We start from the raw sequence: 144,179 nt of genomic DNA, 5'->3' as shown, positions 1-144,179 counted from the left end.
GAGCAGGATATATCTCCCTACCAGAGTCTGATCCACCTTGCTGTTATCCGACTAAAGGATCTGAAAGTAAGACTCAACCAAGCAGTGATGAAGTTACTGACAGCTTCACCACCAGAAATCATGGTTCATCAGAAGAAGTTCCTCCTATCCCCGAAGAGACTTGGGATACATTGGGAGAACCAAGCGGAAAATTCGACTACATGGTAAAATACTCCGCTCCTGAAAGTTCAAGAATCTCTCTTGAAGATATAGATCCAACTGGATGGAACATTGATTATGAGTACCTCTCTCAGCCAAAAGAGATGTATAACCCTTGCTATTCATCAGCATCTGGTGAAGTCATCATTGAGGATTATATCCCCAAGTCACCTTCCGAAGCTAAGGATCTAGAGTTCACATATCTAGTCAATGCCATCTTGGGAGAAGAGCAAGACCAAAATACAGAAGAGGACGATCTCGAAAGTGTCTCCGACAACGAGTCTCTCCATTCAGAAGATTGGAAGTTTCCTCAAAAGAAAGTTCGACATACTCCACTTGGGAATGGGTATGCTCACACTGCTCAGTCTGCTGAAGTAGAAGAAGATCGTCTGAGTGTTGCAAAGACAGTGGTTGGTAAATCAAGACCTACCACAGGCCAGCTTAAGCCTAAGGTTCCAGATTACTTAGTGCACAATGGGGTTTGCCACTACTGGACAGCTGTTGAAGTTTCAACTGTTGTTCGCACTCCTAAGTAGGAACTTTCACCGTTATTTTGTCCTCTCACCATAGCCCAGGGTGAAGAGATGTTTCATAGGGCTTTGCATTTTACTATTTCTTAGTTAAATGTCCCTCTTTGCTTCGCCCAAAGCAATAGAGTTTTGTTTTATAGGGTCTTTGTTTCAAAAATGACTGTCCATAAATAAAAATGTCATTCTGTTCCTTCGTTTAGTTTTCCCTTTTCTTTTTTTCGGAAATTGGTAATCCTAAAAAAACACCCTTAAAAAAAAAACATCAAAAATCATTAACTGCATACACCGAGTCTTCCCTCGTTGTCTAAATAAAACTTATCACACATATGCAGATTAATCATAAAATACCCCGTTGAAACGTGCGACCGTATGACTTCTCCAAGCTTTGAGTTTCCTGTATTCGAGGCAGAGGAAGAAGAAGACGAAGAAATATCAAAGGAAATTTCACGATTACTTCAACAAAGGGAAGAGGCCATTCAGCCATACAATGAGCCTCTAGAGATCATTAACCTTGGTTCCGATGGAAACAGAAAAGAGGTTAAGATTGGAGCTTCGCTCAGTTCAGAGATCAGAGAGAGTTTGATACAGCTGCTCAGAGAATTCTCAGATGTCTTCGCTTGGTCTTATCAAGATATGCCAGGGTTGGATACCAGTATAGTGGAGCATCACTTGCCGTTAAAAGCAGAATGCCCTCCGGTCAAGCAAAAATTAAGAAGAACTCATCCGGAGATGGCCATGAAAATCAAAGAGGAAGTTCAAAAGCAGATCAACGCAGGTTTCCTCATCACTTCAGAATACCCTCAGTGGTTAGCTAACATTGTTCCCGTTCCTAAGAAAGACGGAAAAGTCCGCATGTGCGTCGACTACAGAGATTTGAACAAAGCTAGCCCTAAGGATGATTTTCCCTTACCACATATTGATATGTTGGTAGACAGTACAGCAAAATCCAAAGTTTTCTCATTCATGGACGGATTTTCAGGATACAACCAAATCAAAATGGCACCTGAAGACATGGAAAAAACAGCTTTCATCACCCCCTGGGGCACGTTCTGCTACCATGTTATGCCTTTTGGACTAAAGAACGCAGGGGCAACTTATCAAAGGGCCATGACTACACTTTTCCACGATATGATGCATAAAGAAGTGGAAGTCTATGTGGACGACATGATTGCCAAATCAGAAAATGAAGAAGATCACATACAAAATCTGACAAAGTTATTTCAACGCTTACGGAAGTTTAAGCTTCGCCTGAATCCCAACAAGTGCACCTTTGGTGTCTACTCAGGAAAACTCCTTGGTTTCATTGTCAGCAAACGAGGAATTGAAGTAGATCCAGACAAAGTCAAGGCAATTCAAGAAATGCCTTCGCCCAGAACCGAGAAACAAGTTAGAGGATTTCTTGGGCGTCTGAATTACATCTCGAGATTCATATATCTTATGACTGCAACTTGTGCTCCTATTTTCAAACTTCTACGGAAAAATCAAAGTTGCGTCTGGACAGACGATTGTCAGAAAGCGTTCGACAGCATTAAGGAATATCTGCTCGAACCACCCATCTTGTCTCCTCCAGTGGAAGGAAGACCTTTGATAATGTACTTAACCGTCTTAGAAGATTCCATGGGTTGTGTCCTTGGACAGCAAGACGAGACAAAGAGAAAAGAGCATGCCATTTACTACCTGAGCAAGAAGTTCACTGACTGTGAATCCCGCTACTCCATGCTCGAGAAGACGTGTTGTGCTTTGGCCTGGGCTGCCAAGCGTCTCCGCCAGTACATGATTCGACATACTACTTGTTTGATCTCTCATATGGATCCAATCAAGTACATCTTTGAGAAGCCTGCCTTAACCGGGAGAATTGCCCGTTGGCAGATGTTGTTATCAGAATATGACATTGAGTATCACGCACAGAAAGCCGTGAAAGGAAGCATTCTAGCTGAGCACCTGGCTCACCACCCACTCAATGGTCATGAATCAACCAGTTTCGACTTTCCGGACGAAGACGTCATGTACCTCAAGATGAAAGATTACGACGAGCCACTACCAGACGAAGGACCTGAGATAGGATTCCAATGGGGCTTAATCTTTGACGGAGCTGTCAATGCTTATGGACGAGGAATTGGGGCAATCATTGTTACACCTCAGGGTACCCACATTCCATTTACTGCCAGATTAACTTTCAAATGCACAAACAATGAGGCCGAATATGAAGCTTGCATCATGGGTCTCGAAGAAGCCATGGATCTAAGAATCAAACACTTGGATGTATACGGAGATTCTGCTTTGGTCATCAATCAAATCAAAGGAGAATGGGAAACACGCCAACCAGGGCTAATTCCTTACAAAGACTACGCGAGAAGATTATTACCATTCTTCGACAGGGTAGATTTTCATCACATTCCTCGTGAAGAAAACAATTTGGCTGATGCATTAGCCACACTCTCTTCCATGATTAGGATAAATCATTGGAATGACATTCCTCGGATCGATGTTATGCGCCTGGATAGGCCCGCTCATGTTTTCATAGTAGAAGCAATCATCGACGACAAACCGTGGTATCACGACATCAAGAACTTTCTTCAAAAGCAAGAGTACCCTCTTGGGGCATCAAAGAAAGATAGAAAGACTTTGAGAAAGTTAGCTTGTAGATTCTTCCTGAATGAAGATGTTCTGTACAAGAGAAACTTCGACATGGTTCTGCTCAGATGCGTTGACAGAAAAGAAGCAGAAATACTCATGAGAGAAATACATGAAGGTTCCTTTGGTACTCACACCAATGGACATACCATGACAAGGAAAATACTGAGAGCAGGATATTATTGGCCGACGATGGAGTCAGATTGCTACCAGTACGCAAAGAGGTGTCACAAATGTCAGATCTACGCCGATAGAATTCATGTGCCACCATCTCTTCTCAACATACTCTCTTCCCCTTGGCCTTTCTCCATGTGGGGAATCGACATGATTGGAATGATCGAGCCAAAAGCGTCCAACGGACATCGCTTCATCTTGGTAGCCATAGACTATTTCACCAATTGGGTTGAAGCAGCTTCATATGCAAACGTTACAAGACAAGTTGTCGTCAGGTTTATCAAGAATCATATCATCTGTCGCTACGGCGTTCCTAGCAAGATAATCACTGACAATGGTTCAAATTTGAATAACAAAATGATGAAGGAGCTTTGTGAAGAATTCAAGATCGAACATCACAACTCATCTCCTTACAGACCAAAGATGAATGGAGCTGTAGAAGCAGCTAACAAAAACATCAAGAAAATCATTCAGAAGATGGTCATCACTTACAAAGATTGGCATGAAATGCTCCCGTATGCTCTTCATGGTTACCGTACATCAGTACGTACTTCGACTGCAGCAACTCCTTTCTCCCTTGTATATGGCATGGAGGCAGTCCTACCAATAGAGGTTGAGATTCCATCAATGAGAGTTTTGATGGAGGCAAAATTAACAGAAGCCGAGTGGTGTCAAAGCAGATTCGATGAATTGAACTTAATCGAAGAAAAGCGCATGACAGCTTTATGCCACGGACAGCTATATCAACAAAGAATGAAGAAAGCTTTCGACAAAAAGGTTCGACCTCGCACAATCAAAGAAGGCGACCTTGTACTCAAAAAGATTCAATCTTTTCTCACAGATTCGAGAGGGAAATGGACTCCCAATTATGACGGCCCCTACGTGGTCAAGAGAGCTTTCTCAGGAGGAGCCTTAATACTCACGACTATGGATGGAGAAGAATTCACCCGTCCTGTGAACGTCGACACAGTCAAGAAATACTTCGCCTAAATAATTAAAAGAACAGCTCGCTTAGTTGAAAACTCGCAAAGAGCGACTTAGGCAAAAAAGAGCGTCTCGGTGAATCGAAAACCCGAAAGGGCGATTCAGGCAAAAATTAGAGACATAAAAAATAAATAATCAATCCCGGTAGACTTAAAACCAGAAAGGGGTAGTTTACGCAAAAGTTAGGGATATATGGCAAGTAACTGTGTTCAGGACACACTTGATCATTCAAAATCCATAGCGGAGTATTCATCAGCAGTAGGTCATCTTCTACGAAGCACGAATACAGCGCAACTCGGAGCGGAAGGGAAAGATAACGGTCGTCACGTTTCATCGTAGCCCTTTTCCCGAAAAATTACCAATTTCCAACTTTTGTAAATACTCCATGGAATCAAGCATTTGGCTGATTACCATTCCATATATAATAATTTGAGCCTTGTGCTTTTCCTTTGCAATCTAGTCTTATTCAGTTTCTTGAAATGCATTTTAAGTTTAAACAGTCATTTTCTTGAAACAAATGTTTTCATAAAATAAAAATGAATTTACTTGCAGAAATAAAGGTGAAATTTCTTTCTAAGGTTTACAAACAATAGGAAGAATGCAAATAGTTGCTCCGAGAACGGTTGAGACTCCGGGAATCAAGATTTCCCCATGAGGTCGCTTTGCGAACATCTCCCGATGACGGATCTTTACTTCAATTCATATTACTCATTTCGGACAGCGGACAACTGATAACCAGATATTCCCAAGAGAGTTCGAACTACAAGAAGAGGACATCTTCTGATCAACAAGAATTCAAGTCGTATCATAGGATTTTACATCTGCGACAATTCTATTCACATTCACTTTACATTTTATCATTGTCATAATATTCATGCATACATTACATCATAGTTGCATAGCCGAATCAGGCTTTGATCCTGTGAATGCCTAAATCATTGAGGCATGAACTCAAGTTTCCCCTGCAAGTTCCGGAGAAACTTTTTCCTTCGAAACAACAGTTCATACACAAGGATCTCACCAAGCAAGTCAACAGATGGTAGTCTCCCTCAGAGAGATAGTTTGTTCACTTTTGGAATTCCTCAGCCGAGAATCTCCTGCAGAGCGACATTCGACAGTCTTCTTCAGATAAGATAGTCTGCTTCACATTTTGGAATTCCCTACAGGTTTGGTATTTCCCCAGCAGGGTCAAGAGGTGCCACTTCTTGTCAAAGAAAAATTCAGAATCTCCCAGCATATCAACAAATGATTCCCCAGCGGAGTCAGCGAATGATAGTCTTCGTCCAGAAGATAGTTCAGATTCCCCAACAAAGTCAGCAAATGGCAGTCTCTTTCATCAGAAGACAGTTTGCTCACTTTCTATCACAACAAAGTCAGCAAATGGCAGTCTCTTTCATCAGAAGACAGTTTGCTCACTTTCTATCACAACAAAGTCAGCAAATGGCAGTCTCTTTCATCAGAAGACAGTTTGCTCACTTTCTATCACAACAAAGTCAGCAAATGGCAGTCTCTTTCATCAGAAGACAGTTTGCTCACTTCTTATCATAACAAAGTCGGCAAATGGCAGTCTCTCCCAGTAGAAGACAGTTTGCTCCCCTAGCAATTGGCAAATGGCAGTCTTTTCCCAAGAAAAGACAGTTTATCTGTTAAATACTCAAGAGATCGACAAATGGCAGTTTCTTCGAACAGTTTGTCTGTTTCTGGGATGTTTAACTCCCCACAGAGTCGATGAATGGCAGTTTTCCTCTTAGGAAAACAGTTCGTTGATTCCCCAGGCATCAGTTGACGAATGGCAGTTTTCACCCCGAAAACAGTTCATCCGCCTTCAAACAAAGTCGTTAGCCCCTCAAAAGATCATGAGGCCATATGACATTCTTTCGAAGACGTCAAGTAAAAAGGGAAGATGGTGAAGTTTCTTTACAACCGTCAAATGGCATCTTATCTCCAAGCGCTGGTAAGAAGTTTGACGAGGAAACAAACCTTTGAAGTTTCTTTACAGCCGTCAAATGGCATCTTACCTCCAAGCGCTGGTAAGAAGTTTGACGAGGAAACAAACCTTTGAAGTTTCTTTACAGCCGTCAAATGGCATCTTACCTCCAAGCGCTGGTAAGAAGTTTGACGAGGAAACAAACCTTTGAAGTTTCTCTACAGCCGTCAAATGGCATCTTACCTCCAAGCGCTGGTAAGAAGTTTGATGAGGAAACAAACCTTTGGAAATTTTCTCTTTCTCTGAGATATTGTCCAAACGCAACTAAGACCAATTTCGAGATATGGACATCCGGGACGAGAGGAGGTTGTTTACCTTTTTCTAAGTATCAACACTTAGTTAAAGAAGATGGATTGCGCATCCTACATTGCCATCCATTCACCAGAATCCACATCAAGTATTTCTGCAGGAGTTTGTCTCCTCATCCCCCGCCAAGTGCGACAACGGGATCAAATCATGCAAAGATTTTATCATCTCAGGAGCGCCCAAAATTCGGGCATTCTTTGATATTTAAGTCTCTTTTACGCAGGAGAGATCGAGATCTCAATCTCTCTCCCTCCAGATAAAAGAAACTTAAATAGGGGCATCTGTCATACCCTAATTTTTGACCCCCCTGAGATGACATATCTTCAGGATTTTCATCAAGTCAAAGCAAGTACCCAGAGCAGCCTGACATTCAATCGAGGGTGTTCAAAGACAAGAAAACTCAGGCAAAGGATCAATCAATAGAGGGATTAGTCTCTAATACAATCATAAGACTCAAAAGCCTCATTATTACACCTATGATTGATTAAGACACCCAGTCATCTAAGCACAGGATTACTCAGATCAACAGACTAGGGTTTGGAGTCTATCAAGGACTAAAATCAGGGATCACCTTTGGGAAACCCTAAAAAGCCCCAAGAGATCATTCAAAGACATCAATCATCTTCCAATATCTCATATTACAAGATCTACTAGATATCACACTTCAATTCAGAGTCTACAGTCATTATTTTCACATGGTCGACAAATTAGGGTTTTTGACCTAATTCACCAAGATAGTTGACTTTTAATCAGGGCATGAATCCAAAACTCAAGACATGATTCAAGAGTCTCTACTACCTCAATATAATCCATTTACATCATTCATTTGAGGATAAGATCTTGTTTCTACACAAAAGTCCAAAAATTCACTTTGTCAGGCAAAAGTCAACTGTATGGGATCACCTTTGACTTTTAAGGTTTTTGGTCAAAAAATGACTTTCAAAGATCAATATCATCAATATATGGATATTAAAGTCATTTGACCAAAGAAATTCATCAAGGAGCAAAAAGTCGGGAATTAGGGTTTTTAAAGGCATGGTGAGAACTCAAAATTTCACCTACACAACTCAAAAAACTTCCAACATGAAAGTTGTAGATCTTGCAAAATAAAACAACATCTTACAAAGGAACTTTTTTCAAAAGATCAATCATTTATGAAGTTTTGGAAATTTTGAAGTTTAGGTCATAAACACTTAGAAATTTTTCTAAGTGTTTTAACCTAGTTTTCATCCAACTTTGGGCTCATTTTTCACAAATTTCCCAAATGATTCTGAAGAAGACATAAACTAATGATTTAAAGTAGATGTTTAAGGCTTTCCAAATTGTGTTCAACCTTCTCCAAATTCAATTTGAGCTAAGAGTTATGCTTGTTCAAAGTTGGCCTCATGAAGTAAAATTATAGGTCATGGACACTTTTGGACTTTGCAAATTTTGTGCAAATAACCTCTCTTATGGATGCTACACGACCCATAACACATCTGAAACCATGCCATGCATTCATTTTCACCATGCCATAAGAATTGAAGAAGATTCTAAAAACAAGAACATGTGATTATGTAATGATTACATTTGTGAATTTATGGCAAATTGATGAATCACCCAAGGAATCTTCTCATCAACCAATTAGAGCTCACTTTGCATCTGAAATGTCCCCTAAGATCAGATAGAATCAATGGATAGGGGAAGCTAGCCCGAAAATGCATCATTGCATTTTGGAGATTCTTTGAATTTCTTCATGGCTAAGAAACCAAACTCACTACACTAAGCAAGCTCACCACAGCCAATTGATCTGCATCCATTTGCCTATAAATACAGAGGCATTCCTCATTCAAAAACACACCAAAGCAACCATATTCCCATCTTTCTCTTTCTCTTCTCATGTTCATTGTTTTTCAAAGTTCTTTGGCAAGAAGAATCGATTTCTTCAAACCAGAGCTCATCTTTGGGAAGTGAACATTCTAACATCTCAAGGGAGGTCATTTGAGGTGATCCAAGCACCTGGATCACTTCTGTAAGTGGAGGAACACCATTTTTGCTCTCACTTTGGAGCATTTGCAGTTGGAGGTCCATGGAGTAATTCAGGAGGTTCCGAGCCAAGCCAATCATCCAGGCACACTCCTCAGGTCATAGTGAAGCTAACCAGATGGCTGCAGCTCATCTGTAACTCCAAATTCAACAACCTCCATGTTCACTTGAAGCTGAAATCGAGGGAGGTCCATAGAGCAATTCAGGAGGATTCAAGCTCCAATAAGCATTCAGTTAGCATCATTGAGTCTCAGGGAAGCTATTGAGATCATTCATTCAAGCCCAGGTGCTCTCCATCATCCTCACGACCTCCATTTTCAGAGGTAAGTTTCTGAACCCCACCTCTCTAATTTAAGTACTCTTTGTGAAATAGCTCGATTCTATCTTGTTCAGCATCATCAGAGGAGTGAAAACCCTCTATCATCATTCATTTATCTTTCAGTATAGTCATTTAATTTGATTTTGAAATTTTAGGGTTCTTCACGATTTCTGGTAAATTAGTTAGATGTAGTTAATATCAATACATGTTAGTTACATATTTAGAATCGTGAGTGAATTTAGAGCAAGTTTGGTCTTTATATCGTTGCAAATGGTTGAGAATTGAGAGAGTTCAGAAATTCAAATCGTTGGAGCTTGAGGAAGAAGATGATAATGGTGGTGGCGCGCAAATTTCAAATCTCAGGGCAGAGTTTATTTTATTTTGAGTGATAGGCGTTTTATAAACGACTGAATAATTTGCCCCAGTGGCCACACATGCGCTCTTAGTCTCCTCATGCCCAAAGTCTGGGGTTCGAATCCCCCTCGCCCCAGACTTTTTGATTCTTTTATTTTTCAAAGATTTACTACTTGTTTTGAAACATAATCAAATGAGTGCAAGTTACTAACACCAAGCGCGCCTTGGCCCAGTGGTATTATTTTGAGTGAGTGACCTAGAGGGCGTGGGTTCAAACCTTCCAAGGGCCAAAACTATTTTTTTTAACACCAATTTCTTTCATTTTTCTCACAAACTTCACATAATTATTTAACCTATCAAATTAATTTATTTTCACTTTATTTTTTACACACTTGTCATTTAACATATCTATTTTATGAATAATCAAAAAAATCATAAAAATGTCATTTATTTCATATATTTTTATTAGGTTTAAAATAGTATGTTTTAGGTGTTTTCTTAAATACTTTAAATACATATTTTACTTTGTTTTAACCTAATCATTTTGTAAATAAAGTCCATGATAAAACCCTATTTGCTTGGGTCTTAATTGAGTAAAAATCTTTATTTTTACTTTAATTAAGTTGACTTTTGTCAATTCTCAAAACTATTTTTCAATCTCTGATTAAATCAAATGATTAGGGTTTTCAAACAACAAAACCTTGCATCATTCCAAATCATTTTTCAAATTGCTTTTACACCAGTACTGTAAAGTACTGGGCCTCTAATAGAGTGTAAGTCCCAAAAACCTTCTCTTCTTAGCTTGTTTTCAAAACTGTATTTTCAAAATCTTCTTTCTGTTTTCAAAACATTCTTCTGGTATTTGAAGGGCATTATTCCCGGTGAAACTCTTCAGATACCTATGTGACCTTTGTCCATCTTCACTTCTTCTGTTTTCAAAAACCATTAACTGTTTATCATATATATATTCAACTGTTATCCACCAATTACTGGTGAGGCTTTGTACATCCTTCTTCAATGGCCTCCACTACATCCAGGTTAGGCTTTACAAGCTTTCAATTTACAGTCTTTATTTAAATTACTGTCAAATATAAACTGTGCATATATTAGTTTAGAACTACGTTTGAGTATAAACCTTAAGACATTTAAACTATATATATATATATATATATATATATATATATATATATATTAGGAATATGACCTAGGATTGAGAATGTCTTCCCGGTGAAGGCTCTTTCCTAATTAGAGATCTGTAGTTCAAACCCCCAAGATGAATTATTCCCGGTGAAACATCTTGGTAAAAACCTTAGAATCCAAATAATAGGACACATCCACCCAAAGAGGAATTATTCCCGGTGAAACCTCTTACCCATTTGCTTAGAGCCAAAATAAGTTCAAAACTACATAGCTTTCTCTTGTGCTATAACAAGGACCCTCGATTAGCCTCCTCTTGGGCTTTGTACAAGGACCCACAGGATTCTTAAAAGCATTTCCAGCTTCCTCTTGAGCTTGTATACAAGGACCCATCAGGTTTCTTATAAACATAGGAACAGGTCTTTAGTCACCTTCTAACATACCCTGGTGAGTTTCTTCCAATTTAAACCAGACTTTAAACAAGCTAAGTTTGTCTCAATTTTGCATTGAGTACACCTTTTGGAATGAGAGACATGGACAGTCTCTGTCACCCTTATCTCTATCAATCTTCCTTAGCAGAGTCTAGGATCTATGTTTGTTTTCCCCTCAGCATGTGTCAGCCTTCATCTTGGGCTTTAAACAAGAAGTCTCCATTAGATAATCTTTATGCCATTCATGTCAACAAAATCCCTGGAAAGGGTTAGCTTCCACACAATCTTTCATTTTTAATATAAATCCCTGGAAAGGGTTAGCCTCCAAAACCAATTAACCATTTCAATAAAATCCCTGGAAAGGGTTAGCCTCCAAAGTCAATTATTAAAATGTCAAAAAATAAAGATTCATTTCTCTTAGGAGATAATTTCCCCAAAAAGAGTCAAAACCCCTGGAAAGGGTCAGCCTCCAAAAACATGATAAAGTCAGTCTTTTAACAGACAAATTCTCCAGCTGAGTCAAAATCCCTGGAAAGGGTTGTTAGAACAAGATTTGTTCTTATCAATTATCTTAGTTTTGATGATAACAATAATATGAATTTTGCTTAAGATAATATGGTACTCTAATCCAATGCAATTTCCCTTTCAGGAAATATATATAAAGAGTACGCATAATTCAGCGCTCAGAAGATGTGTCTCAAATGGTTCAGCATGCAACATCAGAACATGGTCTGGCAAGACATCAGAAGATGGTCGAAGCAGAATCAGAACATGGGTCTATGGAAGCATCAGAAGAACATGAGATCAGAAGCACTGAAGATCAGAAGATGGTATCACGCTCAGAAGCACTTCAAGGTCAGAAGATCAGAAGATGCTGTGCACCAAGCTGTTTGACTCTGATGATATTCAAACGTCGTATTCACAAACATCAGATCAGAAGGAAGTACACGTGGCAGACTACGCTGACTGACAAAAGGAACGTTAAAGCTACTAAAGGCTACGTCAGTAGACACAGCGTGAACAAGGCTCGAGGTAGTTGACAAAAGCGTATAACATTAAATGCAAAGCTGTACGGAACACGCAAAGCATTAAATGCATTCAACGGTCATCTTCTCAACGCCTATAAATATGAAGTTCTGATGAGAAGCAAGGTTAACGATTTTCGCACCAATACAATTCAAATTCACTTGCTGAAACTCTGTTCAAATCAAAACTCAGAATCTTCATCTTCATCAAAGCTCACTACATTGCTGTTGTAATATCTTAGTGAGATTAAGCTTAAATTGTAAGAGAAATATCACAGTTGTGATTATCGCTTTTTAGAAGCATTTGTAAACTCTTGAATAGATTACATTAAGTTGTAAGGAACTAGAGTGATCAGTTGATCAGTATACTCTAGGAAGTCTTAGCAGTTAGCTGAGCAGGAAGTCTTGGCAGTTGGCTGAGCAGGAAGTCTTGGCAGTTGGCTGAGCAGAAAGTCTTAGGAGTGAACTAAGCCTAGAGTGATCGTGTTGATCAGTAGACTCTAGAAAAGTCTTAGGAGTGAACTAAGCAGTTGTTCCTGGAGTGATCAGGTTGTGATCAGAAGACTCTGGAAGACTTAGTTGCGGCTAAGTGGAGAACCATTGTAATCCGTGCGATTAGTGGATTAAATCCTCAGTTGAGGTAAATCATCTCTGCGGGGGTGGACTGGAGTAGCTTCGTTAACAGCGAACCAGGATAAAAATAATTGTGCATTTTATTTTTATCGCTCAAGATTTTAAGTCACACTTATTCAATCCCCCCCTTTCTAAGTGTTTTTCTATCCTTCAATTGGTATCAGAGCGCCGGTTCTAAGGTGCAAGCACTTAACCGTGTTTAGAAAAGATTCAGGAAGAGAAAAACGCTTCATTTAAAAGATGGTTGATGAAAGTGAAAGGACTATACCTACACCTGCATCTACATCTGGCTCTGCTGAGCAATACAACGGTAACAATGGTTATACTAGACCGCCGGTATTTGATGGTGAAAACTTTGAATACTGGAAAGATAAACTGGAGAGTTACTTTCTGGGTCTAGATGGTGATCTATGGGATCTTCTGATGGATGGTTACAAACATCCAGTAAATGCCAGAGGCGTGAAGCTGTCAAGGCAAGAAATGAATGATGACCAAAAGAAGCTTTTCAGGAATCATCATAAATGTAGAACTGTTTTGCTGAATGCTATCTCTCATGCTGAGTATGAGAAGATATCTAACAGGGAAACGGCCTATGACATATATGAGTCCTTGAAAATGACTCATGAAGGAAATGCTCAAGTCAAGGAGACAAAAGCTCTTGCCTTAATCCAGAAGTATGAAGCCTTCAAGATGGAGGATGATGAAGACATTGAAAAGATGTTTTCGAGATTTCAAACTCTAACTGCTGGATTGAGAGTTCTTGACAAAGGATACACCAAGGCTGATCATGTAAAGAAAATCATCAGAAGCTTACCCAGAAGATGGGGTCCGATGGTGACTGCATTCAAGATTGCGAAGAATCTGAATGAAGTTTCTCTGGAAGAGCTTATCAGTGCCTTGAGAAGCCATGAGATTGAGCTGGACGCAAATGAGCCTCAAAAGAAAGGTAAGTCTATTGCATTAAAATCTAATATCAAGAAATGCACTAACGCTTTTCAGGCTAAAGAAGAAGATCCTGAAGAATCAGAATCTGAAGAAGAAGATGAACTGTCCATGATTTCCAGAAGGCTAAACCAACTCTGGAAGACCAAGCAAAGGAAGTTCAGAGGCTTCAGAAGTTCAAGGAAATTTGAACGTGGAGAATCTTCTGATGAAAGAAGATTTGACAAGAAGAAGGTCATGTGCTATGAATGCAATGAGCCTGGACACTACAAGAATGAATGTCCAAATCTTCAGAAGGAAAGTCCCAAGAAAAAGCTTCATAAGAAGAAAGGTCTTATGGCAACCTGGGATGAGTCAGAAGATGAGCAGGCCAACTGTGCGCTGATGGCGACAGAAGATGACGGATCAGAATCTACATCAGAATCAGATTCTGAAGAGGTATTTTCTGAACTTACTAGAGATGAGTTAGTTTCCGGTCTAACTGAACTTCTGGAACTCAAGTCTCAGATCAGTCTCAAATACAAAAAGCTGAAAAAGCAATTTGAATTTGAAACAAAGAGGCTTGAATTGGAGAATTCTGAATTAAAAGAAAAACTTTTAAAACTATCCAATAATGTTGGATTTCCTTCTGATTCAGAAAAATCCACTCCTAGTCTGAACCATATTCTGAAAGAATATGATTTAAGTTTCAGAAAGTTCTTATCTAGAAGTATTGGCAGAAGTCAGCTAGCTTCTATGATATATGCTGTGTCTGGAAACAAAAGAGTTGGCATTGGTTATGAGGGTGAAACCCCATACAAACTTGAACCTGTTGATGAAATGAAAATTACATACAAGCCATTGTATGATCAGTTCAAGTATGGCCACTCACATGATATTAGGCACACCTCACATGCACAAAGTTTTCACATTACACACACTAAGAAGCATGTGACACAACCTAGGAAATATCATGAAACTCACATTAAGAATTATCATGCTGTTCCTCCTATTGCTTACAATGTTAAACCCAAGTTCAATCAGAACTTGAGAAAATCTAACAAGAAAGGACCCAAAAAGATGTGGGTACCTAAGAATAAGATTATTCCTATTGCAGATATCCTTGGCTGCAAGAAGGACAAAGCACAACATGTCATGGTACCTGGACTCTGGATGCTCGCGACACATGACAGGAAGAAGGTCTATGTTCCAAGACCTGGTGCTTAAGTCTGGAGGAGAAGTCAAGTTCGGAGGAGATCAGAAGGGCAAGATAATTGGCTCTGGAACTATAAAATCTGGTAACTCTCCTTCCATCTCTAATGTACTTCTTGTAGAAGGATTAACACATAACCTTTTATCCATCAGTCAATTAAGTGACAATGGTTATGATATAATCTTTAATCAAGAGTCTTGCAAGGCTGTAAATCAGAAGGATGGCTCAATCCTATTTACAGGCAAGAGGAAGAACAACATTTATAAGACAGATCTGCAAGATCTTATGAGTCAGAAGGTGACTTGTCTTATGTCTGTTTCTGAAGAGCAGTGGGTCTGGCACAGGAGATTAGGTCATGCTAGTTTGAGAAAGATCTCTCAAATTAACAAACTGAATCTTGTCAGAGGACTCCCTAATCTGAAATTCCAATCAGATGCTCTTTGTGAAGCATGTCAGAAGGGCAAGTTCTCCAAAACTGCATTCAAGTCTAAGAATGTTGTTTCTACCTCAAGGCCATTAGAACTCTTGCACATTGATCTGTTTGGACCAGTCAAAACAGCATCTGTCAGAGGAAAGAAATATGGATTAGTCATCGTAGATGATTATAGCCGCTGGACATGGGTAAAATTCTTGAAACACAAGGATGAGACTCATTCAGTGTTCTTTGATTTCTGCATTCAGATTCAATCTGAAAAAGAGTGTAAAATCATAAAGGTCAGAAGTGATCATGGTGGTGAATTTGAGAACAAATCCTTTGAAGAATTCTTCAAAGAAAATGGTATTGCCCATGATTTCTCTTGTCCTAGAACTCCACAGCAAAATGGGGTTGTAGAACGAAAGAATAGGACTCTTCAAGAAATGGCCAGAACCATGATCAATGAAACCAATATGGCTAAGCATTTCTGGGCAGAAGCAATAAACACTGCATGTTATATTCAGAATAGAATCTCTATCAGACCTATTCTAAATAAGACTCCCTATGAATTGTGGAAGAATAGAAAGCCCAACATTTCATATTTCCATCCTTTTGGATGTGTATGCTTTATTCTGAACACTAAAGATCATCTTGGTAAGTTTGATTCCAAAGCTCAAAAGTGTTTCCTTCTTGGATATTCTGAACGCTCAAAAGGCTACAGGGTATACAATACTGAAACATTGGTTGTAGAAGAATCAATCAATATCAGGTTTGATGATAAGCTTGGTTCTGAAAAACCAAAGCAAGTTGATAATTTTGCAGGTTGTGATATTGACATATCAGAAGTTGTTGAGCCAAGAAGCAACGCATCAGAAGCAGAGCTCCTCAGAAGCAAAGAATCTGAAGATCAAGTAACAGCTTCTCTGGAGGATCTAAGTATTTCTGAAGAACCATCTGTCAGAAGATCATCCAGACTCATCTCTGGTCATTCAGAAGATGTCATTCTTGGAAAGAAGGATGATCCAATCAGAACAAGAGCATTCCTTAGGAACAATGCAGACTGTCAATTAGGTCTTGTATCTTTGATCGAGCCAACTTCTGTTGATCATGCTCTAGAAGATCCAGACTGGATAATTGCTATGCAAGAAGAACTAAATCAGTTTACAAGGAATGATGTTTGGGATCTTGTTCCTAGACCAGGTGGATTCAACATAATTGGTACAAAATGGGTCTTCAGAAACAAGCTTAGTGAGAAAGGTGAAGTGGTAAGGAACAAAGCCAGACTGGTGGCTCAGGGTTATAGTCAGCAAGAAGGGATTGACTACACAGAAACCTTTGCACCAGTGGCCAGGTTAGAGTCTATTCGTCTATTAATTTCTTTTGCCACTCAACATAACATCACTCTCTATCAGATGGATGTTAAGAGTGCCTTCTTAAATGGTTATATAGATGAAGAAGTTTATGTCCATCAACCTCCTGGTTTTGAAGACTCTATGTCTCCTAATCATGTTTTTAAACTTAAGAAATCATTGTATGGATTGAAACAGGCTCCCATAGCTTGGTATGAACGCTTAAGTTCTTTCCTTCTAGATAATGGTTTCACTAGAGGAAAAGTGGACACTACTCTCTTTTGTAAAACCTTTGAAAAGGATATTTTAATTTGTCAAATATATGTAGATGATATTATTTTTGGAACATCTAATGCTACACTTGGAAAGGAGTTTGCTAAGTCTATGCAGGCTGAGTTTGAAATGAGCATGATGGGAGAACTCAAGTATTTCCTTGGAATACAAATAAATCAAACATCAGAAGGAACGTATGTTCACCAAACCAAGTATGTGAAGGAACTTCTGAAGAAGTTCAATCTTCTAGACTGCAAAGAAGCCAAAACTCCTATGCATCCAACATGCATCCTAGGTAAGGATGAGGTAAGTAAGAAGGTAGATCAGAAGCTATACAGAGGTATGATTGGATCTCTTCTATATCTGACTGCTTCTAGACCTGACATTCTGTTCAGTGTTTGTTTGTGTGCTAGATTCCAATCGGATCCTAGAGAATCTCATTTAACTGCTGTTAAGAGGATTCTAAGGTATCTGAAAGGTACTACTAATGTTGGTTTAGTTTACAGAAAATCTAAAGAATACAACTTAGTAGGATTCTGCGATGCTGATTATGCTGGAGACAGAATTGAAAGAAAAAGTACTTCAGGAAGTTGCCAATTTCTTGGAAGTCACTTAATCTCCTGGTACAGCAAGAAGCAAGCAACCATTGCTCTATCAACCACAGAAGCAGAATATGTCGCAGCTGCTGGTTGTAGTACACAGATGCTCTGGATGAAGAGTCAGTTAGAAGATTATCAGATATTTGAGAGTAACATTCCTATATTCTGTGATAATACTTCTGCTATATGTTTATCTAAGAATCCTATTCTTCATTCAAAAGCTAAACATATTGAGATAAAACATCATTTCATAAGGGACTATGTTCAGAAGGGTGTTATATCTTTAAACTTTGTTGATACAGACCATCAATGGGCTGATATCTTTACAAAACCCCTGGCTGAAGATAGGTTTAAGTTCATTCTGAAGAACATCAGTATGGATTTATGCCCAGAATGAGAAGATGAGAATTTCTCATGTATGAGTATCTTCTGAAATGAATGTGGAACATTTTTTTTAATCAGAAGTTCTGATTGAATTCGTTTAGAAATTATGATTCGGTTATTACTAACGTTTCATTGTCTAAGTTGATTCAGAACATCTTGTAAAGCAAAACAGCTGTTACGCTTTATCTCGGGATGGTAAACCTGCCGTTACTATTCATGGATAAGCGCGCGTGCAGTTGAAGGGACGCCGACCATAGGTAACTGTGCTAGTCACCTCATTCGTCTTTATTATCTCTCCTCACGTCACGTAACATTAAATGCTTTTCATCATTCGTTTCATTTTATTTTCCTTTAAATACTCTTCAAAATGGTTTTCGGTTTCCTATCTCTTTGTTTTCCTCTTAAAATTTTTTTTCTCTCTCTCTCTCTCGTTTTTCTTTTCTTCTCTCAAAACCTAGCATTCACCTCAAGCCTGTTGAAGCTCCATGACTCAAAGGCGACAGATCTCTGTGCATCTCGGGATGGCTCTTCTAATACCGCTCAAGTCAGATTCTTCTTTGATGTTGTTATCAACTTTCATCCAAAGACAGAAGACTTTCTTGAGTTGTGGGAAGATATACTCAACTTCTATGTTGAGTTTCTTGACCGATTTGTGTATTTTTTAATTTTTGTAGTCATTTCCTCTTTGGAAATTCTACTTTGTAGTTTTCTTTTCCTTGCTGCTTCTGCTTGTTTTGTATTTGCTAGGAATGTTTTTCATCTTGTTAAACATAGGAACCTTTTGTAATATCTTTTGATTATCAATGAAAAAGTTTCTTTGTGTTTTACATTCCAGTAAATGTTTTCTTTTGTCGTTTTATACATCTGAATCTTTTTATATATACTTTTTGATGTTATGACAAAAAGGGGGAGAAAGATAAATGATAAATGATTTGATTAAATCTATCAGTTGCTGGGTAAAGGCTCCCACACATTCACTACATGAACTGCAAGTTCTATATGGTTTAAGTGTTTTGCAGGTACAAAGAAGTGAAGTGAATCTTCAAAGCAAACACTAGAAGCAAAACCATTGAAACTGAAGCAAGCTGAGTGCTGTCAAGCTTCAGAGATCAGAAGCAAGAAAGAAGAATGAATCAGAAGCACTGATAATAGAATTTGAACATTCCTGTTCTGACAAAATTCTATTTGCCCTGATACACATAATGTTATGGCTTTGATACATTATTTGCTCTGATACATGTTTTTAGCCTAAAATGCTCTGATACATTTGGCTCTGATACATATCATGTATTTGAATATACATTTTATGTTCTAACTCGTTCATGCTGACTTTTGTCGTTTAGTTTTTGTTCTGTAACATTTCAGGATGTAGAGATGCTCAAATGATGCTCTGGTACATTCAACAATGTTCTGATACAAATCTAGCATGAAGTGATGTTAGTAGACATTCAAAGTTCTGAAGCTATCCGAGGGAAGCAGAAATCAGAAGATGTGAATGTTCTAAAAGATCCAGAAATTCAAGTTCTGAAGCTGTCCTGAATGGAAGCAGAAGTCAGAAGCTGTGAATGTTCTGAAGATCAAAGAAATTCAAGTTCTGAAGCTGTCCAATGGAAGCTGAAGTCAGAAGCTATGGATTCTCTGAAGGCAGAAGCTCATATGATCGTCTCTACCGAAATAATCAGGGAAGTCTTTTATTAAAGTTCTTCGAGTATTTATTTCAGGGGGAGATTATTTATCTCAGGGGGAGATTGTTAATCTCAGGGGGAGACATATTCATATGCTTATGCTATAGCTGTGTAATTTGTCTTTTGCCGTCTACTCTTTCTGATCGCAAATTCATATCATTTATATATGTTTTTGTCATCATCAAAAAGGGGGAGATTGTTAGAACAAGATTTGTTCTTATCAATTATCTTAGTTTTGATGATAACAATAATATGAATTTTGCTTAAGATAATATGGTACTCTAATCCAATGCAATTTCCCTTTCAGGAAATATATATAAAGAGTACGCATAATTCAGCGCTCAGAAGATGTGTCTCAAATGGTTCAGCATGCAACATCAGAACATGGTCTGGCAAGACATCAGAAGATGGTCGAAGCAGAATCAGAACATGGGTCTATGGAAGCATCAGAAGAACATGAGATCAGAAGCACTGAAGATCAGAAGATGGTATCACGCTCAGAAGCACTTCAAGGTCAGAAGATCAGAAGATGCTGTGCACCAAGCTGTTTGACTCTGATGATATTCAAACGTCGTATTCACAAACATCAGATCAGAAGGAAGTACACGTGGCAGACTACGCTGACTGACAAAAGGAACGTTAAAGCTACTAAAGGCTACGTCAGTAGACACAGCGTGAACAAGGCTCGAGGTAGTTGACAAAAGCGTATAACATTAAATGCAAAGCTGTACGGAACACGCAAAGCATTAAATGCATTCAACGGTCATCTTCTCAACGCCTATAAATATGAAGTTCTGATGAGAAGCAAGGTTAACGATTTTCGCACCAATACAATTCAAATTCACTTGCTGAAACTCTGTTCAAATCAAAACTCAGAATCTTCATCTTCATCAAAGCTCACTACATTGCTGTTGTAATATCTTAGTGAGATTAAGCTTAAATTGTAAGAGAAATATCACAGTTGTGATTATCGCTTTTTAGAAGCATTTGTAAACTCTTGAATAGATTACATTAAGTTGTAAGGAACTAGAGTGATCAGTTGATCAGTATACACTAGGAAGTCTTAGCAGTTAGCTGAGCAGGAAGTCTTGGCAGTTGGCTGAGCAGGAAGTCTTGGCAGTTGGCTGAGCAGAAAGTCTTAGGAGTGAACTAAGCCTAGAGTGATCGTGTTGATCAGTAGACTCTAGAAAAGTCTTAGGAGTGAACTAAGCAGTTGTTCCTGGAGTGATCAGGTTGTGATCAGAAGACTCTGGAAGACTTAGTTGCGGCTAAGTGGAGAACCATTGTAATCCGTGCGATTAGTGGATTAAATCCTCAGTTGAGGTAAATCATCTCTGCGGGGGTGGACTGGAGTAGCTTCGTTAACAGCGAACCAGGATAAAAATAATTGTGCATTTTATTTTTATCGCTCAAGATTTTAAGTCACACTTATTCAATCCCCCCCTTTCTAAGTGTTTTTCTATCCTTCAAGGGTTAGCTTCCAAAGAAAAAACAGTCTTTCAATAAATAAAACCTCCTCAGTAGAGTCAAAACCAACAAAAACAGTTAGCCTCAACCTTGGGCTTCATACAAGGCACCCAAACAATGAAACTCCCCTGTCAAGAGTCAGCCTCAACCTTGGGCATTGTACAAGGCAGATAATAGAGTCTCCCTAGTGAGTTCTTCATCATTCAGTAGCCACAACCTTGGGCTTTGTACAAGGCAGATAAACCATATTTTCTTGTGTCCAAGATTCCTAACACCTAGGATCTTTTCCCCATAGAGTCATCCATACTCAGTTTATTTAAGAGTCAGCCACAACCTTGGGCTTTGTACAAGGCAGAAAATAATGTTTTTTTTTCCTAGCTAGAGTCAGCCACAACCTTGGGCTTTGTACAAGGCACATAAAATAGAGTCATTCATTCAATTATCCTCAGCAATCAGCCACAACCTTGGGCTTTGTACAAGGCACACAAATAGAGTCTCCCTAAGTAGAGTCAGCCTCAATTCTGGGCTTTGTACAGAACACAAAAATACCCTGTAATTAATCCCCAGTGGAGTCATCTCCCAGAGTCAATAATATTAATTAATCAATCAAAAAGCCTCAAGCTTGGGCCTCATACAAGCCAGCTAAAGTCAAATCTTTTATACAGTAGATAGACATAGCTTATCTCTATAGAGAGATATTTTTACTACTCTACCACATTCAAACAAACAAACATTTCAATTTCAATTTCATTCAAAGTCTCCCATTTAGGACTCTGAAAGACATGCTCTGGCACATCCCCAGACTTGTACACTTTCCCTAATTTGGATGAGCATCTTTCTTTCATTTTAGAGGCACGATGGCTGTCATACTTGATCAACCAAGTAGACTCCCCTCTTAATGAAACATCATTTTTTAGCTTTTCTGTCACTTTTAAATGTTTGTGGTAGAATAGTACAAATACCTCTCTGTAAAGATGATTTCATGTGTCTTTACTGTAAACAGAGATTTAATTCCAAGCTTCAACCTTGAGCTTTAAGCAAGGCACCTAAAATAAGTAATTTCCCTAGTTAGTTCCCCGAAATACATTAAGCTCTGACTTCCACTAGGGATATGTAGGCATGAGGTTCACAAGGAATCTCAGCGAGCTAATAAAATACCAAAAATAGTCAGTTTGTCTGTCTGTCTGTCTTTTTTAAATCAATTCAATTCTTTCTCCTAACACAAAGGAGAAACTTTCCCAATCATTAGCAATAAACACAATCACAATGACACAGAGAAGGTTCCTGTAGAGTACTACAGATATGTAGGGTGTTTAAACACTTCCCTATGTATAACCGACCCCCCGGACTCCAGAATTTCTAGTCTAGGTGAAATCCCCACACTTAGCAAACTCCTAGGGTTTAGTTGAGATCTTTTTTTCCCTTTCCTACTCGTAGGACCAATAAGAAAGTTCGTGTGATATCGTAGGAAGAACTGAAACAAAATTCATCCCACCACGGGCGCATTCTCCTTCCAAATTTCGCGTGAAGGGTTTAGCGTGCCGTCCTCCCAAGTGAAACAGGGAGGTAAAGAAAACGACACCACAATAAGGAGAAAGCAACGTCTATTTATTCCTACAAAGATGCAATCCAAGTCATAAAGGATGGCACTACCAGTGGTTGGGGGCACATTGAGATTCCTACCAACAACAAGAATAGAACAGGAGTTGGATTCTTTCCAACATCATCAAAGGCTATTCTAGGAAATGAGGAAGTTCTCCCCATTCAAGAAACTTTCCGCAGTGGAGGTTTTCTTCAACCTGTTCAATAAACAGTCAATACCATCGGTACAGAAAACACCGATGAAGAGGAATGGCTATCCTATCTCCACAGAGCAGGATACGTCTCCCTACCAGAGTCTGATTCACCTTGTTGTTATCCAACAAAAGGATCTGGAAATATGACTCAACCAAGCAGTGACGAAGTTACTAACAACTTCACCACCAGAAGTCATGGTTCATCAGAAGAAGTTCCTCCTATCCCCGAAGAAACCTGGGATACATTAGGAGAACCAAGCGGAAAATTCGACTACATGGTGAAATACTCCGCTCCTGAAAGTTCAAAAATCTCTCTTAAAGACATTGTTCCGACTGGATGGAACAATGATTATGAGTACCTTACTCAACCAAAAGAGATATACAAACCTTGCTAAACATCATCAGCGTCTGGTGAAGTCATCATTGAGGATTATATCCCCAAGTCACCTTCCGAGGCTACGGATTAAGAGTTTACACACCTAGTCAACGCCATCTTGGGAGAAGAGCAAGACCAAAATACAGAAGAGGATGATCTCGAAAGTGTCTCCGACAACGAGTCTCTCCATTCAGAAGATTGGAAGTTTCCTCAAAATAAAGTCCGACATACTCCCCTTGGAAATGGGTATGCTCATACCGATCAGTCTGCTAAAGTAGAAGAAGATCGTCTGAGTGTTACAAAGACAATGGTTGGTAAATCAAGACCTACCACAGGCCAACTCAAGCCTAAGGTGCCAGATTACATAGTGCACAATGGGGTTCGCCACTATTGGACGGCTGTTGAAGTTTCAACTGTTATTCGCACTCCTAAGTATGAAACTTTCACCGTTATTTTGTCCTCTCACCATAGCACATGGTGAAGAGATGTTTCATAGGGCTTTGCATTTTACTATTTCTTAGGAAAATTTCCCTCTTTGCTTCGCCCAAAGCAATAGAGTTTTGTTTTATAGGGTCTTTGTTTCAAGAAGTGACTGTCGATAAATAAAAATGTCATTTTGTTCCTTCGTTAGTTTTTCCCTTTTCTTTTTTCGAAAATTGGTAATCCTAAAAAACACACTTAAAAAACATCAAAACATTCCATTAACTGCATACACCGAGTCCTCCCTCGTTGTCTAAATAAAACTCATCACACATATGCAGATTAATCATAAAACACCCCGTTGAAACGTGCGATCATATGACTTCTCCAAGCTTTGGGTTTCCTATATTCGAGGCAGAGGAAGAAGAAGACGAAGAAATATCAAAGGAAATTTCTCGGTTACTTCAACAAAGGGAAGAGGCCATTCAGCCATACAATGAGCCTCTAGAGATCATTAACTTTGGTTCCGATGGAAACATAAGAGAGGTTAAGATTGGAGCTTCGCTCACTTCAGAGATCAGAGAGAGTTTGATACAACTGCTCAAAGAGTTCTCAGATGTCTTCTCTTGGTCCTATCAGGATATGCCAGGGTTGGATACCAATATAGTGGAGCATCACTTGCCATTGAAACCAGAATGCCCTCCGGTCAAGAAAAAATGAGAAGAACTCATATGGAGATAGCCATGAAAATCAAAGAGGAAGTTCTAAAGCAAATCAACGCTAGTTTCCTCGCCACTTCAGAATACCCTCAGTGGTTAGCTAACATTATTCCCGTTCCTAAGAAAGACGGAAAAGTCCGCGTATGCGTCGACTACAGAGATTTGAACAAAGATAGCCCTAAGGATGACTTTCCTTTACCACATATTGACATGTTGGTGGACAATACAGCAAAATCCAACGTTTTCTCATTCATGGACGGATTTTCGGGATACAACCAAATCAAGATGGCACCTGAAGATATGGAGAAAAATGCTTTCATGACCCCCTGGGGAATGTTCTGCTACCGTGTTATGCCTTTTGGACTATAGAATGCAGGGGCAACTTATGAAAGAGCCATGACTATACTTTTCCATGACATGATGCATAAGGAAGTGGAAGTCTATGTGGACGACATGATTGCCAGATCAGAAAATGAGGAAGATCATATACAGAATCTGACAAAGTTATTTCAACACTTACGGAAGTTTCAGCTTCACCTGAACCCCAACAAGTGTACCTTTGGTGTCTACTCAGGAAAACTCCCTGGTTTCATCGTCAGCAAACGAGGAATTGAAGTAGATCTAGACATAGTCAAGGCAATTCAAGAAATGCCTTCACCCAGAACCGAGAAACAGGTTAGAGGATTTCTTGGACGTCTGAATTACATCTCGAGATTCATATATCTCATGATAGCAACTTGTGCTCCAAATTTCAAACATTTACGGAAAAATCAAAGTTGCGTCTGGACAGACGATTGTCAGAAAGCGTTCGACAGCATTAAGGAATATTTGCTCGAACCACCTATCTTGTCTCCTCCAGTGGAAGGAAGACCTTTGAAAATGTACTTAACCGTATTAGAAGATTCCATGGGTTGTGTCCTTGGACAGCAAGGCGAGACAAAGAGAAAAGAGCATGCCATCTACTACCTGAGCAAGAAATTCACCGACTGTGACTCCCACTATTCCATGCTTGAGAAAACCTGTTATGCTTTGGCCTGGGCCGCCAAGCGTCTCCGCCAGTACATGATTCGACATACTACTTGTTTGATCTCTTAGATGGATCCAATCAAGTACATCTTTGAAAAGCCTGCCTTAACCGGGGGAATTGCCCATTGGCAGATGTTGTTATCAGAATACGACATTGAATATCACGCACAGAAATTCGTGAAAGGAAACATCCTAGCTGAGCACCTGGCTCACCATCCACTTAATGGTTATGAATCAATCAGTTTTGACTTTCCGGACGAGGACGTCATGTACCTCAAGATGAAAGACTACGACGAGCCACTACCAGACGAAGGACTTGAGATAGGATCCCAGTGGGGCTTGATCTTTGACGAAGCTGTCAATGCTTATGGACGAGGAGTTGGGGCAATCATTGTTACCCCTCGAGGTAGCCATTTTCCATTTACCTCCAGATTAACTTTCAAGTGCACAAACAATGAGGCCGAATATGAAGCTTGCATCATGGGTCTCGAAGAAGCCGTGGATCTAAGAGTAAAATACTTGGATGTATACGGAGATTTTACTTTGGTCATCAATCAAATCAAAGGAGAATAAGAAACACACCAACCTAGGATAATCCCTTACAAAGACTACGCGAGAAGATTGTTACCATTCTTCAACAGGATAGATTTTCTTCACATTCCTCGTGAAGAAAATAACTTGGCTGGCGCATTAGCCACACTCTCTTCCATGATTAGGATAAATCATTGGAATGACATTCCTCGGATCGATGTCATGCGCCTGGATAGGCCCGCTCACGTTTTCACCGTAGAAGCAATCATAGACGACAAACCGTGGTATCACGACATCAAAAAATTTATTCAAAGACAATAGTACCCTCTTGGGACATCAAAGAAAGATAGAAAAACTTTGAGAAAGTTTGCTGGCAGATTCTTCCTGAATGAAGATGTTCTGTAGAAGAGAAATTTTGACATGGTCCTGCTCAGATGCGTTGACAAGAACGAAGCTGAAATACTAATGAGAGAAATACATGAAGGTTCCTTTGGTACTCACACCAACACACCATGACAAGGAAAATACTGAGAGCGGGATATTATTGGCTGACAATGGAGTCAGATTGCTACCAGTATGCAAAAAGGTGTCACGAATGCCAGATCTACACCGATAGAATTCATGTGCCACCAACTCTTCTCAACATACTCTCTTCCCCTTGGCCTTTCTCAATGTGGGGAATTGACATGATCGGAATGAATGAGCCAAAAGCGTCCAACGGACATCGCTTCATCTTGGTAGCCATAGACTATATCACCAAGTGGGTCGAAGCAGCTTCATATGCAAACGTCACAAGACAAGTTGTCGTCAGATTTATCAAGAATCACATCATCTGTCGTTACGACATTCCTAGCAAGATAATCACTGACAATGGGTCAAATTTGAATAACAAAATGATGAAGGAACTCTGTGAAGAATTCAAGATTAAACATCACAACCCGTCTCCTTACAGACCAAAGATGAATGGAGTTGTAGAAGCAGCTAACAAAAACATCAATAAAATCATTCAGAAAATGGTCATCACTTACAAATATTGGCATGAAATGCCCCCGTTTGCTCTTCATGGTTACCGTACGTCTGTACATACTTCAACTGGAGCAACTCCTTTCTCCCTTGTATATGGTATGGAGGCAGTCCTACCCATAGAGGTTGAGATCCCATCAATGAGAGTCTTGATGGAGGCAAAATTAACAGAAGCCGAGTGGTGTCAAAAGAGATTCGATGAGTTGAACCTAATCGAAGAAAAGCGCATGACAACTTTATGCCACGGACAGTTATATCAACAAAGAATGAAGAAAGCTTTCGACAAAAAGGTTTGACCTTGCACAATCAAAGAAGGCGACCTTGTACTAAAAAAGATTCAATCTTATCTCACAGATTCTAGGGGAAAATGGACTCTCAATTATGACAGCCCATACGTGGTCGAGAGCTTTCTCGGGAGGAGCCTTAATACTCACGACTATGGATAGAGAAGAATTCACTCGTCTTGTGAACATCGACGCAGTCAAGAAATACTTCGCCTAAATAATTTAAAGAACAGCTCGCTAAGTTAAAAACTCACAAAGAGCAACTTAGGCAAAAAAGAGCGTCTCGGTGAATCGAAAACCCGAAAGGGCGATTCAGGCAAAAGTTAGAGACACACACACACACATATATATATATATATATATATATATATATATATATATATATATATATCAATCCCGGTAGACTTAAAACCCGAAAGGGGTAGTCTACCCAAAAGTTAGGGATATATGACATGTAACTGTGTTCAGGACAAACTCGATCATTCAGAAAATCCATAGCGGAGTATTTATCATCAGTAGGTCATCTTCTACGAAGCACGAATACAGTGCAAGTCGGAGTGGAAGGAAAAGATAACGTTCGTCACATTTCAACGTAGCCCTTTTCCCAAAAAAATTACCAATTTCTAACTTTGTAAATACTCCATGGAATCAAGCCTTTGGCTGATTACCATTCTATAAATAATAATTCGAGCCTTATGCCTTTTCTTTGCAATCGAGTCTTATTCAGTTTCTTAAAATACATTTTTTAGGTCTGATAGTCATTTTTCTTGAAACAAACGTTTTCATAAAATGAATTTACTTGCAAAAATAAAGGTGAAATTTCTTTCTAAGGTTTACAAACAATAGGAAGAATGCAAACAGTTGCTCTGAGAACGATTGAGACTCTGGGAACCAAAATTTCCCCATGAGGTCGCTTTGCGAACATCTCCCGATAACTGATCTTCACTTCCAATCATTTCACTCACTTCAAACAGCGGACAACCGGTAACCAGGTATCCCCAACAGAGTGCAAGTTACATTTTTCAAGAAGAAGACATCTTCTGATCAACAAAAATTCAAGTCGTATCATAGGATTTCACATCCGCGACAATTCTATTCATATTCACTTCACATTTTATAATCATCATAAATATCATCATATGTTTGCATAGTTAATATCGTCTAGCTAGGCTTTGATCATGCTGTAGCAACCGGCTAATAAATTTTAGAGAGTCGCCACCATTATTTTTATCCTAAGGGATGGGAATTAAATGGATAACCCTATATATTTAGAGATTCTAAGTTCGTGATTTAATTAAATAAAGGGAAGTTGTTAGGCACCCTTTATTTCCATTGTACTCAAGGGGACCCCCTCTAGATCTAGGTTTTTTAAGGTTTCGAAAGCATTATTTTCATATTTATAAAAGAAACGGGATTTATTTATTTATTAGGGGACTCGCTTCAATTTTTGATTGAATGCCTACGTATCTCCTTATGGAGAATCAGAGTCCCAATCCGTAGTTCGGGTTTTGTTTGTGTTTTTTATAGGATTGTATAATTACTTTCAGATTCTCCTTTGAATTTCGTCCGGTTTAGAAAATAGGGTAATTGTGGGCGTAGTTCGAAGTTTAGTAAAAAAACAATTGTACAATCCTTTTTTTATGAAATTAATATTGATTTGGTAATAGTAAAAAAGTTTTAGATGTTTTGAGATTTTTAATTGGATGTATCTATAATAATTGAATTAAAATTTAGTAAAATGCGTATTAAGAATGTATTCCAATAGAAAGTTTAAGTTAAAAAATAGATATATTTTAAATATTATTGTCGCGTGAAAATCGGGATGAGACACCGGATGCCTTCTTTGGGCTCGGGCTTAAAAAATGAATTTTGTGTTCGGGTCATGACCAAACTTTTTATTGTTTCCAAAACAGGAAAAGGGAAAAAGTTGCACAAACCTTAAAAGATATGCAATGCAAATAATACAAAATTAAAAGCAATGCAAAAGGGGGAGAGATTCCGGGTAAGGGGTTGGTTATACGAAGGGAATGTATTAGCACCCTACGTATCTATAGTACTCTATAGGTTTCTTTGTTATATTTGTCTGTTTATTTCTTTCTATGCTATTGGGGAGGTTCTTTATTGTGAGATAGGTGGGACCTAAGGTGTTTGTTTGATTATGCTCGCAAAGACCATCGCAATCTTCTGCATACATATCCCTTAGAGGGAACCAGAGCATCTGTAGCTCAAGGTCTACGGGTGCTAAGGTTTGAGTGGTTTGAGGGAGATAGAAATTTTGCTCACCAAGGATACGACCTTGTGCCTACGTATTCTCAAAAGGATGTTGAGAAAGTTAGAGCAATCGTAGTTTCCACTTATGCTAGTGGAAGCAAAGGATAAGAGACAAATGTCATCTTAATGCTCGATCTATGTAATCTATTTCATCACATACATCTGTTTGATTTTTGTTTGAATCTTTTCATTATAAGACCTGGGTTGTGCCACTTATGGTTCTTAGAATGATAAAGATGTTTTGTTTAGCCAGCCTTGTGGCAAAAACAAGTTTGATTAGCCAGCCTTGTGGCAAAAACTTTTGATAAGCCAGTCTTGTGGCAAAAAGTTTTGATGAGCCAGCCTTGTGGCAAAACGTTTTGATGAGCCAGCCTTGTGGCAAAAACTTTTGAGTAATTAGCCAGCCTTGTGGCAAAAAGAAAGTTTTATTGTGATGATATATAAGAGATACTCCTATCATAGAGATGATAAATGTCTAATTTCCTAGGGTATTTGATTTTGGATATGGGGATGCTTTTAAGAAGAATGTGGGTCCTTGTACAAAGCCCAAGAGGAGGCTATCCGAGGGTCCTTGCATTGTAAGCCCAAGAGGAGGCTATGGGAGGGACAATCGTTTGTATGAAGCCCAAGAGGAGGCATGGTATAATTGGTTTGAGCTCTTAGAGCGATTTCACCGGGAAACCATACTCTATGTCCTAACCTAGCTAAGGGAGATTCTTTGCACGAATCCCAATAGGAGGCTATGGGAAACCTAGTGTTGTACTAAGTTGAACAAGTATATATAACATGAACATGTATATGAACAAGTATGAAAAAGTATATGAACAAACATGAACAAGTATATGAACAAGTATATATGATAAAGTGTATGTGTACATTGGAGTTTATGAAGGAAATATACCTTTAAGGATGAACGGTTTATCAAACAAGGTTATGTACACAGGAGTTGGGACTTATACTCAAGGAGAGGCCCAATGAGTTTATTCAAAGCTATGTAAACAAATATTTACAAAGGGGTTGGGACTTATACCTTGAAGGAGGCCCAGGAAGATTTTGAAGAAAACCCAAACTTTGATTTGTTATTCGCGGGTTTAAATCAAATTGATCGAGGTATAAAAAGATAGGTGTATATACAAAAAGTGACCTAATTTTATACAAAGGAGTGGGGCTTACACCTTAAGGGATGCCCAGGTTGTTTTGAAAATGACTTGATCAATCCAAAAGATTTAATCAAGAGTTTTTGAAAGAGAAAACCCTAGAAAAAGGCTTTAAAAATGATTTATTTTTTATTAAAGTTATGTAAATAAATGAAAAAATATTTACAAAGAGGTTTGGGGCTTACACCTTAAAGGATGCCCAGGTGTTTTGTTGTTATTGGAAAACCCTAATTTTGGTTTAAAACAAAAGTTTCGCAGAAGTTATGTACAAAAACTTTTAAGAAGATATGTACAAAAGAAAAAAAAGGAATGGGACTTACAACTCATAAGGAGAGGCTCATGTTTTATTTTATAAAACATGGTTGATTGTTTTGTTGAAAGATGCGAGGTTTCATCGTTTTGAAAAACTTCGATCGTTTGTTGAAAACAGTTTGAATTTTGACAAAAGTCAACTTAATTAAGATAAAGATAAAGCTTATGCCTAATTAAGACCTAAGTGATTAGGGTTTGATCACAAAATATTTACGAGTGATTAGGTTTTAAAAATCAAATGAAAAACAATATTTAAAGTATTAAAAAACACTTAAAAACAAGTCATTTTAAACCTAATAAAAATATATTAAATAAATAATATTTTTGTGATTTTTTTGGATATTCATAAAATATGTATATTAAATGTGAAGTGTACAAAAAATGAAGTTAAAATGATGAGTTTTAATTGGTTAAAACAAGTGTTGAATTTGTGAAAAAAAATGAAGAAAATAAGTATTAAAAAATAAGGTTTGGTCCCTAAGGGTGTTGAACCCGTGACCTTGAGGTCACTACTCAAAAACTTGGCCAACTGGACCACGCGCGTGGTCTGTTTAAAACATGCAACGAATTAATTATATTTTGAATCAATTTTCAAATTTCCTTCGCAAAAAATGGAGCCAAGAACACTAACCCCATTTTGATTTTGAATTTTCTTAAAACTGAATCATTTTGATCAAGTGAATAGCCTAACTTGCTCGATTTTTCACAAGGAACATGATGGTACCATTTAATTTCATTTATTTTCACTCTAAGATCATTAATTTTATGATGAACACGAAGAACCCTAATTCTATGATTCAATCTGGAATCGTGTAGGTGCAAGATAAATAACAATTGATTGAGGGTTAATGATCTATATGTGTGCAGAAACAAGATGGTAAACCAGTTTTTCATTTATGATGCATGTATGATGGAGTTGGAAGTTCAAAGCACTTACCTCAAAAATTTGCAAAACTAGAAATTGAATTCGTGCCTGGAGGTGTTACAGATGTTGTTTCTTGATCTGGACAGCTTTAATGAACCTTATGGAACATGTTTGGATGCTTGGAACGAATTAAATTCATCTGGATCACTCCATGGAACCCCATCTGCAGTAGGGCCAAGTATGAATCGAGCTTGATGATTCTGAGGTTTCAAGTTAATGGTGAGTGTTTGGATAGTTCATATGAAGTATATGGATGATGTTTGGAAGGTTAGTTTGGACATAAATGGCCTGGTGTGAGAATTGGCATGATAAGGCTCTCTTTATGCATATATGGAAGTGTGGTAGTGATTCTGAGTTTTAGGTGTTTTGGGGTGTGTGAGTGGATCAAACACATCCCATATGATGTTTATGAGATGTTAGAACCATCACTTTGGCCATAACTTCAATGGTTTGGAGGTTGGAATTTCTACCTCTTTGAAAATTAAGAAACTTGCAATTCAAGAAAGAAAGAGAAAACCAATGCTTGGAAAGGTTTTGGTGTGTGAATGAATGGATTTTTAACCTCTATTTATAGGCCATGAATTCTGAATACAAGCCTTGGCAAGTTGATAATATCTTTGGTGATTTGGCATTAAGAGATAAAATGGCATCTTTTGCATTAAATGCAAAAGGTTAAAACCTTTAACCATGGTTAAAAATCTAAAGTGCTTGGAGATTCTTTCCTATCCAATCTTTAATGCTTGGAACTTGCCCTTTGGAGTTGCAAGAGGTCATTGCTTGCATTATAGGTCATAAAGTGTTCATAACTTTGTGAAAATGGTTTAAAATTTTAAGCATTATGGTCACTAATGTCAAAATTAAAAACCATAGCTCCACTCCATATTTTTTCATGCTCTTGGACATTTTGGAAAGCTCTTGTTATGTACTTCAAATCCCTAGTTGAAAGCTTCTTCAAGATCTTTAAGGAAATGGGTGAAAAAGATCCATGAACTTTGGAAAAAATGAAGTTTTTAGTGAATTTTTCAAAAGATACCAACTGTGAAGCCCCATATCTCTTAAATGGTTAATCTTATGGAAACAAATTATATGTGAAAAAGTTGTTCATTGGATCAAAATTTACAACTTTCATGTTGGAAGTTTTTTTCAGTTTGTAGGTGAAATTTTGAGATATTCCCTTCCAAACTTTGACTTTTTGATTCTTCATTGATTTTCTTGATTTTCCTTGATCAAATGACTTCAAATATCATATATTAATGATTTAAATCTTTAAAAGCCATGGTTGACCAAATTTTCCAAAAAGTCAATGGTGATCTTGTACAGTTGACTTTTTCAGGTGAATCGCGTTTCTGGAGATTTCAAGTGAATTAGGCTATCCTCACCAAATGAATGATATGAATGGCTCATATTGATTTATTGGAGGATCTTGAGTCATGATTTGAGTTGTGGCACCATTTCCTGATTAAAAAGTCAGTTGTTCAGGTGAATTAGGTTAAAACCCTAATTGTGGGCCAGATGAAATTGATGATTGTGGCTCTTGAATTGAAGTACAATTTTCAGTTGGATATTTACATAGGGATTATTTGAAGATGAATGAACCCTTTGAGTGATGCCCTGGAGCTTGTTAAGGTTTCCCGAATGTGATCCCCGATTTCAGTCCCTGATAGTTCAAAAACCCTAGTCTGATGACTTGAAATTTCACTGTTGATCAATCTTTGTGTGGGAGATGTCTTAAATCAATAGATTAGGTAAATATGATACATTTGGATTCTTGAGTTCAGGTCCGAAGCCATTAGGTCAAACCCTGAGCAAAAGTCAGGAGTATGCTGTCTTCAGTCAAAACCTTAATTTGGTTGATTCAAGGCCTTTAGCTTGTTGAAATAAATCTTTGAGGACCAAATGTTGATTGTTGATGAAGATAGTTCATTTGAGATGAAGGGAGAACAAAAATCTAACTGGTTGTTACGTGTACTGATGAGTGATTTCTTGATTAAACCCTGCTGAGTCACCAGTAGCAAACACAAGCTATGCAATTTGTTAGTGATGCAAATGATGCATATGATATGATATGAGGTGGTATCTTAGGTCAAAAATTGGGGTATGACAGATGCCCCTATTTAAGTTTCTTCAACCTAAGATATGAAGATTGAAAATCTTCGTTTTGATAGGGTGGAAGAGACTTAAATATCAGAAGACGCGAATTTTGGACCTAAGATACCAAAATCGCGAATGATGCAAGGATATCTTTACCGAGGGGATATCAAGAACTGACTCCACTGGGAACAAGAGATCGGGAAGGATGTCTCTATCCGTTTTAGGAAGAGAATCCGTTTTATCGGGAAAGCAAGTGTATGCTTCACCGGGGAATGATAGCTTTGTAAGAGAAAAGCTCACCTATCGACATTACCGACTATCAGCACAGTGATAGACTTGATAAAGAATAATGCGAAGGTAAAATATATGAAACTATATTACCGACCATCAGAATGGTGATAGACTTGACATGGTAAAAAGAGTTTCAAAGGTTTGGTTAATATTACCGACTATCACATTGTGATAGACATGATAAAGAGTAATATAACCAGAAAAAAAGGTTACCGACTACCAGCTTCGTGATAGAGGTTCTGAAGACATGATCAATTATCAGCCAAGTGATAAAATGATTCTTGCGACTTCACTAGGGAAATTTATTGATTATTCAGCCTCGTGAACAGTAATAAGCCATGGTTGTCAAATGGTCTTCATGATTAATTTCCCAGAAAAGGAAAAATCATTTGAAAGAAACATAAACTGCTCAGATGATGAGGCTATTGTTTATGGTTCAATTTTTTCTCGACTCTATTTGGGGAATCGGAATTTGAATCTCTAGTAAAGACATGGTTCTATCCAATAATGAACTGGAAAGAAACGGTCAAACAAGACTTTGTACCCGTGAGGAATGAACTCAATTGGGGATTTTCTCCTTCGTTTTGGAGAGGAGAAGCTAAAGCAACCTTCTTCCACGAAGAATGATCTCAGTGGGGAACTAGAGAAAGAAGATGTTCTTTCTGCTTATGGGTGACAACCTATTGGGGGGATGACATGCCCGTGCCTGTTTCTTTTGGGGATAGATACATCCTAAATAAGTGATTTTGAAGCAAACATCGAAAAATGCAAGAATGCATAAATGATGCAAGTATGTATGAATGATGAATGTCATGAATGTCGCATGCATGCTGACGATACTGACAGACAAAGAAGTGTATACTGGAGAAGGACCAACGTTGCAATGCAACCAGATACTCGGCAAATGTTTTTTCAACACAGTGCAGATAACACGGGTGATGAATGGTGTTGCATGCTTTAGACTTCTGTGGGGAAGACAAACATCTTTTCTTCTTCACTAGAGATGAAAGAACTTCTTCACTAGGGATAAAAGAACTTTTTCTACCGTGAGGGGTAATTGGTCTTAGGAATTCTTTTTGGGATAAGAATATTGTTGTCTCATAATTTCTTTTGAGGAAGAGAACAACTCTCAGGGAGAATCCTTTTGTTCATCCTATGGAGACAATTGTTGATGATTCCTTCTATTGTTCACAACTCAAAGGAAAGTTTCGCTTTTATTTTGAAAAAGAAAAGTAAATTCATTTAAAACTTCTTTTTTTTTTTCAAAATTGAATAACACAATTAAAGCGTCATTTTGCAAGCTAGAAAAGATCAAGAATTGCAAACAAATGGGCACAAGGCTCAAATTTATTTAATAGGATGGTAATCAGCTAAAGACGTGATTCCATAGAGTATTTACAAGAGTTGGAAATGGTAATTATGCGGAAAAGGCTACATTGAAAGCAATAACCACTATTCTCCCTAACAACTTTGAGTTCCAACTGTGCTTGTTGCTTCAGATCGGCGATGATTTGATCGGAGATCATTTGATAAAAAAGACTCTTCAGGTGACGAAGTACGGACTGATGCAGTTACTTTTTCATAAATCCTTAATTTTTGCCTAGATTTCCCTTTCGGGTTTTCAATCTACCAGGATGAATTTTTCTGTTTATTGTCTCTAATTTTTGCCTGGACCGCCCTTTCGGGTTTTCAATCCACCGAGACGCTCATTTTTGCCTAAGTTGCCCTTTACGGGTTTTCAACTTACCGAGCTATTCTTTTGTCTTTTTTAGACAAAGTATTTCTTGACTGCATCAGCATTCACAGGATGTGGGAGATCATCACCATCCATGGTTGCAAGAGTCATGGGGCTGCCAGAAAATGTTTTTTTGAGAACATACGGGACTTCGTAATTAGGAGACCATTTGCCCCTAGAATCCGGTTGAAAAGACAAGATCTTTTTAAGCACGAGGTCGCCTTCTTGAAATTCATGAGGTCGAACCTTTTTGGTGAAGGCTTGCTTCATCCTTGCTTGGTATAACTGTCCATGGCATAGAGTAGTCATACGTTTTTCTTCGATTAAGTTCAACTGATCGTATCTGTTTTGACACCATTCAGCCTTTGATAACTTAGTCTCCATGAGGACTCTCATTGATGGGATTTCAACTTCTACGGGGAGCACAACTTCCATGCCGTATACTAGGATAGTCATAGGCGTAAAGCTATATCTTCTTTGGAAGGCGATAACGGGAGAGTAGAAGGGGTTGATAATATTAAATAGGAGGTTAAAAGATATTTCTTTGAGTTCTTTAAGGAGGAAGATAGAGAGAGACCGGTTCCAGATGGCCTTGTTTTTAATGTTTTGGAGAAGGGTGATGTGTCTTGGTTGGAGAGGAGGTTTTCGGAAGAGGAAATTAAAGAGGCGGTTTGGTCGTGTGACGGTAATAAAAGTCCCGGACCGGATGGGTTTACATTAGAATTCTTTAAATTGAATTGGGAAGTGGTAAAGGATGATGTTTTCCTTTTTGTCAAGGATTTTCATGAAATGGAAAAACTCACTAAAGCGTGTACATCGTCTTTCATTACTCTAGTGCCAAAAGTCAATAAGCCTCAAGCCTTGAATGAATTTCGGCCTATTTGTTTGGTAGGGAGTTTGTACAAGATTTTGGCTAAGTTGTTGGTGGCTAGGCTTAAGAGGGTGGTCGGGAAACTTTTCTCGAATAATCAATCGGCTTTCATAGAAGGAAGAAACATTTCGGATGGTGTTCTCGTCGTGAATGAGGTGTTGGATATAGCTAAAAGAGAGAAAAGAAGTTGTGTGGTATTGAAAGTCGACTTTGAGAAGGCCTATGATAGAGTGAGTTGGAATTTTGTTAGATATATTTTAAAGAGGATGGGGTTTGGTGATCGGTGGATGAGATGGATGGAGTGTTGTATTTTAACCAATTCTATGCCCGTCCTTGTTAATGGGAGTGCTACCAAATATTTTAGTGTGGAGAAAGGTCTTAGGCAAGGTGATCCCTTGTCTTCGTTTGTGTTCGTTTTAGTCATGGAGGTTCTTACGGTCTTAATGAAGAAATCAAATGAGCTAGGTGAATTGCGTGGGTTTAGATACAAAGGTGACAAGGAGGTGGATATGTTACAATTTGCGGATGATACTATTATTTTGGCGGAAGGAGATACCGCGAATTTATGGAATATGAAAGCTATCCTTAGAGGTTTTGAAATGTTGTCGGGTTTAAGGATTAATTTTCACAAGAGTAATCTTTATGGAATTAATGTGGGAGATTGGTTTTTAGAAGCGGTTTCATCCTTCTTATCTTGCAAAGTGGGATCTCTTCTGTTCAAATTTCTTGGAGTGAGAGTTGGTGATAGTCCAAGGAAACTTTCGATGTGGAAGGATCTTCTAGCGATGCTTAGGAAAAGATTAAATGTTTGGAGAGGTAGATATCTTAGTATGGCGGGTAGGGTGGAGTTGGTTAATTCGGTTCTCAACGCAATCCCGATTTATTCGCTCTCTTTCTACAAAGCCCTTAAGAAGGTGTTGAATGAGATTAAATCCATTGAAAGAAAGTTTCTTTGGGGAGGAGTTGATCTTAAAAAATCTATTCATTGGGTGGGTTGGGATACGGTTTGTAAATCGGAAAAGGAAGGAGGTTTGAGTGTGAAAAATGTGGAGATTATGAATGTATCTTTGCTAAGTAAATGGAAGTGGCGTATTCTTACGGACAAGGAGGCGGTGTGGCAAGATTTGTTAGAAGCTAGATATGGCAATACGAAGCTTAAAGTGTTGATAGGGGATATATCGGTCTTGAATAAGAAGGATTCTTTTTGGTGGAGAGATTTATTTATTTCGGATAATTATGAGAAGCTTCTTTTCGACCATTTTACGGGTGCAATTAAATGTAAAATTGGTAACGGAGCTTTTACACCTTTGTGGTATGCGTCTTGGGCGGGACAACAATCGTTGATAAAAACCTTCCCCGATCTATTCTTTTTGTCTGAAAATTATATGGATTCTATAAATATTGCAGGGTCTTTTGATGGAGGAAGTTGGCGGTGGAACTATTCAAAGTGGTTCGGGGAACGGAGCGATGCTGCCGCTGCAACATTAAGACTTGAGAATTCTGCTTGGCCGATCCCTGTGGCAGTGTCTGATGCTGTTGTTCACGTTGCTGCTGGCGCTGGCAGCAGTCCCAGTTCGGCTTCAACAACCGGCCAGCAGCTGGCAGAATCCTTGCATCGCATAATGGAAGTCCTTCATCAGGTTCCGGTGCGTGAGAATAGTGGGGACAACTTTTCTTGGTCTTTGACTCCTAATTGGTGTTTCTCGGTTAAGTCATGCTACGACCGTTTTATGGCAAATATGTCCGGACCTCCTATGGATGATAACAAGGTATCGGCACTAAACTATCTTTGGAAGTGCAAAGTTCCTTCGAGAATTCTTTTTTTCGGTTGGAGATTTATCCCCAATAGAATAGCCACTAGGGATCAATTGGTGAGAAGGGGTATTTTGGTGGAAGGTCTTGATTCTTTATGTGCTTTATGCTTATCAGAGGAGGAATCTTGATCTCACTTATTTTTATCGTGTGATATTACTTCTCACATTTGGAGAAGGGTGTATATGTGGCTAGATTTAACCGAATTTATGTCTTTTGAGGAGTTTGGGGATTTTTTTCATAACTATGGGAAGGTTCTTTGCTTGAATAAGAGAATGATCGCGGCTATTGTTTGGCTTGCTACGGTTTGGTCTATTTGGTTAAAGCGTAATGCGGTGATCTTTAAAGAGGAGTCTTTTAGTTTTACCGAGTGTATGTCGGAGATTGTTCATAATTCGTGGAGGTGACTTTGTTCCTCTTATAAGAAGGTGAATCTTTATAGCTTTTATTATTGAAATATTCGTCCTCTCGAATGCTTTGAGAGGTAGGAACTTTCCGTTTTGTATCGGGGTGGAGCATCCCTTTGGCTCCCTTTAATTTCATTGCTTATTTAAAAAAAAAACTATTAAAATAATGAGTTAATTAACAACTATTAGTATATTAGTATGTGTAGTAGGGTAAAAGTACATATAATGGCTCAGCCCTCGAAGGAGAATAGTTACAAATTGATGCATTAAATAGAATATTTCTCCTTTCAACCTTTCAATAATACGTAACATCTATACATATAATGGCCTATTTCCTAAAGAGAGAATAAGTGCATAAGGATGCATTAAATGAAATATTTCTTTTACATCATAATAATGTATCACATCACAATTTATATTTAAATATATCGAGCATTAATTATTACCACCAATGGAGAAAAATCTATATGAACTTCATAAGTGAGATGCAATATAAAGAATCTTTATTATTTTTATTTTTTGACAATCCGTATTAAAAGTGTACAAAATTCAAAATATAAAATACTGAAAAATAAAATTTGAGATGACCTTAAACAAATTCAAAAAATAAAATACTGAAAAATAAAAATTTGAGATGACATTAAAGAGGCTCGAAACAAAACTCAAATTTTATTATAAATTTAACAAATAAATGAGGTAATTAATATGTATCCTCATTCAATACTTAGAACAATCTGTTGGTTTGAATGAGACAATATTATTTTTTAGGTCATAACCAACCAAATAGTTTACTTGTACACTGTGTCCAAAGATGCCTAAATCACGTTCATGTGGAAAAAATGAAAAGCATTCAATCCCTTCAGATAAAGATCTAAAGGTGCCCTTAGAATCTAATTTAACATCTCCGCCACTAAAATGTGCAACAATTAGTGGAAATTTAGGTTTTTTGAATGTGGTATTATAGCAAAGGTTAAATGCACCACTATCATCGTAAAAGCGCGGGAGTTTAATCGCTTTTTTAACGGCTGATTCTAATCTATAGTAAAAATGACGTGGAACAAAAGTCATAGTTGTACCAGAGTCAAGTAAGATGTTATGTGTAGAAGCATTTATTCCTTTATTTTTAAACCCACTGTACTTTATTCTTTTATCTCCGACACTAACTGCTTTTAAATTTAGATAGTAATAGTCGGTTTGGTTGTTTCCTATCATTTTGACCATAGGAGTTGAAACAACATTATTACCAGAAACAATAGCAGCATCTCCAAAATTGAGTTTGCTAGATTGATTAACATTTCTATAATCAATTAGACAATATGAGAATCTTTCATTAAAGGAAGATCCTAATTGTTTTATAAGTGACATAGGCCCGATCGCAAGACCAACTACACCTGAACTTTTTCCAGTATCTGATAAAGTATTAGTGTGTCCACATCCTATAACAATGTCAGGAAATGATATGATGGATCCGGAGGTGGACTCTAATGAAATTGTCTCTAAAATAAGATCTCCTTGTGTTTTTCCTCCTCGACCATAATCTAATGTATATTCACAAGAATCTCTATCTTTTGAACAAGAAATATCTTCTTCCCTAGATTTGCATCTACTAGAAGAACATGAAATTTTTTGGTAACTCGAAGATTTTGAAGGATTAAAAATTGGAGTAGTTTGGTTGTAACATATAATACAGGGTTTGCATTGAATCCAAATTAAGTTACTACCTGAATCCAAAATACCATAGACCTTAAATGGTGGGGTACCAACAAAATAACTCATCAGATATTCACCTTCATCATAGATCAAAGACGACGTAGGTTTGTTTTTAGAAAAAGAATATTCTTCATAGATATAATTGGCACGATTGATAGAACGATATAAAGAATTGATAGTTTTTTGGGATTTAGTTTGTGTTGGGTTGTAAACGGGTGACATATAAGAATCACGGTGAATTAGTTCAACACTAAAACCATTGTTAATAGCATGTGAACAAACTATTAAACTAAAAAGGAAGAAGAAAATAAAAATAAACGATGAAATTCGTGACATTATTTTAGACATTTGAATGAACTTTTGTTATAATAAGTTATATTCTTTCACGCTTTTTATAAGAGGAGAATGCACATAGATGAGATAAAAAGATAAGAACATAGAAACCATAGAATTTAAAATAACGAATATTTTAATCACATGTTTATTATTATTATTATTATTATTATTTTGGTAAAAAATTATACATAATAATTATTATATCTATTTTAAAAATTTGATTGACTAGTGATTACTTATTTGATCGATATATCTCTCTATTCAATGAAAAAAATGGAAATATTTAATCATACGGATTTCCTATATATATATATATATATATATATATATATATATATATATATATATATATATATATATATATATATATATATATATATATATATATATATATATATATATATATATATACTTACTCCTTTTTATCACATTTATAAGAAAGTACATCTTTTCAGATTTTTTTAATAGTCAATGAATTCAATCTATAAAGAGGTCATATACATTTGTTATAAGAAAATACATGTATTTTATTTGATATTAATAGACAAAAAAGATTTGATTTGAATTTTTTGCTTATTGAATATGATTATTATATTTATATTCAATGCAAAATAAATTAGATGGAAATATTTCATTATAGACGTTTCATATTTTTCTTAGAGATTAATATATATACTGACTTTGTTACCATTATAATAAAAAAAAAATACAATTTATTGAAAAATCAAAGTATTTGGTCTATGTGAATCTCATCTACCTAATTTATTAAAAAAACCTAAAAACAATTTATTTGTTTATAATAATGACTAGAGAAAAAAAGTATATCTTTAAAAATAATTTCAATTCTCTTTATCTTGTTTAGGTAAAAATAAAATTTTTTATTTTTTAGTTTCATCACCTAAATAGTCCGGTTTGAGAGAGTCAGTTCTGACACAAAGTAATTTCAATCCGCTCTCAATCTCAATTGTATGCATCGAACTGTAATCCTCTCTATAATAATTAACCATTAAAAATATAATTTAATAAATACAATGATTTGTTTTAATGCTTTTGTAAAAAAAAATTACATTCCAATATATAAATGTTATTATTATTTAATTAAACAATGAAAAAATTGTTGTCTTAAAAAAATTACTGTTGATTGTTGATATGCATTCAACATCATTGATTGGTAATAACTTTTAAAAAGAATTAGAATTTTCTTTTACCATGAGTTTATTATTTTTTTGATAAAAAATCATTATATGATTTGATATATCTTTATTGAACAAAACTGATTCGATTTGAATATTTTGTTTACCAAATATGATTAATATATTTTTATTCAAAGCAAAAAAATGTAAATGGAAAAATTAAATCCTTAGAAATTCATATTATTCTTCAAAATTAATATTTATACACCATTCCTTACTAGTATTAAAAGATTATCTTTTATAATTGGTTAAATAATATATATATATATATGAATATATATATATATATATATATATATATATATATATATATATATATATATATATATATATATATATATATATATATATATATATATATATATATATATATATATATATATATATATATATATTCCATCAATATATATTTCTTAATAGTTCTACTAATTTATAACCTTTAATATTATTTTAGTTTAATAATTAGAAATGACTCGTAAGTGACTCATGATTCTTACCTAATTCTTATTTTAAATATTTTATTTTTATTTTTGGTTATAAATAATTTTTATTTTGTGGAATCATAAATTTTCTTTAAATAATATGAAACCTGATTCTAAATATTTCTTTAAAAAAATAAAACTTTTAATAAAATAACGTTTTCTTATTTTAAAACAAATTTCACTTAGTTAATTTCTTTAAATAATATCATATTCTATTATTTAAATTAAATTATAAAATTTTCAATTTTAAATAGAATACAAAATATTGCACAAAATGTGTATAAAAATATAAAATCATGAATAACACTACAAAAAAAAGGTCTCCTGCCACGGCCAAGAAACCGAGGCTATATGTAAAATAACCGTGGCGGCGTAACGCTGAGGCCACGGTTTGGCCACGAAAATCCAACAGTGGAATATGCGGGCGTGGCCTAAAGTATAGTCCATGGTATTTTGGTATATACCACGTTTTTTTTGACATCCGTGGCTTTTATAGACCACGGTTTAGGTAATTTGATTAAGGTCGCAGTTTATATTTGCCATGATTACATAACGGTGGCTAAATGTTAAAACCAAGGTTTCAATTTAACGTTTAGCATATAGTTTTGGTTCAAGGTATAGCCACGGTTTGGTTATGACCACAGATTTAAAACCGTGGTTATATTTTATGCATTCTAAACCATTAATCTTGCCACGGTTTATTTCTGTATCATTACATAAATATATATACCAATAAAAACCAATCATGAGAAGTGTCAAACTTTTCACAATTAGCTGATGGCAAATGTCAAGTAAAAGAAGGTTGACAAAGAAGTGAGGCAGATAATAGTTTTAATTAATAAATCTATCAAATACCATTAATGTTCCTATTAAATAGGTCCAATACACAACAACATAACCATATATATTATATTTTATAAATGTTACACTTTCTCAAACATCCAAGTCCCCCACCCCCAAATAAAGGAGAGAAATACTCCAGTATCATGTATGTAACATGATTTATACATCACCAGTTTTGCAATCTATGACGACAAAAATAACTTACCTCATCTATGCTATTTGCTGACTGAAGTCTAGTATACATCATGTGCCAATTGGGTTCAATAACCTAAAATACAAACCAGAGTCAAAAAACCAAGAACTAGCATAACTGCTCAGTTAAGGAACCAAATTTATGAAAAAGAAAGCGAGAAACCCAGATCCGATCCTATGCACTTTGAAAAGTCCCAACTACAATTATCCTTTTGCTATGCAAATTGGTCATAAAAATATGATTTGAGAACCGATTTGATCTGGTTTTGATGAAGTGAAAAGACAATACATGTGTAGTCAGAAAAGAAAAACTTGCCTCAAATGTAAGATAGTGCAAAAGGCTATTGATAAATTTAAGTGTAACACCCATATATAAATACATACATCAAGGCATATATGTATACATGAATCCAAGTATTTGGTACTGAAATACAATAAGTTCCTAGTCAACACATTATATACATTAATGCCCTAATACAAAAGTTCTACGCAATGGCATAATATATACAAGATGTTCAAAACAAAATACTAAGAACTAGATCAAAACAATGATCCTAAAAAGAACTCCACAACGGAAGCTTCGCCATGCCAAAAGAACAGAAGACATAAATGTTGCACCCCAAAATTTGCCCATCTATTTATTTCTAACTGGCTTAGGCTTCTCATCCATTTGCATCTGTCCATTAGGGCATGAACATAACTCATGCATCATTAACATCTAAAAGCATGTGATCGAAGGTTATAAAGCAAACTGAGTTTCACTTAGGTCTCGGTACAATGCATTTGGTGATCATGAATGTAACACCCCTTTTCTAACCCCAAATATATCATACAATCAAACAGAGTAAGCATGCATAAAGGAAAAGGGCGTCACATGTTATTTTCAACACAATGAAAACCTAAAACAAAACATCCAACATTCTTAATATGCAAAGATCATAATTGTAACACAATGTAAATCTCATACTTTCATACATATGCATAAACGCTTGCGGAAAAACAATTTAATTGCTATTAAAATTTCAATGAATATATCCCATACTATATTCATCTACCAAATTCGAATTAACATCAAATCCACAATTTTGGCTACATAGCCTTAAACAGCATATCCGAGATCTCAAACAAATACATCCGAAATATCCAACAAAACATAGAGAATAGCAATATCCAAACATAAGCATAAGTCTACATAAAATTCCCCCCAAGTGTTACATGATCAGAGCATATGACTCGCTACCTAATCCAATAACAAACTCAGGAGCTCCTCGGCTAAATCCTCGGACAAGCTACTACTCGTCGGAACCTGCACGTTATCAACGAAGGATAACATTCAAACAGAAGGGTGAGAATTCAACTTCTTATAGAAAACATAATAATGGGAAATGTAAACATAAACAAGCATACATTTTACTATTCATCACACTTCTCAATTAAGCAATTCACATATCATATACCAATCATCACTCCAAAATAAATCACATGTATACAAGACAATCACATAACACACAATGTGACTCGAAATGCAAAAAATGTGACTCAATGCATGTGGTACCCAATGTGAATCCAATGTTTCACCGCTTTCCGATTCAATGTTTAGAATCCAAGCCACGCTTCCGATCCGGACAAGATCAAAGCAAATACGCCTATCTCCAATTAAGGATCACGTCTTCTACGCCTATTTCCATTCAAGGATCAACGTCTCTTACCATGTGAACCCAAGTTTCACCGCTTCCACCATAAAGCCGACCATGCTATGAATGTATGTACAAATACCAACAATTTATGCAATTAATATTATCTCATCAATCTTAACTTACCGCATATCACCATAATCCAACTCTATGAATTATCCTTCCATTGTACACAACATTCATAACACAAATAACAAATTCAACAAGGCATACAACCATCATGTATCCAATCACACACATCTTGATTACATCTACACAAAGTATTCCAACAATGGATATACATCACATACTAACATAACGCACATAAGATAATTACACATCATTCCATATAATAAAGTCACAATTAATCACTCAAGTGCAATTAAATCCTATACTATCATATAGAATATCTCGGTAGCTTTCTAACGCTTCGAACGGCGCATAAAACGGAGCTACGGATCAAAAGTTATGGTCTTTCAAAGTTTGGAAAAGTTCTGTAAAACAGAGTTCGCGGCGCCAATAGGGATCGCGGCGCGAACTGAGCGAGTTCAAAAATCCCTGACTTTCTGCCAAGCAGTTCGCGGCGCGTACAAGGGGTCGCGGCGCGAACTGAGCAGATCCAGTTTTGCCCAAGTTTCTGCCAAGAGGTTCGCGGCGCGCACAAGGGATTGCGGCGCGAACTGGCGATTTCAGAAAACCCCAAAACCCAAAAACAGCATACGATGTCATACCCCAAAATTTGCCCCATCTACTTCACTTACAAAGATTCAAAGACTAGGGTTCCATTCAAGCAACATTCCTAGTCAAGAGCCTCCTAAGGCTAGGGTTTGAGATTCCTCTAAGAGGGATCAATGAGATAAGGCTCCTAATCAAGGGTGTATGGTTTATAGTGATCTAATTTAACCCCATGGCAAAAGTCAAGGCACCACTCCAAAGGTCACCTGCTCAAGCAATCTCAAGATCTACAATCAACTGATTCAAATCCAAAGTCAAGGCATGATCCAAACTTCTAACCATTGGTCACACAACAAGTATGGGGATGTATATCCATCATTTGATCAAAGGATTGATCATGATTCCATTAATAGAAACTCAGAGATGAACAAATACAAAAAGGTTCAAATTAGGGTTTCTTAAGAGAAAGTCAACCCAACTTTGACTGGGCATAACTTTCACATGGAACATCAAAAATTCCCCACTCAAAGCCTATTTTGAAGGAAATTGGATTCTCTACAAATTTGTCTCTCACAAGCTAGGGCTAGAAATGCTTCATTTGAGAGGTACAGTACAAAAGATTACAGGTCATTTTCAGGCATCCCTCAAAAGCAGTTTTTTGTCAAAGAGGATATGATCAAGATAAAAGCTCCAAATGAAAAATATGTTCCAAAGTGGCTTGTAGAGGACACTTTGAGGTTTCCAAAAAGTATTAGAACTCCCTCATAGCTTAAAAATTGAGTGAGATATTCTTGATCAAAGTTGGGCGATTTTGGAGGACCATATGTGAAAAAGGGAGGTTCAAATTGGATTTCTTGCAAATAGGCCCATGCTTTTATGACTTGAACTTGGTCCATAAGTTACCCAAAACATTTGCCACGAATTGTATCACTTTATTTGATTTTTTACACAATTTTATTTCATTTAAAATTAAGTTTTAATGATTTAAATGAATGAAAAATCAAGTATTTTGATAGAAAATATATTTTTGAGATTTCCAATCAACATTAATAGGAAAATATATTGTAATTTTCGTGCCCAATCAAATGGGAAGAGATTGATACAATATTTAGACTAAAATAGAAGGTTTTAATGAAAAAATAAAATCAATTTTCACAATATAGCAAGATTGGATTCAAGCAAGTTTGGGAGCAATTTACTTGACCTAATACGTCCTCTATAAGTAGAGGAAGGAGGCAGACTTGCAAGAACACAAAAATCTTCAAGAAAAGTGGAATTCGGTTTCAAAGATTGGGCGATTTTCAAAGGGATTCAAGCATTGCTATAGTTTCCTTGGATCATTCTGAAGCTGTTGGGATACTCACACGACACCAACAACCCCAGAATAACCTCCAATAAGCCAAGGTAAGTGACTCTGAAAAATTGGTTCGATTAGAGTAATTCATGCGTTCTCATGATGTTTTAATTGCATATTGCGGTTTGTATGATTGTTGTGAACATTCTTGATGCATTAATCTTTGTTTCTGGGCGTGTTCATGTGAATCGCCATTAGAGGGTGTCGCGAGCTTTAGGGTTTTTGAATTAGGGGTTTTCGGTAGGGATAAAATTAGGGTGAATTAGGAGCATATTTGAGATCGTGAGACTGAGACGGAGTGAATGAGATAATCGCGCCATGTTTATGTGCTTAATTAAGCTAATCGCTGTTTTCCATGTTTAGCGAAACCGTAGCAAAATTATAGAGTTTTTTACAGGTGTTTTAGGGAAGATGATGGCGTGTCAACGGCCGGTTGGTTGGTTTGAATTTTCGCGCCTGTTTTCATTAAAAGATTCTCGTTTCATGTATAATATTTGAGGGGCGTGGGTTAAACAACATGGCCACTTGGTTGGAGTGGTTAAGAAGCGTGTCATGGAGGGTGAGGTCACAGGTTCGAGCCTCCCCTCCAACATATTATTTTTCTGTGAATTTCTAATGGATCCGGTGCGCCTCAAGGCATAACTCCCACCATGCACCCTCAGAATCCATCCCTTGATTCTCATCCCAGTTCAGATCTAACGTCCCTGGTGCCTCACCCATACCATACACCATAACAGTAGCCACATTGGATCAAAACCTAATTAACTAATTAAATTTAATTGATATAATTGATTTTTATTAATTCTTTTTTCATATAATTAATTATGTATAATAATTATTTTTTTGTAAATCAAGAATATATATGATATTATTATTAAAAATTATAACTTGTTATTCGTGCCGATTAAATCGATTAATCGCTATGGTTAACAATATTTTTTAATTAAAATGTTATTTAATTAAACAAATTTGGTTTCTATTATTTGGTTAAATGGTTGCAACTACTTTATTAGTTGTGATGATTGACCGTCTTCTCTCCGATTTAATTTGTTATTCTTTTTAATCGAATCAATCGATTGCGAGGGGTAACAATGCATATAAAATCCTATAAAAATTATTTAAACATACCTTAATTCATTATTAGTGATGATCGAATCAATCGATTAAAATTGGTAATGGTGCAAATTATTAATCTTTTAACTATGGTAATCGAATCAATCGATTATTGCGGTTAATAGTACAAATTAAATCAGGGTTGTACGCCCACTCTTAAAACACTTCCCACACTTTTCAAAACTTTTCAGTATCAAATTACACATTATCATAGGCTATTTCAAAAGCCTTTGAGGCAAACTACCAACCCTATCAAATTTCTAATTCTAAGGGCGTACAACCCGTCCCCGAACTACGTAGACTCTGATCCTCCCTAAGGAGGTACGTAGGCACTTGGCAACAAGGCGAGTCCCCCTCCTCCAAATCTTAATCATGTCCATAATTAAGCTTTAACCCTACTAACTTTCTGCCACCTTTCTTTATTTTTTTGCCATAACCCTAATCTTTGCAATGTTAACCTTTAGGAAAGGGTTTTGGGTGCCTAACACCTTCCCTCGACCTGAATATAGTATCTTACCCTGATCTCTTAACTGCGCGAGGTTTCCTATTCGCCTTGGTAGAATAGGTGGCGACTCTAAATATTAAATTTTTAGGGCAGGTTGCTACAGCTGGCGACTCTGCTGGGGACCACTTAAATGATGAATACTATGCTCCTATAGGTTTTGGCAGGGTTTAGGTTTGGGCGCATTTTAGGGTTGGCAAACTTGCCATTTTTTAGGGTTTGGGGGAGGTTCATCTTTTTTTTAATAAATTTTAAATTATTTATTTATTTGTTTTTGTTTTTTATTTTTTTTGATTAAATGTTTATTTATCTGCCTTAAAATGTTTGATTATATATTATATGCATTGCTGGCATTATGTTGTGTTAAACCCTAAGTGTGGGAGTTAACTTTGAGATCAATAGGGGAGTATGAATCTCCTACGAGTCTCATTGATAACTCCACTCGGAGTGGGTTGAGTATTCGGAAATGTCCAAAACAAGGCTTGACTTTGTTGAGGGCTGGACTGGATACTTGGCTGATCTCTCCGAGAACCTACCCCAAAAATTTGAACCTCATGGATAAAATGAGTCGTTCCAAAATCTGAAGAGACAAAAAGTCTCGGAGGCTACGAACGACCCCATGAGACCTTCTAGAACCCCCCATAAAAAGGTTGGCTCCCTAGAGCCCCCTACGTCGAACCTATGAACCTGGGTTTTCTTGAAATATTATGTTATATTTTGTTTTTTTTGTCTTATATGTTTAGTTGTTTTATATTTTTTTTCTTGGTGTGTTGCTATGATTTTTTTTTTTGGTGTGTTTGCATGCATCATCTCTCATTTGCATCTTCATCATGTTTTATCCACAAAAAAAATAGTAAATAAAAAATATAATATAAATGTAAAAATATATTCTATTTGGTGAATGTGTAGGAAGGATGAGTATCAAGAAGCTGAAAATAATCAAGGAAAAATTACCATCAAGTGCTTTGGATAGGTTTGTAATCCGCTATGGGAATATTTTGGACTTGCTAAGGGTGAAAGTACAAGAGGAAGCTATTACCGCATTGGTTCAATTCTATGATCCGCCGCTTAGATGTTTCACTTTTCAGGATTTTCAGTTGGCTCCGACCTTGGAAGAGATGGATGCTGTGTTGGGTTTCTCAAAAATTAAAAAGGAATTCTATACTGGTATAGGTAAAGAAGTTGATTTTTCAGATTTGGCAAAGGTTTTGGGAATATCCGATGCGGAATTGAAGACTAATTACAAAACTGATGGAGATGTGCATGGGATCAAGAGATCTTACTTAGAAAATCAAGCTTTAATGTATGCTCAAAAGAAACAATGGGACATTTGTGGACATTTATTAGCTCTTCTGATTTTTGGAGTTGTCTTATTGCCAAAAAATATTGATTATATTGATCCCACCGCCATTCATGCTTTCACCTCTTTTAGGATTCATGGAAAAGATCCTACTCCGACTATCCTCGCTAATATTTATTATGCTATCCATGCGAAATATGAAAAGAAGAGGGGAATGCTATTTTGTTGTGTCCACATGCTATATTCTTGGTTGACTTCTCATCTCTATAAAGCTAGTGGTCTTATCAAAGAATTGACTAGAAATGATTGGGCTCAAAAGCTAAGGGATCTTAAAGCGGATTCTATCCTATGGTATGCAAAGAAATTAAATTCTGATAGGATTATTTACAAATGCGGAGATTTCGACAATGTGCCATTAATAGGGACTCTTGGTTGTATTAATTATAACCCCGTTTTAGCATTGCGTCAATTAGGACATTCTATGGATATTGAACCTTCCAAGCAACAAATAGAAGAATTGATCTTGCATGATAATGGGAAAGGTGAACCAAGAACATTGAAGAAAGTAATTCAAGCTTGGAGTCAGGTTCAAAGAAAATATTTTGGGCCAAAGAATGCAATTGCAAAAGCACCTTACACCGCATGGGTTCAAGAAAGAGTTGGGAAGATTTTGCTTCCTTTTGTTGTGGATCCCGCATACAAGCCTGATTCTCCTGATCTTGTTCCTCTATCCATCGAAGAGATAGAAGGGATCAAGGCTGCCCTAGAGGCGTCCCGAAAAGAAAAAGAGAAATTAGAACTTGATTTGCATCAACTTACCAACGAAAGGAGCCAACTACGCTTCGACCTTAAGGATAAGAACCAAGAACTTCAAGCAATGAAGGAAGAGAATGATAGACAAAGGAGTAAAAGGAAGCGTGCAACCGAAGGGTATTTAAGTGCTAATTTTAATTTAGAGGCTCATGATGAGAGATTGGCACAAGCGGATATAGAAATTGCAAGGTGGAGGAGGCGTTATGAAAAGGCTTCCCATGACAAAGCGGAATCCGAGAAAAATCTAGAAGCTGTAGTCTTTGAATTAATTGATAGAACTAAGGATCAAGAAGAGGAAATAAGGAACCTCAAATATGATCTTCAAGAAGCTCGCAATTCTGAACAACAAGAGCGCGCAAGGAGAATAGTCACGGAAGAAGCACTTTTATAGCGCACCGGTGAGTATAATAGAGCATATCAAGCCATGGTATCACTTCGGGAAGTGTTCATGAGAGAAAAAGAGATACACGAGGCAGCCTTGAACGAAAGAGACTATTGGAAAAGACTCTACACAATTGTTTCTACGGCAAGTGAGCATGTGAGCATGGTTCCTAAGATGCTTGAAGACTATGAGAAATGTCGCGATGATTATGATAAGCTAGTCTTCTTGTGTAATGATTTAATTCAAGATATTCCAAAGAGTTTGGCAAAAGCAGAATCATCTCCTATCATCCTTCCCGAAGTAGTCAAAGAGTTCATGGAGCTTTGTAGAGATATGGTGGACAAGTTCCAAGAAGACATCCAAAGGCGTTCTTAGCTTTATGTTATTTCCTTGTTGCTTTTCTCTCAAGTACTTTTAATTTAATTTATTTTGAGTATGTTTTAATTTCAGTTTCCCTTCCTTTTTTGTAAACCAACAATGAAGTGATACTTCTTTTCAATTAATAAAGTGTGTTTATTTTCGCATTTACTTATTGTTCCTATAATATTCACCAAATAAATATATGCAAAAAAAAAAGAGGAAAAAAGAAGAAAAAGAGTAAAAAAAAAGAGAATGTATATTTACTATAATAATGTGGATAAGACACGAACATAGCATAAGCATAACATTCATATCATGCATGTCATATTTAATTACAAAACATAAAAAAAAACTATCTTTATCTCCAGTCACACCATTGGAAAAGACAATCAAGCAACCATTCCTGTGTACCAAACCCGAGCTCAGAAGAAGAAAGCGATGGAACAACTAGAGCAGAACCAAGCCGCCCTTCGCGAAGAAGTAACCCAGCTGAAAGGTACTGTGGATGAGATTAAGGGAGGAATGGCTCAAATGTTGAGCTTCATGAAGGACATTAAGGATGAACAGGAAAGAGCTAGGGAAGCTCGGAATCGGTATGAGGAGACGCCAAACAATGGCAATCCACTGTTAGGATATGTTCGAGGCTTTGACCCTCATAAGTCAAACACCCATTCATCAAAGAGGGTTACCAAAACCCATGAAGAGGGAGAAGCCTCCCATGAAGGATTTATTCCCGCCACTCAGAAAGAGGGGGCGCCTCGCACTGTTCGCATCCCTGCTAACAATCCACCCAAGGATGAGGATTATGTAGATTTACAATATGGGGAAGTGGACGAACCAAATCAGGAGTCCCAACATAAGCAAACCCAAGCTGATTCTGAGGAAAGTGCTAGAAATAGTGGACAAATCAAGGCGCTGGAAGAAAGGTTGAAGGCAGTAGAAGGATATGATGTCTTTGATGTGGATACCTACGAAATGAGCTTGGTGCCGGATCTGACTATTCCTCATAAGTTCAAGATACCCAACTTTGAGAAATACAAGGGACTTACATGTCCTAGAAGTCATTTACGCATGTATGTCCGGAAGATGGCTGCTTACGCCAATGATCAAAAGCTAATGATGCATTTCTTCCAAGACAGCCTGAGTGGGGCATCTGTTGAATGGTACATGCAGTTGGAAAAGACACATATCCGAAACTGGAACGAACTTGCTAATACATTCCTAAAGCAGTACAAGTACAATCTGGACATGGCACCCAATCGGATGCAACTGCAGAACTTGTCCCAGAAAAAGGAAAAGTCATTCAAGGAATACGCCCAAAGATGGCGAGAACTGGCGTCTCGAGTCCAACCTCCACTATTGGAAAAAGAGCTGGTTGACATGTTTATGAGAACTCTACAAGGACCATATTACGATAAAATGATTGGAAGCGTATCCTCGGGATTTTCAGATCTAGTGGTTATCGGAGAAAGAATTGAGGACGGAATCAAGGATGGGAAGATACAAGGAGCTTCATCTAACTCTTATCACTCTAAGAGGCCCACCTCAACCTTCGCTAAAAAGAAGGAAGGGGAGACCAATGCAGTAGTGCACCAAGAGTTTAGACCTCCCATGACATACCCACCTCAACAAAGATTCCAAGGCCCTCCGAGGAAGTTCGACCCTTTGCCCACTTCTAAAAGTGAGATACTAAAGTATCTATTAAGTGAGCAGTTAGTGGAACTCAGGCCTATGCCACCTCCGATTCCCGGAAAGACTATGCCCAATTTCAAAGCTAATGAGAGGTGTGAATTTCACGCCAATTCTCCGGGGCATACATTGGAAAAATGTTGGGCCTTTAGGCACAAGGTTCAGGACCTGATAGAGTCAGGGGCAATCGCTTTTGACAAACCTAATGTGAAGACAAACCCTATGCCTCGCCATGATGGCACAGTCAATGCAATAGAAGTAGTCACCGAGCAAGAGTTTGTTCAACAACGGAGCTCCCCCATAGATGCCCTTAAGAGGTATCTATATGCAAAGGGGTTCATCCTCGAACATAACGAAGCCTTTAAGATAACCCTGCAAAGACTTGTGAATCAAGGGGTAGTTCAATTTAAGGAATATCCTGAGGAAGAATATGTGGCCATGCTAGACAGGAATGAACCATTGATGATACCTAGGCAAGGGGCAAGGAAGACATTGATCATCCCTTGCGCCAAAGCACCGTTGCTGATACCCACACAAGCACACACCAGAATCATCCCGGTCAGAGACCCATACCCTATGGACAAAATGAAAGCAGTCCCTTGGGAATATGAGTCCAATGCTAATACCGACGTGACAAACATCGTTGGGCCTGGGGGCATGACCCGTAGCGGTCGCATATTCAATACTGCAAAACCAAATGAGAACCTGGCACAAGCAAGTGATCAAACTACTGTGGTCCCTACTGAAAAAAGCACATCCAAAGACAAAGAAACCACTAACAAAGATGCTCAAGAGTTCTTGGCGTTGATTAAGAAAAGTGATTATAAGGTAGTGGACCAGTTGCACCAAACTCCATCCAGGATATCACTCCTCTCGCTGTTAATACATTCAGAAAAACATCGAGACACCCTGATGAAAATCTTGAGCGCTGCCCACGTAACTAAGGACATCACTGAAAACCAATTCGATGGAATGGTGGCTAATCTCACTGCTGGGGCAAGCCTAAGCTTTAGTGATTATGAGCTACCCCCACAAGGGAAAGAGCATAACAAAGCCTTGCATATCTCTATACAATGCGGGAAAGCCCATCTATCTAGGGTTCTGATCGACACAGGTTCGTCATTAAATGTGATGCCAAAGGCCACCTTAGACAAGATAGATTTGGAAGGACTGGTAATAAGACCAAGCCGTTTGGTGGTCAAAGCCTTCGATGGGTCGCAAAGCCCGGTGTTTGGAGAAGTGGACCTCCCTGTGGTAATAGGCCCCCGCACGTTTTGCATCAATTTCCAAGTGATGGAGATTGAACCTGCCTATACATGTTTATTGGGACGTCCTTGGATCCATGCCGTTGGGGCAGTTACCTCTACTCTGCATCAAAAGGTAAAATTTGTGGATGGAAACTCTATAGTAGCCGTCAATGGGGAGGAGGACATATTTGTCAGCAATCTGGACTCATACCGATACATTGAGGCTGGAGAAAAAGCATTAGAGACTTCATTCCAAGCGCTAGAGATTGCCACTGCTGTCACGCTACCAATTGAGAGAATGCGAAGGGCGGTGACATCCTGGAGAGACCTGCAAGACACAAAGATGGAAGGCTGGGGCAAAGTTCCAGAAGTGCAAGAGAAAAGAGATCGTCTGGGGTTAGGATACCAACCAACAAAGAAGGCTGCACAGGAAGAGCAACGATTCCCTCCGATCGCACAAACTTTTGTACAGGTAGATATGAGCATGTATCCATGATATCTAGCATGGAGGGAACGTCCAATTTCATCCGGATGATTAGGCCAGGAGAACAACTTCAAAATTGGACAAGCCTGGAGATACCGGAGATAGTTTACGTTTCAATGTAATTTGTTTTTGTCGTGTGTTTTATTTCCCTTTCAATAAAAAACAATGTCGCTCATGCCTCGTCCAAAGCATAGAGTTGGTTTGTAAGGGCCTCATTTACTTTCAAAGTTAAGTTTATTAATAAAATTTTCGTTTGCATTTGGTATTAAAAACTCTGTCTCGCTCTTGCATTCACTTTCTCGAAATGACAAATAACATTCTTGCATAAAACAAAAGCACAAACATAATTGCATACTAAAAACAAAAACATGAACTTGTGCAGATCACCTTCTAACATCACCGATAATAATACTGCTGAAACTCAATATAAATTTGAGGCTCTCGCTAATCAGTCTGAGGAAGGGGATGAGGAAGACAATGAACTTCCAGAAGAATTGTCAAGGCTAATGGAAAGAGAATCCAAAAGCATGCTCCCTCCTCAAGAAGCAATCGAAATCATAAACTTGGGCACTGACAAAGAACCCAAGGAAATCAAGATCGGGGCAACACTAAACGAGGGCATAAAAGCAACACTGGTCAAACTCCTCCATGACTATGTGGAAATATTCGCTTGGTCATACCGTGACATGCCTGGGTTGGATACAGACATCGTTGTGCATAGGCTACCACTCAAAGAGGGTTGTGCACCAGTCAGACAAAAACGCAGAAGAGTTCGACCTGACATGGATAATAAAATCCGAGAAGAGGTACTCAAGCAGTTTGACGCAGGTTTCCTCGCCGTAGTTGAATATCCACCATGGATCGCCAATATAGTGCCAGTACCTAAGAAGGATGGAAAGGTGCGCATGTGTGTTGATTATAGAGATTTAAATAAGGCAAGTCCAAAGGACGACTTTCCACTGCCACACATAGACATACTAGTGGACAACACCGCGCAAGCTTCAGTGTTTTCATTCATGGACGGATTCTCAGGATATAATCAGATTAAAATGGCTCCCGAAGACATGGAAAAAACCACCTTCATGACCTCCTGGGGTACCTTCTGTTACAAGGTGATGCCTTTTGGATTGCGAAACGCTGGGGCAACGTATCAGCGAGCTATGGTCACACTATTCCATGATGTGATACACAAGGAAGTTGAGGTATATGTAGATGACATGATCGCTAAGTCCTATACTGAAGAGGAGCATCTCGCACACTTGAAAAAGTTGTTTGAACGCTTGAAGAAGTTCAAACTAAGGTTGAACCCGAACAAGTGTACATTTGGCGTGAGATCGGGAAAATTGCTGGGGTTCATAGTGAGCCAACGAGGCATAGAGGTAGATCCTGACAAAGTAAAAGCCATACAAGAAATGCCCGTCCCGAGGACAGAAAAAGAGGTTCGTGGTTTCTTAGGGCGCTTGAACTATATCTCAAGGTTCATCTCACACTTAACTGCTACGTGCGAGCCCATATTCAAGTTACTAAGAAAAGATCAACCAATCAAGTGGAATGACGATTGTCAAGTAGCTTTCGAAACCATAAAACGTTACTTACAAGAACCACCAATACTCGTACCCCCGGTGTCGGGAAGGCAATTGATCATGTACCTCACTGTCCTCGATGGGTCCATGGGATGCGTACTGGGGCAGCAGGACGAAACAGGGAGGAAAGAACACGCTATTTACTATCTTAGCAAGAAATTCACCGATTGCGAATCCCGATATTCACCGTTGGAAAAGACATGTTGCGCCCTAGCATGGGCCTCTAAACGTCTAAGGCAATACATGCTGAACCATTCCACATGGTTAATATCGAGGATGGATCCTTTGAAATATGTGTTCGAAAAACAGGCCCTCACAGGAAGAATAGCTAGATGGCAATTGCTGCTGCCAGAATATGATATTCAATACGTCACTCAAAAAGCAATAAAAGGGAGTGTACTGGCAGAACATCTAGCTCATCATCCCATTGAAGAGTATCAGTCTATGAAATTCGACTTCCCTGATGAGGACATTATGTTGGTAAGAGACTATGAAATACCTGGGCCCGATGAAGGACCCGAGCCAGGATTGGTATGGACCCTCACGTTCGATGGGGCCTCAAATGCATTAGGACATAGCATACGGGCAGTTTTGACATCTCCTGACAATCGTCACATACCCTTCACTGCAAGATTATGTTTCGACTGTACCAACAATATTGCAGAATATGAAGCATGCATATTGGGTCTAGAAGCTGCGATCGATCTAAGGATTAAATTACTCGAGGTATATGGGGATTCAGCGTTGGTAATCCATCAAGTCAATAAAGAATGGGATACGCGAGATGCAAAACTAGTCCCATACCGAGACCTCATACTGGAACTAATGGCTGAGTTTGAGACCATCACTTTTAATCATATCCCGAGGGAGGAAAATCAAATGGCTGACGCATTGGCAACACTCTCCTCTATGTTTAAAGTAACATGGCCAAATCACGAACCTCGGATAACGGTTAGACACTTTGATGAACCAGCCTATTGCCTTACGATCGAGAAACAAGCTGATGACAAGCCCTGGTACTATGATATTAGGGAATACCTGGAGAAACAAGAATACCCAGAAAATGCCTCCACAATTGATAAAAAGACGCTAAGAAGGTTGGCATCTAAGTTCTTCCTAAACGGCGATGTCCTATACAAGCGAAACTACGATTCAGTATTACTAAGGTGTGTGGATAAAAAAGAGGCCAAAGAGATCATCAAGGAGGTCCATGAAGGAACCTTTGGGACTCATGCAAATGGACATTCAATGGCAAGAAAAATACTAAGAGCCGGTTACTACTGGTTAACGATGGAGGCCGATTGCTTCCAACACGCAAGGACATGTCACAAATGCCAAATATATGCTGACAAGGTGCATGTGCCACCAAATCCCCTGAATGTACTAAGCTCGCCATGGCCATTCGCGATGTGGGGGATTCATATGATAGGAATGATCGAGCCCAAAGCATCTAACGGACACCGATTCATATTGGTTGCTATCGACTATTTTACCAAGTGGGTCGAAGCTGCTTCATACACTAATGTAACGAGACAGGTGGTTACTCGGTTCATCAAAGATAACCTCATCTGCCGGTATGGGATCCCAAGTCGAATCATTACTGACAATGGGTCGAACCTGAACAATAACTTGATGAGGGAGCTGTGCGAAGAATTCAAAATTGAACACCATAACTCCTCACCATATAGGCCTAAGATGAATGGCGCTGTCGAGGCCGCAAACAAAAATATCAAGAAGATAATACAGAAAATGGTGAAGACGTACAAGGACTGGCATGAAATGCTTCCCTTCGCCCTGCACGGTTACAGAACTTCAGTACGCACATCCACAGGGGCAACCCCTTTCTCCCTGGTCTATGGTATGGAAGCAATCCTCCCTATCGAAGTGGAGATCCCATCATTAAGAGTCCTAGCCGACACAAAGTTAGAAGAATCGGAATGGGTAAAAACCCGTTTTGATCAGCTTAATCTCATTGAAGAAAAGCGACTGATGGCTTTGTGCCATGGGCAGCTCTATCAGAGGAGAATGAAAAAGGCGTTCGACAAAAAGGTCCGCCCTCGAACTTATAAAGAAGGAGACCTCGTTCTCAAGAAAATCTTACTGCCCCGACTTGATGCCCGAGGAAAATGGACACCCAACTACGAAGGGCCATAGGTCATAAAAACAGTGTTCTCAGGAGGAGCACTCGTCCTCACTACCATGGATGGAGACGAGCTACCGCATCCAATCAACTCAGATGCAGTCAAGAAGTACTATGCCTAGCAAAGGCAGATCCCGGGCCATGAATCCAAGACAATGCGTAAAGGATAAGAAGTCGTGCAATCATCAACTTCCATAGTCGAAGGATTATCGGGGCCCTCGATAGCAAAAGAGCAACAACAGTATTAATGTCATTTCTATTTGTCATTTTTCTTTCTTTCATACCTTTTGTACATTCGCCAATTCAAGGCAACAATCAATAAAAGTTTTTCCTTTCCTACTTATCGATTCATCATTTCAATACCAAGTGCAATGAATAATTTATTTTAAAAAAAAACTTTAAACTTTGAACTTAAAATAAGAAACTTACAAATCATCAGACTAAAAAAAAGGGGAGGGGACTGAAACCTCGACATCTCCGGTAGTCAATATACGCCTGGTCCGGAAAACACTGCAACATCCCAGTAGACTAACTTCAGACAATCTGAGTTAAGACCCGCAAAGCTGCTCGGAAAGCTAAACAAATTCAATGGGTGACAAAAGATAATGCATCAAAGTCATCATACATACCCATATTCATATACACTCACATATGTACCATCTGCATAAGCATGCATGCATTTACAACAAATCATAAGCATATACATTCGCAGAGCATCATTTTACAAATGAAGCTTGGTTTCTCTTGAATCCTATTTCAAACTCTATTTTCAATTTCGATTTCAAACCAAATCGTAGCCCTCGCGTTACGTCTTATCATGGCAGTGATAACGGCAATTTCAAACCAAATCGTGACCCTCGCGTTACGTCTTATCACGGCAGTGATAACGGCAATTTCAAACCAAATCGTAACCCTCGCGTTACGTCTTATCACGGCAGTGATAACGGCAATTTCAAACCAAATCGTGACCCTCGCGTTACGTCTTATCACGACAGTGATAACGGCAATTTCAAACCAAATCGTAACCCTCGCGTTACGTCTTATCACGGCAGTGATAACGGCAATTTCAAACCAAATCGTAACCCTCGCGTTACGTCTTATCACGGCAGTGATAACGGCAATTTCAAACCAAATCGTAACCCTCGCGTTACGTCTTATCACGGCAGTGATAACGGCAATTTCAAACCAAATTGTAACCCTCGCGTTACGTCTTATCACGGTAGTGATAACGACAATTTCAAACCAAATCGTAACCCTCGCGTTACGTCTTATCATGTTAGTCCCTTGGCAGTGATAATGGCACCTTCAACTTCAATCCAAATCGTAACCCTCGCGTTACGTCTTATCACAACAGTGATATGGCACCACGTTCTCTGGCAACAGCCAGAACTCATTTCATTTTCAAACTCCAATTCCAATCCCAAACATGCCATACCACGGTAATCCCGTGGCCAGCAACGCATCTACTCCACATTCCGCAATATCAGCAAATTTTAGGGCATTCTCAGTGTTCAATAATCTTCCACCTTCAGGTCGCGACAGGCAAGCAAGCCTGTCCGCCTCTTCAGGTTCAAGAATATTGAACAGGGGCAGCTGTCATACCCCAAAATTTGCCCCATCTACTTCACTTACAAAGATTCAAAGACTAGGGTTCCATTCAAGCAACATTCCTAGTCAAGAGCCTCCTAAGGCTAGGGTTTGAGATTCCTCTAAGAGGGATCAATGAGATAAGGCTCCTAATCAAGGGTGTATGGTTTATAGTGATCTAATTTAACCCCATGGCAAAAGTCAAGGCACCACTCCAAAGGTCACCTGCTCTTGCAATCTCAAGATCTACAATCAACTGATTCAAATCCAAAGTCAAGGCATGATCCAAACTTCTAACCATTGGTCACACAACAAGTATGGGGATGTATATCCATCATTTGATCAAAGGATTGATCATGATTCCATTAATAGAAACTCAGAGGTGAACAAATACAAAAAGGTTCAAATCAGGGTTTCTTAGGAGAAAGTCAACCCAACTTTGACTGGGCATAACTTTCACATGGAACATCGAAAATTCCCCACTCAAAGCCTATTTTGAAGGAAATTGGATTCTCTACAACTTTGTCTCTCACAAGCTAGGGCTAGAAATGCTTCATTTGAGAGGTACAGTACAAAAGATTACAGGTCATTTTCAGGCATCCCTCAAAAGCAGTTTTTTGTCAAAGAGGATATGATCAAGATAAAAGCTCCAAATGAAAAATATGTTCCAAAGTGGCTTGTAGAGGACACTTTGAGGTTTCCAAAAAGTATTAGACCTCCCTCATAGCTTAAAAACTGAGTGAGATATGCTTGATCAAAGTTGGGCGATTTTGGAGGACCAAATGTGAAAAAGGGAGGTTCAAATTGGATTTCTTGCAAATAGGCCCATGCTTTTATGACTTGAACTTGGTCCATAAGTTTCCCAAAACATTTGCCACGAATTGTATCACTTTATTTGATTTTTTACACAATTTTATTTCATTTAAAATTAAGTTTTAATGATTTAAATGAATGAAAAATCAAGTATTTTGATAGAAAATATATTTTTGAGATTTCAAATCAATATTAATAGGAAAATATATTGTAATTTTCGTGCGCAATCAAATAGGAAGAGATTGATACAATATTTGGACTAAAATAGAAGGTTTTAATGAAAAAATAAAATCAAATTTCACAATATAGCAAGATTGGATTCAAGCAAGTTTGGGAGCAATTTACTTGACCTAATACGTCCTCTATAAGTAGAGGAAGGATGCCATATGATTAGGGGACGCAAAATTGAGAGAGAGGCAGACTTGCAAGAACACAAAAATCTTCAAGAAAAGTGGAATTCGGTTTCAAAGATTGGGCGATTTTCAAAGGGATTCAAGCATTGCTATAGTTTCCTTGGATCATTCTGAAGCTGTTGGGATACTCACACGACACCAACAACCCCAAAATAACCTCCTATAAGCCAAGGTAAGTGACTCTGAAAAATTGGTTCGATTAGAGTAATTCATGCGTTCTCATGATGTTTTAATTGCATATTGCGGTTTGTATGATTGTTGTGAACATTCTTGATGCATTAATCTTTGTTTCTGGGCGTGTTCATGTGAATCGCCATTAGAGGGTGTCGCGAGCTTTAGGGGTTTTGAATTAGGGGTTTTCGGTAGGGATAAAAGTAGGGTGAATTAGGAGCATATTTGAGATCGTGAGACTGAGACGGAGTGAATGAGATAATCGCGCCATGTTTATGTGCTTAATTAAGCTAATCGCTGTTTTCCATGTTTAATAGCTACGAGAAATTGTATAGCGAAACCGTAGCAAAATTATAGAGTTTTTTACAGGTGTTTTGGGGAAGATGATGGCGTTTCAACGCCCGGTTGGTTGGTTTGAATTTTCGCGCCTGTTTTCATTAAAAGATTCTCGTTTCATATATAATATTTGAGGGGCGTGGGTTAAACAACATGGCCACTTGGTTGGAGTGGTTAAGAAGCGTGTCATGAAGGGTGAGGTCACAGGTTCGAGCCTCCCCTCCAACATATTATTTTTCTGTGAACTTCTAATGGATCTGGTGCGCCTCAAGGCATAACTCCCACCATGCACCCTCAGAATCCATCCCTTGATTCTCATCCCAGTTCAGATCTAACGTCCCTGGTGCCTCACCCATACCATACACCATAACAGTAGCCACATTGGATCAAAACCTAATTAACTAATTAAATTTAATTGATATAATTGATTTTTATTAATTCCTTTTTCATATAATTAATTATGTATAATAATTATTTTTTTGTAAATCAAGAATATATATGATATTATTATTAAAAATTAAAACTTGTTATTCGTGCCGATTAAATCGATTAATCGCTATGGTTAACAATATTTTTTAATTAAAATGTTATTTAATTAAACAAATTTGGTTTCTATTATTTGGTTAAATGGTTGCAACTACTTTATTAGTTGTGATGATTGACCGTCTTCTCTCCGATTTAATTTGTTATTCTTTTTAATCGAATCAATCGATTGCGAGGGGTAACAATGCATATAAAATCCTATAAAAATTATTTAAACATACCTTAATTCATTATTAGTGATGATCGAATCAATCGATTAAAATTGGTAATGGTGCAAATTATTAATCTTTTAACTATGGTAATCGAATCAATCGATTATTGCGGTTAATAGTACAAATTAAATCAGGGTTGTACGCCCACTCTTAAAACACTTCCCACACTTTTCAAAACTTTTCAGTATCAAATTACACATTATCATAGGCTATTTCAAAAGCCTTTGAGGAAAACTACCAACCCTATCAAATTTCTAATTCTAAGGGCGTACAACCCGTCCCCGAACTACGTAGACTCTGATCCTCCCTAAGGAGGTACGTAGGCACTTGGCAACAAGGCGAGTCCCCCTCCTCCAAATCTTAATCATGTCCATAATTAAGCTTTAAACCTACTAACTTTCTGCCACCTTTCTTTATTTTTTTGCCATAACCCTAATCTTTGCAATGTTAACCTTTAGGAAAGGGTTTTGGGTGCCTAACACCTTCCCTCGACCTGAATATAGTATCTTACCCTGATCTCTTAACTGCGCGAGGTTTCCTATTCGCCTTGGTAGAATAGGTGGCGACTCTAAATATTAAATTTTTAGGGCAGGTTGCTACATACGAAACTCATTCAAAACCTCTAAACTTAACCCAAATCAAATTGGAAACTTCACACATCACGAACAACTACAGATTACATGATTTAAACACAAACACAACACATTTTATGGGTCTTATAACATCATACCATCATCAAACATCAACTAAGCACATTTCAAATCCTCAATTCATGTATTTGTTCATAAAACCTAACTTTTCTATGTTTCCATGAGATTGCAAAGATGAAGAGAAAATCACAATCAAACACATTACCCAATCATATAGCCTATAAGAACTTGTATTCAAACCCTTACCTCTTGAATTTCTCCTTCTAACTTCAAGAAATCTACAATCCTCTTCTCTTCTCTCTTCTACTCTCTTGCCTCTTTTCTCTCCTCTACTTTTCTTTCTATCTTTCTATCTAATTTAGGTTAACTCATAAAATTACCTTCTAACTCTCATTATCTCATTTGGGCTTAACCCACCTAATACTCTTTCTCACTCAACTAGGCCCATTTGGCTAATTCCAAATAAAATTCTACCATTTATTTAATTAGGTAAATAACATATTACCACAAAATCAAATAATTATTATTCAAACAATAATTAAATAAACACACAAACAATACCAATTATCAAATAATCCTAATTAATTAAAATATAATAAAAATAGGATGTTACAACTCTCCCCCACTTAAAAGATTTTCGGCCTCGAAAATTACCTCAAACAAACAACTCCGGATACGATTCCTTCATCTTCTCCTCGAGTTCCCAAGTGATATTACCATTGGCGACTCCACCCCATACCACTTTCACCAAAGCAATCTCTTTACCCCGAAGCTTCTTCACCTCTCGATCTTCAATTCGCATAGGTGATGTATCAACCGTCAAATTATCTCTCACTTGAACATCATCTAATTGAACAACATGCGATGGATCCGGAATGTACCTCCTCAATTGAGACACATGGAACACATCGTGAAGATTAGAAAGAGACGGTGGCAATGCAATCCGATATGCCACTTCACCTACTCTCTCCGAAATCTGATAAGGACCAATGAAACGCGGCGTCAACTTACGCGACTTCAATGCTCTACCAACACCCGTTATTGGCGTAACTCGAAGAAATACATGATCATCTTTCTCAAACTCAAGAGCCTTCCTCCTCTTATCATGGTAACTCTTCTGACGACTTTGAGAAGTCTTCATCTTCTCTTGAATCATCTTAATCTTATCCGTAGTCTCTTGAATTAACTCGGGTCCAACCACAACACTCTCTCCCGATTCATACCAACACAAAGGAGTTCTACACCTTCTGCCATAAAGAGCCTCAAAAGGTGCCATTCCAATACTCGAATGGAAACTGTTGTTATACGTAAACTCAACCAAAGGTAAGAAACTATCCCAATTTCCTCCTTGTTCCAAAACACAAGACCTCAAAAGATCTTCAAGCGACTGAATAGTTCTCTCTGATTGACCATCAGTTTGCGGATGATACGCCGAACTCAAACGCAACTTCGTACCCAAAGCACTTTGCAAACCCTCCCAAAATCTAGAAGTGAACCTTGGATCTCTATCCGAAACGATACTTGAAGGAATATCATGTAAGCACACAATCTTCTCAATGTATAACTTAGCAAGTCTCTCCATCGAATAGTCCATCCTCATCGGAATAAAATGAGCACATTTCGTCAATCTATCCACAACGACCCAAATTGCCTCGCAATTACTCGATGTCCTTGGCAAACCCGAAACAAAATCCATAGAGATACTATCTCATTTCCACTCGGGAATAGATAACGGTCGCATCAACCCAGACGGCTTTTGATGTTCAATCTTCGACTTTTGACAAGTCAAACACAAATAAACATACTCCGCTATATCCTTCTTCATACCTTGCCACCAAAACATTTTCCTCAAGTCTTGATACATTTTAGTAGCACCGGGATGAATACTCAAACCACTTCTTTGCCCTTCCTCAAGAATTCTCTTTCTCAAATCCATAATATCCGGAATACAAACTCGATCACGACATCTCACAATGCCATTCTCGTCAACCCGAAAATCACCACCTTTACATTGGTTAATCAATGTAATAATGTCAACCAATCTTAAATCTGATTTCTGATCTTCTCTAATCTCATCAAGAACACCACTCGTAAGCTTTAACATACCAAGCTTAACACACGTAGTCGTCGCTTCACAAACCAAACTCAAATCCCTAAATTGCTCCAACAATTCCAATTCTCGAATCATCAACATAGACATATGTAATGATTTCCTACTCAATGCATCGGCTACAACATTCGCTTTTCCAGGATGGTAGTTCAAACTAAAATCGTAATCCTTCAGGAATTCCAACCATCTTCGTTGCCTCATATTCAACTCTTTCTGATCAAACAAATACTTTAAACTCTTGTGATCACTGAAAACGTCAAACCTTGAACCAAACAAATAATGCCTCCAAAGTTTCAACACAAACACAACGGCGGCCAACTCTAAATCATGTGTCGGATAATTCCTCTCATGAACTTTAAGTTGCCTTGAAGCATAAGCTACCACTTGCCCTTTTTGCATCAGAACGCCTCCCAAACCCAACAATGAAGCATCACAATACACCACAAACGGTTCAAACGGATCTGGCAAAATCAAAATAGGAGCAGAAGTCAACCTTCTCTTAAGCTCTTGAAAATTCGATTCACATTGCGAAGTCCAGATGAAAGCTTGTCCTTTCCTAGTCAACAACGTCAACGGCAAAGATAACTTAGAAAATCCTTCAATGAACTTCCTATAATAACCAGCCAAACCAAGAAAACTTCTAATCTCAGAAACAGACTTAGGAGCTTCCCATTGAGATATAGCCTCAATCTTCGACGGGTCAACAGAAATACCTCCACTAGAGATCACATGGCCAAGAAAACTCACTTCCTTTAACCAAAATTTGCACTTAGAAAGCTTAGCAAACAACTTCTTCTCTTTCAACATTGATAACACAATTCTCAAATGCTCAGCATGATCATCTTCACTCTTGGAATAGATTAAAATATCATCAATGAACACAACCACAAACTTATCCAGATAATCATGAAAAATCCTATTCATATACTCCATGAATACACCAGGTGCATTAGTCACACTAAACGGCATAACAGAATACTCATTATGACCATACCTTGTCCTAAAAGCAGTCTTCTGAATATCCTCCGCCTTCACACGAATCTGATGATACCAAGACCTCAAATCAATCTTGCTAAACACACAAGATCCAACCAACTGATCCATCAAATCATCAATCCTTGGAAGTGGATACTTGTTCTTAATCGTCACTTTGTTCAATTGCCTATAATCAACACAAAGTCTCATAGAACCTTCCTTCTTCTTAACCAACAAAACAGGTGCACCCCACGGCGATACACTAGGACGAATAAACTTCTTCTCCAACAAATACTCAAGTTGACTCTTCAACTCTTTCAACTCAGAAGCAGACATCCTATAAGGAGCCATCGATACAGGACTAGTTCCAGGAACTAAATCAATCGAAAACTCAACTTCACGTTCCGGCGGTAAATCACTTACATCTTCAGGAAATACCTCCGCAAAATCACAAACTATTGGCAATTCCTCAATGGTCCTTCTATCATGCACACCTAAGGTTGCCAATAACATAAACAACTCAGCCCCATCTTGAACAGATTCACCAACTTGCTTCGTAGACAAAAACAAATCTTCCTTAACACTAATCTCAGGAAAGATAACCGTCTTGTCAAAACAGTTGATATACACACGATTAAATTCCAACCAGTTCATACCCAAAATCACATCAAGTTGCTCTAACGGAAGACAGACCAAATCAATCCCAAAATCTCTACCAAAAATACTCAAAGGACAATTCAAACACACAAAAGAAGTAGAAACAGAACCCATAGCAGGTGTATCAATAACCATACTTCTACGCATATCAGATAACACAAGATTCAATCTCTTAGCACAATCCAAAGAAATGGAAGAATGTGTCGCACCGGTATCAATAATAGCAATCAAAGGTGTACCATTAATGAAGCACGTACCTTGGATTAGCCTATCATCGGTAGAAGCCTCCGCTCCAGACAATGCAAACACTTTCCCTTTCGCTTGTTCCTTCTTTGGCTTATCACATTTGGTGCTAATGTGACCTTGTTCACCATAATTGTAACAAGTCACACTCGAACCAACTCCACACTTGTTTGCCTTGTGACCAATCTTGCCACACTTGAAGCATGTCACGGAATCCTTACCACAATCAACAGCACGATGACCTTCACCACCACATTTGAAGCACTTAAGTGGAGTAGAAGTTCCTCCCCCACTTGACTTCTTGCCAAAACCAAATTGTTTCTTCTTATCATCATACGGTTTCCCATGAAATTGACCTTTCTTCTCATTCATAGCCTTGTAGTGAGAAGCGCTCTCCCTACTATCCTCATCATAGATACGACTCTTGTTAACCAACTCCATAAAACGAGTAATTTGTTGGTAACCAATCGCCTTCTTAATATCATGCCTCAAACCATTCACAAACTTCAAACACTTAGATCTCTCTGCATTCATAGTATTGTAGTGAGGACAATACTTGATAAGCTCTTGAAATCTAGCAGCATATACAGCAACAGTACCATTTCCTTGCTTCAACTCAAGGAATTCCACTTCTTTCTTTCCACGGCAATCTTCCGGAAAATAGTTTTCCAAAAATGCATCGCGGAAAAGATCCCAAGTAACTTGAGTACCCTCCTCATCAAATCTCTGAGCCATATTGCCCCACCAATCTTCAGCTTCCTTTTCCAGCATGTGAGTACCAAACTGCACTCTCTGAGCATCGGTGCAATTCATGACCCGAAAAATCTTCTCAATCGCCTTCAACCAAGCTTGAGCTTTATCCGGTTCATGCTCTCCTTCAAAGGTAGGAGGATTGTTCCTCTGGAACTTCCCCAAAGCACGATACTCATCATCATCACCATTCCGATTTCCAGCATTAGCTTGAGGAATTTGACCAAGAGATCCAGCCAACATCCTCAATGCATCAGCAATGGCATCATCGTTCCTTCTAGCAACCATCGTCCTACGACAACCAACAACCCAAACAAACAAAACAGTATCGATCGTGTCAGATACACAAATCTAATACAACGGAATTAAAGACATTAACGACCCTGACCAACTGGTCGACCATGCTCTGATACCACTAATGTAACACCCCTTTTCTAACCCCAAATATATCATACAATCAAACAGAGTAAGCATGCATAAAGGAAAAGGGCGTCACATGTTATTTTCAACACAATGAAAACCTAAAACAAAACATCCAACATTCTTAATATGCAAAGATCATAATTGTAACACAATGTAAATCTCATACTTTCATACATATGCATAAACGCTTGCGGAAAAACAATTTAATTGCTATTAAAATTTCAATGAATATATCCCATACTATATTCATCTACCAAATTCGAATTAACATCAAATCCACAATTTTGGCTACATAGCCTTAAACAGCATATCCGAGATCTCAAACAAATACATCCGAAATATCCAACAAAACATAGAGAATAGCAATATCCAAACATAAGCATAAGTCTACATAAAATTCCCCCCAAGTGTTACATGATCAGAGCATATGACTCGCTACCTAATCCAATAACAAACTCAGGAGCTCCTCGGCTAAATCCTCGGACAAGCTACTACTCGTCGGAACCTGCACGTTATCAACGAAGGATAACATTCAAACAGAAGGGTGAGAATTCAACTTCTTATAGAAAACATAATAATGGGAAATGTAAACATAAACAAGCATACATTTTACTATTCATCACACTTCTCAATTAAGCAATTCACATATCATATACCAATCATCACTCCAAAATAAATCACATGTATACAAGACAATCACATAACACACAATGTGACTCGAAATGCAACAAATGTGACTCAATGCATGTGGTACCCAATGTGAATCCAATGTTTCACCGCTTTCCGATTCAATGTTTAGAATCCAAGCCACGCTTCCGATCTGGACAAGATCAAAGCCAATACGCCTATCTCCAATTAAGGATCACGTCTTCTACGCCTATTTCCATTCAAGGATCAACGTCTCTTACCATGTGAACCCAAGTTTCACCGCTTCCACCATAAAGCCGACCATGCTATGAATGTATGTACAAATACCAACAATTTATGCAATTAAGATTATCTCATCAATCTTAACTTACCGCATATCACCATAATCCAACTCTATGAATTATCCTTCCATTGTACACAACATTCACAACACAAATAACAAATTCAACAAGGCATACAACCATCATGTATCCAATCACACACATCTTGATTACATCTACACAAAGTATTCCAACAATGGATATACATCACATACTAACATAACGCACATAAGATAATTACACATCATTCCATATAATAACGTCACAATTAATCAATCAAGTGCAATTAAATCCTATACTATCATATAGAATATCTCGGTAGCTTTCTAACGCTTCGAACGGCGCATAAAACGGAGCTACGGATCAAAAGTTATGGTCTTTCAAAGTATGGAAAAGTTCTGTAAAACAGAGTTCGCGGCGCCAATAGGGATCGCGGCGCGAACTGAGCGAGTTCAAAAATCCCTGACTTTCTGCCAAGCAGTTCGCGGCGCGTACAAGGGGTCGCGGCGCGAACTGAGCAGATCCAGTTTTGCCCAAGTTTCTGCCAAGAGGTTCGCGGCGCGCACAAGGGATTGCGGCGCGAACTAGCGATTTCAGAAAACCCCAAAACCCAAAAACAGCATACGAAACTCATTCAAAACCTCTAAACTTAACCCAAATCAAATTGGAAACTTCACACATCACGAACAACTACAGATTACATGATTTAAACACAAACACAACACATTTTATGGGTCTTATAACATCATACCATCATCAAACATCAACTAAGCACATTTCAAATCCTCAATTCATGTATTTGTTCATAAAACCTAACTTTTCTATGTTTCCATGAGATTGCAAAGATGAAGAGAAAATCACAATCAAACACATTACCCAATCATATAGCCTATAAGAACTTGTATTCAAACCCTTACCTCTTGAATTTCTCCTTCTAACTTCAAGAAATCTACAATCCTCTTCTCTTCTCTCTTCTACTCTTTTGCCTCTTTTCTCTCCTCTACTTTTCTTTCTATCTTTCTATCTAATTTAGGTTAACTCATAAAATTACCTTCTAACTCTCATTATCTCATTTGGGCTTAACCCACCTAATACTCTTTCTCACTCAACTAGGCCCATTTGGCTAATTCCAAATAAAATTCTACCATTTATTTAATTAGGTAAATAACATATTACCACAAAATCAAATAATTATTATTCAAACAATAATTAAATAAACACACAAACAATACCAATTATCAAATAATCCTAATTAATTAAAATATAATAAAAATAGGATGTTACAATGAACTTCATTGATCTCTCTCTATTATGGTTTGTGGCAATTATTGATCAAAGGAACCTTGTCATAGAGCTTCTTGAGTTGGTCTCAGGTGCAATTGGCCAAATGATTCTTATGTGATTGGTTGCCTTTTTGTTACTTACGGCACAAGGGGGTGTGGATGCTATTGGGTGAAGGTGTTATGCTGAAGACTTTATGGAATTAGGTTTTCTTGTTGTGTGCTTATGAAAAAACCCATCACAAAGCTTTGCTATTGACTTTTTTCAATAAAGTCAACCATGGAAGGTTGAATTTATGTTGACCAAATGATGTTGAGCGATTTTTGGCCAAGGTCTACTTCAATCTCTGGACGGCCTTTCATTTCGTGTTATGGTTCACCAAGTTTGCAATTGAAGATAAAGTGAAAAGACTTGAAAATCCGAAAATAATGCTTTGGAAGGAAGGTAGAAATTTCAAAATAAGATTTCAAAGGGAAGTTATTACAATTTCAAGAATGTCAAAAGAAATACATGGAAAGTCATGACATTATACACTTCATAATTCAAAAATTATCCTATTACAAACCCTAATTCTCTACAAAAAAAAGGCACATCTTAATGATTCCATCAAGCTTTAATCTCATCCATGTCCTTTAGCCTTGAACCTGCATCCAACAAATTAAAAATCAGTCCCTAACATAATCTAACTGACTTCTAACCTATAACAGATTCAACAGAATGAGAAGGATTTCAACCTGGAACCTTCTATAAATCAGAGCTTTGCTTCATTTCTTCAGGTCCCCTTCACTTCCATTCATCATCACCACTTCTCACTACTCTCTCTTCATCTCACTCCCTAACTTCATCACAATCTTTAATCTCTCTTCACTTCATCGCCACAACCTGCACATATCAGTCAAAACCACAATTCAGCATCAGCTCATTTAATGAATCCTACACAAAGAAAGACCAGTCCCATATGCATCACAAAGAAACCAAAACTCAACATATATCAAAACAGAAAAATACAACAGCCTTCCAACTTCTCGTAAACAGAATCCCTATACAAAACCATTTCTAACCTATAAAAATCTAACCTTTTTCAACAATCAGACCTCACAAAAATACTGGTCAATGTACATACATCTCAAACCTCCTGCAGTAGCATGTCCCATAACCCTGCAACATCCAAAACAAATGTACCACATAATGAATTTAATCAACAGCCCTTTAACTTATCCTAACTGTTTTAATTTGCAGCTAACCCTCTTGTTAACCTTCAGCCCTTATAACTATCAGAACTAACTGATTCTATAACCTCCTAACTACCAAGCATAACAAACCCCAACAGTTGTGTAACAGAAAACTAACACATAACAAACTTTTAACTGAAAAACCAGAATGACAACTAACCTTTTAATCAGAAATAATCCTCACCTTCGATATTATATCTGACTTTTGATCCTAGGGTTGAGAATGCTTGAAGCTGTAACTGAGTTCTCAATCTTCACCACCTATATAACAGAACCTCTCTCCATTTGATCAGGTCCTCCACCATTTTTGTACACACACGCACCATAACCACCACACTCTCTCCACTTGATCACCATCATCACCTCACTTCTCACACTCTCAGACCTTCATCTTCTTCTACCGTTGATGACTTCCCATCCTTCAACACTCCATGTCCTTGCTTCTTCTACGATTGAATCTAACAGAAACAAAAAAAAAAAGAGGTTCAGAAGAAGAATAGAGGAGGAAGAAGAAGAAAATAGAGAGGAAAAGATTAGCAAAAGAGAACCTGCGCGACCTGAGAAATTTGTCACGACGATTTCATCATCTTCATCGCAACGGTCTCCAGCAAATGTATCCTCACGATCCATTCCTTCAATCTTCTACGCTTTTTCTGCAGAAACGCGACAACTCATCTCTAAACGAATTCTCCATCAACATTCATTGCCTCTGCATTTTCAACAACAAACAATCAACGTCATCATCATCGATTCAACGCTCACAGTAACAGAAAATTCAAAGAAGAAGGGGAAGAAGAACTGAAACGGAAACCGAAGAACCTGAAGAATTGCGTTTATTTCGCCAAGCTAGCTGAAGCCTCATCTATGGTATTCTTGTTATCACATGCGTATCTTCCGATCCAGGTAAGTTCCTTCAATCCCCTGCTTATTCTCGCGTTTGACCGAGAATTCATATTCAATCTTCGTATATCTCTATTCCGATTGAGCAAGCATGTTTCGATTTGTTCTTGATTGTGACGATGTCGCGATCTAGGGTTTTGAACTCCCTTTCGATTTGAGACGCGTTTCTGAGTTCTTCGTGTGAGAGTGAGTTTGAGATTTGAGCATGAGAGGTAGAGAGGATCAGGATGATGTATTTGTTTTAGGTTTCGGTCAGGCTCCGCCGCCTCCGGCGCGGCGGAGCGATTTTCGGCGTTGGTTTGTGAAACGAGAGAGGAGAGAGTCTGAGTGAGAGAAGACCAATCGACACATCTAACCTAATTCCTCTTTCTTTCTCTTTTATTAAGTTAATATTGATTAAGCATAAAAAATTTGTTAATTGAGATTAACGTGAATTAAATGTGCATAATTTTGATTTAATTAAAATTAACATATAATTTAGATTGAAATTTGGCCCTAGATTAGAAATTCTGAAAATTGAACCATGAGAAATCCAATGGATCACTATGTCTTGTGCATGCGATTTTTGCACCACCCCCTGAGGCCCAATACGCACCATTTTTGGGTGCTGAAGAAACATGAACAAAAAAACAAACTTTGTTGGGCTATCCTGGTTGGGCCCAGCGCCCAATTACTCTTCACAACCCCATTTTCACTGTTCACCCCCCTGTTTACTTTTTTATTTAGGTTTAATTAGTTTTTTTTACCGATTTCTTCTAGGTGATAAATACTAATTCTTCCACTATCAGTTTTAGACCCTTAATACAATTTTGACATATAAAAATAATCATAAAAAATATTAGTTTTTAGTCTATTTGTTTTTTAGTCTTTTTACTTGACTTGTAATTCAATTTCTCCCATAAAAATCAATATAAAAATAGTAGTATTTCTGGTTCATTTTTTGTACTATATTCTTGACTCGTCATTACATGCTTGTGTATAATTTTGTACCATTATATCCTTACTCAATTTTGCTCATGTATCTTACTTATGACTTCTAATGTGACTTTAATTTTTCATGTCCCCTTTTATTCCTAACCGTAGGTAGAAACCATGATAACATTAGGTAGAAATTCCCTTCATACTTAGGCTAGTTTCTTTTCCTTTTCAACTTTAAAACACCTAACAATATCCAAATAAAATCCCTCTAAAAAATACAAAGAAAACACTTAAAAAACATTAATAAAAAAGTGAGAATCATTAAATAGGGGATGGAAGCTTGAATCTCCCTTGCTTAAGGGAATCATTCGAGTGCTTGGATCTCCCTTGTTTAAGGGAACCATCCGAGCGTAAGTTCCCAATTTCTAAAAAACACAAACCAAAGGGTAACTCGAATCTCCCTTGCTTAAGGGATCCATTCGAAACACCCAAACTCTCTTCTGTCCTGCCCTCGTGGCATTCTTAAGAACATGTTGAATCCATTCCATAATTAGGCGTGTAAGTCTCCAAAGGTCGAGCATCGTGGAGTGCGACTTTAACCTTTGTTCAACTAAAAAACACAAAAACAAATGGAAACTATTGAGCCGAACTACGGTCGCTCTGATTCCTTGTAAGGGATACGTAGGCATTGGGTCGCGGGGCCTAAGCGAGCACACTTGTAAATAATTCCTTCTTTTCCCCGTATTTCTTTTGCATTCATTCACATTTAGGCTTTAGACATAGATACACCCTTTAGATAGAAACAAACATAGGTGGATACCATCGAGTACGATGGGCGTGAGGGGTGCTAGCATCTTCCTCTTGCGTAACCGACTCCCGTGCCTAGATCCTCTGGTCGAAAGACCTTGTTCTTATTCTGAGTTAGGTTTCTTGGTATTCCTTTCCCTTACGGGATAAATATACTAGTGGCGACTCTAATTCCATTTTTCGCGGTAGCGACAATAAGGAAAGTCAAACTGCTTTCTCCTTAACCTTCGTGGAATCTGTAGCACCTGGAATTAATATATAATGGGGTGAGATAAAATAATCTCAGTGAGTTCCCTATCTTATGGATCCTTTCGGCTTTACAAGGTTCTAGCCTATCAAATCTCAAGTCATAACAAAGGAACTAGACCTTGAGTTCACATACTAACATTATATGGAAACATACTTAGAGTTCTACAACTCAAACACAACATTACCAATCAGAAACCGCTACCAAGGTATCCCTCTATTCTCGTCCCCTTCTACGTCTAGGAGGTGGTACGAGTCATGAATCGTCTGGAAAATCTTGACATACGAAATGGATTCAGACTCATGGGCCTTCCCCCATGAATCGTCACTTCACATGGTCCATACACCATCACAAGTCTCTACCCTGTTAGGTTCCATTCGTACACAAAGCGGGAATCAAACCTGCCAAGATTACTAGTGCCATTATTGCACAGTGCCATTTTCATATCGAATGTCTGTTAGCATTTAAAAGAAATAAAGAAATATAATGGTTCTGATCAATACATCATACAGTGGTGATTGCACATACAAATCACTAGGCTTGATAGCCTTTCCACTAGGCTTGTTAGCCTTTGCTCACAAGATTCAAAACACACGTATGTTCCATATAAGGTTTTATCCTAGATTCTCTTTGTTAAGCTATATATATACCTAACAAATCCTAGTTTTCCTCACCTTTCTTTTATTCATTTAACACATGTAATTATTTAAATCTCTTTGCTATATACATATATATAACAAAGGTATACCACTCCACCTGCAATAGGACTCAACCAACCAATTAACATCATTGCCATGTAATCAACGGCAATTTATCACAATTATATGACAATCACTCATTATACCAAAAGTATACCGTTCACATGTCTCCGAACGATAAAACAAATCCCAAGAAACAAACAAATTTCCCGATTTCCGATTAAATAATTTCCTCTTTGTTCCCAAAACCTACACTACTACAAAGTACACGTTTCTAGCTTCATACCGCTTCGAACCGCGACCAAAACGGAGTTACGGTTTAAAAGTTATGATCAATACAATTTATCTAATTAAACTAAATTCTGATCATGGAAAGCTTCAGTGCCGCGTGGCAGCTTGGTCACGCCGCGAACCTATGGCAGTGGCAAACCCTCACAAATTTCCATAGTGTTCGCGCCGCGATCCCTTGTACGCGCCGCGTACTGTTGGCAAATCCTAACCGCATTAATATCCCCATGGTTTGCGCCGCGAACCCCTGTTCGAGCCGCGAAGTGCGCGAAATCTGAGTTCTCAGCTCTGTTTTCTTGTTTCACCAAGGCTCAATCCAACCAACTCTACACCCAAACCTGTTCCAGATCACACTAATGCATAGAATAACATATATGATCTCTACTCAGGATTTATCAGTAGCAACAAACATCAATTTCATAGTTTGAACCATACCCTATGATTTCTACCAAAACCCCAAATCAAATCTTATGATTTTCATCCATAAATCAAAAGCTATAGGTTTCTAACTAGAACCCACCTGGTATACGAGTTGTCGATGATAAATATGATTCGATTAAGCGGAGAAATGATGAAGATCCGAGCTTTCCTCTTCACAAGCTTTTCTTCCTCTTCTCCTCCTTCTCTCCACTTTATCTCTGTATCTTTGTGTTTGTGTTGCCAATGAATAAGAAAAGCAAAGGAAGAGAATATAAACCAAATATCTTTAAGTTAGCACTTCTAACTTAAGTGTCCAAAAGTATCTCTAATGCATCAAATAATAAAACCTCAGTGTTAGCTAATAACATTAGAGCATTTTATTAAATACGGGGTATACATAAAAAATAACTTACCTCATCTATGCTATTTGCTGACTGAAGTCTAATATACATCACGTGCCAATTGGGTTCAATAACCTAAAATACAAACCAGAGTCAAAAACCAAGAACTAGCATAACTGCTCAGTTAAGGAACCAAATTTATCAAAAAGAAAGCGAGAAACCCGGATCTGATCCTATGCACTTTGAAAAGTCCCAACTACAATTATCCTTTTGCTATGCAAATTGGTCATAAAAATATGTGGATAAGACAATACACGTGTAGTCAGAAAATAAAAACTTGCCTCAAATGTAAGATAGTGCAAAAGGCTATTGATAAATTTAAGCATACTTCGACACAGAAGAGAAGATCTGGAGATAGCAATTGCACGTGTATTGAGAGCACGAACTCTCTACAATATGGGACCAAAGATGAATGTAAGACGCATTAAACACAAAAGACAATGTGAAGCAAAGGCAATCATAGCCATACTTGATGTGTTTTCCAGGCTCCACATAGCTGACGGTCAACATGTTTTCAGTGGAAAAGAAATCAAAAAATTAACTGGTAATTTGTAAGGGCTTTACGTGATAATACTATAGACAATGGCAAGTGCACCTGAAAAGAGAACCAAAAACAACAATATGATGCGACTAACTAAAAGCAGACTTTCTCAGAAACTTGTAGAGAAAAAAATACCTTATAACTTAGTGAAAATATTTCAAGGCCGGTGATGCTAACAGGCTCTTCCATAATATGATTATTACTAGAATCTTTAGTCTAACTTCAGTGACATTAAATGTGCCCAACCTTTTAAGCAAAGATGATCTTTCCTGAAATTATAAAGTTTGCATCATGTGAGAATACTGAATTTTACAGCTCCAAAATTTCTTACAAGATGTATAAGTTACTTTCCATAATACAGGTTAAGCCTTCATGATAAGGATCGACAGAAGCTGCTGTTGTACGCAAAGCAAGGTCTAGAAGAGACTGCGTCATACAGGAAGACAGCCAAAGCAAACAAAAGATAAAGGAAAGTTAGAGTAAAGCCCCCTTTCAAAATCAAAATAGGCAGGTGACAAATGAAATTTACTAGAAGAAAGTAATTAGTAAAGTAAATAACATCCCATAACTATACCTGCAGCTTCTCAATTGATACTTCATCAGGTTTTTTGGCCAGCTCATCTCGAGGAATATCCATAAAATGCACTAAGAAATCCCCAGTGTAATCATGAAAAATCCAATAACTATAAGTGACTAAATTTTATTATGTACCTTTTGAAGAGATTTGTCTTCTGCGATGAAAAATTCACCATAAGGATCATCTATTACTCCTTCATAGACCCATCTTTAGGATTGTTTTATTCCCAGATGGACAATAAAATGGAACATTAATTAGAGATAACTCAATAATAAGAGTGCACAACAATCTAAACCACCACAATATTCAAGGTTATTAAACTAGTATAATAACAAATATAACTGACAAATGTAATTGCAAAAAAATACACACTCAAAAGTAGAGAATTGTTTGTAGGTAAACAACATCGAGCACATTGTTCACATTTTTTAGGCATCGGATATTAAAAGAAACCAAGCTAGTTCTATGATTAATAATACAAACAAAAGATTAAAAGATAATTGAAAAAAAAAGGGACTTGGATAGAGATTCTAAACCCCAAAAGAAGGGTGACATGGCTTATAATTATTTAGTGATATATGTAAAAACCAATACAAACAGTATATTTGAATATTCATTTGATTTGGTGTATGTCTATGGACTTAACACATATTCATTTGAATGATTGTTTTGTTATAAATATGGAGGAAACACACTGCATAATCACAGACATGAGGTCAGCAAACTAGTACAAAAACAAGTTAACAAGTTTACATGTAGGTTAAGTAGCAAATCATTAAGTCATATGAAACACCAAAGCAACAGGTTCATATTTAGCATAACATGTTGATCCATATTCAAAGGTTATTATAGCTTAACATGTTAATCGCATGAATAAGATCCTTAGTAAAACAAGAGGAATCTAAAGAATCATACCCTTCAATTAACTCCTCAAGTTGTGGCTGAAGTTCTTTGTCTCGCAATTCCTCGATCCTCTTAGATATAGAGTCTATCCTCGATCCTCAATTCATCATCCTGAAGAAAATTGATAAGGTATATAACATCATAAAGCACATTCACATTTAATTCTTATTGCAATAGTAGTTTTCATATAAAGTGAAGCAGTGAACTAATACAAGTAAGTTATAGTTTCAAAACTATATTTCTTAGTTTCAAAACCAAATTAACATGATTAACTTATATAATAGGATTCAATTACGAATAAAATACACATACAATTTTACCAAATACATACAGAAACTGACCCAAATGATATATTCGTTTTAGTTCGAACCCGTTTTCCACTTTTCACAACTTGTTTAACCTGAGAAAGAATTTGAACCTCCCAAGTACAAGTGAATCAAGACCAGCAACAACTTAAAAAAGATGCTGTGTTGCATCCTTATTATACAACAAGATCTGATGCTTACAAATCTCAGATACTGAAACCCCACTTAACAGCAAAATTATCAAAACAAATTATAATAAAAAACTGAATCATTTACATTAAAACAATATAAATTAACATATAATAAAGTGAAGCTGGATCAAAAAGTATTAATATCTTCGAGATCCAATCTGTGACTTCTCTAACAGCACGGTGTTGAGAGAGAGCAACAAGGTAAATCTCGATTCGATTACACGTACTGAGAACAACAGCTTCTTCTATGTGATTAAGAGCACAAAGCTCCTGAATAACTTGAGGCCATTGTGCTTCTGGAATAGAAAGCTTCTCACGCATTTCAACCGGAGCAGTATGAACATTGAGTCCAATAACAATGATACTGCTCTTCTCCTTTGTATATCCTAACAACAACAACAACAAAGAAAGAAACAAAATTAATTCAGCTCAACAACAACCTGTAATATAAACCTAATTGGATTGAATTGAAAGAGTGAGGATTTGATGATGATGAAACGAATGAGGAATGGAAAATTTCTTACTGTCAACTGAAGAGGTTTTGAGTATTTCGAGAGGAGAAGGTTTTGAAACGACGGCGTTTTGAGGAAGGGGGTTTTCGGAACGGAAGGTGCATTTAGGGTGATTGAGAGGGGTTCGATGGGGAGAAAATGTGCATTTAGGGAATTGAGAAGGGGGGAGGGTGAGAAGGGGAGAATTTGACGGATGAGGAAAAAGCGGCGACGGCGGAGGATGAGCCGCTGATGAACGTCATTGAGATTGAGTGGGATTGAAGAAGCGGCACCGTGTGTTTGGGAAAGAGAAAAAAGAGAGAGCTTGATTGATTTTAGGGTTTGTGTATTTATCTTTTCAATTTTTCTTTTACCTTTTTAATCTAAAAAAATTATAAAAGAAAATAATTATGAGAGGGAAACCAAAAAAAAGAGGGAAATTTTGGAGGGATATATTTTTTTAGGGTTGGGCCACAGTTTGAAGTGAAAATTATAAGGCCGCGGTTTTCCTTTGCGGCTAAAAATATATGCAGTTGTCTAACCGTGGCAATTGAAGTAAAGGCCACTGTTTCATACTCCGGATTAAATATTTTATAACATAATTCTACGCTTTGAAGACCCTGGCCAAATCATATATGTGGCCACAGTTTCTGAGCTGTGGAAAATTTTAGCGTGGCCGTAGGCCAAAAATGTAGTAGTGTAATGAGCGCATAAAATGTAGTTGAGAATAAAAAAAATCATGAGTTCAACTTGGCAACAAGTTTTCAAGCTTCCTTCATCTTACATGGTTCCTTTAACTTCAACTCGACAACAAGTTTCCAAATCGTTTGATATTGTATTTTTCATAAGCATTAAAAATGACCTACTTAATGTTAAATTGTAACATGAGCTCCTCTAATTTAACATCAATCAGGGCCTTACAAATTTCCAAGATTGACCTTATAAGAATTAAAGTATTCTCTACGGTGTTTTAAAAATTGGACCAGACATCAAACCGGTGAGGGTACTGGGTCACTGGTTTACTCGTCGAACCACTGAGTCACTGGTCGAACCACATGACTAAACCGGGTTAAACCGGATAACTCGGTTGAATAGACCGGTCGTTATAACAAAATTATATAAGTATAAAATCTGTCGATCCGGATGATTCAGTCTCTACAAAATATAACGCACTTAATTTTTTTTTTAAAATATCAGATTATAAATAAATTCACAAGTTCATAATTTAAATTCAAATTTTACACATAGGTATCGCACACAATAAATTAATAGTACATAATTATAACATATAATTGCAAACAAAAGTTTAATCGCAACATAATCGAATTGAATAATTTATAACAAAATAATTCAATTGTTTAGTAAATTTAATTTCAAAAAAAGAAAAATTGTTTCAATGTTGGGATCTCCTTCTTCGATATCAAAACTATCGGTAACAAAATCAATCACATCTGCTACTATTCTTTAATTTTTTATTTATTTTAATTTTTCATTAAAATAGTCAAAACTACGTTGTTTTAATTTTCTAAAATTAAAAAAATCAAAAAATTAAAAAATGCATTTAAATAGCCGGTTTTTCCGATTTTAGCGGTTTACACCGGTTTTGACCGATTCACACCGGTTCAATGACATTTCCGATCCAACTATTGAACAAGACCGGTTATCTTGCCGATTCTCGATTCAACCGGTCTGATAGGACAATCCTGTCTTGTTTTTAAAACACTGATTCTCTATGACTCCTTATATGTCATACCTTTTGGTGTATCTGCAGGTTCAGCCTTAATCGTTCTTTCATTTTTTGAGTTGTATTCATTCAAACATATTTTTCAATTAATGCCTTCTTCGGTCATTGATCTGATTGTGCTTTCTGCGGAAGCTTCCAATATCATGCATGTGTGACTCATGAGCCCTTTGATATAGCTCTGCATCTGATCCATGATGCTCATATTATGATTTGGACACCCCCGTAATAACAATTTAAATCTCATAACTTAAGATTATATTTTATTCACAACTAAGTTATTTATATCGCTCTATCAATCGTGCTAATTATATCAAAAAAGAATTTTTTTTCTTCTAAAACATACCTAAGTCGTCTTTGATCTATGATGAAGGTGAATATCTAATAAGTAATTCTGTTGGTACCCCGCTATTTAAGGTATACGCTACTTTAGATTCAGGAAGTATTTTAATTTGGATTCAATGTAAGCCCTATAATATATGTTACAACCAAACTTCTCCAATTTTTAATCCTTCAAAACCTTCTAGTTATCAAAAAATTTCATGTTCTTCTAATAGATGCAAATCTAGGGAAGAAGACATTTCTTGTTCTAATGATAAAGATTCTTGGGAATACACATTAGATTATGGTCGTGGAGGTAAAACACGAGGAGATCTTATTTTAGAGTTAATTACATTAAAGTCTACCTCCGAATCCATCATATCATTTTCTAACATTGTTATGGGATGTGGACACACTAATAATTTATCGGATATCGGAAAAAGTTCAGGTGTAGTTGGCCTTACAATCGGGCCTATGTCACTTATAAAACAATTAGGATCTTCCTTTAATGAAAGATTCTCATATTGTTTAATTGATTAAAGAAATGTTAATTTATCTAACAAACTCAATTTTGGAGATGCTGCTATTGTTTCTAGAATAATATTGTTTCAACTCCTATGGTCAAAATGATAGAAAACAACCAAACTAACTATTACTATCTAAATTTTAAAGCAGTTAGTGTGGGAAATAAAAGAATAAAGTATAGTGGATTTAAAAATAATAGAATAAATGCTTCTACACATAACATCTTACTTGACTCTGGTACAACTATAACTTTTATTCCACGTCATTTTTACCATAAGTTAGAATCAATCGTTAAAAAAGCGATTAAACTATGGCTCTTTCATGATGATAGTGGTTTATTTTAAATTTGTTATAATACCACATCAAAACAACCAAATATTCAAGTAATTGTTGCACATTTTAGTGGCGGAGATGTTAAATTAGATTCTAAGGGAACCTTTAGATCTTTATCTGAAGGGATTGAATACTTTTCTTTTTTCTCACATGAACGTGATTTAGGAATCTTTTGACAGAGTGTACAAGTGAACTATTTGGTTGGTTATGACCTCAAAAATAATATTGTCTCATTAAAGCCTACTAATTGTTCTAAGTAATGAATGATGGTAGACATTAGTTACCTCATTTATTTGTTAAATTGATAATAAAATTTGAATTTTGTTTCAAACCTCTTTAGGGTCATCTCAAAATTTATTTTTTGAATTTTGTACACTTTTAATAAAGATGCTTTATATTGCATCCCACTTATGAAGTTCATATAGATTTTTCTCCATTGTTAGTAATAAAAAAATTATTTTTTGAATTTTGTACACTTTTAATAAGGATGCTTTATATTGCATCCCACTTATGAAGCTCATATAGGTTTTTTTTTTCCATTGTTGGTAATAAATAGTGCACCATATCTTTTTTTTTACTAAAAATATATTCATTCATTCAAATTAAAAAATACATTGATTATTACAAATTCTTCTTATAAAGTGAGTTTAATTCTTCTTCAATTGAATATATTCATTTTGATGAATTCTAACTTTGTGTACAACCTTTGAGAGACTTTGATTCATGATTTATTCATTTTGATTATTTTGTCTATAATCTTTGATAGACTTTGATTCATATTATATTCATTCTGATTAATTCTCACTTTGTCTACAATCTTTGATAGACTTTGATTCATATTATATTCATTCTGATCAATTCTTACTTTGTCTACAATATTTGATAGACTTTATTTCATGATTTGTTCATTTTGTCTACAATATTTGGTAGACTTTGTTTCATGATCCTCGTTATCGTTTATCATCTTTAGTGCTATATTGTATACAAATATATTGTCAATGTCAACTTTATCAGGTTATCTTAGTTTCGGTTCCATTCCATTTCATCCATGACATAATTTATCGAGATCTCTTTATTTCATATTTCAAGTACTTGATTAGTTCTTCTAGAACTGAATAATAAATTATGTCAAAGTGTTCTCCGAATTTTTATAACCTCACTTGAGTCATCTTTAACTTTAGTTTATTTTCTAGTTAGAGGACTTTTATCAATGGAACCGAATTTTATACAACGCTTCAGGCGCGACTATAACTCATTTGCAATATTAGATTATCCAATAGGAGAATCCACTTTGAGTGGAGTATTAACAGATGATAATTTATTTCATAAACTTTGCAAATGAATAATATTTTTAAATTTTGGATCATATTGATGTGTACGAGGATCAAGACAACTATTTATTTTAAATTGTTCATATGAACTTCTGGTTCACTTTTTCAGCCACTTATTCTCTCCCCCTAATATTGGGAAAATTAATTTCTCAATTAATAATCAGTCTTCCGGACTACAATCAACTATCCAATTATTGAATCAAGATATATCTTCAAATACGAGATTCATTTAAAAATATATTTTCCTAAAACTCTTGCAAGACTCATCTTAGTGTACTATATTAGAGCAATTGAATTATACACTACACATCCAAAAGTTTACTTAGATGAGAAGTATTAGGTTATTAACCTAAAATAATTTATAAGTTAAAGGGACAATGAGAATATAATAATTTGTTGGCTTAATGCTAATAAATATCTTAATATCATATTTTTGGTGTTTCAAATATATAATTTAGAATTGATGATCTCATAAGTATCAACCATATAATTAACTTTAGACGTCTAAACAATGGATCTTCAAGTCCATTTTTATGAACATATGCTACAAGATGTTCAATATTGATTTTAGTAATATATGTGATACTGTAAGAGAGTTTTGAAAAATTAAAAAATTGAGATCTTAGTTTGAGTAAACTACTTCACAAACTTCTGGTTGTGAGTAGACATTAAACATTTGCATGATATTTTAGTTGATGTAATAGTTAGTGTTATGAAAAACTCAATTTCTTAGATTTTTATTTTCCTTTAGAAACACATAAAATTCAATGGATTGAAGAAACTTCTAGTTCTTCAATACTAACTTTCGCATCATAATACATCTGGGATGACCCAACCTATTTTGCCAAAATTCTTAAATTTGATTTATAAACTTCTGATTTACAATTATACTTGTATTTTATGCTTGTTTAGTTTATCAATTTTAATTTGTAAACTTCTAGTTTACAATTATGATTTATAAACCGATTATACTTGTTTACAATATATAGAGAAAATATAATTAGAATTTTGTTGTTATCAAAACATCAAGATAAAAATAGATATTTTAAACAAATGATTAATTTTCATTTGATTTAATAGTTATAAACTAAATCTAAAGAATAAAAAAGATTATTTATTAATAACTAAATAAAATAGAAATATCGTAACCAAATTTCAATAGAATAATGTAAGTAATAAATAAGAATCAGGAATATAATATTTTAAACTATTTTTACAATATAATTTTTTTTAACTGCTTTAATAAAAATAATAGAATATGATAAAATATTTCAAAGATATTCTTCGGAGTATATCCTTGATTGTTTGACTCTTATAGAATTGACCAAAAAAATTAAGAGATAACGTGTCATACCCTAATTTTTGACCCCCCTGAGATGTCATATCTTCAGGCTTTTCATCAGATCAAAACAACTACCCAAGAGCAGTCACTTCTTCATCTGGCATTTAATCGAGGATGGTCAGAAGTAAAAGAACTCAGGCAAAGGATCAATCAATAAAAGAATTAGTCTCTAACACAATCATAGGGCTCAAAAGCTTCATTTATATTCACATACAATTGATTAGACACCCACTCATCTGAACTCAGGTTTACTCAGGTCACCAGACTAGGGTTTTAGACCTATCAGGGACTAAAATCAGGGATTACCTTTGTGAAACCCTAAAAAGATCTAAGGCCTCTATCAAATACTTCAATCATCTTCAAATGATCCATATAACAAGATCCATTAGGCATTACACTCCAATCCAAGATCCACAATCATCAATTTCATCTGGTCGACAATTAGGGTTTTTGACCTAATTCACCTGGATGGTTGACTTTTAATCAAGGCATGGATCCAAGACTCAAGACATGGTTCAAGGACTTCTACTACCTCAATAATCCATTTACATCACTCATTTGGGGAGAAGATCTTGATTCCACACAAAAGTCCAAAATTTCACTTTATTTGGAAAAAGTCAACTGTACAAGATCACCTTTGACTTTTAAGATTTTTGGTCAAACCGTGACTTTTAAAGATCAATATCATCAATATATGGTTATAAAGTCATTTGACCAAAGAAATTCAAAGAGATTCATCAAGGAGCAAAAAGTCGAGAATTAGGGTTTTTGAGGGCATTGTGGGAACTCAAAATTTCACCTACACAACTCAAAAAACTTCCAACATGAAGGTTGTAGATCTTGTAAAATAAAACAACATCTTACAATGCAACTTTTTTCAAGAAATCAATCATTTAAGAGATTTGAAATTTTCAAGCTTTAGGTTATAAAAACTTAGAAATTTTTCTAAGTGTTTTTAACCTAGTTTTCATCCAACTTTGGGCTCATTTTTCACAATTTTCCCAAATGATTCTGAAGAAACCCTAAAGTAATGATTTGAAGTAGATGTTTAGGGCTTTCCAAATTATGCTCAACCTTCTCCAAATTCATTTTGAGCTAGGAGTTATGCTTGTTCAAAGTTGGCCTCATGAAGTAAAATTATAGGTCATGCATCATTTTGGAACTTTGCAATTTTGTGCATATAACCTCACTTATGGATGCTACACGACCCATAACACATCTTCAAACATGCCATGCATTCACTTTCACCATAGCATGAAGATTGAAGAAGATTCCCAAAACAAGAACATGTGATTATGTAATGATTACATTTAGGAATTTATGGCAAATTGATGAATCATCAAAGGAATCTTCCCACCAACCAATTAGAGCTCATTCTGCATCAGAAATGTCCCCTAAGATCAGATGGAATCAATGGATAGGGAGCTAGTTCGAAAATGCAATGATCACACTTGGATATTTTCAAACTTTCTTCATGCTTAAGAAACCAAAATGACTTCACTAAGCAAGCTCACTCCTCTGCAATTATACTGAACCATTTGCCTATAAATACAAGTGCTATCCTCCATACAATTCACACCAAAGCAACTTTATTCCTTGCTTTCTCTTTCTCTTCTCATGCTTATGGTTTTTCAAAGTTCTTTGGCAAGAAGAATCGTTTTCTTCAAACCAGAGCTTATCTTTGGAAAGTAAGCATTCTAACATCTCAAGGGGATTCATTTGAGGTGATCCAAGCACCTGGATCACTTATGTAGGTGGAGGAACACCATTGTTCCTTTCACTTTGGAGCTGTTGCAGTTGGAGGTCCATAGAGCAATTCAGAAGGTTTCAAACCAAGCCAAGCATCCAGACACGTTCCTTTGGGCATAGTGAAGCTGTTCAGATGGCTGCAACTCATCTGTAACTAAAGATTCATCATCCTCCATGTCCACTTGAAGCTCAAATTGAAGGTGTCGGGTAAAGCAATTCAGAAGGATTGAAGTCACAATAAGCATTCGGTTAGCATCACTGAGTCCCAAGGAAGCTTTTAGGATCACTCACACAAGCCCAGGTGTTCCCCATTATCCTCACGACCTCCATTTTCAGAGGTATTTTTTCAAACTCCAACCCACTTATTTGAGTATTCTTTCTCATATAGCTCGATACTATCTTGTTCAGCATCATTAGAGGACTGAAAACCCTCTATCATCATTCATTTATCTTTCAGTATAGCCATTTAATTTGATTTTCAAATTATAGGGTTCTTCAAGTTTTCTAGTAAATTAGTTAGATGTAGTTAATATAAATCTGTGTTAGTTATATATTTGAGTTCGTGAGGAAATTTAGAGCGAAATCCATATTTACATCACCTAGTTTGGTTGAGAATTGAGCAAGTTAGCAAATTCAAAATCTTCAAGCTTGAGGAAGAAGACGACCATGGCTATGGCGCGCAATTTTCAAATATCTACACAAATTTTATTTTATTTTTAATGGTAGGCGTTTCTTAAACGAATGAATAATTTGCCCTAGTGGCCTCACATGCGCTCTTAGTCTCCTCATGCCTCAAGTCTGGGGTTCGAATCCCCCTCGCCCTAGACTTTTTGATCCTTTTATTTTTTTTTATATTTTCTAACTTGTTCTAAAACAAAACCAAATTCACGCGTGTTATAGTCACCAACTGGCGTTTGGCCCAGTGGTGTTATTTTGAGGGTGTGACTATAAGGGCGTGAGTTCAAGCCTTGCTAGGACCAAAACTTTTTTTTATCACTTTCTTTCACTTATTTTCTTCACAACTTCACATGATTATTTCACCTATCAAATTAAATCATTTTCACTTCATTTTTCACACACTTATCATTTAATATATCTATTTTATGAATAATCAAAAAAATCACATAAATATTATTTATTTCATGTATTTTTATTAGGTTTAAAATGATGTATTTTTTAAGAATTTCTAAAATACTTTTAAGTACATTTTCATTTGATTTTAAACCTAATCATTTTTGTATGATTTTATGTTAAAACCCTAATCATTTAGGTCTTAATTAGGTATAGATTTTGTCTTTACCTTAATTAGGTTGACTTTTGTCAAATCTCAAACATATTTCAATCATTTTTAAACAACTGTTTCTTATAACGGTAAATAAATCTTTGGGCCTCTATTAGAGTGTAAGACCCAACACCTTTTTCTTTTCTTAGTTTGTTTTCAAAAACTGTATTTATAAAATCTTCTTTCTGTTTTCAAAATATTCTTCTGGTATTTGAAGGGCATTATTCCCGGTGAAACTCTTCAGATACCTATGGACCTTTGTCCATCTTCACTTCTTCTGTTCATCAAAAGTATTTAACTGTTATCAATAAAACAACAAAATTTGTTGTTGAGGCTTTGTACATATTTCTTCAAAGGCCTCCACTCCATCCAGGTTAGGCTTTATAGCTTTCAATTTACAGTCTTTATTTAAATATAGAACTGTTTATATATTGTTTAGAACTACGTTTGAGTGTAAACCCTAGGACAGTTAAACTATATATATATATATATATATATATATATATATATATATATTATAGGAATATGGCCTAGGATTGAGAATGTCTGAAGGATAGAAAAACACTTATAAAGGGGGGGGGGTTTGAATAAGTGTAGCTTTAAAAACTTGTAAGATAAAAACTATTTGCACAATTATTTTTATCCTGGTTCGTTGTTAAGTAAATTACTCCAGTCCACCCCCTTGGAGTGATTTACCTCACCTTAGAATTTAATCCACTAATCACACTTGATTACAATGGTTTTCCACTTAGACAACTGCTAAGCCTTCTAGAGTATCCTGATCACAACCTGATCACTCTAGGAACAAACTCCTTAGACAACTTCTAAGACTTGCTAGAGTATACTGATCAACAACCTGATCACTCTAGAACTTACAAATTAATGTAAACAAATTCTTTTAAGAGTTACAATGCTTCTTATAAAGCTATTATCACAACTGTGATTTTCTCTTAAGTTTAAGCTTAAATCTCACTAAGATATTACATCAGCAATGTAGTGAGCTTGATGATGAAGTTTGAGAGCTTTTGATTTGAATAACGTTTGTGCAAGTTTAATTCAAAGTAACTTCATAACCTTGCTTCTCATGAGAACTTCATATTTAAAGGCACTTGAGAAGATGACCGTTGGGAGCATTTAATGCTTTGCGTAATCCGTACAGCATTGCATTTAATGTTTCACTCTTTTGTCAACTACCTCGAGCCTTGTTTCCGCTGTGTCTACTGACGTTGCCGTTAATAGCTACTGATGTTCCTTTTGTCAGTCAGCGTAGCCTGCCAGTCTAGTACTTGCTTCTGATATGATGTTTGTGAAAACAACGTTTGAATGTCATCAGAGTCAAACAGCTTGGTGCAGAGCATCTTCTTGTCTTCTGACCTTGAAGTGCTTCTGAGCGTGATACCATGAGAACTTCAGTACTTCTGCTTCTGATCTCAAGTTCTTCTGATGCTTCCATAGACCCATGTTTTGATTCTACTTGACCATCTTCTGATGTCTTTCTAGACCATGTTCTGATGTTGCATGCTGAACCTTCTGAGTCAGTGCTTCTTGCGCTGATTTTGTGCATACTCTTTATATAATTCCTGAAACGGAAATTGCATAGTATTAGAGTACCACATTATCTCATACAAAATTCATATACTTGTTATCATAAAAACTAAGAATATTGATCAGAACAAATCTTGTTCTAACAATCTTCCCCTTTTTGATGATGACAGAAACATACATAAATGATATGAATTTGCAATCAGAAACGACAGACGGCTAAGGACAATTACACAACTATAGCATAAGCATATAGACAATGTGTGAATATGTCTCCCCCTGAGATTAACAATCTCCCCCTGAGATAAATAATCTCCCCCTGAAATAAATACTAGAAGAATTTTATAAATAAAAGACTTCCCTGAGTATTTCAGTTGAGACGTTCACATATGCTTAGATCTTTAGAACATTCACAGCTTCTGATTCTAGCTTCCATAAGACAGCTTCAGAACTTGAATTTCTTAGATCTTCAGACTATTCATAGCTTCTGATTCTTGCTTCCATTGGTCAGCTTCAGAGCTTGAATTTCTTCTTGAATCATTGCATGCTAGATTGTATCAGAACATTATTGAATGTACCAGAGCATCATCAGAGCATCTCTACATCCTGAAATGTTACAGAACAAACTAAACGACAAAAGTCAGCATGAATGAATCAGAACATAGAATGTGTTTCAGAATTTATACTATGTATCAGAGCACACACACAAAATGTTTCAGAGCATATTTTGTAACTAAAAACATGCATCAGAACATATAAAGAGTAAGAATGAAAGTATATTCTATCATCAGAATATTAGAACATTCTTCTGATCCTTGAAGCTTTATAGCACTCAGCTTGCTTCAATTTCCATGAGCTTGATTCTTTATAGAATTGCTTTTCCTCATCTCTTTGCTTCTCATGTTGAGCTTTAAAGAGGATCTTCAATTCCTGCAAGTTCTGCAAAAACATTCAAAGAAACATAGAACTTTGCAAGTTTTGTTAGAAATGTGGAGCCTTTCTCCCAGCAACTGATAGAATAAATCAGATCATTTATCACATTTTTCTCCCCCTTTTTGTCATAACATCAAAAACATAAAAGATTCAGATGAAAAACAAGACAAACACATAGAAGAAACAGATAATATTCATTAAGCACGGAGAAAAAGTTCAGAAGTACAAGAGAGAGGGCAAGGGAAGATGCAAAGAAAAACAGATGCAGCAAAGCAAGAGAAAACAATCTAAGACTCAATCTAAGATGACCCTAGCTTTGACATGATCTTGGCCAGCATATCATGAATCCCATTGTTGCTCTCATTCTGCCTGTCCATGAAAGCACGAAACTCAGCATTGATCGATCTCTGCTCATCCTGGTTCTTCTGAATGACTTCCAAAGTCCTTGCAAGACGGGAAGGTTCATCAGAAGAAGCTTCATAACTTCTTTCCATAGGGATGGCATTCTGATCCGCAGCTTCCATAGTCAGATCATTTGCAGGATTTTCCTCAAAAGGAATAGTTTCAACAACATGATCATCAGCATCTGCTTCTTCCATAGAAGCATCTCCATACTCTGCAGCAGGAACCTCAGAATCTCCATTCTCAAGAGCCTGAAGAATGGCAGCAAGATTCCTAGGAGCAGAAGGACCTTCAACTTCTGGTGGGTCAACAACTTCTGAAATGACCAAGCTTGGGTCTTCCTCAGAAGGATTTTCCATCAGAAATTCAAAGAGAATCCCGAAGTCTCCGAGCAGAACAGGATATTGAGGTCTCCAGACCACAATTTCCCTGCAAGGGTTAGCTTCCATTGCAGCAGCAATTCTTGCTTCTTCCAGCTCATCCATAAACCTCTTCTCCTCAACAGCAACCCTGTTCCTGATGGGATGATAGTAGATACCATTATCACCCTCCAGAAGATAACCAGCATAACCAGGGGCAGCATCCACTAGTCTCTTCTGTACTCTCATAGCTCCTACTTGAAAATCCTGGCGAAAGCTTCTCCAGAGGTTTCTTGTAGAAACATCATTAAGACTATTGAAGAAGGCATCCTTCAGAAGGTCCAGCCTGTTAATCACTTCATTTCTGAACAACTCCAGGTAGATATGGGGTTCAGGTTCAGGTGGGTTGAAGGTGAATTTGTAGTCAGGATAGAGAAGGAAGTAAGGGTTGGATTTTCTGGTAGTTAGGGGATGGGATAAAGAAGGTAGAGGTGCAGTGTTTGAGGAAGATTGGATATCTGTGGGGATGATTGAGGATGAAGGAATATCTGTGATGGGTGTAGGTGAAGATGGAATTATAATGATGGGGGTTGATGAGGATGGCTTATCAGAAGGGGTTGGGGGATGGATATTTAGTGGTGTAGGGTTTAAGACAGGAGTAGAAAGAGAAGGTGGAGGAGGATTTAGTATGGTGAAGGTGTTATGTGGTTCAAAAGGAGGTGGTTGGGTAGAAGTTTGAGGTACAGAAGGAGGAGTAAAAACATGTCTGGAGACAATTGCAGAAGGAGCATTTGCAGATCTGGGAGTACGAAAAGAATCTCTAATTTTCTGCTGCCGATATTCTGGAGTGTTTACCTTGTCAGAATCATAGGTGACTCTCTGCTTCTTGGCTTGCTTGGCCTCATCTTCTTGAGCCTTTCTTTTTAGCCTAGCCTGTTGTTTCTTCTGATCCTTCTTCTGAAGATCAGCTGGTGACAGAAGCACTCTACCACGAATCCACGCAGGATCAACTTTAGATTGTTTCCTAACAGAATCTTCCAAGTGGTGCTTGACAGGCTTGCGAAGTTCTAGATGAAACAAAGTGGCAAAACCTTTAACAGGAACTCTCCTAGACAGAATATCTGGAAAGCTTGTACCAACAGAAGATACCTTTTGGATGAGATCAAGTCTGAACAGATCAACACCATTGAGGATAGGTCCTTGAACAACTCCAAGAAATTGGGACGCTCCAATGGTCCTGATAGAATCCAGCAGATTACTTTCAGTCAGAATATCAGATATCATTCTGGCGAAAGGAATAGTGTTTCTTGGAATATGAGGACACTTTACGCTTTCTTCTTCTCTAGACTCAACAATGGAAGTCTTCAGATTCTCGAACAGAATGTGAGAGATGTTGAGTTCTATCTTTCTGCCAATGCAGAAGAGAGTATACTTGTGATCAGGACTGATGTAGGCGGAGGAGGGGAATAGCTTCTTCCTGTGGTGAAGAGAACCCAGAATAATCTCAGCCCACACTTGATAAAACGGCCTTAAAGTACCAGTTTTATGAGATTTAGTCCCGAAAGCATGAGAGATTTGTTGTTCAACCTGATACCAGTTAACCCTTCCAGGTTGAGGACCGGTGCAACCTTCTTCATCATCCAGGTTGTATAGCTTCCTGATCAGACTAGTGACAGCTGTTTTACTATAAAGGAACTTCTGAATCAACTTAGATAATGAAGCGTTAGTAATAACAGAATCAGAACTTCTAACTGATTATTATCATAACTTCTTATAGCTACCTAGTCCTGACACATTTCAGAAGTTATTCATACAAAGATCTTCTCATCTTCTCATTCTGGGCATAAGTCCATACTGATCTTCTTCAGAATGAACTTAAACCTATCTTCAGCAAGGGGTTTTGTAAAAATATCAGCCCATTGATGGTCTGTATCCACAAAGTTCAAGGAAAGAACACCCTTCTGAACATAGTCCCTCATAAAATGATGTTTAATCTCAATATGTTTAGCTTTGGAATGTAAGATAGGATTCTTAGATAAACATATCGCAGAAGTATTATCACAGAAAATAGGAATGTTACTCTCATATATCTGATAATCTTCTAGCTGACTCTTCATCCAGAGCATTTGTGTGCTACATCCAGCAGCAGCAACATATTCTGCTTCTGTAGTTGAGAAAGCTATGGTAGCTTGCTTCTTGCTGTACCAGGAGATCAAATGACTTCCAAGAAATTGACAACTTCCAGAAGTACTCTTCCTTTCAATTCTATCTCCAGCGTAGTCAACATCACAAAATCCTACTAAGTTGTATTCTTTAGATCTTTTGTAGACTAAACCAACGTTAGTAGTACCTTTCAGATACCTCAGAATTCTCTTAACAACAGTTAAGTGAGATTCTCTAGGATCTGATTGGAATCTAGCACACAAACAAACACTGAATAGAATGTCAGGTCTAGAAGCAGTTAAGTATAGAAGAGATCCAATCATACCTCTGTACAACTTCTGGTCTACCTTCTTACTTACCTCATCCTTACCTAAAACACATGTTGGATGCATAGGAGTTTTGGCTTCTTTGCTTTCAGAAAGATTAAACTTCTTCGAAAGTTCTTTCACATACTTCATTTGATGAACATAGGTTCCATCAGAAGTTTGATTGATTTGAATCCCAAGGAAATACTTGAGTTCACCCATCATACTCATTTCGAATTCAGCCTGCATAGACTTAGCAAACTCCTTTCCAAGTGAAGCATTAGATGTTCCAAAGATAATATCATCAACATTAATTTGACAAGTTAAAATATCCTTCTTAGATGTTTTACAGAGAAGAGTTGTGTCCACTTGTCCTCTAGTGAAACCATTGTCCAGAAGGAAAGAACTTAATCTTTCATACCAAACTCTAGGAGCTTTCTTCAATCCATACAATGATTTCTTAAGTTTGAAAACATATTCTGGAGACTTAGATTCCTCAAAACCAGGAGGTTGATGGAAATAGACTTCCTCATCTATATAACCATTTAAGAAGGCACTCTTAACATCCATCTGATACAGAGTGATGTTGTGCTGAGTGGCAAAAGAAATTAATAAACGAATAGATTCTAACCTGGCCACTGGTGCAAAGGTTTCTGTATAGTCAATCCCTTCTTGCTGACTATATTCCTGAGCCACCAGTCTGGCTTTGTTTCTTACCACTTATCCCTTCTCGCTAAGCTTGTTTCTGAACACCTACTTAGTACCAATGATGTTGAATCCTTTTGGTCTAGGAACCAAATCCCATACATCATTCCTTGTAAACTGATTTAGTTCTTCTTGCATGGCAATTATCTAGTCTGGATCTTCTAGAGCTTGATCAACAAAAGTTGGCTCGATCAAAGAAACAAGACCTAATTGACAATCTGCATTGTTCTTAAGGAATGCCCTTGTTCTGATGGGATCATCTTTCTTTCCAATAAATTCTGAGATTTTCTAAAGATGCAACAACTTGATCTTCTGATCCATTGCTTCTGAGACTTTCGGCTTCTGGAGCTTTGCTTCTTGGTTCTACAGCTTCTGATATGTCAATATCTATATCTGCAAAATTCTCAAACTGCTTTGGCTTTTCAAGACCAAGCTTATCATCAAACCTGATATTGATTGATTATTCTACAACCAATGTTTCAGTATTGTATACTCTGTAGCTTTTAGAGCGTTCAGAATATCCAAGAAGAAAACATTTTTGAGCCTTAGAATCGAACTTACCAAGATGATCTTTAGTATTCAGAATAAAACACACACATCCAAAAAGACTAAAATATGAAATGTTGGGCTTTCTGTTCTTCCACAATTCATAAGGAGTCTTATTTAGAATAGGTCTTATAGAGATTCTATTCTGAATATAACATGCAGTGTTTATTGCTTCTGCCCAGAAGTGCTTAGCCTTATTTGTCTCATTGATCATGGTTCTGGCCATTTCTTGCAGAGTCCTATTCTTTCGCTCTACAACTCCATTTTGCTGTGGAGTTCTAGGGCAAGAGAAATCATGGGCAATACCATTTTCTTTGAAGAATTCCTCAAAGAATTTGTTCTCAAATTCGCCACCATGATCACTTCTGACCTTTATGATTTTGTACTCCTTCTCAGATTGGATCTGAGTGCAGAATTCAAAGAACACTGAATGAGACTCATCCTTGTGTTTTAAGAACTTTACCCATGTCCAGCGGCTATAATAATCTACGATGACTAATCCATATTTCTTCTCTCTGATAGATGCTGTTTTGACTGGTCCAAACAGATCAATATGCAGAAGTTCTAATGGCCTTGAGGAAGAGACAACATTCTTAGATTTGAATGCAGGTTTGGAGAACTTGCCCTTCTGACATGCTTCACATAGAGCATCTGATTTATATTTCAGATTTGGGAGTCCTCTGACCAGATTTAGTTTGTTAATCTGAGAAATATTTCTCAAACTAGCATGTCCTAAACTTCTGTGCCAGACCCATTGCTCTTCAGAAACAGGCATAAGGAAAGTCACCTTATGCTTCTTAAGATCTGAAAGATCAATCTTATAAATGTTGTTCTTTCTCTTTCCTGTAAATTGGATTGAGCCATCCTTCTGACTTACAGCCTTGCAAGACTTTTGATTGAAGATTATATCATAACCATTGTCACTTAATTGACTTATGGACAATAATTTATGCGTTAATCCTTCTACAAGAAGTACATTAGTTATGGAAGGAGAGCTACCAAAACTTATGGTTCTAGAGCCAATAATCTTGCCCTTCTGATCTCCTCCAAACTTGACTTCTCCACCGGGTTTAAGCACCAGGTCTTGGAACGTAGACCTTCTTCCCGTCATGTGTCGCGAGCACCCAGAGTCCAGGTACCATGACATTTTGTGCTTTGTCCTCTTTGCAGCTAAGAATATCTGCAACAGAAATTATCTTCTCCTTAGGTACCCACAATTTCTTGGGTCCTTTCTTGTTAGTCTTCCTAAAGTTCTGATTGAACTTGGGTTTAGCATAATAGTTAACAGGAGGAACAACATGATATTCTTTAGGTTTGAAAGCATGATATTTCTTAGGTTGTGTCACATGCTTCTTGGTGTGTACAGTGTTAAGACTCTGTGCATGTGAGGTGAGCCTAATATCATGTGCATGGCAATATTTGAACTGATCATACAATGGCTTGTATGTGATTTTCAAATCATAAACAGGTTCAAATTTATGTGAGGTATCACCCTCATAGCCAAAACCAAACCTTCTGTTTCCAGAAACACCATTTATCATAGAAGCAAGATGACTTCTGCCAATACTTCTAGATAGGAACTTTCTGAAGCTCGAGTCATATTCTTTCAGAATATGATTGAGACCGGGAATGGATTTTTCTGATTCAGAAGGAGATCCACTATCTTTGGATAATTTTAAAACTTTTTCCTTCAGTTCAGAATTTTCCAATTCCAGCTTAGTTTCAAATTCAAATTGCTTTTTCAGCTTTTTGTATTTGATACTAAGGTGAGCCTTGAGTTCCAGAAGTTCAGTCAAACTGGAAACTAATTCATCTCTAGATAGTTTAGAAAATACCTCTTCAGAATCTGATTCTGATGGAGATTCTGATCCATCATCCACTGTGGCCATCAGTGCAAAGTTGGCTTGCTCTCCTTCAGAGTCTGATTCTGATTCTGATTCATAATCATCCCATGTTGCCATAAGACCTTTCTTCTTATGAAACTTCTTCTTGGGATTCTCCTTCTGAAGTTTTGGACATTCATTCTTGAAGTGTCTAGGCTCATTGCACTCATAGCAGACGACCTTCTTCTTGTCAGATCTTCTTCCACCAGAAGATTCTCCTCGTTCAAATTTCTTTGAACTTCTAAAGCTCTTGAACTTCCTATGCTTGTTGTTCCAGAGTTGGTTTACCCTTCTAGAGATCATGGACAGTTCATTTTCTTCTTCTGATCATGATTCTTCAGAATCTACTTCTTCAGCCTGAAAAGCATTAGTGCATTTTTAAAAATTTGAACGAGCATTAGTGCCTGAAAAGCCTGAAAAGCATTAGTGATCAGAATCTACTTCTTCAGATTCTTTGCAATCTTGAATGCAGTCACCATTGGGCCCCATCTTCTGGGAAAGCTTCTGATGATCTTCTTTACATGATCAGCCTTGGTGTAGCCTTTGTCCAGAACTCTCAATCCAGCAGTTAGCGTTTGAAATCTTGAGAACATCTTCTCAATATCTTCATCATCCTCCATCTCGAAGGCTTCATATTTCTGGATTAGAGCAAGAGCTTTAGTCTCCTTGACTTGAGCATTTCCCTCATGGGTCATTTTCAATGACTCATATATATCATAAGCAGTTTCCCTGTTAGATATCTTCTCATACTCGGCATGAGAGATAGCATTCAGCAAAATAGTCCTACATTTATGATGATTCTTGAAAAGCTTCTTTTGATCATCATCCATTTCTTGTCTGGTAAGCCTTACGCCTGTAGCTTTTACTGGATGTTTGTAACCATCCATCAGAAGATCAATCTTATAAATGTTGTTCTTTCTCTTTCCTGTAAATTGGATTGAGCCATCCTTCTGACTTACAGCCTTGCAAGACTTTTGATTGAAGATTATATCATAACCATTGTCACTTAATTGACTTATGGACAATAATTTATGCGTTAATCCTCCTACAAGAAGTACATTAGTTATGGAAGGAGAGCTACCAAAACTTATGGTTCTAGAGCCAATAATCTTGCCCTTCTGATCTCCTCCAAACTTGACTTCTCCACCGGGTTTAAGCACCAGGTCTTGGAACGTAGACCTTCTTCCCGTCATGTGTCGCGAGCACCCAGAGTTCAGGTACCATGACATTTTGTGCTTTGTCCTCTTTGCAGCTAAGAATATCTGCAACAGAAATTATCTTCTCCTTAGGTACCCACAATTTCTTGGGTCCTTTCTTGTTAGTCTTCCTAAAGTTCTGATTGAACTTGGGTTTAGCATAATAGTTAACAGGAGGAACAACATGATATTCTTTAGGTTTGACAGCATGATATTTCTTAGGTTGTGTCACATGCTTCTTGGTGTGTACAGTGTTAAGACTCTGTGCATGTGAGGTGAGCCTAATATCATGTGCATGGCAATATTTGAACTGATCATACAATGGCTTGTATGTGATTTTCAAATCATAAACAGGTTCAAATTTATGTGAGGTATCACCCTCATAGCCAAAACCAAACCTTCTGTTTCCAGAAACACCATTTATCATAGAAGCAAGATGACTTCTGCCAATACTTCTAGATAGGAACTTTCTGAAGCTCGAGTCATATTCTTTCAGAATATGATTGAGACCGGGAATGGATTTTTCTGATTCAGAAGGAGATCCACTATCTTTGGATAATTTTAAAACTTTTTCCTTCAGTTCAGAATTTTCCAATTCCAGCTTAGTTTCAAATTCAAATTGCTTTTTCAGCTTTTTGTATTTGATACTAAGGTGAGCCTTGAGTTCCAGAAGTTCAGTCAAACTGGAAACTAATTCATCTCTAGATAGTTTAGAAAATACCTCTTCAGAATCTGATTCTGATGGAGATTCTGATCCATCATCCACTGTGGCCATCAGTGCAAAGTTGGCTTGCTCTCCTTCAGAGTCTGATTCTGATTCTGATTCATAATCATCCCATGTTGCCATAAGACCTTTCTTCTTATGAAACTTCTTCTTGGGATTCTCCTTCTGAAGTTTTGGACATTCATTCTTGAAGTGTCTAGGCTCATTGCACTCATAGCAGACGACCTTCTTCTTGTCAGATCTTCTTACACCAGAAGATTCTCCTCGTTCAAATTTCTTTGAACTTCTAAAGCTCTTGAACTTCCTATGCTTGTTGTTCCAGAGTTGGTTTACCCTTCTAGAGATCATGGACAGTTCATTTTCTTCTTCTGATCATGATTCTTCAGAATCTACTTCTTCAGCCTGAAAAGCATTAGTGCATTTTTAAAAATTTGAACGAGCATTAGTGCCTGAAAAGCCTGAAAAGCATTAGTGATCAGAATCTACTTCTTCAGATTCTTTGCAATCTTGAATGCAGTCACCATTGGGCCCCATCTTATGGGCAAGCTTCTGATGATCTTCTTTACATGATCAGCCTTGGTGTAGCCTTTGTCCAGAACTCTCAATCCAGCAGTTAGCGTTTGAAATCTTGAGAACATCTTCTCAATATCTTCATCATCCTCCATCTCGAAGGCTTCATATTTCTGGATTAGAGCAAGAGCTTTAGTCTCCTTGACTTGAGCATTTCCCTCATGGGTCATTTTCAATGACTCATATATATCATAAGCAGTTTCCCTGTTAGATATCTTCTCATACTCGGCATGAGAGATAGCATTCAGCAAAATAGTCCTACATTTATGATGATTCTTGAAAAGCTTCTTTTGATCATCATCCATTTCTTGTCTGGTAAGCCTTACGCCTGTAGCTTTTACTGGATGTTTGTAACCATCCATCAGAAGATCCCATAGTTCACCATCTAGACCAAGGAAATAACTTTCCAGTTTATCTTTCCAGTATTCAAAGTTTTCACCATTAAATACTGGTGGTCTAGTATAACCATTGTTACCATTGTATAGCTCAGTAGAGCCAGATGTAGACGTAGTTGTTGGAACTTCACCAGCCATCTTTTACTGAAGCGTTTTTCTCTTCCTGAATCTTTTCTAAACACGGTTAAGTGCTTGCACCTTAGAAACGGCGCTCTGATGACAATTGAAGGATAGAAAAACACTTAGAAAGGCGGGGGGGGGGGGGGGGGGGGGGGGGGGGGGTTGAATAAGTGTAGCTTTAAAAACTTGTAAGATAAAAACTATTTGCACAATTATTTTTATCCTAGTTCGTTGTTAAGTAAACTACTCCAGTCCACCCCCTTGGAGTGATTTACCTCACCTGAGGATTTAATCCACTAATCACACTTGATTACAATGGTTTTCCACTTAGACAACTGCTAAGTCTTCTAGAGTATCCTGATCACAACCTGATCACTTTAGGAACAAACTGCTTAGACAACTTCTAAGACTTACTAGAGTATACTGATCAACAACCTGATCACTCTAGAACTTACAAATTAATGTAAACAAATTCTTTTAAGAGTTACAATGCTTCTTATAAAGCTATTATCACAACTGTGATTTTCTCTTAAGTTTAAGCTTAAATCTCACTAAGATATTACAGCAGCAATGTAGTGAGCTTGATGATGAAGTTTGAGAGCTTTTGATTTGAACAGCATTTGTGCAAGTTTGGTTCAAAGTAACTTCGTAACCTTGCTTCTCATCAGAACTTCATATTTATAGGCACTTGAGAAGATGACCGTTGGGAGCATTTAATGCTTTGCGTTATCCGTACAACATTGCATTTAATGTTTCACTCTTTTTTCAACTACTCGAGCCTTGTTTCCGCTATGTCTACTGACATTGCCATTAATAGCTTCTAATGTTCCTTTTGTCAGTCAGCGTAGCCTGCCAGTCTAGTACTTTCTTCTGATCTGATGTTTGTGAAAACAAAGTTTGAATGTCATCAGAGTCAAACAGCTTGGTGCAGAGCATCTTCTTGTCTTCTGACCTTGAAGTGCTTCTCAGCGTGATACCATGAGAACTTCAGTGCTTCTGCTTCTGATCTCAAGTTCTTCTGATGCTTCCATAGACCCATGTTCTGATTCTGCTTGACCATCTTCTGATGTCTTGCCAGACCATGTTCTGATGTTGCATGCTGAACCTTCTGAGTCAGTGCTTCTTGCGCTGATTTTGTGCATACTCTTTATATAATTCCTGAAACAGAAATTGCATAGTATTAGAGTACCACATTATCTCATACAAAATTCATATACTTGTTATCATCAAAACTAAGAATATTGATCAGAACAAATCTTGTTCTACCAATGTCTTCCCGGTGAAGGCTCTTTCCTAATTAGAGATCTGTAGTTCAAACCCCCAAGATGAATTATTCCCGGTGAATCATCTTGGCAAAAGCCTTAGAACCCAAAATAGGATACATCCACCCAAAGAGGAATTATTCCCGGTGAAACCTCTTACCCATTTGCTTAGAGCCAAAATAAGTTCAAAACCACATAGCTTTCTCTTGTGCTATAACAAGGACCCTCAATGACCCTCGATTAGCCTCCTATTGGGCTTTGTACAAGGACCCACAGGCTTCTTAAAAGCATTCCCAGCTTCCTCTTGAGCTTGTATACAAGGACCCATCAGGTTTCTTATAAACATAGGAACAGGTCTTTAGTAACCTTTTAGCCTATCTTGGTGAGTTTCTTCCATTCTATAAACCAGACTTTAAACAAGCTAAGATTGTCTCAATCTCATATTGAGTACACTTTTTGGAATGAGAGACATGGACAGTCTCTGTCACCCTTATCTTCATCAATCTCCCTTAGCAGAGTCTAGGATCTATGTTTGTTTATTCTCAGTCAGAGTCAACCTTAATCTCGGGCTTTAAAACAAGAAGTCTCCACTAGATAATCTTTCTGCCATTCATTCATTTTTAACAAAAACCCCTGGAAAGGGTTAGCCTCCACATAATTCCTTCATTTTTAACAAAAACCCCTGGAAAGGGTCAGCCTCCAAAATCACTCCTTCAAATCCAAAGATTCATTCTTTTAAAAGATAAATTCCCTAAAAGAGTCAAAACCCCTGGAAAGGGTTAGCCTCCAAAAAATCCAGTCTTTTAATAGAATATTTCTCCAGCTGAGTCAAAACCCCTGGAAAGGGTTAGCTTCCAAAAACATAAAAAATAAATAAGTTTGTTAGACCCTCTAGCAGAATAAAACTCCCTAGTGAACCCTTCATCATTAAGTCAGCCACAACCTTGGGCTTTATACAAGGCAGATAAACCATATTTCCCTGTGTCAAAGATTCCTAATTTCAAGGATCTTTTCCCTATAGATTATTCCATACTCAGTTTCTTTAAGAGTCCGCCACAACCTTGGGCTTTGTACAAGGCAGAAAATAATCTTTTCCCTCGCTAGAGTTAGCCACAACCTTGGGCTTTATACAAGGCACAAATTAATAACTTCCACAGTTAAAAGTCAGCCACAACCCTGGGCTTTGTACAAGGCACATAAAATAGAGTCATCCATAATCTTAAAAAACTCAGTTATCCTCAGCAGTTAGCCACAACCTTGGGCTTCATACAAGGCACAAATAGAGTCTCCCTAAGTAGAGTCAGCCACAATTCTTGGCTTTGTACAGAACACCAAATAAAATCCATCAAATAAACACTCTCCAACTAGAGTCAGCCTCAATTCTGGGCTTTGTACAGAACACAAATTCCCTGTAATTAACCCCCAGTAGAGTTATCTCCCAGAGTCAATAAAAACAATCAAAAAGCCTCAAGCTTGGGCCTCATGCAAGCCAGCTAAAGTCAAATCTTTTATACAGTAGATAGACATAGCTTATCCCTATAGAGAGATATTTTTACTACTCTACCACATTCATACAAACAAACATCACATTTCATTTTAATTTTAATCAAGTCTCCCATTTAGGATTATGAAAAGCATGAGCTGGCAGTAAAACCCAGACTTTTGATTAACTTTCCCTAATTTTGATGAGCATCTTTCTTTCATTCAAGACACAATTGACCGGTATACTTGCACATACACAAGTAAGGTCCCCCTCTTGAATGAAATGAATTCAGTTATTCTGTCACTCTTTTAATTTTTGTGGTGGAATAGTAGAAATATCTCTCTATAAAGATGACTTCATTTCTCTTTACTATAAACAGAGGTTTAATTCAAAGCTTCAACCTTGAGCTTCAAGCAAGGCACAAAAAATAATTAATTTCCCTAATTAGTTCCCCGAACTACATTAAGCTCTGACTTCCATTAGGGATATGTAGGCATGAGGTTCACAAGGAATCTCAGCGAGCTAATAAAACACCAAAAATAGTCAGTTTGTCTGTCTGTCTTTTTAAATCAATTCAATTCTCTCTCCAAACACAAAGGAGAAACTTTCCCAATCATTAGCAATAAACATAATCACAATGACACAGAGAAGGTTCCCGTAGAGTACTACGGATATGTAGGGTGCTTAAACTCTTCCCTATGTATAACCGACCCCCCGAACTCCAGAATTTCTAGTCTAGGTGAAATCCCCACACTTAGCAAACTCCTAGGGTTAATTTGAGATTTTTTCCCCTCTCCTACTCATTAGGACAATAAAAAAGTTCGTGTGATATCGTAGGAAGAACTGAAACAAAATTCATCCCACCCCGGGCGCATTCTCCTTCCAAATTTCGCGTGAAGGGTCTAGCGTGCCGTCCTCCCAAGTGAAACGGGGAGGTAAAAAAAACGACACCACACAACGACCAACAAAAAGTTATAATTCTTCAAAGATGTTTGATATCAAAATATTAGTTCTTTTGGAACAATTGCTCAATCATCATAAAGGATGATATATAAAACATAGTTGGACAATCCTTCAACGAATGATATTATTTGAAATCCTTCTGGGATTCATTAATAATATATATCAAATCCTTATGTGATTCGTTAATATTATAGATGCAACCTTCAAGGATGCGTTAGAATCATCTGTGTCATTCTTCTGGAATAGTAATCATTTTATGAATATATTACAAACTTTTACACAGAAACACAAAAATCTTTGTGAAAATTTTTAGAGATATTTTAGCAGTATCCATGCCATCCTTTTGGGATGCATGAAAATTATCGTTGATTTTTGTTTTATTCAAAGATCAATAAAAAATAGGTAGGATTGCCAATATATATTATAAATCAGAATAAAACAAAAAAAAAAAGTAATCTTTGCTATCCTTCAAGGATAGCTTGATAAGTTCTTCAGGAACTATATAATTTTTTTTAATATATTTCGATCTTTTAGGGATGCTTTATATGTTCTTTAGGAACAATATAAAAAATTTAATATTTTTCTATCCTTTAGGGATGCTTCATATGTTCTTCAGAAACTATATAAATTTATTATATTTCTATCATTCATGGATACTTTGATAAGTTCTCCAGAAACTATATATTAAACTATTATTTTGTTATCCTTCAGGACATATATAATAAACTAAGCTAATAAGGTTAAAAAAACATAAAAGAAAGAATCAATATTACCTCTAATAGTTAGAACTTCAATGTTTTTTTTCCTTTTCAAGTTTGGTAGAGTTTCGTGCTGATAACGTGTTATGAAACTGATTAAAATAATATGAGAGAGAAAGAGAAGAAGAAAGTATATTCTATTATTCATATTTTGAGTGTAAGAGATTCTGATACAATATGAGTCCTATTTTATAGGACATATGTATTAAATGAAAAATTAACCTGAAATCTCATAATTGATGGACATACATAATCATATCATTTATAACATTTTCCAAAATTTGAATGATATGTTGATAGTCTTGGAATGGAATAGTATAAGTTGTCATTAAATTTTAAATAGACAATAATATAATTTATTGAGTTATACATAGAGATTTAAGGTAGTGTATTGACAGTATAAAATAACTATACACTATTAGCATCGTGCGATTTGGCTTAGAGAATACTACCTGAAAAGGCTGAAAGATGTCTTAAAAAGATTACCTAGAAAGGTTCTTAGAATGTCTTAAAGAAGAGTGTTAGACGCTGGCCTTAGGATCTAGAGGGGGGGGGTGAATAGATCGTTCACAGTTTTACGGATTTAAACGACTTTTCAGCGGAAGTGATTCTGAATCGACTCGCGTCTATTCCGAACCACTATCGAAACGATTATATATGTGTTTAAAAACCAGTCAAGGACTTGAATTGAATGATAAGAGTATATGTTGCAGAATCAAGGCGTTTCTCTTATTGAAAATCAGATTAACTTTTTGTATGATGGACATTGTTTGCAATGCAGTAAGAGTGATAGAAACAAATATACAAACACTTGGTGATAATGATCAAATTGAAGGTAATTCAATGTGTGATGGATTGTGATGTTTATGAACGTTCTTAGTTCACAATCTTAACACTCGAATCGTTGAACAATTTGCTATTATAACCAAATATGAACAGAATGTAAATGAAAAAGTAAAAGCGACAAGAACACGATATTTGTTTAGGCAGTTCGTCGATCGTCCTCGCTACGACTACGTCTGCCCCCAATTCCAAATTGAAATTGGGTAATCTTTCATTAATGTTGAAAGTAGTATATACAAAGAAGATAACAAAGCGATAAACGATAAACCAATTATGTCGATCCTTTGAATCTTCTTCCCCCTTAATCTTGAGCAAGATCAAGGTTATCCAAGAGCTTCACTTTGATTCCCTTCTGCAGTGTCTTGATTCCTTGAACTCCCCGTTCCTCAATCGTTACACTCAGCCGAATCCTCAATGAACGCCTCTTGATAAAAACCCCCAAGAACCACCCGTCGTGGAGGACAAAACCCGCAGATTTTGTTCACCAACAAACCCCACAAACCTTCACCCATTAGGAATCTTCAATTCCGTTCCATGGACGTTATCGAACTCATCACTAACCCGCAACGCAAGAATGATTATGTGTAATTGTGTTGGAGATGATGAAGAACGAAGATGAGAAGCGTTTGTGTATCTTTCAGTCGTTGGTGGTGCATTGAATAATTACCCTTGCACAATATATATGATTGCATAACAGTTGGAACCAAGAAAAACTGATTTTTGAACTTTCTTGATCAGTTAGGTCGACCTCTTGTAGGGGTTAGGTCGACCTAGCAGTGCTTGCTGAAGTTTGCTCCCAGTTAGGTCGACCTGTTGAAGGAGTAGGTCGACCAGAATCCTCTTCTGATGCGTTCTGGGAACATTTTCTCAGATTAGGTCGACCTAGTTGATGTGTAGGTCGACCTAACAGACTGATATGAAGATTTCTTCATTTTAGGTCGACCTGGGTTGACAGTAGGTCGACCTAACTGCTGATTTTCTGCATTTTTCTTGTTCAGCTTGTGTTGAGTCGACCTTTATGCATAGTAGATCATCCTGTGCTTTCATGAGTGATTAAATGCTTTGCTTTTCCGATTCCTCCTTGTTGTTTGGATGCTCATTTGAGTTTGCCATAAATCAAAAACATCTTAGAGTGTAGTCTTGTATTCACATACTCCCCCTTTTTGATGATGGCAAACCCATAGTCAAAAGCTTTGGTGGAAGTGACACAGACTCAACAAGGCTCCCCCGTACATCCAGCATCTATTTCTCAACCAAGCAATCTCTCCACAAAGCTCCCCCGTACACTCAGCATCTATTGTATCTATCTCCCCCTTTGACAACATCAAAAAGAGAAACAAAGAAAACAGAGTAGGAGAGTAACAAGAGAAATAAAGAATACCGGTAGTCATAGAGATAGATAACATGTAAATGGTGAAATCATAAGAACTAAACATGTTTTAAAGAAAAACCAACACCATACATAGTAGTTCAAGAGATTAATAAAAGAAAAACAGAGAGTACTACATCATATAATGTTTTTAACAAAAAAAACTTAATGACATGAAATGTAATGAAATGATGATATGATAAACAATATGTCCTAACGCCTGCCCCTTCTTCCTCTTCCTCTTTGAAATGTATGAGGTCGATCTTCTTCAACCTGTTCCAACAAATCCAGCACAGACATGTTAAGAGTGTTGAAGCTTTGGCTTATGTTAGCATGGCGATGCAATGCCGTTTCCTCAAACTGATTCTGCCTCAATACGGAGTTGGATGCAAACGTCTCAAAATCGTTCTTTTGTTCCTGAACCATGCCGTACAACGATTGATATTGACGTTGTTGTTCCTCATATCTATCTTGTTGAAGCTGCTGCATTGTTTGAAATTGAAGCTGTTGAGTTTCAAAGTTCTGCTGTTGTTGAAGTTGCATAGCTTCAAGCATAGATATTATGTTGGATTGATCAGGAGGAGGTGGAGCTGTGTATCCCCAAGGGATATCCTCTTGTTGTGGAGGAATATATCTCCAATTTGCATCCATGTCATGAGCTGCGTCTTCCATGGTATGATCCTCATCATTTGCTATTTCTTGATCATTTCCTTCTTCTTCATTTTCTGCAGTGTGACCAAATTCTGTAGGATCATCATAGTTGTAGATAACCTTCCCTGTTCCCTTTTGAATGAGATAATAGGTTTTCCTAACAGGATTCCAATGATATCCCATAAGAGTCAAGGTGGTTTGTGAGAATTCTTGGGATTGATGTATGCGAGTGTAGTGTAAGTGATCAAGTCGCATACCAAAGTGGTTGACAATTGTTTGAATGATTGATCAATAACACAGGGCTGTAGTTTTCTGTTTGACCTCATGAAACTTAGCAGCAAGGAAGGGAGGCCAGTGTAAACGCGTTCTATTTTGCAGCAGATACATGAGCACCACTTCATTCCTTTCAATTCTCGAATATCCTCCTGCCCTTGGTCGAATGATTCTTGAGATTACCCAATTCAAGAGCCTAGGATCTCGCTTCAAATGACCGGCTGTTATTGTTTCATTTGATCTGTCAAATACGGAAGGGTCTTTGAGGATTGACTTCATATAGGCCTCATGGTCATAGTTTCCCGGTACATCCCCGTCTACCATACGGAGTTCATCACCTACGATTTTCAGACCAAAGATACTAATCCAGACCCGTTTGTCAACAACGTGCGACCTAGATCCCATTTTGAAACGGAAATTACAACCGTCCCCTTTTGTAAATCCTGCATAGAAAGCCCAAACGGTATTTTCACAGTACGGGGTATCACATTGCACTAAGGGATGAATATTTTGATGTTCAATTAACGCAGCGACATCAGGGATATGCATGTTTTCGACAAGATTTGGATCATAAGTGTATTGCTTAACAATTTTTCTTTTCATCTGCCACTTCTCAAAGTTTTCTCTACAATCAGGATGAACAAGAGCACTTACCGGTTGAGATGATGAACTGGAAGCAATTTCCTTTCCTTTTCTTGATTTTGGAGGCATGGTTGGAGATGCTTTGTGTGAGAGGGATGATTTTTGGACAATTTTGAGTTTGAGGAATTAGGGTTAGCCGTACCAAATGTGATGAGAATGAGAGGGAATGCAAGAATGGAATGTTTTGAATGAATGAAAATGGGTCGGGTCGACCTAACAGACTCAAATCTGGAAAAATAACAGCAGTAGGTCGACCTAAAGTGAGGCTGGGTCGACCTAACAGAAGTAACAAAACAAATGACCAATTTAGGTCGACCTAAATTGTGAGTAGGTCGACGCAACTGGGCCTTTTTAGTTTCTGTGAAGAAGCTTCTTGTGTAGGTCGACTCAAATACAGAGTAGGTCGACCTAAGTTTCCTTAAATGATGAAAATGCCTTAGAAATGTTTCTATATGATGTATTTTTGTTTTGTCATTTGCTTGAATGCACAAACATTGTATGTTATGAATGAAAATGATGAACACATATACATAAGTATTTGAGAAGAGTAGATAAGAACACATGAAGTCACTATAAGCATGTTAATTGATAGCATATTATAGCATCAATAAAATTTTTGGAAGTGAACAATAAACATGTTACCGCTTTCTCAATATGTAGGTGTTTTGTCATCATTGTGTGGAGTCTTCTTGTCAGTATGCCATACTCCTAGATTTGATGATGAATTGTTTTGATGGAATGTTTCACGCGTTGATTTTTGCTTGATTTTTGCGAAAAACTCATCTAGTATCGATTACTTGATGTTTTCCCGGATGCGGGACATAGTCCCAAACAATATTCCGCTAAGAATAGGTTTAAAATCTCTCTGCAATGCAACTTGCCAATTTGCACATCAAGTAATGCGTCCTATGTGTTTTTCGGGTTAACTGTATTTGTGATGAATCTTATACATTTGTGATGGCCAGGTCACCTACATTCCTCTGCCAAGTATGGTTCTTCAATCTGTCTTTATAGATGACACACCAAGAGAGGTATGTCTTTCTTTATGTGTCTTGAGCACCAGCTGTCAAGGAACCACCACCTTTCGGCGATGTCAAGACACATTTCCTGCGAAATTAAATTAGAGTGGAAGGTCCCCAATCTTCATTGGGTCCTGGATGGTGAGTACACAATTTGTTGCACTTAGGCAACCATTGAAATACTCCTTTAGGAACTAAAATTCTCCTAAATTTGCATTTTTCAATGGTATGTCCCTTTTTGCAACAATAATGACAGGTAATATGATGAGAATATGAAGTTTTGCTAGTTGATACTTTTGGTACAAAAGTGTATTTACTATATAAAGGAGTATACGATCTTTTGAACTTATTTGGATCAACCGCAAAAGTCACTTTTGGTTGTATAGCCTTGTCTAACTTGGATTTTAGATCTCTTACTTCTTTTTGCCAAATGTGACATGTCTCACAACCAAACCATGATGTAGGATCTATTTCAACTTTGTCCTTTTGAATGTCTAGCATAGATTGTTTTAAAGCTTCCATATCCTTTTCGGTTTTCTCAACTTTTGATTCAAGATATGAAAATATTTTCTTATTTGAGGCCAAAAGTTTGAAAGCTTTAATTGCATCTCTATGTAATTCTTCAAAAGCAAGTTTTAGTTGAGAATGAGATACCTTATCTACGAGTTCAGGTTTAAGATGACTTACAGCTTTCTTTTTCTTGTTTTGATGAGCCATGAAACAAAGATTTGCTGATTCTTCTTCATCGCTTGATGAGCTTTCACTAGATGAATCACTTTCCCATGCTATGTAGGCTCTTTTAGATTTGTTATGACCTTTGCTTTGGTTCTTCTCCTTCTCTCTCTTAAGGTATGGACAATCCGGTTTGTAGTGACCGGCTTTCCCACAATTGAAGCAAAGACCTTTGATCTTTCCTTTGTTGTCGTCATCTTGTTTGAACATGTTTGATTGCTTTCTATAGTTGATCAAGCCTTTGTCGGAATGTTTTGCTCCATTTTTCTTTAGATATTTGTTGTATCTTCGCACAAACAGTCCCATTTCCTCATCATCGGAGTCTTCGTCATCACTTGTGTCACTATCCTTTGGCTCTCGTTTTGAGGTCTTGGAGCTCGAAGCTTTTAGAGCTATTGACTTCTTCTCTACCTCTTTCTCCATGTTCTTTTCTTTCTTTGTCCTTTTCTCATGCATGTCAAGGCATTTAAGATGCTGTTCATGTTCTTCTAGTTTACCAAAAAGGGTGGTAATGTCTAAAGTGTTGAGATCATTTGCTTCCTTAATTGCTGTAACTTTGGGTTGCCATTCCCTGTTCAAACACCTTAAGATTTTGTTAGTAGCAACTGCATTGGAAACAGGTCTATCAAGAGAATTTAATCGATTTTTCAGATGAACGAATCTCTTCTGCATGTTTTCGATGGATTCACCATCTTCCATGTGGAAGAGTTCGAACTCTTGAGTTAACGTATTGATCCTAGCTAGTTTGACATCATCCGTTCCCTCGTGGGCAACTTGCAATGTGTCCCACATAGCTTTAGCTGATCTACAATGGGAAACGCGATAGTATTCATCAACTCCTAGAGCTGAGATTAAAATGTTTCTCGCTTTCCAATCGTATGCATATCTCTTTTCATCTTCAGCATTCCAAGTATCTTCTGGTTTCGGAACAACTGCACCAGCTGCATTTGTCATGGTTATCTGAAATGGACCATTGACAATAGCTGTCCAGATGTTCCTATCAATTGCATTGATATGGACACACATACAATCCTTCCAATAGCCGTAGTTTTCGCCGTTGAAAACTGGAGCTCTATTATGAGCCCCTTTAGGTCCGGAAGCCATCTTTCCAATAAGTGTTTCACGTAGCACGGAATAAACCAGAGCTCTTGATGCCACTTGTTAGACGCTGGCCTTAGGATCTAGAGGGGGGGTGAATAGATCGTTCACAGTTTTACGGATTTAAACGACTTTTCAGCGGAAGTGATTCTGAATCGACTCGCGTCTATTCCGAACCACTATCGAAACGATTATATATGTGTTTAAAAACCAGTCAAGGACTTGAATTGAATGATAAGAGTATATGTTGCAGAATCAAGGCGTTTCTCTTATTGAAAATCAGATTAACTTTTTGTATGATGGACAATGTTTGCAATGCAGTAAGAGTGATAGAAACAAATATACAAACACTTGGTGATAATGATCAAATTGAAGGTAATTCAATGTGTGATGGATTGTGATGTTTATGAACGTTCTTAGTTCACAATCTTAACACTCGAATCGTTGATCAATTTGCTATTATAACCAAATATGAACAGAATGTAAATGAAAAAGTAAAAGCGACAAGAACACGATATTTGTTTAGGCAGTTCGTCGATCGTCCTCGCTACGACTAGGTCTGCCCCCAATTCCAAATTGAAATTGGGTAATCTTTCATTAATGTTGAAAGTAGTATATACAAAGAAGATAACAAAGCGATAAACGATAAACCAATTATGTCGATCCTTTGAATCTTCTTCCCCCTTAATCTTGAGCAAGATCAAGGTTATCCAAGAGCTTCACTTTGATTCCCTTCTGCAGTGTCTTGATTCCTTGAACTCCCCGTTCCTCAATCGTTACACTCAGCCGAATCCTCAATGAACGCCTCTTGATAAAAACCCCCAAGAACCACCCGTCGTGGAGGACAAAACCCGCAGATTTTATTCACCACAAACCCCACAAACCTTCACCCACTAGGAATCTTCAATTCCGTTCCATGGACGTTATCGAACTCATCACTAACCCGCAACGCAAGAATGATTATGTGTAATTGTGTTGGAGATGATGAAGAACGAAGATGAGAAGCGTTTGTGTATCTTTCAATCGTTGGTGGTGCATTGAATAATTACCCTTGCACAATATATATGATTGCATAACAGTTGGAACCAAGAAAAACTGATTTTTGAACTTTCTTGATCAGTTAGGTCGACCTCTTGTAGGGGTTAGGTCGACCTAGCAGTGCTTGCTGAAGTTTGCTCCCAGTTAGGTCGACCTGTTGAAGGAGTAGGTCGACCAGAATCCTCTTCTGATGCGTTCTGGGAACATTTTCTCAGATTAGGTCGACCTAGTTGATGTGTAGGTCGACCTAACAGACTGATATGAAGATTTCTTCATTTTAGGTCGACATGGGTTGACAGTAGGTCGACCTAACTGCTGATTTTCTGCATTTTTCTTGTTCAGCTTGTGTTGAGTCGACCTTTATGCATAGTAGATCATCCTGTGCTTTCATGAGTGATTAAATGCTTTGCTTTTCCGATTCCTCCTTGTTGTTTGGATGCTCATTTGAGTTTGCCATAAATCAAAAACATCTTAGAGTGTAGTCTTGTATTCACAAAGAGTACCTGAATAGGTTCTTAGAATGTCTTAAGGAAGACTACCTAAAAAGGTTCTTGGAAATAACAATGATTTTCTTAGAGAAGACTACCTGAAAAAGGTTCTTAGAAACATAATGTCTTAAAGAAGACTACCTGAAGAGGTTCCTGGAAAGGATGGAAATTTGTCTTAAAGAAGACCACCTGGACAGGCGTAAAAATGTCTTACAAAGACTACCTAAAAAGGTTCTTGGAGAGGACAGTGAATGTCTTAGAAAAGACCACCTAGAAAGGTTCGTAGAATGTCTTAAAGAAGACCACCTGAAGAGGTTTTTTTTTTAACAAAGGATAAGGGATGTCTTAAAGAAGACTGTCTGGAAAGATGTCTGAAAGGGCTACCTAAAAAGGTTCTTAGAAAGAGAATGTCTTAACGAAGACTAGCTAAAAAGGTTCTTGGAAATGGCGATGATTGTCTTAAAGAAGACTACCTAGAAAGATTCTTAGAATGGTAATGTCTTAAAAAGACTACCTGAAGAGGTTCCTAGAAAGGATCGTAGTGTCATACCCTAATTTTGACCCCCCCTGAGATGTCATACTCTCAGGATTTTCATCAGAATCAAAACAGGTGCTCAGAACAGTCACTTGTTCGTCTGATGCTTAATCGAGGGTGTTCAGATATAAAAGAGCTCAGGCAAAGGATCAGTCAATAAAAGGGGTGGTCTATAACACAAACATAGGATTCAAAAACTTCATTCTATTCACCTATGATTGATTAGACACCCATCACTTAAACCCAAGTTTGTTGACTTCACCAGTCTAGGGTTTTGAGCCTCATCAAGGACTAAAATCAGGGATCACATTTGGGAAACCCTAGAAAGCACCAGGGCATCACTCAAAGGCATCAATCATCTTCAAATAGCTCATATGACAATATCCATAAGGCATTACACTTCAATTCAAGGTCTACAATCACCAATTTCACCTGGTCGACAACTAGGGTTTTTACCCTAATTCACCTGGACAGTTGACTTTTAATCAGGGGATGGATCTAAAACTCAAAGCATGGCTCAATATCCTCCAATAACTTAATATGATCCATTCATATCATTCATTTGATAAGGATAGCTTAATTCACTTGAATTCTCCAGTAACGCGATTCACCTGAAAAAGTTAACTGTACAAGATCACCATTGACTTTTTGGAAATTTTGGTCAACCATGACTTTTGAAGTTTTAAATCATCAATATATGATATTTGAAGTCATTTGATCAAGGAAAATCAAGAAAATCAATCAAGAATCAAAAAGTCAAAGTTTGACTTTTCATACTTAGAAAATTTTCTAAGTGTTTTCAAGTGATTTTTACCAAACTTTGGAAGGGAGTATCTCAAAATTTCACCTACAAACTGAAAAAAAATTCCAACATGAAAGTTGTAGATTTATGGCAAATGGTGATTCATCAATTGGAATCTTTTCTAAGCCAATTAGAGAGCTCTAAACTTCATGTCTGTCCCCTAAGATCAGAAAAGATCAATGGATGGGGAGCTAGCTCGAAAACACCATCATTGCATCTTGAAGATTCCTTGAATTCCTTCATAGCTAAGAAAACCAAACTCACTTCACTAAGCAAGCTTACTATCTCCAATTGCTCTGCATCATTTGCCTATAAATACAAGTGCATTCCTTAGGATTAAATACACCAAAGCAACAAAATTCTTGCTTTCTCTCTTCTTTCTTCATACTTAAGTTTTTCAAAGGTTCTTTGGCAAGAAGACTCAGATTCTTCAAACCAAAGCTCTTCCTTTGAAAGTAAGTATTCAAACACATCAGGGGAGGCATTTAGAGGTGATCCAAACCTCTGGAACACTTCTGTACATGGAGAATCATCATCTTCACCCCTCACTTGGAGCCGTTGCAGTTGGGGTCGAGCAAGGGGTTTTGGGCAGTTTAAATCCAAGCTAAGCATCTCAACACCTTCCAGGGGGATCACTGAAGCTATCTGGATCATTACAACAACTCTGTAACACACTTTGATCAGAGCCAGATCTCCATTTTTTAGGTAAGTTTTAAGAGCTTCAAACTCTATAATTCACGCATGATAAATTAAAAATGAAGTTACCAGTTGGTTTCTGCACCTTTAAGGATCATTAACCCTCAATCAATTGCATCAAATCATGCATATAGAGTATTTCATGTTTCATTTCAGTTTTAGGGTTCTTCGTGTTCATGCGTGTGAATTTTGAATTACACTAAAAATAAATAAAATCAAAGGATACCATCATGATCCTCGTTCAAAAACGAGCAAAATCCATGTTTACATCTTTAAGTTTGGTTGAGAAACGGAGATAGCAAATTCAAAAATTTGAAGCTTGAGGTTGAAGATGAAGATGGTGGCGCCATTTTTTTGAATTTCCCAAAAACGAATTTATTTTATTTTGAATGATAGGTGTGTCACTTACGAATTCATCGTAGTGTCCCAATGGTTACAACGCGCGTCCAAACTCTTGCCATGCCTTAGGTCCGGGGTTCGATCCCCCCTCAGACCTTTTGTTTCATTTATTTTTTTTCACTCATTTATGAACTTGTTTTGAAATATAATGACTTGGAGGTATTCACATAACAAGCTGCGCGCCTGGTCCAGATGGTAAGTGTTTTAGCTGGCAACCTAGAGGGCGTGGGTTCAAGCCCTTTAGGAGACAAAATCTATTTTTTTTAGCTCTTTTCTCATTCAATTTCTTCACAACTTCAACTAATTAATTTTCCTATCAAATTAGATCATTTTCACTTGATTTTTCACACATTTCTTATTTAATACATCTATTTTAAGGATATCCAAAAAAATCACAAAAAATATATTATTCCAATATATTTTAATTAGGTTTAAAATCATATGTTTTAAGTATGTTTCAATACTTTAAAAAATATATATATTTTTTTTATTTTTCAAAACTTAATCTCTTGCACCTATTTTTGTGATAAAACCCTAAACATTTAGGTCTTAATTAGGTGAAGGCTTTGCCTTTTTCATAATTAAGTTGACTTTTGTCAATTTTCAAAAACTGTATTTACAAAATCTTCTTTCTGTTTTCAAAATATTCTCCTGGTATTTGAAGGGCATTATTCCCGGTGAAACTCTTCAGATACCTATGTGACCTTTGTCCATCTTCACTTCTTCTGTTTTCAAAAACCTTTAACTGTTTATCATAAATATTCAACTATCAATAAAACTGCTGGTAAGGCTTTGTACATACTTCTTCAAAGGCCTCCACTCCATCCAGGTTAGGCTTTATAACTTTCAATTTACAGTCTTTATTTAAATTACTGTCAAATATATAACGGTTTATATATTGTTTAGAACTACGTTTGAGTGTAAACCCTAGGACAGTTAAACTATATATATATATATATATATATATATATATATATATATATATATATATATATATATATTATAGGACTATGGCCTAGGATTGAGAATATCTTCCCGGTGAAGGCTCTTTCCTAATTAGAGATCTGTTAGTTCAAACCCTTAAGATGAATTATTCCCGGTGAAACATCTTGGAGAAATCCTTAGAACCCAAACTAGGACACATCCACCCAAAGAGGAATTATTCCCGGTGAAACCTCTTACCCATTTGCTTAAAACCAAAATAAGTTCAGAAACTACATAGCTTTCTCTTGTGCTATAACAAGGACCCTCGATGACCCTCGATTAGCCTCCTCTTGGGCTTTGTACAAGGACCCACGGGCTTCTTAAAAGAATTTCCAGCTTCCTCTGGAGCTTGTATACAAGGACCCATCAGGTTTCTTATAAACATAGGAAAAAATCTTTAGTTACCTTTCAACCTACCCTGGTGAGTTTCTTCCATTCTTCAAACCAAACTTTTAAACAAGCAAAGATTATCTCAATCTCATATTGAGTACACCTTTTGGAATGAGAGACATGGACAGTCTCTATCACTCTTATCTTCATCAATTTTCCTTAGCAGAGTCTAGGATCCGTAGTTATCTATCCTCAGTCAGTGTAAGCCTTAATCTTGGGCTTTAAACAAGAAGTCTCAAATAGTTAATCTTTCTGCCATTTTTAACAAAATCCCTGGAGAGGGTTAGCCTCCATTCATTCCTTCATTTTAACAAAAATCCCTGAAAAGGGTTAGCCTCAAAAATCACTCCTTTAAATCCAAAATCCCTGGAAAGGGTTAGCCTACAAAATTACTCATTTAAATCCAAAATCCCTGGAAAGGGTTAGCTTCCAAAGATCAGTCTTTCAAAAGGTAATTTCATCAGCTGAGTCAAAACCCCTGGAAAGGGTTAGCCTAAAAAAACACAAAAAAAAAGTCTTTTAATAAATAAATCCTCCAGTAGAGTAAAACTCCCTAAAAGAGTCAGCCTCAACCTTGGGCTTCATACAAGGCATGAAACAATAACTTCCCCAGTTAAGAGTCAGCCCCAACCTTGGGCTTTGTACAAGGCAGATAATAGAGTCTTCCCAGTGAGTCCTTCATCATCAAGTAGCCACAACCTTGGGCTTTGTACAAGGCAGATAAACCACATTTCCTGTGTCAAAGATTCCTAACCTCTAGGATCTTTTCCCCATAGAGTCATCCATACTCAGTTTCTTTAAGAGTCCGCCACAACCTTGGGCTTTGTACAAGGCAGAAAACAATATTTTCTCTAGCCAGAGTAGCCACAACCTTGGGCTTCATACAACGCACAAAGTAGAGTCTCCCTAAGTAGAGTCAGCCACAATTCTGGGCTTTGTACAGAACACCAAATAAAATCCATCAAAATAAACACTCTCCAACTAGAGTCAGCCTCAATTCTGGGCTTTGTACAGAACACAAATTCCCTGTAGTTAATCCCCAGTGGAGTCATCTCCTAGAGTAAAAAATAAATCAATCAAAAGCCTCAAGCTTGGGCCTAATACAAGCCAGCTAAAAATCAAATCTTTTATACCGTAGATATATATAGCTTATCTCTATAGAGAGATCTTTCTCCTATCTCACCACATTCAATCAAACAAACATTTCAATTTCAATTTCAATTTCAAACATTCTCCCATTTAGAACTTTGAAAGGCATGCTCTAAGGCAAACAAACCCAGACTTGTACACTTTCCCTAACTTGGATGAGAATCCTTCTTTCATTTAAGAGACACTCAACTGGCATACTTGCAAACATACAAGTAAGATCCCTATCTTAATGAAATGAATTCAGCTTTTCTGTCACTTTAAAATGTTTGTGGTGGAATAGTAGAAATACCTCTCTATAAAGATGACTTCATGTCTCTTTACTGTAAACAGAGATTTAATTCAAGCATCAACCTTGAGCTTCAAGCAAGGCACCAAAAAATCATTAATTTCCCTAATTAGTTCCCCGAACGACATTAAGCTCTGACTTCCATTAGGGATATGTAGGCATGAGGTTCACAAGGAATCTCAGCGAGCTAATAAAATACCAAAAATAGTTTGTCTGTCTTCTTTTAATTCAATTCAATTCCATCTCCTAACACAAAGGAGAAACTTTCCCAATAATAGGCAACAAACACAAACACATAGACACAGAGAAGGTTCCCATAGAGTACTACGTATATGTAGGGTGCTTAAACTCTTCCCTATGTATAACCGACCCCCCAGACTCCAGAATTTCTAGTCTAGGTGAATCCCCACATTTAGAAAACTCCTAGGGTTTATTTGAGATCTTTTTCCCTTCTCCTAATCGTTAGGATAATTAAAAAGTTCGTGTGATATCGTAGGAAGAACTGAAACAAAATTCATCCCGCCCTGGGCGCATTGTCTTTCCAAATTTCGCGTGATGGGTCTAGTGTGCCGTCCTCCCAAGTGAAACGGGGAGGTAAAGAAAACGACACCACACGTATGATTTGTCTTAAAGAAGACTACCTGAAAAGGTGTAGTGTAGTATCAACCAATGTATGCAATGCATGACTTATTTGTATTTGCATGATGCTCCAATGATAGGTTGTTGATAACCAAAGCGTATATAGCTCGTTGGAGTTATAGAAGTAAGGGCAACCTCGAATTTCCCTTGGGCACGTCAAACCTGTCGGGAATAAATTGTTAGCGGTGGGTTTTCGTCATATTGGAACTTCATGAGTTTCCTTTGACTGAACCTCTTTTGCTTTTTTATAAGGATAGTATCACACCGTTCGTAACCCCTAGAATTTTAGATTGATAGAGAACACCTATGACCCTTTTTCTCCTTGGTGTGGAGTTAACGCATGTCGCCTTCTCTCCATCATAGTTATGCATCTTTGTTCAGGATTTTTCCCTAGTTGGACTAATCCTTGCCCTTTAGTTATCGTAGAGCTTCCTTGTAAGTTTTTGCTATGTTCTGAGATGAACCCCTTTATGACTAGATACCCCTTGAGTGTATCTATGAGGGAACTTCTTTGTTGAACTAATCCTTCCTCGATGACAACCTTTATTGGATTTACAATCCTGTTATGAAAAGGCATGGACATGTAACTGGCATGGCGAAAGGCATCCTCTTTTTTCTTAGTAAGGCTCATTCCTCCTTTCTCCATAGTTTATGATCCTCTTTGGTCTCGGGAAATCGGCTAGCACGGAACAGGTGGATGCGGATGAAGATGCGAATGTAAATGTATGAATGCATGAAAATGCAAATGCATACTTATGCGAGAGATTCCTTGTATTATAACTCCGTGTATGCAATGCAGACGGGTGACGTATAATCCTAGGGATAGCCTTAGAGGCGACATTATACCCTCGTGAAATCCTTGTAAGATAGATGTTATGACACGCCAATGGAAATCCCTTAAGTTAGGGAGTATGCAGAAGGTAGCGGCTGGCGACCGTTCAAGACAGTCACCAAATTTCATGGCCATTGAGAGGTCGTTCGACTTGTACCAATGAAGTTGTCCCTCGTGGGAAGGTTCTCTAAGCGGAACAAAACCTATCTTAGTACGATATCAGATGAAGAGAAATCCCTATAGGCTAGGGATGAAAGATGTATAAATGGAAATCCAAAACCATGCGAGTTAGAGGGTTGCGCGGGAGCAAGCACGGGTTGACCGTTCAAGATAGTTACCAGCTCTCATAGCCATCGAGAGGCCGATCGACATGCATTATTGTGGACGTCCTTCAGGGGAAAGACGCGTCGTTGTAAAAATACATGGACGTAAAAGAAAATCCCAACAGGCTAGGGAGTACGTAGGAGCAAGCACGGGATGACCGTTCTAGACAGTCACTAGATCGCATGGCCATCGAGAGGGCAATTGACGTATGCTAACAAAGATGTCCTCTGTATGAGGGGTCTGATTTTGGAATTAGAATCCCTATAGGCTAGGGAATGCGTAGATGTAAGCACGGGGTGACCGTTCAAGATAGTCACTGAATCGCATGGCCATCGAGAGGCCAATTGACGTATGCTAACAAAGATGTCCTTCGTACGAAGGATGCGATCTTAGAAATATAATCCCTACAGGCTAGGGAACGCGTAGATGTAAGCACGGGGTGATCGTTCAAGACAGTCACTAGATCGCATGGCCATCGAGAGGCCAATTGACGTGCGTAATGAAGATGTCCTTCGTGGGAAGGACACGTAGTTGTAAGAATACAAGGATATATAAGGAAAGTCCCTACAGGCTAGGGAGTGCGTAGATACAGGCGCGGAGTGACCGTTCATGACAGTCACTAGGTCTCATGGCCATCGAGAGGCCAATCAACGTGCATAAATGAAGGTGTCCTTCGTGGGAAGGACATGGTCTTAGAAATAGAGTCCCTGTAGGCCAGGGAACGCGTAGGAATACCTGCAAAAATTAAAATGCAAGGCATTCGCAGTATATAAATTGCACATATATAATAAGCACGTAAGCACGTAAGCCCTAGGTTCATAGGTTCGACGTAACGGCTTAGGGTGCCTCCCTTTCCCATTGGTATGTTCTAGAAGGTCTCATGGGGTCATTCATAGCCGCCGAGACTTTTTGTCTCTTTGGACTTTAGAAAAACTCATTTATCCATGAGGTTCGAGTTTTAGGGGTAGGTCCTAGAGAGATCAGCCAAATACCAAGTCCAGCCCTCAACAAGGTCAAGCCTCGTATCAGACCTTTCCGGATATTCAACCCACTATGAGCGGAATTATAATAAGACTCATAGGCGATGTCATTCCCCTCTGGTCTTAAATATAATTTACACGCTTAGGTTTAACAGCAATTTATATATCCCAAAAATGCGATAAAACAATAAATATTCAAATAAACAAATATTTAATTAAATTGCGGTGAATACATGTAATGGAAAATAAATAAATAAATAAATAAAATTTAAATATTTATAAAAAAACCATAAACCCTAAAAATGGCGAATTAGCCAAACCCTAAAAATTCGCCAAAACCTAAACCATTAACCACAAACCTAAACCCTGCCAAAACCTAGGAGCATAATAATTTAAAGTTTTGTTATCACTAATCCCCAGCAGAGTCGCCAGTTGTAGCAACCTACCCTAAAAATAAAGATTTAGAGTCGTCATCTATTCTCAAGGGCGAATAGGAAACCCTACGCAGTTAAGAGATCGGGGTAAGATTATTATAATCAGGTCGAGGGAAGGTGTTAGGCACCCTCAACCCTTTCCTAAGGTTTGATCTTAAAATAAAGGTTTATGGCTAAAATATTTAGGATAATAGCTAAAGAAGTGAAAAGGGCGATTTGAACTGAATGGAGGTTTTAGGGAAGGGGACTCGCCTTGGTTATCTAAGTGCCTACGTATCTCCTTATGGAGAATCAGAGTCAACGTAGTTCGGGCACAGAGTTGTACGCCTTAGAATTGATTATGGAGGTGTTTGAAGGCTTTTTGAATGGCCTATCGTAGTTTTAGAAGTTGTGATTTGAAAGGCATTTTGAATTGCCTGATTGAAAAGGATGAAAATCCGTAGTTTGATTTGAAGTGTTTTGAATGTTTTAGATTTGGGCGTACAACCCTGATTTAATATGTCACCGTTAGTTGCGATGATCAATAGGTTTGATCATTATAGTTAACGGATTAATGGGCATTGCTGGTTACTCTGATCGATAGATTCGATCATCGTGGGCAGCAAATTGAATGTATTTTAATCTTGTAATTTTTTATCTCTTGTCTAATGCGACTAATAGATTTAGTCGGGTCGAGAAGAGAATTAACTAAAAGTTAATGCTCTTTGCCAAATGGCAATGGGATTGGGCAAACCCTAATAGTCATAAACCTTTCTAGGTTTTTTGTGATTTTTTGTTATAATTGATTAAAATCAATTAATCGAAATAATCGAATAATCGGAGGAAATGTTATACTCCTAACCCTAATCCTGGTTTTGTTATATTAATCTTAATTATATAAATTAATTAAATTAAATAAACAATTAATCTAAACAATTAATATAATAAGATAAATAATAAAATAAATATATGGAGAAACCTGGCAGTAATCATGTACATTGAGGTCTCGAGGGTGCATGATGGACCTCCAAGTTCTTGAATGTTAGATCCTACCCAGGCTTGATCTGATGGTGCTGGATTGAAGGTGCATGGTAGGAACACGTAGGTTTGTTATGTGGGATCTGTGAATGAGAATTGTCAAAGAAAAAATAAATACCTCCCTGGGTATCGAACCCAGATCATGAGGTTTGCCAACTATCACGCTTAACCAACCATCCTATGCTTGTTTTCTGTTAGTATATTTCTCATTGATCAATAAATAAAATACAAAAGAAACATGTTAATTTGAAATAACAAACAAACGCGTGGGCCCAGTGCCATATGAGGAACCAATCAAACGCAACGAGACAGTCTGGCGTTTTAGACTGGCCAATGGGATTGCTTGGAAGTGCCACGCGGATTTGGACTTAACCATGATAGTTTCATAACCACCGCCGCCGGTTGTTTCCACCGCCTTCTCCGATTGAGATTCCGATCGGACCTGCAAAAACCTCAACGAAAACACTTAAGATTAACCCTACCCCCCTAAACCGAGGCCTGCGAACCCAATGGTGACGTTCGTTTTGGCTGAAAGTTCCTATATTGTGAGATACGATGCAAAAGAGGCTTCATGCCCTAATCATGGTGGACTCCGATCCAGGCCATTAGAGTCACATGTCTTACGTTGCATCTGTCCTAAATGACCTCCTGAACACAACTATGCACCTCGAATACGTTAGTTACTCATGAAACCAAGAATAAAAATTTCAAGAACCTTACCATAGATGAAGATTGATCGGAAAAATAGCAAGTGTACTATTTTTTCCTCTGTAGTAATAATAGGAAAAATTCCCCGAATGTCGATCTCAAGGACTGCGTAGGAAATACAGATTCATAAAATATGATTCAATTGAACAAAAGATTAATGTTTTGGTTTTGGGGGATTAAATCCTTGCAAAGTAAAAATAACGATAAAATAAATGGATTTTTTGTTATCAAATATATGAGATGCTAGGGTGAGTGGTTGATTTGGCATGTAACACTTAGAATTAAGATCTCTTCAACAAGTTCATAACATTCAGTTACCACATCCTTAGGGTGTTTCCTCCTAAGTCCTTAGTGAGAAAACCTTTGGTCTTCCAACCTAAATCCTAAGTCCTTAGGAACCTAAATTGAAACCAAGCATTTATATAATCAAGATTATGTGGTAATTATAGGGTATCCCTAGTCCTAGGTGATATCTACTATAATCAAATTATGCACAAACCCTAACAACTACAGTCCTATATTTGTTAGCCATGGATTAATCCTTATTTGACCGATAAAGAAAACATGAAGAACATTGCATAATTTAACTGAATAATATAAACCAATGTATTGACGAAATCACAAATTCATCGTTATTACAAAAACCAAATCAGGACCACCCCCTAGCATTGGGGGGTTTAGCCTCCTATAATATTCAAGAAAGACATAATAAAGAATGTAGACATTACTAAAAAATAATGGTGACTTTGATCTTCAATGGTGGAAACCCTTGAATCCCTCCATCTCCAAAACTCTTGATGAAGCTATCTTCTCTCTTCTGTGATTTTCTATCGTCTGATGCAAAAGTCCCTTCTCCTTGTCTCTCAATCCTCTTTAATCCCTCTAGGTTTTCAGATCTCAGCCGGAATACCCAAATTGCCCCCGGAACTTTAAAATTGTAAAAACATAGAAAATTAGAAATTCTGTCCGCACAGGCTGACATGGTCGTGTCACTTGACACGGGCTGACCGTGTCAGCTTCTGCCACTTTTGGGGAGAATTCTTCAGCAGGTCGGACACGGCCATGTCACTTGACACGGTCTGACCGTGTCCGACCCTGCCTCTTTTGGCTTTGACTTCAACATCAAAGTTGTAGCCCTTTTTGTTAGAAAAATTTTGCCACCGGAACCGCGTCATTCCGAGTTACGAAGCTCCAGTTATGATCAAAATACTACACGCCTGTCACGATTTTCAGCTTCTGTTACACCAACACTTGTGCAATTTCCATCTGATCCAGAATTAACCTACAACCACCAAGTAGAGAGATCAAAAGCACCTAATAGACAAAGATAAATGGCACAAAAACAATATGCACACAAAATAACTAGAACTAGATGAATCAAAGAAAAACACTTAAAAACCACCACAAAGTGTTACCAAGTATGGCGAAGTTATGCCGAATTTATGACAAAATTAAGTAGAAATGGTGACCGATCACAACCCCAAACTTATCTCATTGCTTGTCCTCAAGTGATGCAAGAGATCAAACCGAGGTTACCTTAAACTTTTCTTTTCCACAACATAGTCGATGTCTTTCGCAACTTACTTTCCTTTCGTGATTAAGCTTTTGGGCTTATCGAACCTTGTTGCCCATCACACTTCACAACAGAGTGTATTTCACCTGCAAACTTTTCACACTTCTCACATTGTCTCTCGGGGTTAGAGTGTTTTTCGCTCAACATCATAATATGCAATATCAACCCTTGACTTTGCATACATCCTACTTTCACTACATAAAAATAATTCACACACTTTTGAGGACTTTTTAGGTTGTAACGGGGCTGAGGTGGAAGGAAGGATAAACAAGAGATTTATATGCAAATGGTTTATGAACTAGCACTTATGTTTTTTTTTCTCGTCTTTGTGTTCGGTTTTGTGTGAGGGGATTTCTTCTTAGACTCTCCTTTTTACCTAATTACCGGGTATCAACATCGTTCGAGTCTTTCAAATCTTTTTAGGCAAGTGTTTCAAACTTTTTTTTTTGCTTTACAAACTTTTCTTTTCTCTTTTTTTTTTATATCACACTTGCCTTTTATTTTCTTAAGCATCACCCCAAACTTACAATTTCACACAATTTCAAAAGAAACAATAACTACACAAGTGCCAAACAAAAATGATAGAATTATGGTTAAGAATGACATGTGTGGGTTGAAACAAGCAAGGGGGAATGGCTCAACGGGTTTAACTAGGGATAAAACAAAAATAAATGAAGGACGAAAAGGCTCTAGGGAGAACAAACAAGTGCCTCAGTGTGTGATTTCATATTTGTACTGTGTCGGTAGGACAAACGCAAAATTAGAGAGATAAAGTCATACCTGATTTCACTCTCATGATGATCTTTACATGTGTTTGGCTTTTTATGTTCCTCACCATGTAGGCTAAGTTTGCAGCTTTAACACACCCTTTATGTCATGTGACTTTCCTTTCGGGCTCGATTTCACCACTTACCTTCTCAGTCCAGTTCTTCATGTTGTGTCCGACACTTTCGGCTATGTCCACTTCCAAAGTACCTCGAGAGATTAAGTTCAGGTTGCACCTTTCATCCACTAACTACCATTCATCATTCATTCGGCATCCATCACTCAATCTATAACACAATGTCAACACAACCCACAAACAAAAACAAAAAATGGAAATCAACTAAAAGCACCTGGCAACTGAAAAGAACCCCTCCCACACTTGCACTAAACATTGTCCTCAATGTTTTAGAACCAGCCTCAGAGAGGTTGCTTACAGAGGTATTGCATTCCAATGATCACTTCCTAGCTTCCACTAGAGATGCTTGTAGATGTTGTTGATTGGCTGTAATTTTTGGTAAAACTCATTGTGATATTATCATGTCAAAACTGGTGTCATGACATGCATTCTACTATAGTGAAGTTTTTATTTGTGCAGGCCTTTACCTGATGTCAAGGCCGATGTCATGACACCCGTAGCTGGTACATCTTATTCTGTTACTAATTCTGTTTGCGTGATCTGTTTAGATCCTGTGCGCCTTACTTGAAAATATTGGATTGTGCCTTACTTAGAAATATTAGATTATGATCTGTTTGATATTTTCAAGGACGTCTTTATTTGCTATTATTTTGGTTCCTTGATTTGTGGAAATTAGTTTAATTAAGTTAAAGACTAATTTGGATCCAAGGCCCAGCTGCTGCGTTTTGAAGGCTATATATATTTGAAGAAGCTGCAGCCCGTCATTAGGTTTTTGATTGAGAAGCTTTAAGAGTTGTTCGTTATTAGGTTTTTTCAGTTCTAGCTTTCTTGTGAGCCAAACAATCATCATGATGGTTGTCTTGGTCTAGGTGTTGTTGTTTGAGTTGTAAGAGGTACTTGAAGCTTTTAAGCAAGAGTATCATTGTACTTGATTGAAGCTTTTAAGCAAGATCAAGTTGTGTCCTTGAAGTGTGTTTTCTATTCGTATTCATTGAGCGTTTTTCATCACTGCTGTGATTGAGGGGGAGTGAGTGGAATCTCTGATCTAAGTAGTATTAGGTTGAAGTTGCATTGGGTAGATATTAAGTGAAAGGTGTAATCTTGAATTGTATTACTCTAAATTGATACTACTTATAGTGGACTTCCTCCCTGGCTTGGTAGCCCCCAGATGTAGGTGTGATTGCACCGAACTGGGTTAACAACTCTCTTGTGTTATTTGTTCTTTCTTGTTCTTTAGTTTTAAATTATTCAGATAGTAGTGTCGTGACATCCTATTCGACATCACGTATCTGACTCCAGAATTTCAATTGGCATCAGAGCAGGCACCCTGCCTGTTTTTCTTACTGGGTGAGATCTATGGACAACACTTTCTGGTACTATGGACAAGGAAGGTGGTGGATTTGTGAACAAACCACCCATTCTGGATGGATTTAATTATGATTATTGGAAACCTCGTATGGTGGCTTTTCTGAAATCCTTGGATAGTAAAGCATGGAGAGCTGCAAACAAAGGATGGGAACATCCTGTCATTACTGGAAAGGACGGCAAGTCATCCCTCAAACCTGAGGAAGAATGGAGCAAAGATGAGGAGGAGCTGGCTCTTGGCAACTCTAAAGCCTTAAATGCTCTATTCAATGGAACTGATAGAAATATATTCAGACTAGTACACCATTGTGAACTAGCCAAAGATGTTTGGGATACCCTCAGAACTACTCATGAAGGCACCTCCAAAGTTAAGATGTCAAGACTTCAGTTGCTAACTACAAAGTTTGAGAATCTAAGGATGAAAGATGATGAAAGTATTCATGAGTTTCACATGAATATACTTGAAATTGCTAATACCTCAGGAGCTTTAGGAGAAAAAATGTCTGATGAAAAGCTAGTGAGGAAGATCCTTAGATCCTTGCCGAAGAGATTTGATATGAAAGTCACAGCTATAGAAGAGGCACAGGATATCAACAATATGAAGGTAGAAGAATTAATTGGATCTCTTCAAACCTTTGAGATGGGGATCAGTGACAATACTGAAAAGAAGAATAAAAGCCTAGCTTTTGTGTCCAACTCTCAAGAAGAAGTAGAGGAAGGTAGAGAAGAAAATTTATCTGAATCTATAGCCATGCTTGGAAGACAATTTAACAAGATTATGAGAAGAATGGATCAGAAGTCAAGACCAAATGTCAAGAACATCTCATCTGACACTAACAGATCCTATGACTCTAGCAGAAAGGTTAAACCCGAAGAAAAGTACAATCAAAGCAAAGGAATTCAGTGTCATGGATGTGAAGGATATGGACATATTAGAGCTGAATGTCCCACCTATCTCAAGAAACAAAAGAAAGGACTGTCAGTCTCCTGGTCTGATGAAGATTCTGAAAGTGATTGTGAAGAAGAATCTGCCAAACATGTCACAGCCCTTACTAGTGTTTATGTCTCTGATGAAGATTCTAGTGAAGATGAGCTAACCTTTGAAGAATTGGCAGCATCTTACAGGAAGCTATGTATCAGAAGTGCTGAAGCTTGTCAACAAGGTGAAAAGTAGAAGAAACACATAATTCAGTTAGAGGCTGATAACACAGGGCTTCGTGAAACTATATCTGGTCTAAACAGTGAAGTTACCATGCTAACATCCAAACTTGATCAGATGTCAAAATCTGTCAAAATGTTAAACAGTGGTTCTGATATGTTGGAAGAGATTTTACAGATTGGGAAGAGTTCAGGAGATATGTCTGGTATAGGATTTGATGGTGCAACGAAACATCCTCAAGTGAGTAGTAATGCTAAACCAGAATCTAAGATGTTGAACCCAATGTCAAAACATGTGACTCAACATCATGACAAAAGTAAAATGAAGAGGAAATTTCAAAGATGGAGATGCCATTACTGTGGTAGATTTGGACACATTAAGCCCTTCTGTTTCAGATTATATGGATACCCAGACCAAGCTCCATACAACAGACCCAAGCAGATCATTCCCATCAAGAAGCAACAGTGGACACCTAAAAATATGGCTTTAATAGCTCATACATCTCTCAGAGTATCAACCAAAGAAGATTGGTATTTTGACAGTGGATGTTCCAGACACATGACTGGAATCAAGAATCTATTAGTAGATATCAAAAACCATTCTACTAGCTATGTAACTTTTGGTGATGGAGCTAAAGAAGAAATCAAAGGGGTTGGAAAACTAGACTGCTCGGGAGTTCCAAACTTGGAAGGCGTCTTGTTGGTCAAAGGCTTGACTGCTAATCTCATAAGCATTAGTCAACATTGTGACCAAGGATACCAAGTTAACTTCACTAAGGCTGAGTGTGTGGTTACTAATGAAGGAAAGGAAGTAGTAATGAGGGGTGTAACACCCTTCTAAACCCCCGCGGAAAATACAATAATAATCAGAGTAAACATGAAATACAAGGATGTCACAACTTCTTAATACATAAAATACCATAGTCATTTGTCATGCCACACGAGGAACCATTTAACATAAATACAATTCATGTTCAACACAGCGGATTATAATTCATAACATTGCATATTCATCATCATTCATGCAAGTTACTCTAATACAATTATAAAACAACAAAGCCAACAGAGTAATTCGTCTCTAAACTAGCGTTCCCCAGTGTTACAATCAGAGCATGACTCGACACGAACTACGGGCTAGCCTACAAGCTATCTTCACCCAATCAAGACGCCGCTACATCCTTAATCTGAAATCATCAAAGTAAGGGTGAGTTTCATTCGAATTAATAAGCATTATGCAATCATAAGCAATAAAATCTCATAGTAATTATCATCCACTCAATCATACACATAATCGGAATTATTACAACAAGCAAGCATCAATCCAACAATATTGGCCATCGGCCCACAACTCATCAATTTCATCAATGATCAAGTTATATTAACAACATCTTCTCAATACATCAATCATGTAAACACACCAAGGCATAACACTGGATCTCATCCAATCATGTTATAACCAATGCATATGATGCAACTGACACTATGCATGTGGTACCAAAATTCGTGAATCACATTCACAGGACTTCTCTCTTTGATACTGCCCTCTAGTCGCTCACTAGTACAAAAACAAGTTAACAAGTTTACATGTAGGTTAAGTAGCAAATCATTAAGTCATATGAAACACCAAAGCAACAGGTTCATATTTAGCATAACATGTTGATCCATATTCAAAGGTTATTATAGCTTAACATGTTAATCGCATGAATAAGATCCTTAGTAAAACAAGAGGAATCTAAAGAATCATACCCTTCAATTAACTCCTCAAGTTGTGGCTGAAGTTCTTTGTCTCGCAATTCCTCGATCCTCTTAGATATAGAGTCTATCCTCGATCCTCAATTCATCATCCTGAAGAAAATTGATAAGGTATATAACATCATAAAGCACATTCACATTTAATTCTTATTGCAATAGTAGTTTTCATATAAAGTGAAGCAGTGAACTAATACAAGTAAGTTATAGTTTCAAAACTATATTTCTTAGTTTCAAAACCAAATTAACATGATTAACTTATATAATAGGATTCAATTACGAATAAAATACACATACAATTTTACCAAATACATACAGAAACTGACCCAAATGATATATTCGTTTTAGTTCGAACCCGTTTTCCACTTTTCACAACTTGTTTAACCTGAGAAAGAATTTGAACCTCCCAAGTACAAGTGAATCAAGACCAGCAACAACTTAAAAAAGATGCTGTGTTGCATCCTTATTATACAACAAGATCTGATGCTTACAAATCTCAGATACTGAAACCCCACTTAACAGCAAAATTATCAAAACAAATTATAATAAAAAACTGAATCATTTACATTAAAACAATATAAATTAACATATAATAAAGTGAAGCTGGATCAAAAAGTATTAATATCTTCGAGATCCAATCTGTGACTTCTCTAACAGCACGGTGTTGAGAGAGAGCAACAAGGTAAATCTCGATTCGATTACACGTACTGAGAACAACAGCTTCTTCTATGTGATTAAGAGCACAAAGCTCCTGAATAACTTGAGGCCATTGTGCTTCTGGAATAGAAAGCTTCTCACGCATTTCAACCAGAGCAGTATGAACATTGAGTCCAATAACAATGATACTGCTCTTCTCCTTTGTATATCCTAACAACAACAACAACAAAGAAAGAAACAAAATTAATTCAGCTCAACAACAACCTGTAATATAAACCTAATTGGATTGAATTGAAAGAGTGAGGATTTGATGATGATGAAACGAATGAGGAATGGAAAATTTCTTACTGTCAACTGAAGAGGTTTTGAGTATTTCGAGAGGAGAAGGTTTTGAAACGACGGCGTTTTGAGGAAGGGGGTTTTCGGAACGGAAGGTGCATTTAGGGTGATTGAGAGGGGTTCGATGGGGAGAAAATGTGCATTTAGGGAATTGAGAAGGGGGGGAGGGTGAGAAGGGGAGAATTTGACGGAGGAGGAAAAAGCGGCGACGGCGGAGGATGAGCCGCTGATGAACGTCATTGAGATTGAGTGGGATTGAAGAAGCGGCACCGTGTGTTTGGGAAAGAGAAAAAAGAGAGAGCTTGATTGATTTTAGGGTTTGTGTATTTATCTTTTCAATTTTTCTTTTACCTTTTTAATCTAAAAAAATTATAAAAGAAAATAATTATGAGAGGGAAACCAAAAAAAAGAGGGAAATTTTGGAGGGATATATTTTTTTAGGGTTGGGCCACAGTTTGAAGTGAAAATTATAAGGCCGCGGTTTTCCTTTGCGGCTAAAAATATATGCAGTTGTCTAACCGTGGCAATTGAAGTAAAGGCCACTGTTTCATACTCCGGATTAAATATTTTATAACATAATTCTACGCTTTGAAGACCCTGGCCAAATCATATATGTGGCCACAGTTTCTGAGCTGTGGAAAATTTTAGCGTGGCCGTAGGCCAAAAATGTAGTAGTGTAATGAGCGCATAAAATGTAGTTGAGAATAAAAAAAATCATGAGTTCAACTTGGCAACAAGTTTTCAAGCTTCCTTCATCTTACATGGTTCCTTTAACTTCAACTCGACAACAAGTTTCCAAATCGTTTGATATTGTATTTTTCATAAGCATTAAAAATGACCTACTTAATGTTAAATTGTAACATGAGCTCCTCTAATTTAACATCAATCAGGGCCTTACAAATTTCCAAGATTGACCTTATAAGAATTAAAGTATTCTCTACGGTGTTTTAAAAATTGGACCAGACATCAAACCGGTGAGGGTACTGGGTCACTGGTTTACTCGTCGAACCACTGAGTCACTGGTCGAACCACATGACTAAACCGGGTTAAACCGGATAACTCGGTTGAATAGACCGGTCGTTATAACAAAATTATATAAGTATAAAATCTGTCGATCCGGATGATTCAGTCTCTACAAAATATAACTAGCACTTAATTTTTTTTTTAAAATATCAGATTATAAATAAATTCACAAGTTCATAATTTAAATTCAAATTTTACACATAGGTATCGCACACAATAAATTAATAGTACATAATTATAACATATAATTGCAAACAAAAGTTTAATCGCAACATAATCGAATTGAATAATTTATAACAAAATAATTCAATTGTTTAGTAAATTTAATTTCAAAAAAAGAAAAATTGTTTCAATGTTGGGATCTCCTTCTTCGATATCAAAACTATCGGTAACAAAATCAATCACATCTGCTACTATTCTTTAATTTTTTATTTATTTTAATTTTTCATTAAAATAGTCAAAACTACGTTGTTTTAATTTTCTAAAATTAAAAAAATCAAAAAATTAAAAAATGCATTTAAATAGCCGGTTTTTCCGATTTTAGCGGTTTACACCGGTTTTGACCGATTCACACCGGTTCAATGACATTTCCGATCCAACTATTGAACAAGACCGGTTATCTTGCCGATTCTCGATTCAACCGGTCTGATAGGACAATCCTGTCTTGTTTTTAAAACACTGATTCTCTATGACTCCTTATATGTCATACCTTTTGGTGTATCTGCAGGTTCAGCCTTAATCGTTCTTTCATTTTTTGAGTTGTATTCATTCAAACATATTTTTCAATTAATGCCTTCTTCGGTCATTGATCTGATTGTGCTTTCTGCGGAAGCTTCCAATATCACGCATGTGTGACTCATGAGCCCTTTGATATAGCTCTGCATCTGATCCATGATGCTCATGTTATGATTTGGACACCCCCGTAATAACAATTTAAATCTCATAACTTAAGATTATATTTTATTCACAACTAAGTTATTTATATCGCTCTATCAATCGTGCTAATTATATCAAAAAAGAATTTTTTTTCTTCTAAAACATACCTAAGTCGTCTTTGATCTATGATGAAGGTGAATATCTAATAAGTAATTTTGTTGGTACCCCGCTATTTAAGGTATACGCTACTTTAGATTCAGGAAGTATTTTAATTTGGATTCAATGTAAGCCCTATAATATATGTTACAACCAAACTTCTCCAATTTTTAATCCTTCAAAACCTTCTAGTTATCAAAAAATTTCATGTTCTTCTAATAGATGCAAATCTAGGGAAGAAGACATTTCTTGTTCTAATGATAAAGATTCTTGGGAATACACATTAGATTATGGTCGTGGAGGTAAAACACGAGGAGATCTTATTTTAGAGTTAATTACATTAAAGTCTACCTCTGAATCCATCATATCATTTTCTAACATTGTTATGGGATGTGGACACACTAATAATTTATCGGATATCGGAAAAAGTTCAGGTGTAGTTGGCCTTACAATCGGGCCTATGTCACTTATAAAACAATTAGGATCTTCCTTTAATGAAAGATTCTCATATTGTTTAATTGATTAAAGAAATGTTAATTTATCTAACAAACTCAATTTTGGAGATGCTGCTATTGTTTCTAGAATAATATTGTTTCAACTCCTATGGTCAAAATGATAGAAAACAACCAAACTAACTATTACTATCTAAATTTTAAAGCAGTTAGTGTGGGAAATAAAAGAATAAAGTATAGTGGATTTAAAAATAATAGAATAAATGCTTCTACACATAACATCTTACTTGACTCTGGTACAACTATAACTTTTATTCCACGTCATTTTTACCATAAGTTAGAATCAATCGTTAAAAAAGCGATTAAACTATGGCTCTTTCATGATGATAGTGGTTTATTTTAAATTTGTTATAATACCACATCAAAACAACCAAATATTCAAGTAATTGTTGCACATTTTAGTGGCGGAGATGTTAAATTAGATTCTAAGGGAACCTTTAGATCTTTATCTGAAGGGATTGAATACTTTTCTTTTTTCTCACATGAACGTGATTTAGGAATCTTTTGACAGAGTGTACAAGTGAACTATTTGGTTGGTTATGACCTCAAAAATAATATTGTCTCATTAAAGCCTACTAATTGTTCTAAGTAATGAATGATGGTAGACATTAGTTACCTCATTTATTTGTTAAATTGATAATAAAATTTGAATTTTGTTTCAAACCTCTTTAGGGTCATCTCAAAATTTATTTTTTGAATTTTGTACACTTTTAATAAAGATGCTTTATATTGCATCCCACTTATGAAGTTCATATAGATTTTTCTCCATTGTTAGTAATAAAAAAATTATTTTTTGAATTTTGTACACTTTTAATAAGGATGCTTTATATTGCATCCCACTTATGAAGCTTATATAGGTTTTTTTTTTCTATTGTTGGTAATAAATAGTGCACCATATCTTTTTTTTTACTAAAAATATATTCATTCATTCAAATTAAAAAATACATTGATTATTACAAATTCTTCTTATAAAGTGAGTTTAATTCTTCTTCAATTGAATATATTCATTTTGATGAATTCTAACTTTGTGTACAACCTTTGAGAGACTTTGATTCATGATTTATTCATTTTGATTATTTTGTCTATAATCTTTGATAGACTTTGATTCATATTATATTCATTCTGATTAATTCTCACTTTGTCTACAATCTTTGATAGACTTTGATTCATATTATATTCATTCTGATCAATTCTTACTTTGTCTACAATATTTGATAGACTTTATTTCATGATTTGTTCATTTTGTCTACAATATTTGGTAGACTTTGTTTCATGATCCTCGTTATCGTTTATCATCTTTAGTGCTATATTGTATACAAATATATTGTCAATGTCAACTTTATCAGGTTATCTTAGTTTTGGTTCCATTCCATTTCATCCATGACATAATTTATCGAGATCTCTTTATTTCATATTTCAAGTACTTGATTAGTTCTTCTAGAACTGAATAATAAATTATGTCAAAGTGTTCTCCGAATTTTTATAACCTCACTTGAGTCATCTTTAACTTTAGTTTATTTTCTAGTTAGAGGACTTTTATCAATGGAACCGAATTTTATACAACGCTTCAGGCGCGACTATAACTCATTTGCAATATTAGATTATCCAATAGGAGAATCCACTTTGAGTGGAGTATTAACAGATGATAATTTATTTCATAAACTTTGCAAATGAATAATATTTTTAAATTTTGGATCATATTGATGTGTACGAGGATCAAGACAACTATTTATTTTAAATTGTTCATATGAACTTCTGGTTCACTTTTTCAGCCACTTATTCTCTCCCCCTAATATTGGGAAAATTAATTTCTCAATTAATAATCAGTCTTCCGGACTACAATCAACTATCCAATTATTGAATCAAGATATATCTTCAAATACGAGATTCATTTAAAAATATATTTTCCTAAAACTCTTGCAAGACTCATCTTAGTGTACTATATTAGAGCAATTGAATTATACACTACACATCCAAAAGTTTACTTAGATGAGAAGTATTAGGTTATTAACCTAAAATAATTTATAAGTTAAAGGGACAATGAGAATATAATAATTTGTTGGCTTAATGCTAATAAATATCTTAATATCATATTTTTGGTGTTTCAAATATATAATTTAGAATTGATGATCTCATAAGTATCAACCATATAATTAACTTTAGACGTCTAAACAATGGATCTTCAAGTCCATTTTTATGAACATATGCTACAAGATGTTCAATATTGATTTTAGTAATATATGTGATACTGTAAGAGAGTTTTGAAAAATTAAAAAATTGAGATCTTAGTTTGAGTAAACTACTTCACAAACTTCTGGTTGTGAGTAGACATTAAACATTTGCATGATATTTTAGTTGATGTAATAGTTAGTGTTATGAAAAACTCAATTTCTTAGATTTTTATTATCCTTTAGAAACACATAAAATTCAATGGATTGAAGAAACTTCTAGTTCTTCAATACTAACTTTCGCATCATAATACATCTGGGATGACCCAACCTATTTTGCCAAAATTCTTAAATTTGATTTATAAACTTCTGATTTACAATTATACTTGTATTTTATGCTTGTTTAGTTTATCAATTTTAATTTGTAAACTTCTAGTTTACAATTATGATTTATAAACCGATTATACTTGTTTACAATATATAGAGAAAATATAATTAGAATTTTGTTGTTATCAAAACATCAAGATAAAAATAGATATTTTAAACAAATGATTAATTTTCATTTGATTTAATAGTTATAAACTAAATCTAAAGAATAAAAAAGATTATTTATTAATAACTAAATAAAATAAAAATATCGTAACCAAATTTCAATAGAATAATGTAAGTAATAAATAAGAATCAGGAATATAATATTTTAAACTATTTTTACAATATAATTTTTTTTAACTGCTTTAATAAAAATAATAGAATATGATAAAATATTTCAAAGATATTCTTCGGAGTATATCCTTGATTGTTTGACTCTTATAGAATCGACCAAAAAAATTAAGAGATAACGTGTCATACCCTAATTTTTGACCCCCCTGAGATGTCATATCTTCAGGCTTTTCATCAGATCAAAACAACTACCCAAGAGCAGTCACTTCTTCATCTGGCATTTAATCGAGGATGGTCAGAAGTAAAAGAACTCAGGCAAAGGATCAATCAATAAAAGAATTAGTCTCTAACACAATCATAGGGCTCAAAAGCTTCATTTATATTCACATACAATTGATTAGACACCCACTCATCTGAACTCAGGTTTACTCAGGTCACCAGACTAGGGTTTTAGACCTATCAGGGACTAAAATCAGGGATTACCTTTGTGAAACCCTAAAAAGATCTAAGGCCTCTATCAAATACTTCAATCATCTTCAAATGATCCATATAACAAGATCCATTAGGCATTACACTCCAATCCAAGATCCACAGTCATCAATTTCATCTGGTCGACAATTAGGGTTTTTGACCTAATTCACCTGGATGGTTGACTTTTAATCAGGGCATGGATCCAAGACTCAAGACATGGTTCAAGGACTTCTACTACCTCAATAATCCATTTACATCACTCATTTGGGGAGAAGATCTTGATTCCACACAAAAGTCCAAAATTTCACTTTATTTGGAAAAAGTCAACTGTACAAGATCACCTTTGACTTTTAAGATTTTTGGTCAAACCGTGACTTTTAAAGATCAATATCATCAATATATGGTTATAAAGTCATTTGACCAAAGAAATTCAAAGAGATTCATCAAGGAGCAAAAAGTCGAGAATTAGGGTTTTTGAGGGCATTGTGGGAACTCAAAATTTCACCTACACAACTAAAAAAACTTCCAACATGAAGGTTGTAGATCTTGTAAAATAAAACAACATCTTACAATGCAACTTTTTTCAAGAAATCAATCATTTAAGAGATTTGAAATTTTCAAGCTTTAGGTTATAAAAACTTAGAAATTTTTCTAAGTGTTTTTAACCTAGTTTTCATCCAACTTTGGGCTCATTTTTCACAATTTTCCCAAATGATTCTGAAGAAACCCTAAAGTAATGATTTGAAGTAGATGTTTAGGGATTTCCAAATTATGCTCAACCTTCTCCAAATTCATTTTGAGCTAGGAGTTATGCTTGTTCAAAGTTGGCCTCATGAAGTAAAATTATAGGTCATGCATCATTTTGGAACTTTGCAATTTTGTGCATATAACCTCACTTATGGATGCTACACGACCCATAACACATATTCAAACATGCCATGCATTCACTTTCACCATAGCATGAAGATTGAAGAAGATTCCCAAAACAAGAACATGTGATTATGTAATGATTACATTTAGGAATTTATGGCAAATTGATGAATCATCAAAGGAATCTTCCCACCAACCAATTAGAGCTCATTCTGCATCAGAAATGTCCCCTAAGATCAGATGGAATCAATGGATAGGGAGCTAGCTCGAAAATGCAATGATCACACTTGGATATTTTCAAACTTTCTTCATGCTTAAGAAACCAAAATGACTTCACTAAGCAAGCTCACTCCTCTGCAACTATACTGAACCATTTGCCTATAAATACAAGTGCTATCCTCCATACAATTCACACCAAAGCAACTCTATTCCTTGCTTTCTCTTTCTCTTCTCATGCTTATGGTTTTTCAAAGTTCTTTGGCAAGAAGAATCGTTTTCTTCAAACCAGAGCTTATCTTTGGAAAGTAAGCATTCTAACATCTCAAGGGGATTCATTTGAGGTGATCCAAGCACCTGGATCACTTATGTAGGTGGAGGAACACCATTGTTCCTTTCACTTTGGAGCTGTTGCAGTTGGAGGTCCATAGAGCAATTCAGAAGGTTTCAAACCAAGCCAAGCATCCAGACACGTTCCTTTGGGCATAGTGAAGCTGTTCAGATGGCTGCAACTCATCTGTAACTAAAGATTCATCATCCTCCATGTCCACTTGAAGCTCAAATTGAAGGTGTCGGGTAAAGCAATTCAGAAGGATTGAAGTCACAATAAGCATTCGGTTAGCATCACTGAGTCCCAAGGAAGCTTTTAGGATCACTCACACAAGCCCAGGTGTTCCCCATTATCCTCACGACCTCCATTTTCAGAGGTATTTTTTCAAACTCCAACCCACTTATTTGAGTATTCTTTCTCATATAGCTCGATACTATCTTGTTCAGCATCATTAGAGGACTGAAAACCCTCTATCATCATTCATTTATCTTTCAGTATAGCCATTTAATTTGATTTTCAAATTATAGGGTTCTTCAAGTTTTCTAGTAAATTAGTTAGATGTAGTTAATATAAATCTGTGTTAGTTATATATTTGAGTTCGTGAGGAAATTTAGAGCGAAATCCATGTTTACATCACCTAGTTTGGTTGAGAATTGAGCAAGTTAGCAAATTCAAAATCTTCAAGCTTGAGGAAGAAGACGACCATGGCTATGGCGCGCAATTTTGAAATATCTACACAAATTTTATTTTATTTTTAATGGTAGGCGTTTCTTAAACGAATGAATAATTTGCCCTAGTGGCCTCACATGCGCTCTTAGTCTCCTCATGCCTCAAGTCTGGGGTTCGAATCCCCCTCGCCCTAGACTTTTTGATCCTTTTATTTTTTTTTATATTTTCTAACTTGTTTTAAAACAAAACCAAATGCACGCGTGTTATAGTCACCAACTGGCGTTTGGCCCAGTGGTGTTATTTTGAGGGTGTGACTATAAGGGCGTGAGTTCAAGCCTTGCTAGGACCAAAACTTTTTTTTATCACTTTCTTTCACTTATTTTCTTCACAACTTCACATGATTATTTCACCTATCAAATTAAATCATTTTCACTTCATTTTTCACACACTTATCATTTAATATATCTATTTTATGAATAATCAAAAAAATCACATAAATATTATTTATTTCATGTATTTTTATTAGGTTTAAAATGATGTATTTTTTAAGAATTTCTAAAATACTTTTAAGTACATTTTCATTTGATTTTAAACCTAATCATTTTTGTATGATTTTATGTTAAAACCCTAATCATTTAGGTCTTAATTAGGTATAGATTTTGTCTTTACCTTAATTAGGTTGACTTTTGTCAAATCTCAAACATATTTCAATCATTTTTAAACAACTGTTTCTTATAACGGTAAATAAATCTTTGGGCCTCTATTAGAGTGTAAGACCCAACACCTTTTTCTTTTCTTAGTTTGTTTTCAAAAACTGTATTTATAAAATCTTCTTTCTGTTTTCAAAATATTCTTCTGGTATTTGAAGGGCATTATTCCCGGTGAAACTCTTCAGATACCTATGGACCTTTGTCCATCTTCACTTCTTCTGTTTATCAAAAGTATTTAACTGTTATCAATAAAACAACAAAAATTGTTGTTGAGGCTTTGTACATATTTCTTCAAAGGCCTCCACTCCATCCAGGTTAGGCTTTATAGCTTTCAATTTACAGTCTTTATTTAAATATAGAACTGTTTATATATTGTTTAGAACTACGTTTGAGTGTAAACCCTAGGACAGTTAAACTATATATATATATATATATATATATATATATATATATATATATATATATATATATATATATATATATATTATAGGAATATGGCCTAGGATTGAGAATGTCTGAAGGATAGAAAAACACTTATAAAGGGGGGGGGGTTTGAATAAGTGTAGCTTTAAAAACTTGTAAGATAAAAACTATTTGCACAATTATTTTTATCCTGGTTCGTTGTTAAGTAAATTACTCCAGTCCACCCCCTTGGAGTGATTTACCTCACCTTAGAATTTAATCCACTAATCACACTTGATTACAATGGTTTTCCACTTAGACAACTGCTAAGCCTTCTAGAGTATCCTGATCACAACCTGATCACTCTAGGAACAAACTCCTTAGACAACTTCTAAGACTTGCTAGAGTATACTGATCAACAACCTGATCACTCTAGAACTTACAAATTAATGTAAACAAATTCTTTTAAGAGTTACAATGCTTCTTATAAAGCTATTATCACAACTGTGATTTTCTCTTAAGTTTAAGCTTAAATCTCACTAAGATATTACATCAGCAATATAGTGAGCTTGATGATGAAGTTTGAGAGCTTTTGATTTGAATAACGTTTGTGCAAGTTTAATTCAAAGTAACTTCATAACCTTGCTTCTCATGAGAACTTCATATTTAAAGGCACTTGAGAAGATGACCGTTGGGAGCATTTAATGCTTTGCGTAATCCGTACAGCATTGCATTTAATGTTTCACTCTTTTGTCAACTACCTCGAGCCTTGTTTCCGCTGTGTCTACTGACGTTGCCGTTAATAGCTACTGATGTTCCTTTTGTCAGTCAGCGTAGCCTGCCAGTCTAGTACTTGCTTCTGATATGATGTTTGTGAAAACAACGTTTGAATGTCATCAGAGTCAAACAGCTTGGTGCAGAGCATCTTCTTGTCTTCTGACCTTGAAGTGCTTCTGAGCGTGATACCATGAGAACTTCAGTACTTCTGCTTCTGATCTCAAGTTCTTCTGATGCTTCCATAGACCCATGTTTTGATTCTACTTGACCATCTTCTGATGTCTTTCTAGACCATGTTCTGATGTTGCATGCTGAACCTTCTGAGTCAGTGCTTCTTGCGCTGATTTTGTGCATACTCTTTATATAATTCCTGAAACGGAAATTGCATAGTATTAGAGTACCACATTATCTCATACAAAATTCATATACTTGTTATCATAAAAACTAAGAATATTGATCAGAACAAATCTTGTTCTAACAATCTTCCCCTTTTTGATGATGACAGAAACATACATAAATGATATGAATTTGCAATCAGAAACGACAGACGGCTAAGGACAATTACACAACTATAGCATAAGCATATAGACAATGTGTGAATATGTCTCCCCCTGAGATTAACAATCTCCCCCTGAGATAAATAATCTCCCCCTGAAATAAATACTAGAAGAATTTTATAAATAAAAGACTTCCCTGAGTATTTCAGTTGAGACGTTCACATATGCTTAGATCTTTAGAACATTCACAGCTTCTGATTCTAGCTTCCATAAGACAGCTTCAGAACTTGAATTTCTTAGATCTTCAGACTATTCATAGCTTCTGATTCTTGCTTCCATTGGTCAGCTTCAGAGCTTGAATTTCTTCTTGAATCATTGCATGCTAGATTGTATCAGAACATTATTGAATGTACCAGAGCATCATCAGAGCATCTCTACATCCTGAAATGTTACAGAACAAACTAAACGACAAAAGTCAGCATGAATGAATCAGAACATAGAATGTGTTTCAGAATTTATACTATGTATCAGAGCACACACACAAAATGTTTCAGAGCATATTTTGTAACTAAAAACATGCATCAGAACATATAAAGAGTAAGAATGAAAGTATATTCTATCATCAGAATATTAGAACATTCTTCTGATCCTTGAAGCTTTATAGCACTCAGCTTGCTTCAATTTCCATGAGCTTGATTCTTTATAGAATTGCTTTTCCTCATCTCTTTGCTTCTCATGTTGAGCTTTAAAGAGGATCTTCAATTCCTGCAAGTTCTGCAAAAACATTCAAAGAAACATAGAACTTTGCAAGTTTTGTTAGAAATGTGGAGCCTTTCTCCCAGCAACTGATAGAATAAATCAGATCATTTATCACATTTTTCTCCCCCTTTTTGTCATAACATCAAAAACATAAAAGATTCAGATGAAAAACAAGACAAACACATAGAAGAAACAGATAATATTCATTAAGCACGGAGAAAAAGTTCAGAAGTACAAGAGAGAGGGCAAGGGAAGATGCAAAGAAAAACAGATGCAGCAAAGCAAGAGAAAACAATCTAAGACTCAATCTAAGATGACCCTAGCTTTGACATGATCTTGGCCAGCATATCATGAATCCCATTGTTGCTCTCATTCTGCCTGTCCATGAAAGCACGAAACTCAGCATTGATCGATCTCTGCTCATCCTGGTTCTTCTGAATGACTTCCAAAGTCCTTGCAAGACGGGAAGGTTCATCAGAAGAAGCTTCATAACTTCTTTCCATAGGGATGGCATTCTGATCCGCAGCTTCCATAGTCAGATCATTTGCAGGATTTTCCTCAAAAGGAATAGTTTCAACAACATGATCATCAGCATCTGCTTCTTCCATAGAAGCATCTCCATACTCTGCAGCAGGAACCTCAGAATCTCCATTCTCAAGAGCCTGAAGAATGGCAGCAAGATTCCTAGGAGCAGAAGGACCTTCAACTTCTGGTGGGTCAACAACTTCTGAAATGACCAAGCTTGGGTCTTCCTCAGAAGGATTTTCCATCAGAAATTCAAAGAGAATCCCGAAGTCTCCGAGCAGAACAGGATATTGAGGTCTCCAGACCACAATTTCCCTGCAAGGGTTAGCTTCCATTGCAGCAGCAATTCTTGCTTCTTCCAGCTCATCCATAAACCTCTTCTCCTCAACAGCAACCCTGTTCCTGATGGGATGATAGTAGATACCATTATCACCCTCCAGAAGATAACCAGCATAACCAGGGGCAGCATCCACTAGTCTCTTCTGTACTCTCATAGCTCCTACTTGAAAATCCTGGCGAAAGCTTCTCCAGAGGTTTCTTGTAGAAACATCATTAAGACTATTGAAGAAGGCATCCTTCAGAAGGTCCAGCCTGTTAATCACTTCATTTCTGAACAACTCCAGGTAGATATGGGGTTCAGGTTCAGGTGGGTTGAAGGTGAATTTGTAGTCAGGATAGAGAAGGAAGTAAGGGTTGGATTTTCTGGTAGTTAGGGGATGGGATAAAGAAGGTAGAGGTGCAGTGTTTGAGGAAGATTGGATATCTGTGGGGATGATTGAGGATGAAGGAATATCTGTGATGGGTGTAGGTGAAGATGGAATTATAATGATGGGGGTTGATGAGGATGGCTTATCAGAAGGGGTAGGGGGATGGATATTTAGTGGTGTAGGGTTTAAGACAGGAGTAGAAAGAGAAGGTGGAGGAGGATTTAGTATGGTGAAGGTGTTATGTGGTTCAAAAGGAGGTGGTTGGGTAGAAGTTTGAGGTACAGAAGGAGGAGTAAAAACATGTCTGGAGACAATTGCAGAAGGAGCATTTGCAGATCTGGGAGTACGAAAAGAATCTCTAATTTTCTGCTGCCGATATTCTGGAGTGTTTACCTTGTCAGAATCATAGGTGACTCTCTGCTTCTTGGCTTGCTTGGCCTCATCTTCTTGAGCCTTTCTTTTTAGCCTAGCCTGTTGTTTCTTCTGATCCTTCTTCTGAAGATCAGCTGGTGACAGAAGCACTCTACCACGAATCCACGCAGGATCAACTTTAGATTGTTTCCTAACAGAATCTTCCAAGTGGTGCTTGACAGGCTTGCGAAGTTCTAGATGAAACAAAGTGGCAAAACCTTTAA

General features: G+C 36.9%; 4 protein-coding genes and 1 long non-coding RNA gene across 5 annotated transcripts; 1 reads left to right on the top strand and 4 right to left on the bottom strand.

Moving 5' to 3' along the window:
- Positions 1 to 39,807: 39,807 nt before the first annotated feature.
- Positions 39,808 to 41,022, bottom strand: LOC131596871 (aspartic proteinase CDR1-like). The gene has a single exon (XM_058869607.1). The coding sequence runs from the start codon at positions 41,020 to 41,022 to the stop codon at positions 39,808 to 39,810; it is 1,215 nt and encodes a 404-aa protein (XP_058725590.1).
- Positions 41,023 to 52,540: 11,518 nt separating this feature from the next.
- LOC131596864 (uncharacterized) lies at positions 52,541 to 55,450 on the top strand. Its single transcript, XM_058869601.1, has 2 exons — positions 52,541 to 52,969; positions 53,921 to 55,450. The coding sequence occupies exons 1-2, from the start codon at positions 52,541 to 52,543 to the stop codon at positions 55,448 to 55,450; spliced, it is 1,959 nt and encodes a 652-aa protein (XP_058725584.1).
- A 16,707-nt stretch (positions 55,451 to 72,157) lies between these two features.
- Positions 72,158 to 73,357, bottom strand: LOC131644989 (uncharacterized). The gene is made up of 3 exons (XR_009296809.1): positions 73,074 to 73,357; positions 72,686 to 72,983; positions 72,158 to 72,451 (listed from the first exon to the last, which is right to left on the bottom strand). It is a non-coding gene; the product is annotated as an uncharacterized LOC131644989 (long non-coding RNA).
- Positions 73,358 to 78,196: 4,839 nt separating this feature from the next.
- Positions 78,197 to 125,980, bottom strand: LOC131596858 (uncharacterized). The gene is made up of 6 exons (XM_058869595.1): positions 125,960 to 125,980; positions 123,030 to 123,207; positions 80,246 to 80,461; positions 79,949 to 80,107; positions 79,238 to 79,336; positions 78,197 to 78,529 (listed from the first exon to the last, which is right to left on the bottom strand). Exons 1-5 carry the CDS (start codon positions 125,978 to 125,980, stop codon positions 79,332 to 79,334), a joined length of 579 nt encoding a protein of 192 aa, XP_058725578.1. The 3' UTR covers positions 78,197 to 78,529; positions 79,238 to 79,331.
- A 4,084-nt stretch (positions 125,981 to 130,064) lies between these two features.
- On the bottom strand, positions 130,065 to 133,651 carry LOC131596849 (glutamyl-tRNA reductase 1, chloroplastic-like). Its single transcript, XM_058869588.1, has 4 exons — positions 133,610 to 133,651; positions 131,225 to 131,516; positions 130,928 to 131,086; positions 130,065 to 130,315 (listed from the first exon to the last, which is right to left on the bottom strand). Exons 1-4 carry the CDS (start codon positions 133,649 to 133,651, stop codon positions 130,311 to 130,313), a joined length of 498 nt encoding a protein of 165 aa, XP_058725571.1. The 3' UTR covers positions 130,065 to 130,310.
- Positions 133,652 to 144,179: the final 10,528 nt, after the last annotated feature.

The sequence above is a fragment of the Vicia villosa genome, linkage group LG1 (genome assembly GCF_029867415.1).
Source record: "Vicia villosa cultivar HV-30 ecotype Madison, WI linkage group LG1, Vvil1.0, whole genome shotgun sequence".
NCBI classification, from domain to species: Eukaryota; Viridiplantae; Streptophyta; class Magnoliopsida; order Fabales; family Fabaceae; genus Vicia; species Vicia villosa.
Note: the sequence above shows the minus strand (reverse complement) of the source record. Positions and strands in the feature narration are given on the sequence as shown.

Excerpts from the sequence above, each read along its gene's own strand:
- LOC131596871 (XM_058869607.1), bottom strand. The coding sequence starts at position 41,022 with ATGTCACCCGTTTACAACCCAACACAAACTAAATCCCAAAAAACTATC.
- LOC131596864 (XM_058869601.1), top strand. The coding sequence starts at position 52,541 with ATGGCTCAAATGTTGAGCTTCATGAAGGACATTAAGGATGAACAGGAA. Across the intron at positions 52,970-53,920 it reads AGGCAGTAGAAGGATATGAT|ACAAACCCTATGCCTCGCCA; the intron begins GTCTTTGATGTG and ends CCTAATGTGAAG.
- LOC131596858 (XM_058869595.1), bottom strand. The coding sequence starts at position 125,980 with ATGAAGAACTGGACTGAGAAG. Across the intron at positions 80,462-123,029 it reads ATATGGCACTGGGCCCACGC|CGGCTCATCCTCCGCCGTCG; the intron begins GTTTGTTTGTTA and ends GACGTTCATCAG. Across the intron at positions 80,108-80,245 it reads CAAAACCTCTTCAGTTGACA|GATATACAAAGGAGAAGAGC; the intron begins GTAAGAAATTTT and ends TGTTGTTGTTAG.
- LOC131596849 (XM_058869588.1), bottom strand. The coding sequence starts at position 133,651 with ATGTTAGAAAATGATATGATGGATTCAGAGGTAGACTTTAAT. Across the intron at positions 131,517-133,609 it reads ATTCAGAGGTAGACTTTAAT|CTCTCTCTTTTTTCTCTTTC; the intron begins GTAATTAACTCT and ends AAATCAATCAAG. Across the intron at positions 131,087-131,224 it reads CAAAACCTCTTCAGTTGACA|GATATACAAAGGAGAAGAGC; the intron begins GTAAGAAATTTT and ends TGTTGTTGTTAG.